The sequence below is a fragment of the Myotis daubentonii genome, chromosome 8 (genome assembly GCF_963259705.1).
Source record: "Myotis daubentonii chromosome 8, mMyoDau2.1, whole genome shotgun sequence".
Lineage (NCBI taxonomy): Eukaryota > Metazoa > Chordata > Mammalia > Chiroptera > Vespertilionidae > Myotis > Myotis daubentonii.
The window spans coordinates 90543547-90665442 of NC_081847.1; the positions used below are offsets into that span (position 1 = coordinate 90543547).

At 45.4% G+C, this 121896-nt stretch overlaps 3 protein-coding genes and 1 pseudogene across 8 annotated transcripts in view; 1 reads left to right on the top strand and 3 right to left on the bottom strand.

Annotated features, from left to right (window-relative positions):
• MEP1B (meprin A subunit beta) overlaps positions 1-43275 on the bottom strand; it is a 495370-nt gene extending 452095 nt beyond the window's left edge. Inside the window, exons 1-15 of one of the 4 annotated variants that reach the window (XM_059707399.1) lie at positions 43145-43274; positions 41092-41110; positions 40027-40077; positions 39899-39942; positions 38175-38253; positions 35284-35401; positions 34147-34325; positions 32147-32365; positions 30856-31008; positions 29097-29312; positions 25972-26415; positions 24130-24315; positions 22116-22287; positions 20867-21071; positions 16102-16387 (exon numbers count right to left, since the gene is read on the bottom strand). In XM_059707399.1, coding sequence (XP_059563382.1) covers positions 16373-16387; positions 20867-21071; positions 22116-22287; positions 24130-24315; positions 25972-26415; positions 29097-29312; positions 30856-31008; positions 32147-32365; positions 34147-34325; positions 35284-35401; positions 38175-38253; positions 39899-39942; positions 40027-40077; positions 41092-41110; positions 43145-43207 — 2163 coding nt within the window. In that variant the 5' untranslated portion in view covers positions 43208-43274 and the 3' untranslated portion in view covers positions 16102-16372. Of the gene's footprint in view, positions 1-16101; positions 16388-20845; positions 21072-22115; positions 22288-24129; positions 24316-25971; positions 26416-29096; positions 29313-30855; positions 31009-32146; positions 32366-34146; positions 34326-35283; positions 35402-38174; positions 38254-39898; positions 39943-40026; positions 40078-40203; positions 40224-41091; positions 41111-43144 lie in introns of those variants that run through there. The other 3 variants (XM_059707400.1, XM_059707401.1, XM_059707402.1) reach the window with 3 other exon arrangements.
• A 16989-nt stretch (positions 43276-60264) lies between these two features.
• On the bottom strand, positions 60265-82345 carry RNF138 (ring finger protein 138). Of its 3 annotated transcripts, none has more exons than XM_059707380.1 (7): positions 82138-82345; positions 72612-72777; positions 69837-69952; positions 67383-67439; positions 66259-66367; positions 64236-64343; positions 60265-62583 (listed from the first exon to the last, which is right to left on the bottom strand). In XM_059707380.1, the coding sequence occupies exons 1-7, from the start codon at positions 82245-82247 to the stop codon at positions 62515-62517; spliced, it is 735 nt and encodes a 244-aa protein (XP_059563363.1). In that variant the 5' UTR covers positions 82248-82345; the 3' UTR covers positions 60265-62514. The 3 variants fall into 3 exon arrangements, with proteins under 3 accessions (XP_059563363.1, XP_059563365.1, XP_059563364.1); XM_059707382.1 differs by lacking the exon at positions 82138-82345 and adding an exon at positions 81299-81317; XM_059707381.1 differs by lacking the exon at positions 64236-64343.
• An 8293-nt stretch (positions 82346-90638) lies between these two features.
• On the top strand, positions 90639-90731 carry LOC132240334 (U6 spliceosomal RNA; annotated as a pseudogene).
• A 1841-nt stretch (positions 90732-92572) lies between these two features.
• Positions 92573-121402, bottom strand: RNF125 (ring finger protein 125). The gene is made up of 6 exons (XM_059707383.1): positions 121064-121402; positions 110110-110263; positions 106691-106785; positions 103767-103857; positions 99651-99758; positions 92573-96403 (listed from the first exon to the last, which is right to left on the bottom strand). Exons 1-6 carry the CDS (start codon positions 121225-121227, stop codon positions 96317-96319), a joined length of 699 nt encoding a protein of 232 aa, XP_059563366.1. The 5' UTR covers positions 121228-121402; the 3' UTR covers positions 92573-96316.
• Positions 121403-121896: the final 494 nt, after the last annotated feature.

Consider the following 121896-nt stretch of genomic DNA (forward strand, 5'->3'; position numbering starts at 1 on the left):
CTCCGAAAGCCCGGCGTCTGACCATGTGCTCAGAACACGGTGATGCAACCTCCGGATTTAGAAAGACCGTGCCCCTCCTTTTGTGTTTCCAGCATTCGAACTGGAGACCAGGTCAGCGGAAGCCGCCTGCGGGCACAGGAGCCCGGGGCTGGGGCAGGCTTCCTCCATGGGGCGTGAGCCCAGCACCGTGGCACTGAGCTCAGACCAGAAGCGCCCTCTGCCGCGGTCGGAGGTGCCCTCCCCCGCAGGCCGGCCATCAGAGGAACAGGGCGGGAGGACTGCGGGCTGTTCACAGGGGCCCTGGGCCAGAGGCACAGCCGGAGGCACCGCCAGACTCCGCCGCTGCTGATGGGAGGGGTTGGATGCCTGAAGGACGAGTGATAATAAATCCGGGAAATGTACAGCGTGGGCCACGGGGAAGCAAGACGTGCACGCTTATTAATTTGTGCAGTTATTCAGTGTCTGGTAAGTTCATGTTCAAGAAAAAATATTAATTTTTATTAAAATGTTCTATTATTTTATGTTAGCGATGACTCATTTATTTCAGCCCTTTGTATTCAGCATGTCTCTATCGAAATAAACCTACGTTTCTATGAAAATTGAAGCTTTTGTTCTTTTGCTGCCACACACACTTAAACCTTGCTTATTTGGCCCGTGTTAGCCTTTGAGTTTGACATGCTTGATCTAGGGCAGTGGTTCTCAACCTTGGCTGCACATGAGAATCACCTGGGAATCTTTTTAAAATCCTGATTTCTGGGCCTCACCCTCCGGAAATTCTGTTTCTTTGTGATGGGGTGGGGCCACAACATTAGTAACAAAGAAACAGAATTTCCGGAGGATGAGGCCCAGAAATCAGGATTTTAAAAGATTCCCAGGTGATTTCATTTGCAGCCAAGGTTGAGAACCATTGATCTAGGGGATGAGCCTTATCATTTTAAGAACCAACACTTTTCCATTTGGAACTATTTGTTGAATGAATGGATGGCTGAATGAAATGAATTGTGTAACTGCTTTTGGCAATGGACACTGAACATGATTTCCCGGTGAACTTGGACACATAAGCTACACTGCAGGACCATCACACAAGTGCACCATGGGAGCTGAAATGTGCGCTGGGACTGAGCTTCGTTCGGAAGCCCTCACCTGTGGAATCAGAGGTAAGGGAGGAAGTCTAGGTGGCGGGTGGGATGGGCCCGCCAAGAGCCTGTCACTGATGGCCACCAGGCATCGGCCGAGGAAGCACCCTGCAGAGAAGCCATCAGATCCAGAACTGGTTAACACAACCAGTGCCAGGCTTCTTGGAGGCCAAGAGGACTTCTGAGGCCTGCAGAGCATGCGTGAGTGTGGTATTTGTCCTCTGGGAAGCCGTCATGAACTGGTCATAGTCCTAGGGAAACAGGGGTGTGGATGCCGGGTGTGGCTGAGCTCATGGGCGAAAACCCTGGAGAGTCTCAGATCATAGTGCAGGCGTGTGAGTGGTGGGAGGTTCCCCAAAGCAGTTGGAGGCAAAAGACAGAAAAATACTACTTATCACTTTAAAAAATTTTCTTTTCCTGTTTTATTGAGATACTGGAGGCCCGGTGCACAAAATTCGTGCACTTGGGTGGGGGGGGTTCCCTCAGCCTGGCCTGCACCCTCTTGTAATCCGGGAGCCCTCAGGGGGGTGTCCGATTGACGGCTCCCACGGGGAGTGGGCCTAAGCTGGCAGTCAGACATCCTTAGTGCTGCCGCAAAGCAGGAGAGGCTCCCGCCACTGTCGCTGTACTCGCCAGCGTGAGCCAGGCTTCTGGCTGAGCGGCACTCCCCCTGTGGGAGTGCACTGACCACCAGGGGGCAACTCCTGTGTTGAGCATCTGCCCCCTGGTGGTTAGTGCACATCATAGCAAGCAGTTGAGCGGCCTTAGCATATCATTAGCATATTACATTTTGATTGGTTGAACGGCCAACTGGACGACCGGACACTTAGCATATTTGGCTTTTATTATATAGGATAATTGACATGTTACATTGCATAAGGTTGAGGTACACACAGGATGGCTCGATACACGTATGTATTGGGAAATGATTAGCACAGTAGCATTAGTTAACACCTCATCACCATCACCTCCCATAATTACCTTTGTGTGTGTGGTGAGAACATTTCCATCTACTCTCCTAGCAACTTTCAAGTGTACAATACGGTATTGTACACCACAGGACCATGCCGTGCAGTACATCCCCAGGACCTGTTTATCTTAGCACTGGAAGTTTGTATCCATTGTCCAAAATCTCCCCATTCCCCCCACCCACACCCTTTGCAGCCACCACTCTCCTCTCTGCAAGAATGCTCAGACCCACCTCTGTCAGCTGTATCCCTCCACGCCTTCCCTTCTACCCCGGGCTCCCCAGGAACTTGCTACAAGAAATAGCAAATAAGAAAGTGCCATTTTGGTAGGACTGAGTTAGTGTCCCATGCCCAGCATATCCCTGTGATGAAGCTGGGCTGGAGCATACAACGTGGGCCTCCCAACTAAAAGTCTGCATCCAAAACCCGAGATAATACCACTCCCAGCCAGACGCAAGGGGCGGCAGCACCGTGATCTGCACCTTTAGGCGTGCGTATAGGGAAAAGAGGCCCGGAGGCCCTGAGTCCACACAGCCAAGTGCGTAGAAGTAGCTCAGACCTGGAGGCCGGGAGGCAGAGAAGCACGGTGAGGGCAGAATTACTCCTCAGTTGTCACAATGCATCTGTTCTGTCATATATTAATTTCATAATATATGAACAGTACAACAGACTCCCCTGGGCAGTTTACGTTTTTAACCCAGTACCATAATGTTCTGGTTTTCATTTCTAAAATGTTCCAAATATGATAGAGCAACTTTATGTAAATATCTACATATTTGTAAATTCATATTGAGTCCTTTAGTCCTCTAGGTAATGAATTATCAAGTTGTCAAGTACTATTTTGTATTGTGTTATATCTTCCATTGATAATGCATCAGTGATGCATAAACCTATCCTATATAATAAAAGCATAGTATAAAAATTGTCCCCTCGACTGAGAGGTCGTCCAGGAGTTCGACCAGGGGGCGGGGTTGGCCAGGGGAAGGGAGGGAGTACCTGGTCAGCGGCCAGCACCCACTAAGGACCCTACCAGTGCATGAATTTTGTGCACTGGGCCTCTAGTGTATTATACTTAGTTAGGAATTAAATCTCTTCCTTATTTAAAATTGTCGACTGTGACTATTACATACCAATCCATTTATTCTTGTCCTTTATTTTTTCATGTTAGGATTTTACAATTTTCTTAAATGTTGTGTGCCCTGAGTAATTCTCAGTTATTCAATATTTACACCAAAAAAAGGAAATCTTTCATTATCATTGAATATTTTAGCATATAGCATTCACATGTACAAATAACGAATGTTGTATATTTATTTTATATATACAATTTGAATATTTTATTACCTCTGGTAATTTTTGATAGATTCCTTTCAATTTTTCAATGATTGACTAATAAAACCTACAAAATTCAACTGTTTATTCTTTTGGTTCTTTTTTTTAAAAAATATATTTTATTGATTTTTTACAGAGAGGAAGGGAGAGAGATAGAGAGTTAGAAACATTGATGAGAGAGAAACATCGATCAGCTGCCTCCTGCACATCTCCTACTGGGGATGTGCCCGCAACCAAGGTACATGCCCTTGACCAGGATGGAACCTGGGACCTTTCAGTCCGCAGGCCGACGCTCTATTCACTGAGCCAAACCAGTTTCGGCTCTTTTAGTTCTTTATACATATCTTTTCTTTCTCAACTATCTTTTACATTTTTTTATGTTAAAAGGGTGAATTCCATTGAATGTGGAATAAAATACAATAAAAAAACAAACCCACCAACACAAAGTTCTTTCAAACATCCCATACATGTCATAATAATAAATGTGTTTCCTCAAAGTAATCCCCACCCTGAGTTTCATTCATGTACTCTGCCAGGAGTTATTTCTTTATTATTATTATTTTAACGATGTGAAATTATTTTTTTGTATTTCATTTTACTGTTTTCTTTTAAATTTTTGAATGGTAGCTAAGGCTTTTATTCTCTGTCTAATAAGATTATCTCCAATGTTAAATTAAGCAATTCCTTTTCATTTTTACAAATCTTAACATATGCAGTTTTTAAGATCAAATGGAAAGAACAACATGAGGTTAAGTATAAGAAATTCAAGTGCTAAATAGAATAACAGTGTTTCATTCCTTTTAATGAATTGGAAAAAAGCTCTCTAAAGAATAACTATTTAGGACATTCCTCAGTATCACCAACTTTTGGGGGCCATTAACTACTTTCTCTTTACCTGGAGTTTCCCAGAATCACACAGCCGGTGAATGGGCGGTGGGAAGGGCCGTTCTAATCACCAGGGCAGAAGAACAGGTGGCCGGAAGTTACCCTCATGACTCTCCCCACTGCCCATTTAGTTGTTGTTTTCCAAATAGAAAAGAGGATAGTCAGTCGTCAACCGCTTAAAGAATAGAATCTGGCTTCTAGCAGACCTGCTTGAGAAATACAATCTTATCTTTTGTGTGTTAATCCAATAGCAGTTACTTATTGCAGGCATGGCATAGAATGGTGATTTCCCTGTAGCCAGGTTGCCACCCCCTCCTTGGCCACAGGGGTGCACACGTGAGCCACACTGGGCCCATGGCACCACCTTACCCCCCCCCCCCCAACCTGCCCCCCACCACCACCACCACGTTGGCCCATAACTTAAGCCATGGCGGTCACAAATCCTTCTCCACACGCTTCAAAGTGCAGCTGGAGGCAGAATGCCATGTCCTGCCTGTGGCAGAGCTGCTAGAACCTGAGTCTGGCACCACCTCGCCACATCCTCTGCCACAGAAAGGGAGCCAGTTTGATAGAACACAGCCAGCTCACAGGAGGAGGCAGAAATGGGAGCATTGGCAGGCATATTTCTGATTCCTGTCATTCCTGGGGCCAGCCTGCTCCCGAAGGTCAGAATTTCAGGCCCATAAAGTCCTCATTTGCTTAAACAAACTGTATCTCCTTCACTTATCACCCAAGAGACCCTGAATTGCATGGCCAAAGGTCACGTCTCCACTCAGCTGTTCCTGGAGCTTATCTCTCTCCTTCTCTGGAATGCCACCGCCATGCCTATGACTAACCAGCAGTGACTGTACCATCTTTAGTGACAACAGCAATTTCCTTCTCATTTCTCATCGACTCTGCCAGGCAGCAGTGGTTCAACACCTAGGCTCTGGAGTCAAAAGGTTCTGGTCAGATCTCAGCTTGAGCATGTGTTTACGAGCTGGGAGATGAAAGCACGGTGGGGACACCTGGAGAAAGTGGTTTGTTTAAATTGTCTATTGAATGGAGGGTCCTTTCTGTGGACCGCCTGTAAGTGGGCATCTCACAGGGCATATGACTGTCACAGGTCAGAGCACGGTCTCCAGAAAGCACTCTCATTCTGTCGCTCCAGCCACCGCTCTTTACTAGTAGCTTTTCCCTCCTTCCCTTTTCCTTCTTATATTGTTACTAGAGGCCTGGTGCGTGACAATTCGTGCGATCAGGGGGGTCTCTCAGCCCAGCCTGTACCCTCTCACAGTCTGGGACCCCTCAGGGGATGTCCACATGCCAGCTTAGGCCTGCTCCTGGCCCTAAGATGGCAGTCAGAGACATCCCTCTGGCAGCCTGGGAGCCTTTGGGGGATGTCCAACTGATGGCTTAAGCCGCAGTCGGGCATCCTTCGTGCTGCCGAGGAGGCGGGAGCAGTAGTCAGCCTGGCTTGTGGCTGAGTGGAGCTCCCCCTGTGGGAGCTCACTGACCACCATGGGGGCAGCTCCTGCATTGAGTGTCTGCCTCCTGGTGGTCAGTGTGTGTCATAGTGACTGGTTGTTCACGGTCGTTCCACCATTAGGGGTCAATTTGCATATTACCCTTTTATTATATAGGATTGTAAATGATCCCAGAAGATATAGCCAAGAGAAAGAACAACACAAAGGCAGCAGCAGCCCAAAGAAGACACAACTGGAGGGACATTAAGTGGTTGAGCATTGACCTATGAAACTGGAGGTCACAGTTCGATTCCATGCCCAGGGTTGCGGGCTCAGTCTCCAGTAGGGGGCATGCAGAAGGCAGCTAATCAATGATTCTCTCTCATCATTGATGTTTCTATCTCTCCCTGTCCCTCCTCTCTGAAATCAATAAAAATATATTTGAAAGTAATTTTTAAGAGTAGAAAATAGATAAATTTCTTAGGATGATTAGAGCTTCCAAGGAGAGCAATGTATTCAGATCTTTTCTGACATCAACTACCTTCTTCATAGTTACCTTAATATTGGCTTCGAGGCTTTCAGAAGACCATGAAAATTAATCCAGGGAATACTGCCTCTATGGCTAAGGTTTATAGATCAGCAGGTGTTGGTTGTACATTGCTGACAGTAAGCCTGCCTTATCAGTTAGCGCATTATCAGCACCATCCTGACAATTCCATGTGCTCATTACATGGGACAGTGTTCCAAAGCTCTGTGTAATAGGAAATGTGTCGTAATCCTAGCTGATTGGGGCTATACCAAATCACTATCACTAAGGCTTATGACGACTGAGTCATTTCCCAGAATAAGGACACCTTTGACCTAAAGTTCGCCAGTTTGGCTCAATAGATAGAGCGTCAGCCTGAAGGGTCTCTGAGTTCAATTGAGGTCAAGGGCACATACCTTGGTTGCAGGCTCCTCTCAGGCCCTTTTGGGGTGGGGCGGTAGGGGGATGTGGGAGGCAACCAATCGATGTGTCTCTCTCACATCAGTGTTTCTCTCTGTCTTTCCCTCTCCCTTCCACTCTCTCTAAAAATCAATGAGAAAAAAATATCTTCAGGTGAGGAGTAAAGCTATTCATCCAGAAAAGTTGAGTCTTGAGAACCTGGGAGTGATTTTTGTTCTGTTATACAATTATCAGAAAATGAGGACAAAAATTAATTTTTTTAATTGTGACCATTAGAGTAAGAACACAAGTAAACCCAAAAAGATCCTGCAATATTTGAAAATACTTAGGAAAATTTTTTAAAGGTAGCTAACAACACATTATCTAAACTACACTTGAGGTAGTTATATGAAAGATGTACAAGTGAGATTCTTGTGGAAAAAAAATTTATCCTGCTCTAGCCAGTTTTGCTCAGTGGATAGAGCATCAGCCTGCAGACTGAAGGGTTCTGGGTTCACTTCCGGTCAAGGACACGTACCTGCTTGCAGGCTCCATCCCCGGCCTGGGCCCTGGTTGGGGCGCGTACAAGAAGCAACCAATCGATGTGTTTCTCTCACACTGATATTTCTCTCTGTCTTTCCCTCACTCTTTCACTCTCTCTAAAAATCAATGGAAAAATATCCTCGGGTGAGGGTTAAAAAATATATTAAAAACAATCAAAAATTTTTTAAAAATTTATCCTCAGTTTAGATGTCCTAAGGTAATGATTAGAAAACATTTTAAAAAGCTAATCATTTAAAATATTAGGAAGGAAGGGGACATCTGTAATACTTTTAATAATAAAGATAAATTTAAAACAATTAAGAAAAAAATATTGTACCTCCTCCCTCTCCTGCTCCCACCTGTGTGTGCCTTCCCTGAGTCTCTGGAAGCAACTCTAAAACAAAAATTCATACACTATCCAAAAGCTTAATGACTGAAGCTAACAGGGAACTAAGATTTGGACCCACTCTGGCTCCACGATCTTCATGAATGGCATTTTACTACAGTATATGCACACCTGCTCCTTCCCTATCCTTATGATATGTTCAGATGCTACATATGAGTGGTACTCAATATAAGAAATCTGGGACATTTTCCTCTGTTGGTCCTAGAGTAAAAAATATAAAATTCTCCAAAATGTATCTCAGTCTCCATTGGGGAATTAGTGACAGCTTGCCCATAACTTGTTAGTGTTAGTCACCCGAGAACCACACTTAGAGACCTATAGCATGCATACAAGACGAGAGCAGCCTTTAAGGGCTCTATTTTTAACCAATATTTTTACTGCAAATAAAACGTTAAAAAAATAAAAAGCCATGAACAAGCGCTGTGAGGAAAGGCTCATATGCAATTTCTTTTGCTAATGAGATTATTACCAAAAGCTCCTTTTAACTGTTCTTCCTACCAATTCACTGAAAATAATCCACTATCAATCCAAGTTCTTCCCTCCTGCTTCCTGAACCTCCCTCATAGCTCCTCTTCTAACAATAGCAGCTCTCAAACACCTAGTGCTTATGACGCGCCAGGTTGTTCGAAGCACTTGACATAAACGATGCAATGTAAGTCTTGCAACAGCATTATGAGTACGTGCTATTTTTACTCAATAGAGAGACGCGGAAATTAAGCAGAGAGAGAGATGAGTAACTTGTCCCAGGCCACACAACCAGTGTGTGGTGGGATCCAATCCCAGACAACTGGCTCCAGGCCATGCACCTCAATCACCAGTGTGCGGGCAACAATTTCCTGATGTTGCTAAAGTGATTTCCTACAACTTCTTTCTGTTGCTGTTAATCCTCACCCACTGATTTTTAGAGAGAGTGGAAGAGAGAGGGACAGTCCATCATAGAACTTAGTATCTAAACAGGGACAATTTTGAGGGTGATAAGAGTTCCGGACAACAGGTTTTACTTTTCCCAGGTGTGTCCGGAAGTGTGGCCGCCCTAAGAAAAAGAAGTTGTAGGGGTCCTGCCTCAGTGGATAGAGCATGGGCCTGCGGATTGAAGTGTCCCAGGTTCAATTCCAGTCAAGGGCACCTACCTTGGTTGCAGGCTCCTCCCCAAGCCAACTCATGCTGGAGGCAACCAGCCAATGTGTTTCTCTCACTTCGATGTGTCTCACTGTCTTTCCCTCTCTCTTCTACTCTCCCTAAAAATCAATGGAAAATATCCTTGGGAGAGGATTAACAACAACCACAAAAAGTTACACATAGAATTAGCATATGACCCAGCAATTCTACTCTTAGGTATAGTCCCATAAAATTGAGAATAGGTGTTTAAACAAAAATTGTACATGAATGTTCATAGCAGCACTGTTCACAATAGCCCAAAGGAAATACCTCAAAAGTCCACCAACTTTTGAATAGATAAGGGAAGTGTGGCATATTTATACAATGGGATATTATTCAGCTTTCTAAAGCAACAGCACACTGATATTTGCTAAGTGAAAGAAGCCGGACCTAAGAGGTGACATCTTGTATGATTCTGTTTATACAAAACTTCCAGAATAGGTGAATCCATGAGGCCAGCAGGTCCGTGGTTGGCAGGGACGAGGGGGAGTTGGAAAGAGAGTAACTTTGGGCACTGAGTTTTCTTTGGGGTTGTTAACGTAAAAAAGCCATTGAAACCTGTAAAGAATTTTTGTGAGTTTATTTGAGCCAAACTGTCGACATATGCCGGGAAGCAGAACCTCAAGGAATTGAGATAGTGCTCTGGAGAATGGCAGGGTTACATCCTCCGTATTTATACATGAAATTCATTGGTGACAGATTTAAGGAGGTGGGATTAAGCAAATGGGGGGCGGGGGGGAACCTCTGTGATAGGATAAAAAGTAAAATGATGGACACATACTTAGGTGGGTGCAGGATCAATTAACATGATAATGAAGGAATTTGTAGTATCTGTCCTGGCGCCCAGAACATTTGGTTGTGCCCCAGGGGTTCCAGAAAAAGGGAAGTTACAAGTTACCCAGACACTTCAAAGGATTGTTATCTTAGAGGCAAAAAGGCAAATGGGCTCAGTAAGGATCAAAGTTGATCTTGTCAGTGAAGATACTGGCCTAGGACCTAACTGCCCACCATAACCGCTTTTAGTTAAAGTTTAATTTCAGACCATCCTTTGTGGTTATTTTAGGTCTCTGAGTCTGCTAGGCTGCCACACAGGCCTTCCCTGAGCTTGTCAGGTCAGCGTGTGGACACAGGGTGAAAGTGTTCTGGAGCTAGCTAGTGGTGGTGACTGTATGACACTATCAATGGACTAAATGCTACTTTAAAATAGTTAAAATGGTGACTTTTATGGTTTTAAAATTTTATCACAGTTTAAAATTTTTAAATGGTGTGTGGTGGGGTGGGGGGAAGTAATGATGAGTGAAACTGGTGATACCTTAGCCCAAATCAAGGCAGTGGTCCCAAACTCTACTACTAGGCACTGTAATGTTCCTTGTTACACACTCGCAGGAAAGAAAGAAAGAAAGAAAGAAAGAAAGAAAGAAAGAAAGAAAGAAAGAGAAAGAAAGAAGAAAGAAAGAGAAAGAGAAAGAAAAAGCTGTTAACTTTATGGATGCTCACCCCTTTAGCACACATCTTTTCAATAGCCTGTGTGATAAAGGGGGAGGTGGCGGTAAGGCATGCTGCTGCCTGGGAAAGTGTAGTCATTGTCTCCAGGAAAAACACTGCTGCAGAGACCACAGAAAAACCAAGCTACGCTTTAGAGAAAAGGAGAGACACTGTTTATTTACCCCAGCAGACTCAGGGAATAACTTTCCAAATCTGAGTGAAGAAACATGCAGGGGGCTTCTCTTTATATCTCCCTGTGGTCTTTATCCTGCAAATATGGATTATGCTTCTGGTCCCTTTTCGTGGGCTTTGCAAGATGGCCCCCAGGTGTTGGGGTCTCCAGGCCATATCTGATGGTTTGGCCTGGCGCCAGCGTTAATAACCTAACCCTCCCTCGGGGCAGTGCAGTGTTCACAGTTTTATGGCCTTTGTAACAGGTTCTGCAAGACCAGTTCCTGGGAAGGAGGTAATGACTTAATTATAGGTTATCAAGAATGTACACGGAGTTTGCTGGCATGGATTCAGATCGCTAGCCCCCCAAATATCAGGGTTACATTGGGATTAGCCCTTTTTAGTCCTCTCAACACCAGTATGGTTTTTGAGTTGTGGGATGAATGAGCTTTTTTTTTTTTCATGGAACACAATTTTTACTTTAAAAAAACAACTAAAGGATGAATTATGGTTATTCAGATTTAGTTATTTGGCAGATATTTTTTCAAATTTGAATGAAAATTATGATTTTATATACATGTATAAACATATATGTATACATTATACATATATATGTCTAATATATGTGTTTTAGCATGTCTTTGTATGGCTCTTAATAGTGGTTGCTCTAGGTATTACATTATATACATAATTATAAACATAAATTATTATATTATATATTATTTATAATATACATATAATTATATAGATAATGTAATACCATCCAATAGAGTAAGGATTGCCTTTTCAATAAATAGTTGACACCAAAAACACAATCTATTTTTTTAAATTGATAAATGGGGCTTCATTAACATTTAAAACATTTGCTCTGCAAAATACCTTCTTTTTAAATCGATTTCAGAGAGGAAGGGAGAGGGAGAGAGAGAAACATCAATGATGATGAGAGAGAATCATTGATTGGCTGCCTCCTGCATGCCCCCCACTGGGGATCAAGCCCGCAACCCAGGCACATGCCCTTGACCAGAATCGAACCTGGGACCCTTCAGTCCGCAGGCCGACACTCTCTCCATTGAGCCAAAACGGCTAGGGCCAAAATACCTTTTTAAGAAACAAGTGACAGAATGGAAAAATATGTTTCCAAACTACATAGTCAACAAAAGCCTGGAGCTAGCATATGTAAAGAACTCTCAAAGCACAATGGTAAGTGAGCAACAAACCCTTTTAGAGTCTGGGCAAGGACATGAAGAGATAGTCTACTGAAGAGGAGGTACAGGGGGCAAAAGAGCACAGGGAAAGATGTCACTATCATCCGTCAATAGGGAACTGCAAATTAAAGCCACAATGAGCCCTAACTGGTTTGGCTCAGCGGATGGAGCGTCGGCCTGCGGACTCAAGGGTCCCAGGTTCGATTCGGGTCAAGGGCATGTACCTTGGTTGCGGGCACATCCTCAGTGGGGAGTGTGCAGGAGGCAGCTGATCGATGTTTCTCTCTCATCGATATTTCTAACTGTCTATCCCTCTCCCTTTCTCTCTGTAAAAAATCAATAAAATATATATTTTTTAAAAAATTTAAAAAAAAAATACTACTCACCAGAATGGCTGGAATACACAATAGTGAGAGGAAGGCTACTTGCTGCATGAGTCCAACCACCTGGCTCTCTGGGAAGGGCAAAGCCGTGACTACAGTATGAAGATGAGTGGCCGCCCGGGGTTGGGGGACAGAGGGATGACAGGCGGAGCGGGGGATTGTTAGGGCAGTGAAACTATTCCGTAGGACACTGCTCTTGTGGATACATGTCATCATACATTTGTCAAAACCCACAGAATGTACACCACCAACACTGAATCCCCGTGTAAACAAACCATGGACTTGGGGGGTAATACTCATGCGTCAACGTCGGTTCATCAATTGTCACAAACGGACCGCTCCAGTGGGGACGCTGACGGAGGGAGAGGTTATGCTTAAAGGGGACATCTCTCTAAGTTCTGCTCAATTTTGAGTTGAAAACTCTATTCTAAAATATAGTCTATTTTAAAAATAAAAAATAAAAAAAAACAGTGACAACACCAAAAGCTGGCGAGGATGCAGAGAAACTGGGTCACCCCTGACTGTGGGAATAACATGACACAGCCACTCTGCAAATCAGTCTGGCAGTTTCTTTAAAAAAAAACAAACAACTAAACAGGCAACCAACATGCAACTACCATGACCCAGCCATGCCATCCTCAGCATGTATCCCAGAGAAACGAAGATTCATGTCTCTACAGAAACCTGTACATGGAGGTTTATAGCAGCTTTAATTAGAATAGTCCAGACTGGAAACAACCCACCCCAAATGCCTGGCGATGAGTGAATGATTAAGCAAACTGCAGCGTAACCATGTGGTGGAATACTACTCAGTGACAAAAAAGAACAAACTATTGTACACGCAACAACCTAGATGAGTCTACAGAGAATTATGCTGAGTGGTTTTATTGTTTTTTTTTAAAGGCAGTCCCCAAAGATTCTATACTGTTTGGTTCCATGAGTAGAACATTTTTTAAATGATAAAATTATAGTGATAGAGGACGGATGAATGGTTGCCAGGAGATAAACAGGAGGTGGGAACAAGAGGGAAACGGGTATGGCTCTATGAAGGCACCTTGATGGGTCTGTGGCAAGAAGCTGTTCTGTATCAATGCAGCAGCCTGGCCATGACATTGTACAACAGTTTGGCAAGATGGTACAGTGGAGGGAAACTAAAGGGTACACGGGATCTCTCTGTATTTCTTACAACTGCATGAGAACCTACAGTGCTCTCAAAAATAAAATTTGAATTAAAGAAAAAAGTGAATGAAGTGGACCTTTAAAAGATAAACTGCACTTGCTGCTTCCAAGCAAAAATTAGAATTTTGACATTTTTTTGTGTGCCGCCAGGAGTGCCAACTTCCCAAGACCTAAAGACTTTTTAATGAAACTAATAGTGATATTAACTAAGGCTATGTTAATATATTAAGAAATGTGCCCAAAGTGGTGACAGCTGCATTGCTCAACGCATCAGTGTTTTCTAAGTAATCAATACACAATATTGAAAGGAATTCTTTGAGATGAAATAGGCAGGTTTAGGAAATTTGGGGAATTAACGGATCCATAGAAAAGACACAGGGCTACAGAGTTGCAAAAGGTACATTTCCATAAGACAAGGGAGCTGGGAGTAGCAAAAGGTACACATTTACACAATAAAAGGAAGGAACGGCCTCATTCAAAGAGGGAGGGGGAAAAGCCCAGAGGGAATAGGAGAGCAATAAGGGAGAAGAAGATGGGAACCTCACATAATTCATGGAAGACTTGAGCTCAGGAGTTGCTATAGTGACCAAATCAAAGGGGAATAGTGGCCAACCAGAGGGGATATGGAGGCACAAAGAACTGTAGCCTTTACAAACCGTGGAAAAAAGGAACTCTGTGGGACTCCTCCCCCTCCCCACAGGGGAGTCTGTGCTTGCTTCTCAATAAATTTCCACCTTTTCCTATGCCATCTTTCGTCCGTGGTTTCATTCCTCAACTCCACGGGACACGAGCCTGGGAACCATCCTGCCCAGGGAACACCGCACGTTCCAGTCCAACTTTCCTGTTTCAATATTACGAAACCACGCACAGCTGAACGATCCATTCAAAATATATGATAGAGCCGTGGGCTTACTGGACAGAGTAGAAATGCTCACAGATTCAAAATGCAACTAACCTTGAGTAAGTTACCATGGAACAAAGCATTCGAAAGCAATGTCTACCATCTCCTGGGGACTATTCAAATGTGACCTCCCTGTTCCGACTGCGTGTCTGCATGACGTCAGACTTTCTTTGTGCCCTTCAGCTCGAATAATATATTAGGACAGACTGAATTGAATGAGACATATATGAGAAGTCAGCTATTTTCTATTAAGTCAGACATTAGAAATTTGCAACAAAAAAACTTAAAAAAAAAAAGTCTCTCTCTTTTTTAGACTTACAAGTCCAGGAAGCACAGAGAACCCCAAACAAAAGGAATCCAAAGAGGACCACACGAAGACACATCATAATTAAAATGCCAAGAGCAAAAGACAAAGAGAGAATCTTAAAAGCAGCAAGAGAAAGAAACTCAGTTACCTACAAGGGAGTACCCATACGACTGTCAGCTGATTTCTCAAGATTTCAAGACCCCCCAAAGATCCACCAGGGAGCACCAAATCCGATGCAAAAGCAGAGAGTCTTTTATACAAGCTCACTTGGTCCCCCCCACCCTGCCTCCATTACTGGATGCAAGAGAGAGCCCCGAGTCCCAAGAGAACAAAGAATTTATAGGGCTTGGGGTCGGGGGTGGGGGCAGGGTGCAGCTAGGGTCTGGTTACACAAAGACAGGGGGGGTGGCCAGCATACTTTCGGCCTTTGGCTAGTTTCCCCTGCTTTCCCATTGGCCAAGATAAGGGCAGGCTGAGTAACTGATACATTCTGCGGCTTTTTCTTGGAAGAGGGGTTAAGGACACAGCTATCAGTCCTGTTCTTTCCTTTCACTCAACAGAAACTTTGCAGGCCAGAAGGGAGTGGCAAGAAATATTCAAAGTGATGAATACCAAGAACCTACAACCAAGATTAATTTATCCAGCAAAGCTATCATTCAGAATTGAAGGTCAGATAAAGAGCTTCACAGATAAGGAAAAGCTAAAGGAGTTCATCACCACCAAACCAGTATTATATGAAATGCTGAAAGGTATCCTTTAAGAAGAGGAAGAAGAAGAAAAAGGTAAAGATACAAATTATGAACAACAAACATGCATCTATCAACAAGTGAATCTAAGAATCAAGTGAATAAATAATCTGATGAACAGAATGAACTGGTGATTATAATAGAATCAGGGGCATAGAAAGGGAATGGACTGACTATTCTTGGGGGGGAAAGGGGTGTGGGAGATGCGGGAAGAGACTGGACAAAAATTGTGCACCTATGGATGAGGACAGTGGGTGGGGAGTGAGGGCGGAGGGTGGGGTGGGAACTGGGAGGAGGGGAGTTATGGGGGGGAAAAAGAGGAACAAATGTAATAATCTGAACAATAAAGATTTAATTTAAAAAAAAAGTCTCTTTCTGCCAAAGTTTCTTCATCTTGGAAAATATACTTTTTTTTTTTCATTAAAAATGTGATGTATGCTACCGTAAATGGGCTTGTTTTATTAAATTAGTAATAAAAACGCGGATTTAAATTTTCCTGGTTTGAATTCCTAATAAAGTAAGTGTTCATAAACGTCACGCTCATAAGCAGGGGCTCTTTGGGGCCCCGAGTGATGTTTAAGAGTGTGAGGGCTCCGGAGACCCAAACCTTTGAGAACCACTGTCCCAGGAGCTTCACGTTTCCTCGTTGGTTGTAGTTGTAGGTTCAAACAACTTCTAACCCAGGCCCATGGACCCCAGGATCTACGTAAGAAAGTAAGAGGGTGGCCAGTTTGGGAGAGAGGGGCACGTGTCCCCCGAGAGCACGGGAGCTGTCCCCCTGCCCCCCTAAGGGGACAGGACAGCACGGCCAGGCCGAGGCGCCACGTGGGTTTCTAGGCCTCCCTGTGAGGCCAGGGCCCGGCCCCCAGGGAGAGGGTGAGAAACCCGGCCCGCTCTCTAGCTGCTGTGCGCCTTCGGAGACAATATTATTCCTCTGGAGGAGCCTGAGTTGCTCCCCCACCCTCCTTTTTTTAATTTTTTTTATTTTCTTTGCTTCCCCTCCTTTAAGAACAAAAGCACAAACCACATTTCACTAATGTGCCATTTACCACAAGAACGATTTACTCCAGTGTATGTAGCTATTTACGGAGCTGATCCGTTGATGGAAGAAGGAGGTGGTTGCAAGGTGTTTGCGGTGAAATCCGAAGAATCCTCTTCCGCTGCGTTTGCCAAAAGGCCGCCTTGTTGAGCTCACCTTCAGAACGCATGCTCCTGCGGGAAGGAACCACGATGACTTCACTTCTACTCTTAAAAGCTGCCCTTTCCGTGGAGCCCAACCAAGGGGTCTCATTTTTAGGTGCAACGCCATGGGCCGTCTCCTGGCGTCCCTCCCAGCGCAGGCAGCCGGGTCTGGGCCAGGAAGGCGCCCTGGCCCGTCCAGCTCCTGTTATTCAGAGGCTACACATTAAGGTGAGGCCACCTTCAGAAGGTCATTCTGATGAAAGCTCTATAAACTATAAACTATATCTGGAGGCCCTTGATCGGTGAATTAACGGAGGGGAGTGTAAGTTGATTCCTTGCTCTGGGGAACGTGTTTAAATGACCCAGAGACAAGACAGTTCTGTTCCCATATTACGGTGTGTATGTGTGTGTTTCCCTGTCCCTGGGACCTTGGTAATCCCCCCATTTATTGACTTAGTTTCCTTCTTTCTCTCTCTTTGTTTTATCATTTTCTTTAATTCCTTCCAATTCTTACTGAAGGAGGCTCTTATAATAATTCTGATATTTGTCAGTGTCCAGAGGAATATCCTGGCCATCCCATTCACCCAGCTAACTGATGCTCCCCTCCCTAACCATCCCCCATCTTCCCCACCCCAGCCCCAAGTTCATCAGGTCTGGTCCAGGGGACCATGACGGCAGGTTGGCCTACCCGGTCCTGTATTAGTGGATCTGTTCCTTTTAGTTTGAGGCATAAAATAAGCTGGGAATAGCTGTTTAAAAAACAAAGCAACCTGTATACATCCTAAGTACTTCTCTAAAAAGCTTGTGAAGTAATTGATCCACTGCTTACGGTTAAACTTTAAGTATCTTCCTCGTGTCGAAGAATAGAACAACAGTATGTGAGAATAAAACTCTTTGTTTTCTGTTCATTTATCTTTGGACTAACTTTGCAATCAAATTTAGTATCTTGATACCAGGTTACTCACTTTAAAATATTATAACCCTGCCTGTGGTTGAGGATCAACCTATATGAGCCAGGAGGTCACGGTTCAATTCCCGGTCAGGGCACGGGACACATGCCTGGGTTGCAAACTCGATCCCCAGTAGGGGGCATGCAGGAGGCAGCCAATCAATGAATCCCTCTATCACTGATGTTTCTATCTCTCTCCCTCTCCCTTCCTCTCTGAAATTAATAAAAATATATGTTTTTTTAAAAATAATAAAATATTTTAACCTTAAAATATAGTAGGTCTTGAATAATCATTTTTCTTAAGAAAATATACTCTTAATTTAGCCACTTGCAATATTTTTATTTTCAGAGGTGTCCTAATGGGGCATGTTTTCCTTTAGTTTTACATACTAGTCATTTTCAGAGACTATTTTGAATGAAATAGAACTGGGAAATTTTTAAAGCTTCAGTTTTAAGTGATGTTCAGCTCTTATGCCAATTTTTGGTGCTATTTTGTGAGAATATGAATCTGCATATGAAACTCTGTGCTCTCTATTATTGGGGTGCATAGTGGATGCTGGGGCCCATTGCTCAGTCCTGCCCTTTAACACAAAGGCTCCCATGTAGGACATGTGCTACCCCCAAAACACACTTGCCCGATTTTTCACTCTTCTTGGGGGGCAGCCCCAATCCAATGGCTATTGATCCTGTGAGTACCCCCCTTGCCTCCATTCGGGACACATCTAAGGGGCCATCCCAGCTCCAGAGATTGAGGGGGGCTGAGCCCTCAGCTGCTGAGAGGGTTAAACACAGGCAGACAGGGCAGGGTCCAGTGGAGACAAAGGCAGGTGGGACGTAGGCAGGGCAGACACGGCAGCTTGAGCAGCCTGACCACAGGGGCCAACCACGCAGAAATAATAGAATGTTTCTGGACTCCAGCGGGAGGCAAGGGCGGGCCTGCAGCAACAAGGTGTACGAACACACAGAAACAGAGTCCAGCACAGGAACAGAGAAAGGACACACAGAAACAGGAAAGTTCAGGTCCGCTGCTGGGCAAGAACAATTGAGGGAGTCAGTCAAGCGACGACACAGGTAGCATAGAGCAGGTATAGCAAATATGTACCCTGCACTACAAGGCTTTCCCGGGCAGCCCATTATGGGGGCCCCTCCCCTGCAGGGAGTCTGCATCTGCTGGTAATAAACTTTTACTTAACTCCTGGTCCACGGAGTTCATTCTTCAGTGACTCGAGACAGGACCCCAGGAAAGCACCTCGACTCAGTGTTCTGGTCATCACTGTAACTACATCACAGCCCCACAGCCCTCACTCAGCCCCGCCGCCCTCACTCAGCCCAGCTGCCCTCACTCAGCCCCGCCGCCCTCACTCAGCCCCGCTGCCCTCACTCAGCCCAGCTGCCCTCACTCTGGGCCAGGTGCCCTCACTCAGCCCCGCTGCCCTCACTCAGCCCCACCGCCCCTCACTCAGCCCCACCACCCCTCACTCAGCCCCGCTGCCCTCACTCAGCCCCACCGCCCCTCACTCAGCCCCGCTGCCCTCACTCAGCCCCGTAGCCCTCACTCAGCCCCACCGCCCCTCACTCAGCCCCGCTGCCCCTCACTCAGCCCCGCTGCCCTCACTCAGCCCAGCTGCCCTCACTCAGCCCCGCCGCCCTCACTCAGCCCAGCTGCCCTCACTCAGCCCAGCTGCCCTCACTCTGGGCCAGGTGCCCTCACTCAGCCCCGCTGCCCTCACTCAGCCCAGCTGCCCTCACTCAGCCCCGCCGCCCTCACTCAGCCCCGCTGCCCTCACTCAGCCCAGCTGCCCTCACTCTGGGCCAGGTGCCCTCACTCAGCCCCGCTGCCCTCACTCAGCCCCACCGCCCCTCACTCAGCCCCACCGCCCCTCACTCAGCCCCACCGCCCCTCACTCAGCCCCGCTGCCCTCACTCAGCCCAGCTGCCCTCACTCAGCCCCGCTGCCCTCACTCAGCCCAGCTGCCCTCACTCTGGGCCAGGTGCCCTCACTCAGCCCCGCTGCCCTCACTCAGCCCCACCGCCCCTCACTCAGCCCCACCGCCCCTCACTCAGCTCCACCGCCCCTCACTCAGCCCCGCTGCCCTCACTCAGCCCCGTAGCCCTCACTCAGCCCCACCGCCCCTCACTCAGCCCCGCTGCCCCTCACTCAGCCCCGCTGCCCTCACTCAGCCCAGCTGCCCTCACTCAGCCCCACTGCCCTCACTCAGCCCAGCTGCCCTCACTCAGCCCCACCGCCCCTCACTCAGCCCCACCGCCCCTCACTCAGCCCCGCTGCCCTCACTCAGCCCCGTAGCCCTCACTCAGCCCCACCGCCCCTCACTCAGCCCTGCTGCCCCTCACTCAGCCCCGCTGCCCTCACTCAGCCCAGCTGCCCTCACTCAGCCCCACTGCCCTCACTCAGCCCCACCGCCCCTCACTCAGCCCCGCTGCCCTCACTCAGCCCCGCTGCCCTCACTCAGCCCAGCTGCCCTCACTCAGCCCCACCGCCCCTCACTCAGCCCCGCTGCCCTCACTCAGCCCCGCTGCCCTCACTCAGCCCAGCTGCCCTCACTCAGCCCCACCGCCCCTCACTCAGCCCCGCTGCCCTCACTCTGGGCCAGGTGCCCTCACTCAGCCCCGCTGCCCTCACTCTGGGCCAGGTGCCCTCACTCAGCCCCGCTGCCCTCACTCTGGGCCAGGTGCCCTCACTCAGCCCCGCTGCCCTCACTCTGGGCCAGGTGCTCCCGGGAGCACTGCCCACTCAATCTCCCTCGGGCCAACACCCACCTGAGCCTGCTTCCCAGGAACCGGCCCGAGCCCGGGGGTTGTCAAGAGTCTGAGGCAAGACTTCAACCCTCCAGGTGGGAACTGGCCTTACAGGTAGTTACCGCACAAGAAGCCGGAACCGGAACCTTCTTCCATAGAAGGGCCCCAGATACACCTGCACCCCTTCCCACAAGCCTGAGCTCAGCCGTCACTCACAGGTTTTTCAAAGGAAAACCTACAGGCCGCTCCCCTTCCCGGAGGGGAACTCAGGCAGGGTCAGCTGTGCCTTCCAGCAGGGACACAATTCTAGGAAGATAACAACCCGCCCCCCCCCCCCCACCCGCCAAAGCCTCCGCGGGTCCCAGTTTAAGAACCGCTGATTCAAAAATAGATCCAGAGACTCAGAAGCATCAAACAGACTGTCCAACCTCAGAGGGAAGGCAGGGAGGGAGGGTTAGAGATCAACCAAAGGACCTGCATGCACTAAGCAGAGCCCGTGGACACAGACACTGGGGGCGAGGGCCTCGAGTGGGAGCGGGGGGCTGGGAGAGGTCAATGGGGGGAAGGGGGACATATATGTAATACTTTTAACAATTAAAAAAATTAAAAATAAATAATATTTTTTAAAAAAAGAAGAAGAGCCGTTGATTCATAGTGAAGGTCACAAAAACACGTGGTCTCCAGGCAGTGGTCCCCAGCACAGGGGAGGAGAAGCACTTTTCGAGTATATTTAAAAAGCCTTCATTCCTCCGCATATGAGTTCACTAACAGGTTTGAACAACCAAATCTCAGACTCAACTCACATTTTCCACAGGCACGTCCGCTGTGTTGGAGCCCGTCTTCTGGCGGTAGCGCTTCCGGGTGCAGTAGACGCTGACCAGGGTGACCACCAGCATCGCCCCAAACACGGCGGCCGTGGAAGACACCGCGATGACGATGGTGTCCCGCGTGGAGCCCCTCTTTTCACACCGCTCCCCCATGTACCACCAGTCTTCCCCCGACGGGCACCTGCGCGGCCAGAGCATGCTCTGTTAGGAGCTGGCGTTTAAATCGAGCATCTTCTGCCCGGCAGGCGTGGCTCAGTGGATGAGCGTGGACCTATGAGCCAGGAGGTCATGGTTCGATTCCTGGGCAGGGCACATGCCCGGGTTACGGGCTCGATCCCCAGTGTGGGGGGTGCAGAAGGCAGCCGATCATTGATTCTCATCATTGATGTTTCTAGCTCTCTCTCTCTCCCTCTCCCTTCCTCTCTGAAATTAAAAACTAAAATAACTAAATCTGAGCATCTTCGCCATGAAAGGTGTGTGTCAACATCCAGGTCCTTGACCTTGGGGACATTTCACTCTGGACTAGAGGGGGTCGGACTAGCAGCAGGGGCCGGTGGGGACGCAGAAGGGAGCCTGGAATGACGTCTGATCTGGTTCTCAGAACAGCAGCTCCGAGGGGGAAGGAAGGAGCGTGGGGAATGGGGAAAATTTAGTTCTGAGGGTCCTTGTCCCTTGCCTCCCAGCTCGACACCCTGGCCAAGCTCTTCCCAAAACGTAAGTATCTCCACCTACTTAACGGGGCAGGTACACTGACCACATCAGACTCTTGTGGGGACTTCAGACATGTCACTCATGAGGACTTTTTCAGACAATGAGAACATAATGTGCTGTTTTTTATTGATTTTTTTAGAGAGAGAGGGTTAGAGAGACAGAAACATCATCGATCAGCTGCCTCCTGCTCGCCCCCTACTGGAGATCAAGCCCACAACCTGGGCATGTGCCCTGACTAGGAATCAAACCGTGACCTTTTGGTTCCTACGTTGACGCTCAACCACTGAGCCACACCAGCCAGGCTCATGTGCTATCTTTTTCATAAGTAATTTTATTGTTCTTGTGACTACCCAAAGTCCCAAATAAAGAGCAAAAAATGAATATCCTCTGGCTGGTTTTGAGATGGGAATGAACTGATTTCACTCATGTGAGATATCAGTATTTAGTCGTACGTAGTGGGAATGATAGGGTTTCAGACAGAAGAGGGGGGAGGCCTGGCCCAGGGACCCCTCACCTGCACTCAGCTTTGCCATCCCGGACGGTGCAGACCCCGTCGTTCTCACAGGTGAACTTCACGCAGAGGTCAGGGATGCGGGCGGTGGTGGTGGGGGCGGTGGTGGTGCTGGCGGTGGGGACGCCGGCCGTGGGGACCGGCTGCGGGGAGGTGGTATTCAGGTGGGATATGTCTAAGGGCGGAGAGCAGGGGTGGAAATCAGGTTTTGCTTTAACAAGCATTTGACTTTTAAATTTCAAAATCGGGTTTCGGGTTGGTGAGAGATTCAGGTAATGTTGCAGCGTAGGCCAGCAATATCCTCAGACAGGGAGCTGGTACAGAGGCAGGTTGAAATCTAATACAAAGGAAAGCGGGGCCGCCTGCGGGGCTACCACTGACCCCCGTGCTCCCTGGCCCTGGGCTTGCCTGAACTCCAGGGGCCCGTGGCCTGGTGGCCGTCCACCTAAGAACGAGGGGCCGTTCACAGTGAGAGGCCACAGCGTTGGCTTGAGATCAGCTCTTGGGGGAGAAGAGTTCCTGCAGAAGCACAAGCAACTGGGCTTTGATGAGGAGACAAAAGCAAGGGCTGCGGTGAGAACGGGTGGGGTGGGGGAGTTCTGACAATGGAAGGCAGGCATTTCTACTGGGCAGCTGACGTAACCTAGCGGTGTTTATTCTAAAGGGCGTTTTACTTGTCAATCCCACAATCATCATACCTGCCTCTTGTTCTCTCCGCAAACAGCTCTTTGGACAGAGGTGGCTTTGCCCTGGGCTGACATTCCAGCGGGGAGGCCTAATGCTTTCTCCGTGTGGCAGCTCCGACTCCTTTTTTAAGGGGCCCCATTGGTTATTTTTTCCCAGGACCAACCCTCAAGGGACAGACAAGGAAACCAAAGAGCAGGCCCCAAGGCAGCTGAGGGGCCAGCCCAAAGCCTCGGCTCTCTTGTTTCATGGGGCAGTTGGCGGGTGTTTGGTGAAAGACAACAGGGCCCCTGGCAACCAGGGTGCTGTCCGGGGGTGTGTCCCGTGGCTTCCTGTCCACAGGGGTCGGATGGAACTGACGAACCTGTGACTGGTCGCGGGAGGAATCATTTTATGTGGCCTCTCCTCCCTCGGCACAAATTTCCCTGAAAACTTTTCCCAAGAAGTATCATTTAGATTGACTCCAATTGACAGTGTAATAAAAATGCCATGGGTTCCCCTGCACCCCTTTTCGCCACAAACAAGATTCTGATTTACTGAGATGCAGGTGGGTCTTCAGTTGTAAATGAGTTAAAATCCTACCACATAAAACATAGAAACCACCAGTATTCCTGGAAAATGTGTTCTTTGGCAGCCATAGGTAAGAAACTTTAAAAGATGATAGATGATTATTGCCAAAATGTGTGTGTGTGTGTGTGTGTGTGTTCCCAGAAAAATGTATACATGCACTTTGAATAATTATAAAGGCAGTGTTTATTAAGATATATTTCATTTTCAAAATGGAGCTATCAGCTGTTAAAGTGTGTACAGATTTTGGAGGGGACACCCTGTATATTTGAAAAAGACAATAAATATAATTCATTTTAAATTTAACTTCATGTGCTTGTGTGACATTTTTATTTCTGGAATCCTAGACTATAATCCTAGGGTATAATGGCTATACTTTGACTTACCTCTTTTTTTTAATATATGTATTTTTTATTGTCAATAGTATTACAGATGTCTCCCTTCCTCCCCGTTCACTTTACCCCTCTCCTCCCAGACCCTACCCATCCCCCACTTTAGCTTCTAAAGTTTTCCGGCCTAAAGTCTTTTACTATTGCTCCATGTAGTGGTAATTAAAACCTTTATCCTGGAAGCCTCACTGTTTCCATTTCAATTAGTTTCCTATTGTTAATGATTCATACCAAACAAACAAAAAATTCCACCCGGGCCCATTTCCTCCCACATCCCTAGTTAATATGCCTCAAAGTAGAACCTGCAAGAACACAGTACATCAGCCGTGGCTGCAATGACAGAAGTAGCTTAGGTGGCACTATGCTCATCGCCATACCTTCCACGGTCAGTAGGATGTAAACATCGTCTCCTTTGATGAAGTCTCTGCTCTTCAGCCGCTCGTGGGTGATGAAGGCACTGGTTCCAGTGCCCGGACCTCTTCTGAACTGAGTTCCGTTCGGGAAAAAGGCCACTTCCCCCACTTTGGAAGGCCTGTCCCAGAAATAGCTTTTGCCATCGTCGTCTGCAAAAGCAATTCGTATGAAGGGGCTGCGTTTAGCATCCGCTCAGCTCTCGGTGGTAGGAAACAACAGGCAACATGAAACCCAACTAGGATGGAGCTCCAAGTGATTAAGTGGCGCCCTTGCCCTGTGATGCATCCCCTGCAAATCGCTGGCGCGTGTCCATTTCTAGGCCCCGAGGAAATGAGGCTGCCCAGGAGGGAGGACCACGCTCCGGGTCGCGAGTGGAGGGTACAGGAAGTGTCCCAGGTGGGGAGTCAGATCTGTACTGACTGACCAGCACAGAGACCCACTGCCCGGGACAGTCATTCCTCATGACCTTCTGAGTTGTAGATCGGCCTGTTAACTGGGTTAAACCAGTCTGCTGCTGCTGGAGTTTTCAATACTAGCGCAGAACCATTTATCTTAACCGACTGGCTCACCTAACAGCTGAGTCCTTCAAGAGTAGAAGCCAGAGAGAGAGACTGCTCTGGGGAAAGGGGGCGGCCACCCAACCCGGAGCCACTGTCAGCGTCATTCAGGGAGGAATGTTTTTTTTAAAAAGGGAAGACATTCTGAACATCACCTCCCTACAGTCTTTTGTGGATATTATTTCCCCCCCCCCCATGTCATATAAGTCCATTGTTTTCGTGTATAGAATTCAGGTTTGGCAATAACATTCACCTGGCCATAATTCCGTGTGTCCCTTTATCGGGTTCCCAGGTGGCAAAGGATTATTAAAATGAAAACTGTGGTCATTGTAACCTGACCACGTGGTTTGGTTGGTTGGTGCATCATCCCATACACCAAAAGGTGTGAGATCGATTCTCAGTGAAGGCGCATACCTAGGTTTGCGGGTTCGATCCCAGCCGAGGTGCATACCGGAGGCAACAGATCGATGTTTCTCACTCACATCAATGTGTTGTTGGGCTTTTCTCTCTCTCTCCCTAAAATCAATAAAAACATATCCTCCATCAAGGATTAAAAAAAAAAAAAGAAAGAAAGAAATGTGATCATTGCCTTCTGGATTCTGCTCCTTTTTGAGACTGGAAGGTGCGGGAAACGTCCCCATTGGCAAATCCTCCAGAACTCCATAAAAAGGTATAATCCACTCCCCCCCTTTCCCACACTCCACAGCATCTGCTCCTCTGCCTTCTGAACAAAAGCCACGCCCCTTACAAGAGCTGCCTTGGTTTTGGTGATCCCAGGGACAATATCAGGGTAGCACGGAGTAGGAGACCAACACTGGGCACCTCTTCATACCAGGCCTTCCCGCAAACTTTGGTGCTCGGTCTGGAGTGATTCTCACAACAAATCTCTGTGGTTGCTGTACCTACTTGCTTAGCTAACGAGAGCAAACCTCGGATTTTCATCCAGGCATGTCAGACTCTAAAACCAGCATTCCTGGCCCAACACTGGGAATTCAGGAATGGCCATCAGTTCCCAGGAATACAGTCACTGTCGTCTCTGTCTGCCGGCTTCCCTGCGGACATCCCTGACGCTCTCCTGCCCGGGAGACTGTCCACAGCTGCGGAAACTCTTCCCCCTTTGACCTTCTGCTCCTCAGATCTGGCTCAGAACCCCCTAGGTGCCTGGCTGTGCAGCCTCTCATTCCCAAGTCACCCGTCCCTCCACGAGCAAGGACCGGGTGTGAGCCGTAAAGAAAAGGAGTCACGAACCCGTGGTCAGAAGTGGGTCTGTAGTTACACTCCGCTGGTTCGACATACGCCGTCGAATGTCAGGGTTTTGGTCCAGGAGTGTCATCGTGGCTTGTTGCCAAGGACACGGCCACTCTAATTGATCATCATTGGCTCCAGAGATCAAGTGGAAATATATCCCTGCATTAGTCGCATGGCTTAGAATGAAGGAAATCTGAAAGGCATAACCTTTAGGAGAGTAAAATGGAGGGCTATAGAGAGTTCCATTGGGGCTGCCAATCAGCTGTGTGACATTCCTTATGCGCCAGATGTGATGAGGGCACCGTGTTTCCGAAAGGTTGATGTCGTCAATGGACAGGCCACCCAGTGAGGCACCAGCACCTCTGACCCCTCCAAACACCACCCGGAATTTGTTGGTTACTTTCAGCGTCACATGGTAAAGTTGCCAGCTCCCGGTGGGTATATCTGCAAAACACACATTATTATTGCACAGGAGACAAAGGGCAATGGACCCCATGCAAGTCAACATGAGAGTTCTGACCTTCACGGACGAATGTTCATCCTAGGACTACCGGTTCCCACAGGTCCAAGGCATGGCTTTCCCGCTCCTCCAGCCCCTGTCCTTTTACTTCCAGATATTTCTGTGGGGTCGGACTCCTCTCCGTAATATTCGTATGTTTATCTAGTTGTTTCTCAGACAGGTTACCCTTTCCCAGAGATGGGTGAGCAAACAGCGGCATCAAGCTCATGAGAACTCCATGCCCTACGTAGGGGTGACCTGTCATTCTGTGTTAATTCTATGTTAATTAAACGGTTAAGGAGGCCCAGTATTTTACACTTGTACCCACGATTCCTGTGATACTCAACCAAAGCCTCGTTTAATATACTTATACTCTGCTTGGAACACTTCCTTTACATGGGACATTTTCAACCAACTTTTCAGGAGTGTTAACCAGACTGCACCAAACCCTACAAAGCCCACATCCTACACTTTACTCCTTAATCATACCAGTGACTCAACATGATAAATACTTATCTAATATTTCATACCATCTCCTCTCTCCCCAACTGCACTCCCCCTCCACTGTTTCCCCACCCCCGGCTGGCCGCATGGCTAGGCCATCCTGTCTTATTTTCCTGTATCACATACCCAAATAAGAAACAGTACATTTACATTTTTTCAGAAGCCCCCAGGGAGAGAACAGCTCAATTTATGTGAAACTCATAATTAACACAACAATTTGAGATTTAAATATATTGGCACTTAATGAGAAACACAATTGCTTGAAAATAACTTAGAAGTGTCCAAATTACAGAAAATGCCATCGTCCATGGATGGACTCTAGATTGAGCAAAAACCTTTCACAAGAGCTTCCACTTTATTATTATAGTACTATCTATTTAAATTCTGCACTCCTAGAAGAGATCAACCAAAGAACTTTTATACTTATATGCATAGCCCAAGGACACAGGCAGTAGGGTAGTGAAGACCTGGGGGAGGTGTGGGTAGAGGCTGGGAGGTAAAGGGGGGAAATGGAAGATATCTGTAATACTATCTATATATATAAAAGCCTAAGCGACCAAATGACCAAACGACTGAATGACTGGTCGACCAGTCGCTATAATGCACACCAACCACCAGGGGGCAGATGCTCAATGCAGGAGCTGCCCCCTCGTGGTCAGTGCACTCCCACAGCCAACCTCCTGTGTCCCCTCCCCTCCAGCCAACCTCCTGCTGCTCTGATTGGCTGGATCGCCGGCCAGGCTGAGGGACCCCACCCATGCACAAATTTGTGAACTGGACCTCTAGTCAACAATAAAAAATATATTTAAAAAATTAATAAATTCTGGACTCCTGAACAAGTTTTTAAGTATCTTTTGTGCTATTATGTACCCGTGATAACAGCACAGGTTGCTAATGGAAAGGCATATCTGTATCTTATACACTGAGTGGCCAGATTATTATGACCACCCCGTCATTACTTCGTTGGGCCACCTTTTGCCTTCAATACTGCAGCGAGTCTTCTTGGCATTCACTCCAGGAGATGTTGAAAGGTGATACGAGGAATTGACACCAGGCCTGATGAATAGCACTGTCCAGTTCTGTGAGATTTGATGGTTGTGGAACCAGCTGCCTGATGGCTCTTTTAACTTTGTCCCACAAATTCTCAATTGGATTGAGATCTGGTGATTGTGGGGGCCACCTAAGCAAGGTAAAGTCTCCCTCATGTTCTTGAAACCACTCCTGCACAATACAAGCACCATCATGGCGCACTGTCTTGTTGGAAGAAGCCATCGCCATTGGGATATGCCATCAACATGATAGGATGAAGTTGATCAGCAACGATACTTAGGTATGTTGTGCTATTCAGATGTTTATAATGGTCTGGCCCTCTAGCAACTTCAGCGTGAAATTATAGCCAATTTGCCTACAAACGTCAGGTGGTCATAATAATCTGGGCACTCAGTGTATATGTGCTGTATATTGTATTATATATACTTACATATAAGGCATGTATACAGTGTGTGGTATGTGTATATGTGAGTGTGAGATTGAGACCCTCGGCTTTCACAGGGGATCGGCAATGCCCCTCTGCCCGTGATTGGAATGACGGTGGGCGCCCACCATGGCGTTGCCCTCACCCCACAGAGGAATTGCTCCGGACGTTCCATTAACCCAGTCCTAACATCAGAACCCTTCAGCGGGACTTCCTGGTCAGCTAGAAATTAGAGTGAGAGTCCCCTTTCCAGTCCGATGTGGGAAGAAGTGAGACAGCCAAAGCCCCAGCTTCGTGGACAAGCCCAGTGAGACGCCGAGAGGCGCCCAGCCGCGTCCAGGGACAGGTCCCACCCGGCTGAGGCCAGCCCCTGCCCTGTCCAGGCCACAGCTCAGCCACACCTGGCAGGGGACGCTTCCCATTCTGCCCAAGCTGGCTCCCATTCCTGGCCAAGAACTGGCCTCCTCCGTGCAGGAGACTGAGCTCCGGTTTCTTAGGACCCTCTCCTTCCCACAGCACAGCCCCGGGCGGAGCGGCTGCTGAGCTGCAGGGCCGTGACCCCGAGCCCTGCCCGCTGGCAGGTGGCACACTGAGCAGCCTGAAGCTCGCCGCCCTCTGACCCCCACAGTGAGGGTGCGGGCCTGGTACCTTTTATTTCCTCCACCAGGACCACGGTTCCGTTCGGGGCGCCTGCAGAATACTCGCGGATGTAAATGTTCAGCTGGTCACCGGCACCCCCGCTGTTGTACAGAAAGAACTGCAGGCACTGAAAGCCTCGTTTGGGGTACAGGGTCCTGCTCTCCAGCATGGCCGTGGCCCCCGCGTTCACAGCGCTGCTGTTGAAGTGCATGAAGAAGCCGGCGCCTGGGACAGGGAAACAGCCCACGTGAGAGAGAGCGGCGGCTGGGTCTGGGCCGCGTGTCTGTGGGGCCGGAGTTCCCCTCGCTCCCCGCGGTGTGCGGGGCGTGGACACGTCCCAGGAGCAGGACGTTTGGGAGAGACACAGCATCAGGCCTCCGTGTCCTTTCTGTAGATGCTAGCTTTCAGAAATGGAAAAATGTGTCACCTACAGGCCTAGTCCCTCTCTCTCCCTCTCTCTCTATGTCTCTCTCTCTCTCTCTCTCTCATTCTGTCCCCTCCTCCTCCCTCCTTTTCTTCCTGTTCCTTCTGACCTACGTAGGACTACTATCCACTATCCAAATCTGCATTTAAAATGAAAAGTAGCCCAGTCAGCATGGCTCTGTGCTTGAGCATCATCCTATGAACCAGGAGGTCCTGGTTCGATTCCCGGGTCACAGGCTCGATCCCCAGCGGGAGACATGCAGGAGGCAGCCGATCAGTGATTCCCTCTCATCATTGATGTTTCTATCTCTCTCTCCCTCTCCCTTCCTCTCTGAAATCAATAAAAATGTATTTACTAGTAAAATGCATAAATAAATAAAATGAAAAATATTTTTATTAAAATATATTCAACATATAGCATTGTGTAAATGTGAGATGCACAACATATTGATACATTTATGTATTGTAATAGGTATGTGTACAATGGATTGCCATCGTAGCGATACCCAGCACCTGTGTCGTGTTACCTAATAATCATTGCTTCCTAGTGGTTGGAATAATTAAGTTCTAGCCTTTTAGCAAGCTTGACGATGAGAATACAATATTGTTGTCCATATTCATTGTGCTGCACATTAGATCTCCAGGGCTTATTAACTACTCGTTGCAAGTTTGTACCCTTAAAAGACACCCGTCCCTCCCCAATCCCACCCACCCCGAAAAGGGGGAGCCGTTCACCCTGGAGGCCCACTCCCCGCCTAGACCAGCTGAGCTGCAAGCAGTGCCTCTGGGCTCTGAGGTCTACTTTTACAGATTTGCTGACAGAAATGAGCAAATAAATGAAAAATTGGTACTTGTGGCCCCCCCAAAAAAAGCCCATTTAACTCAAAAGAAAATTATAATAGAAAAATATACTTATGTGAATAAAAATTAAATAACTTGCACTTTCTACCTTGAAGTATTTTTTGTAATAGCAGCATGCAGTCACAGCCAGCTGAAATCCTGACGCTGACTACTGCACAGCCCAGTGCTGTTCCCTCCCAAGTCGCTTACATCCTACAAGCTTCTAGGAAACAGTTCACTCCAAAGATGGGGTCCCCCAGGAGAGACCACCGCTCCTGTGTGGGTGCCCAGATGAGGGGGTACAGGCTTCGCAGAGCCTAGCTCAGACACGGGAAGTAGAGCCAGCTCAGACCACAAGCAGAGAGTGAGCTACGTCCTCATGGCACAGAGCTGATTATGTGGTAGCAACCTGTGGGCTCTCGTGAATAATCAGGTGGGAGTTAGAGAGAGAAGATCCCAGTCTTTCCTAGCAAAGGACAAGGCTAGACGCCCTCCCTCCGGGTACCTGCGCACTGGCCCATGTTGGAGTGGTCGCTCTCTGGCCCCCCGGGCACCCGGGAAAGCCGCTGCCAGTCAGCACTGTCGCCTGAGCCTTGAATCATACCACACACGTTTTCCAGCTCGAAATTGCACGAGTCCATGAAGCTCAAGGAAGAGGCTACGAAAGCAAAGAACAATTACTGACGTTCACACATCATGATAATCTAAGCAATAGAAATAGAGCTTAGTCCCGCCAGTGTGGCTCAGTGGTTGAGCGTGGACCTATGAATCACGAGGTCCCCGTTGGGTTCCCAGTCAGGGCACATGCCCGGGTTGCAGGCTCGTCCCCACTAGCGGCATGCAGGGGGCAGCCCATTAACGATTCTCTCGCATCATTGATGTTTCTCCCTCTCCCTCTTTCTTCTCTCTTGAAATCAATAAAAAATATATATTTTTTTAAAAAATGGAGCTTATCACAGAAGTCCTAGGGATGCCAGGAGGGCATTAAAGGAGGCGCCTCGGCCCTAGCAGGTTTGGCTCAGTGGATAGAGCGTTGGCCTGCAGACGGAAGGGTCCGGGGTTCAATTCCAGTCAAGGGCACATGCCTGGGCTCCGTGCTCGATCCCCAGCGGGGCATGCAGAGGCAGGCAATCGGTGATGCTCTCTCATCATTGGTGTGTGTGTCTCTCTCTCCCTCTCCCTTCCTCTCTGAAAAATCAATAAAAACATATTTAAAAATTAAATAAATAAATAAATAAATAAATAAATAAATAAATAAATAGATAGATAGATAGATAAATAAAGGAGGCGCCCTCTGGTCCCGGGTGGTGGGGGCTCGCAGACGCCTGATGTCTGCCGGACCAAGACATGGCCAGCTCTGAGGGTCTGAATACACTGCCTGGCCCAAGTCTTCTCGTGAAACTATGTGACGACCGCACCCGAGTCTACACGCCTCTCCTTCTTCAGGTTACGAAGCGGCCCCCAGGCTATCTGGGCCCGTTTACATGATGGCTGTGCGCCTCCTTCGGGCTGAAAAGAGTTTGGAAGATCAAACTGGTCCACATTCGCATTAGTGACGGTTCAGGAACCTGCGTGGGGCATGATCCTTCAAGACCCGGGTTATTTTTACATCGGAAAGCCAGCCTGTGGGAGAAGCAAAATGCTGCCTCCAGATTATGGATTGGGATTTGGGTGCTTTAAAAAAAATCAAGCTTTTATCATTTCAGAGAACTTGGTAATGCTCAGCAAAATGGCACCGAAGGTCATTTCCCCCCGCGGAGCAGAGACACAGAAGTCACTGAAGCGCGGTCACTTACAGCAGTTGTACAGCCGGTTCAGCTTGAGGAGGTCAGAGTCGCTGAAGTCCATGCGCTGGCCGATGACGTCCATGAAGTCCGGGATCCTCGTTACAATCGTGGGCTCCGTCCCGTTTCGGAAGGCGGTCTTGCTGTAGTGCATGACTGACGTGTAATCATAGGGGACATTCAGAGCGTCTGAGACTTTGTCATCGTAGGTGTTAAAATTGTTCTCTTTGCCTGAATGGTAAATTTAAAAAAAAATTTTTTTAATTACTTGATGCTCACAGAATTCCATTGATTTTACTCGGAATGCTGTTAGTTTAGGAATGGAGACTGGAATAAACACACTGCAACCTTTGCTATAACTGCTCTCCATGATTTCAGGGGACTTTCGTGCATCCTGTCTGAGAATGCAGTATTCACACTGAGAATTGGGATAGCGGCCATCGTGCTGAACGGATCTAAGTTTTCATTACAGCCCAAAGTTAGCTATTAGCATTGGGCCCACGGTTCCGAGAACTGCGCATGGAAAGGAGGGTTCTAGAAGGTGCTGTGGAAGCAGGCAGGCTCATTGGCAGGCGGTGATGGGAGGGCGGGGCATCCGCAGCGGGTGGGGGTGAAAGTAAGAGGAGTTGCGAGGTGCGGTGGGATGGGACCTGGGGATTATAATGCAGAGTCACCAGAAAGGATTCCCATAGTCAGGGGTTTCGTGGTTCCTGGAATACACGTAGCTGTTTCTTAAATGAATACGTTTAGAGAAGATACCAAGCTGCTTAACATCGCCTACAGGCAACGGATTGCAACTTGAGATCAAATGATTTTGTGGGCACGATGGGGTAGATCTGCTGTCCAAAGCACATACATGTGTTGTCAAGTCTAGACAGAAGTTTCCGCCAACAGCGAGACTTCAGGAATCCTAAAGAATGCGGCTGTGGAGGAAGGTGAGCACGTCTCTTGCTGTGGAATCTTCTAGTCTCTGCTGTGCCTTCCCTAGTTGAGATCAGGACACGGGGAGAGGGCGTGGGAAGGAGCGGGAGCTGTGGTGTTAAGATTATGATGCAGCCAGGACAGCGTGGCTCGGGGGTTGAGCATCGCCCTATGAACCGGGAGGTCACGGTTCGATTCCCGGTCAGAGCACATGCCCAGGTTGTAGGCTTGATCCCCAGTAGGGGGCACGCAGGAGTCAGCTGATCAATGATTCTCTCTCATCATTGATGTTTCTCTCTCTCCTTCTCCCGCCCTCTTTGAAATCAATAAAAATATCTTTTTAAAAAAGATTATGATGTCATAGGCCTCGGCACAGAGCAGACCTCACAGTGCCCCACAGGACAGCAATGCTGCCCCCCCCCCTCGCCGCCCTCCCCCCTGCACCTTCCCCAAACCTACAGAGGCAGGACAGGTGAGCGACTGTCATGGTGGGAAAAGGTGGAGAGCTGGAGTTCTGGCCAGACCTGGTGTGAAAACCTTCCAGGGTTGGAACACAAAGTCACAGACATTCAGGCTGCCCAACTACTGCAGTGTTCCCCAGTGTGGGTGCCATGGGTCAGTAAATCCAAATGCTCCACAAAAGGAAAACACAGAAAGACCAGGAATTACGCCACTTTAGGAAACGCTCCTGCCTCCGAGACTTACAACTCATGTTCATCTAACAAAGGCTCTGAACAGCACAGCAGTGTAGTGACTGTTCGTTTCGTTTCTTTTAACCTAGGATTTCCCAGACTCATGTGACCACGGATCCCTTTTCACGCAACACCCGTGAGCATGTTGGTGAACAGGGCTCCATAACACGTGCTTTAGGAAACATTCGTTTCTGAGATCAGGTCCAGCTTAAGGGCTATTGCTGTGCCCCAACAACCTCCATCCACTTCAACTCACTGAGTTAGAGCTAAATGAAGTCAGACATCAAAACAGCAGCGTTTTCCTACCGCGTGCAGTTGGCACAGATGGCAGGAGAGGGCATAATGCGTAGAACTCAGTCCTTAACTAACTGAAAGTGTAAGAAAACGAGAGAAATATACCTGATTGAATTCTGTCCCACATTATGCTGACGTAGTCATCCCGGTCGGAGCGCGACTGCTCGTGCCAGAACCCCAGGGCGTGGAGGAACTCGTGCTGAATCGTTGCTATTCTGTCACAGTTTTCCCCAATGGAGAGGCTTTGCTTCCCAGCGCGCCTGTTTCCCACCGAAGACCAGCAGCTTACAGGAGAAAGGGCAGAGGGTGTTATAACGACGCAGGTGGAGGTCTCAGGTCAAGATCCCTAATTCCCAACCTGCTTAGCTACCCACCGGGACCCTTCACAATGGAGGGATCTGAACACAAGCCACTTCTCCCAGAACCCTGGTGAGCTAGGAACAATGTTCCACACCAGGTGATCTTTGGGGAACTTGCCCTGACACCAAAGAGAACGTAGGAGCAAGTCATCCCACGCCAGCCTCATCCTGACTTTTCCTGGAAATGTCCAGGTGTTTCCGATGGTCCTGGCTATGCCGGTGACCATTCATAAGGGTCTTATAGGTACAGCAGCCACTCAGAATGGCTGCGCTCCAAGCAAATAACACTGTCACCTTCTTAACTCAGGCAGTAAGAGCGATTAAGTAAAAATAAATTGAAATACACACACACACACACACTCTCGTGTTTTACTTGAAGGAACATAAGAAGTAGCTGAAGTTCACAACGTTGTGAGACAGATGCCATACAATCCCACCCTCCTTATCTAAAAAATAAAAAAATAAAGATTGGCAGACTGCTTGCATGTATGAAAATATTATTTTTATGGCTAGAAAAACTAGCTCCAGCTGTCTTTTACTCTCCAACAACCAGGGAAGGAAGCCCCACCCTCCCTCAAGGTCAGGGCCTAGCAGTGGTTCTCAACCTTCTGGCCCTTTAAATACAGTTCCTCATGTTGTGACCCAACCATAAAATGATTTTCGTTGCTACTTCATAACTGTCATGTTGCTACTGTGATGAATCATCATGTAAATATCTGATATGCAGGATGGTCTTAGGCAACCCCTGTGAAAGGGTCGTTCCACCGCCAAAGGGGTCGCGACCCACAGGTTGAGAACCGCTGGGCCCTAGGGCAATTGCTGTGATATAATGTCCCAGCCACACAGTTCTCATTAACACCCTCAGAGAGCACTCTCCACGTACCCACTGCCTTTGAACACTGATATATAGTTCATTTCTCCGGTCCAAGGCTTGAAGTCAATGCATGTTTTTAAGCGATAGCGTTCAAATGCGTTGAGGATAACTCCCTTAGCATTCATTTCTGTGGGAAGAAAACAAAAATATGTAGCTCATTAATATAAACAAGCGTTAAATCCCTACAACATCTCATCAACATTAAAATGAAATGACATGGGACAAAACTACCTTCTTCGAGGACCTGCTGCATCATATGCAAGTATTGGATTACTCTTCAGGTCCCTTATTTCACCCCATATTTCTATCTATACCAATTCCTAAAAGTTGCTCCCCCAGGTAAATTTCATCCTTGGCCATCTCACTCAATATCACCTTCTTGGGTCATTCAATCAGATCCACTATCTATGGAGTACCTGTTATATGCAAGGCACCATGAAATGCTCACTCATGCCCACGGCTTCAACCTTTTCCTACATCCAAATAACTCCCAAATATTTTTTTTTATTTTTTTATTGATTAAATTATTACATATGTGTCCTTATCCTCACATTACCCCCCATACTCCCCACTCATGTCCTCACCCTCCTGTTGTCTGTGTCCATTGGTTAGGCCTATATGCTAGCATATAAATCCTTTGGTTGATCTCTCCCCCTTACCCCCACCCTCCCCTACCTTCCCTCTGAGGTTTGACCATCTGATCGTTGCTTCTCTGTCTCTGGATCTGTTTTTGTTCATCAGTTTATGTTGTTCGTTATATTCCACAAATGAGTGAGATCACGTGATATTTATCTTTCTCTGTCTCGCTTATTTATTTTCTATCTTGAGTGACCAGGCTATCCACCAACACTTTCCATGATATATCTCTACCACAGTGAGCCTGAAGCGTTTCAAATTCTGCATTCCAAAAACTAATTTCCACCACACTTCTCTAGCCCACCCACTTTAACACACATTCCTTACTCTTGTTAAAGGTGCTATGATTCATCAAGTTGGGTAAATCCTGGACATTAGCATCCCTTTACCTGGGCCTACCTTTTTGACCTCTTGCTGTCAATCACTAAATCTAACAATCGCCTCCAAATGTCTTAGATGTATCCATTCTTGTCTACCCTTACTTAGAGAATCTTGGCTCAAAAACTCTTCGGTTGTTCCCTAAATATCTCCCACAGTCTCCCAGCTGATCTCCCCCTTTCTTATTGCCCCATCAGTAATACATTTCTAAACTGTCACCAAGTGGTAGCAATCTTCTTCCACCAAAACTTTTGGTGGTTCCACATTATCATCAGTATAGACTTTCCCAATCCAGACCCCGCCTACCTGTCCAACCTCATTATCTCCTTACCGCCAATCTACATTCCAGCTCAGGGCTGTTGTTTTTCCCTTCCCCCTGCCTTTGCACATGTGCCTAGGGCACCCTTCCCTAGAGGCACCTCACCTGGGAAATGCTGCCGGTGCTGTCGTGGTGGGTGAATAGCACTTCGTGCAAAGAAATGAATGTCTCTTGATGAACAGAATGCAAACTCAATGTCCATCTCTCGTGTCCCCCCTCCCCAGGACCTGTGAATGGTGTACAACTGGCACAACTTTCACTCATCCCTGCTGCTTAGTGCCACCTGTTCCCTAATGTTCATGCCTTTATATGTAGGTGGCTCACATAGCTCTTTGAACATATGACTAATCATTACGACTATTCCATTCTAGTGTAATTAGTTTTTGGTTTATCTGAATATCCACTGACATGTATGGTCTTTAAGGAAAAGTTTCCCAAACAGCAGTTTCTAAGCAGATGCTGATCAGTGATATCATTTTCACTAGTCCATGACAAAAATGAGGATCAGCCCTGCTGGCATGACTCAGTGGTTGATCGTCGACTTATGAACCAGGAGGTCATGGTTCGATTCCTCGTCAGGGCTCATGCCCGGGTTGCGGGCTCGGTACCCAATGTGGGGCATGCAGGAGGCAACCAATCAATGATTCCCTCTCATCATTGATGTTTCTATCTATCTCTCTCCCTTTATCTCTGAAATCAATAAAAATATATTAAAAAATAAAAGAAAGACATGTTTTAGAGTGGACCATTACAATTAAATTTCTTCTATAGAAAAGCTATCCTTGGCTTTGGATTAGATTTTTCTAACTTTTTACTATTAAAACACTATTCCTTTTATGAAAGGGGGATGATAAAAGATAGTGGGTTTTTGTTTAAGCTCCTGACTTGGCAAAATGAAACGTTGGTAAAGCAATGCCAATTCCTAGAGTTTTATTTGTTTGGTTGTTTTGGTTTTTACCCGTATATAAATCGAACATATGGGAAACCACTGCTTCACAATAAAGACTAGCTCCCTAATCTTTATGTCCCTAGAATGGAATAATCCAGCAGAGAGGAGGCACTCCATAAATGTTGGTTAAGTTAATTCCTTTATTGTCTAAAGCTCAACAAATATTTCAGACAAAGTCACTTAGGTTCTTTTTATTGTCCACTTTGCTTATTTTTTTAAGTAACTTTACATACTTACAGAAAGCAACAAACGAAACACTGTTAAAAACCATAATTGCATGCCCTAACCAGTTTGGCTCAGTGGATAGAGCGTCGGCCTGCGGACTCAAGGGTCCCAGGTTCGATTCCAATCAAGGGCATGTACCTTGGTTATGGACACATACCCAGTAGGGAGTATGCAGGAGGCAGCTGATCAATGTTTCTCTCTCATCGATGTTTCTGACTCTCTCTCTCTCTATCCCTCTCCCTTCCTCTCTGTAAAAAATCAATAAAATATATTTTAAAAACCAAGAATAAATAAATAAAAATAAAAACCATAATTGCATGCCCTTAGCAATACTGTCATCAAATCCTTTCAGGAAGATACAACAGTTATGGACACTCCAAGGTGTATACTAACCCAAGCTATCTTCTAGAACATATGGGATGGTCTGCGGCCATCTATAGTTCTCTCCAATGATGGAATTTCTATCTTGTACCTGTAAAACATAAATACGAAAAAGGTAATTAAATGAATCAGGCAAAAACCTATGAAACAACCAATAGTTAATCTACCAATAAATGAAGCTTTAAGCTCTTTCAACCAGTCTAAACAAATTGTGTGTGTGCACGCATGTGCCCGTGTGTGTACCTCTGCTTTTATCATATTAAGACAAAGTTTCTAGGAGGAAATTTCTCTCACTAATTTTGTTTATAGAGTTGAAGAAGAAATCATGCAAAACCGTGTAAAGAATTATTGTTATAAAACTGAACTGTAAATATTGGTAGACTTATAAACTAGTTTCCTATACAAGAGATTACAAAAATACAAGAGGGAAGTGATAGCAAAACCTCAATAGCCTTGATCTCACAAAGTCAGAAAAAGTTATATGAACTGAGGCAACATTTTTAAAATTTTAAACAATTGGAAATTTTTATAGTAAAGAACTAATTTCGTCCATGCCTTTATCCAGTCAACGGAATGAACGCTGCTCTAGGGAATAGGGGTTCGCTGGTAACAGAACTGCCAAGTCTTTACCTTCACAGAGCTAATATCTAGTGAAAGAGACAAGTAGGATGTAAGGAAACAAATTAAGATTAAACAGCTGCATTTACTTGTAATGGAGGAAATAAAAAAGGGGGGTGTGGGTAAAAGTAAAGGGATGGGCGAGTATGTTAGATAAGACGTTTAAGGTGGAATAGGAATGATAAGAAGGAGCCAGGATTGAAAGGAACCTTGGGAAGATGGTTTCGGGCAATATGCTTGGTATGATTTGTTAGGACAGATAAGAAATGAGATAAGAGAGGAGGACAGGGAGGGGAGGGGAGAAGAGAAGAAATGAGAAGAGAAGTAGGCAGGAGTTAAATTAGGTGAGGTCTTGAAGACTATGGGTAAATTTGGATATTATTCTAAAAGCAATAGGAAGCTGTTGACGCTTCAAGCCAGGAAGTGAAATAAGGTCATTGAGTTTTTCCCTTAGAGAAGGGCGGTATTTGAAATAGTAAGACAAGTTAGGAGAAAGGTAGATTCTTTGAGGTATAGGTGGGAGATAGCAATGACAGAACTTGCTGATGGATTGGATGGTGGGGTGAGGGAAAAGGAAGAAGCCAAGGAGACTCTTGGAGTTTTTGCTTATTCAACAGCAGGGGGTGAAGGTGTAGTAAGAACTTCACGAAGAGGGGAGTCTCCGTGCAGTTTCGGGGGACCTCTGCTTGACAACACTACTTTTAGCTGTCAGGGTAGAAATCACAGAATCTATCTCTTATGGTCAAAGGCCTGATTCACTGAAAATGTAGAAGTTTAGTTTAACTTTGATTCAACTACATGGGATCAGTGAGATTCTATTTAAAAATGAAAATATTGTTCCAATAATGAAAATCAAAAACATCAATAAGACCGAGGCACCCCTGGTGAGTGATTGCAGCTTTGCCCACACAGAAATCTGAGTAACAGATCATGAAGACACTGTTTTATGAGTTCCTTGCAGTATAATGTATTCATTGAACAAATGTGTCACTGTGATTCTATGCACAGAGAGATAATTGGGCTTAATTAAGCCTATGCTTGCCAACCATCCTCAGATATTCTGTTTTTTAGCTTCTAGTGATTAATAGAAGAGTCTTCCTTGCATTGTTTCAACTCACCCCATCAAGTCTGATGTCTCCCTCAAAAAGATCCAGTCCCAAAGCTAAGAGGAAAGATAAAAATTCATGTCAGCAAATTTGTTCAAACTCCTCACTTAATAAAAGATGTAAAAAAAAAAAACACAAACCTTCATTGATATCAAATATATCCTGGTCAATTCCACCATCTACATCTTTAACTGAAATAAAGAAAAACACATTGAACATTATGTTTATGAAAGGAGAAATCTTTACCAATTATTGAATTAGAAGTGAGCAAGATTCTAATCAGATGAGTGATTACTTGGTTCTGAATTAATACATACACATTGATTGATTGTTTGATTGGTTGAGAATCTCTCATGAACCAGGCTTGAGGCTATGGAGCTTTTGCATATATGCTCCTGTCCTATTTGTGTCCCTTGAATCCCTAATGACTTCAAGAATAAGAAATTCATTACTTCATATAATATTAAACTTAATTTGGAAGACTAAATAGCAGAATAGATGAAATAGAAAGCAAATGTTTAAATTTGGTCAAACCAGCCCTAACTGGTTTGGCTAAGTGGATAGAGCATCAGCCTGTGGACTGAAGGGTCCCAGGTTCAATTCCGGTCAAGGGCATGTACCTTGGTTGCAGGCACATCCCCAGTAGGGAGTGTGCAGGAGGCAGCTGATCAATGTTTCTAACTCTCTATCCCTCTCCCTTCCTCTCTGTAAAAAATCAATAAAATATCTTTTAAAAAAAAATTTGGTCAAACCAGTTCCATCTACCCATATATGTATATTCTTTGCAATAGCATATCTTGGAACTCTCAAGCAAAATCCCTAACTTAAATTTAAACTTATCTTTTACATTGCAAAGGGGTGAATAACATGGCCAAATCTCTCCGTGTACAACTGAATAGGATGTTCATCTGATCTGACACAAAATAGCAAAATTAATCATAGCAAGCATTTATGGATGTCTGAGTGTCAGTCACTGTGTTTGGCCTCTCCTATTCCTCCATCTGTTTTTCTGCTGGGTACGTAGAACCCTGGACCAGGAAATAAAACGCTCCTCAATGAATCAAGAGAAGGCAGTATTTGATCAAAGTTCAATGCAATTATGTATGTACTTAGCATTAAATGTTTCCAAGTTCTTGTTCTGCTGTTCTAGTACACACATAACTTCCTTTTCATTTAACTTAGAGCAAATCTCCAAATACACTCACCAAAATTTTCTGGAGTTGGCTAAGAAACAAACACATAAAAGAAGATATTATTATGATGCCCATGATTTAATGGTCTTCTGGGTTCCAATTTATATCTAGCCATTAATACTATAAATTACTTTCTGACACTTATCTAAAACAGTTAAATTGGAGACTAAGATGACTTTCTGATGAAAGGGTCTTCCTATTTCATATAAAAAAAATAAAACTTCCTGCCAGGCCGGCGTTGCTCAGTGGCTGAGTGTCGACCTATGAACCAGGAGGTTACGGTTCAATTCCCGGTCAGGGCACATGCCCAGGTTTCGGGCTCCATCCCCAGTAGGGAGCGTGTAGGAGGCAGCCCATCCATGATTCTCTCTCATCATTAATATTTCTCTCTCTCCCTCTTCCTTTCTCTCTGAAATCAATAAAAAATATATATATTTTTAAAACTTCCTGTTAAATGAAAGAAACAAGAAACCAACTTCACAGATTGAAGAGAAGGCAGAACATAGGACTCCAGCCCTGAAATGTGTTCACTTTTATCATAAATTTCCAAAGAGTTCATGGAGTCATGTTTGAAAACCCTAAAATTTTATTCCCAACAGTGAAATGTTATCATAGTTTATAACAATCCTTTAAAAAGAAATTTTAGTGAAGACTTCATTATTCATGGCTTACTTTCCTATTTCACTCAAGACTGCCTTCAAAGACAATACCAAATGGTTAAGAAAAAAGTCTATGGGTGTAGATAGCATTGTTATTAAAACAAACAAACTTCTGAAGATAGAAGCAACCGAATGAGACCTAGACCACATCGGTGGGAAAATTAGGTAACCCTGAGAAATGCCTAGTGTCACCTAGTAAAAAAGCCCACAGGGCCGATAGATGGTTGATCTAGGGCAGTGATGGCGAACCTTTTGAGCTCGGCGTGTCAGCATTTTGAAAAACCCTAACTTAACTCTGGTGCCGTGTCACATATAGAAATGTTTTGATCTTTGCAACCATAGTAAAACAAAGACTTGTATTTTTGATATTTATTTTATATATTTAAATGCCATTTAACAAAGAAAAGTTAACCCAAAAAATGAGTTCGCGTGTGACCTCTGACACGCGTGTCATAGGTTCGCCAGCACTGATCCAGGTTATCGTTCTGATTCCACCAACTACTAGGAAGGCAGTTCCCCTTCCTGACACTCGGTTAAATCCCGTCACATCTGCTTTGCAGGGTATTGTGAGAGTTCCATGATGTCACATGAAAGCACTTTTTAAACTATAACAAAATGTCACCCACATGTCAGGTACACTTTCATGTAAATACAGTTTCCGTATCTAACTTCTAGATTCATCTGGAGCCTCTGGTCAGCAGTGGGAATGAGTTCGTTGGGTGATCACCATCCTCACTGATAGTAACCAGCACTGTAGGGTCTCACACTTTGGCCACACACAGACAGATGCAAGCATTTCTACTAACACAACTTGTGCATTTTGTCATGACTGCAGTTTTAAGGCTGTCTAGTGGTTTCTCTTGTTCTCGGCGCTATCGTTGCCGTTCTCAGAACATTAGCATATTATCACAACTCTTATTTTCAACGACAGCTAGAGGCCCCCCCCAAGCATTTGGAACTTCACTTACAACCTCGGGCCGGGTGGTGGGGGGTACAAACTGCCCGTCACTCAGAAGGACCGGCCTCCTTCATGAGGAAGCGGCCGAGAAAGCCCATGTTGCCGACTCCCCAAGCATGTACAGCGCCCTGGCAGCCACCATTCACTCCATCCGCGCCTCCCCTGGGGGTCAGCCATCTGATGTCATTGAGCAATAGAAATGCAATGATTTTCCCGTTTCCCATTCCCCATCAGATCAGAAGAAAACTTGTTACATAACAAAGAAACAGAGAGAAACCCAGCTTTGTGTCCATGTCTCTGACTCCCAGACCCCGCCCGCCCCTGCTCGCCAAAAGGAAACGCTCACTCATTCCATTAACACGTCAACATTCATAAAAAACAGAAAGCGGACACATTTTTCTTTAGCAATTGGCATCAACTGCCCAGATTGTTCTAACTGTTTTCTCACCAGGCCAGACACCACGAGGCAAGAGGCGGCGAGCAGCGACCAAGGCAGAACCCATGAATCCATGCTGTCGCTTCCAGTTGGGAGTGCAAACTATGCAATTCAGAATAGCACTTACCTTTTAAAAGGCAATCATCGTAACTTCTAGCCTTTGATCCATCTTGCAGGTCAGCTCGCTGCGGTAGTAACGCCTCCAATCAAGGAGTTAAAGTCCAGCAGCCCTCACACAGCCCGTGGAGTTGATTGCTTGGTTGGTTTTTCCTGTGTGTGTCAACATTCAATAGTCAAGTGCCCGGCTGAGACCTGTTCATGAAATAAGCTCTCGAATGTATACCTGCTGGTGCCCCGAGACTAATGAATGCCTATTGAGCGAAAGAAAATGTCAAATTACTTTTTAATCTCGGTCTTTCCAATAGTAAACATCTGTGAGGCTCCTCCTGCCATTCAACCCGTCTAGTCTGTCCACAGCTTTTCACTGTTCATTCATTTAATAAAAATGTATTGAGTTGCAAAATCCATTAATGTGCTAGACATCTGGTCCATTTGCTACCCGGGCAAACAGTAGCCAAATAGCAACATATTTCACTCCTGAAAATTCCCCTCAAGCAAACTCAAGTGGGACTTAAGGTTAAAAGGCCAGGACTGGTTGCTAGTTTTCTAATAAACTGACGTTCCCCATCCATCTCTCCATTCTGCCTCACTTTTCTTCTTTTCTTGAGATAACTTCCTGTTAGGGGCAACCTACTCTAACTCAGTTCCTACAGTTTCACTCTCCACTTACTTGTGGGGCAGGTTAAATTATTTTAAGGACTATTTTCCCCACCGTATGGCTTCCCTACTCAAGCTGGCCTTTGCCCCTCCCATGCTACCAGGAAGGGTCTAAGAAGGCATGTAACAGAGACGAAGGCCATGGAGGCTGCTTTGTGAACACAAGAAGTCGTTCCCAGCCTCTGAGAGTGAAGGGGTGTTAAATGCCAGGTGTGGATCGAGTCCCCACTTGCTCCCTGGGGTCCCCAAGAGAGTTTATGGGACCCAAACCCAGGAGGCCTATTTCCTGGCCAGAGCCACCAGGAAACAATACGGAAGAGCAGACCTTGGGCGGCCGGCGTAACTCCTGTGGGGGCAAGAGGGGAACAGAAGTGTCAGAACAAGCCCCGGCCTAAGAGCCATGGGTGAGCAATAAGAAAGCCTCCGTCGCATTTTTTAAAAATATGTTTTTATTGATTTGAGAGAGAGAGGCATGGATGCATCAACATTAATCGGCTGTGTCCTGCACACCCCCTGCTGGGGATCGAGCCCACAACCCGGGCATGTGCCCTGACCAGGAACCAAACTGGCGACCTCGTGGTGCATGGGTCGATGCTGAGCCACACTGGGCTACAGGAGCCGGTAACTCAACTCGCCATTTAAATCAACAGTAAGGACTCGATCTGATCAGTGTTATTTGTTTTAAAGGCGCCACCAAGGGCCAAGGGCAGGCAGTGAAACGCAAGCACAGAGCCTCTGTCTGGATTTAGGGAGCCAACTGAAAAGAGGAGATGGACTCTCGGGCCAGTCCAAGTGGAGAGGACTCGGGAGAGCCTGGGTTGGGCAGGGTTTGCTGCTCACCAAAGTGCCTGATGAGCCCGGGGGGGGGGGGGGGGGGGCCTATCGTTCTGAACCACAACCCAGGCCCCGGGTGGAGAAGGGAGTCGCGGCGCCTGTGTGGTGAGCGCGGGTTCTCAGGTCCCACCATGGCGGTGAGAGCAGCAGCAGCCGGGAACCTCTGGGCATGGAGGAAGGATGCTCACGTGTTCTGTGACCACGGGGTCTGCGTCGACAGGTGCCGCTGTGGGTTCGGGCACTCCAGTCACCGACGTTGCTCTGTGTGAGCAGAAGGGAAGGGGTGCATGGGCTCGGGGAGACGGGGCTCACCGCAGCTTTGGGTGAGAAAAAAAGGCAAAGAACCACATTTGCTCCAAGTGTCATCCTTCAAGTGTCATTACTGAAGCCTCTAGCCCAGTGGTTCTCAACCTTGGCTGCACATGAGAATCACCTGGGAATCTTTTTAAAATCCTGATTTCTGGGCCTCATCCCCCGGAAATGCTGTTTCTTTGTGATGGGGAGGGGCCACAACATTAGTCACAAAGACACAGAATTTCCGGAGGATGAGGCTCAGAAATCAGGATTTTAAAAAGATTCCCAGGTGATTCTAATGTGCAGCCAAGGTGGAGAACCACTGCTCTAGTCGGTGTTTCCATGGAATTGGCTCCCCAGATGGGACTCCGGAGGGTTACGGAGAGAGAACAACACCTCACAGACGCAGCAGATCAAGTCATCATTGTTTCCTGACAAGCAGACAGGAAGTGCAGGCCGCTGCTCCATTTCATCCGAGGGAGGAGAGAGGAAAAAAGAAATAACGAGCCATCACGGGAAGAAGTGTCATCTGACATGGGGACATCTTACACGGGGATTTTACCACCAAGCCTTGCACATTCAGGTCTGAAGGCCAGGAGCTGAGAAAAACCTGCACATCTCACCAACTGGCCCTCAGACCAGCCCTGTAGGGTGAAACGGCATGATTTGCTTTAATCATCCTAGAAATTTCTGCGGATGGCGTTGTGATAGACGGTCCCTGGTGCTAGAGTAGACACCTCCTCTAGGAGGTATGAACAAGGGAGATGAGTTACCCATGCTGCCCTTATAGCACGGTGTCATTATTCAACAACGTAGGGTTGTGTTTGGATGGATGGATGGATGGGTGGATGGACGGACGGACGGACGGATGGATGGATGGATGGGTGGATGGATGGATGGGAAGGTTAGTGGTGGCTTGGTGTGAAATGTGAACTGTAGAGCTAAAAATAAAATAAATTTCAGGGGGAAAAATTAAAAGCTTTTAAGGTAGGGTACCTCAGGAGACCTGCCTGGGGGGTCATTTGCCCAGAGAATTGAGAGTAGAGTTCGGTCATAGCTCTGGCCTTGGACTGGAGATGGGGAGTCACTTTGAACATCTCAAATACTTAGCGCACTTACTTTCTGTCCAACCGATACTTCCCCGGGAGAGAGGAGGGCTGAGAGATTGAGACTCGGCCTCAGAATCTCTCAGGCTTGAGTCATCGGGTGCCTGTGATCCTCCCCATAATTCATGACAGTGGAGCATCCTTCGCCCTCCATTCGTCTTAACTTGAGGTCCACAGGCATGGATAGAATTCAGCGGTTCTGTGAATTCAATGGAGAAACTAATCGCATCTCAATTTCATTAGCCTCTGATTAAAATGTAGGGTTTCTCTCCATTACAAAAAATAGGTATCAAACCCTACTAGCGGTATCAGTACCTGGGACTGTCACCAATAGGAATAACAAATACTTTCATATCAGGTCACAGTGAGTGTTTATATCTCAAAATATTGTTTATACTCATTGCTGCTTTGAATTATGGCAGTTATTTGGCCCACAGCTAGATGTTGTCATGTAAGACATAAATAAACAGTATTACCATATCACAAGTTTATGCTTTGGGCTAACTATATTTCAGTACAATCCGTTTCCTTTGGAACCCTGTATATTTTTTGTCTATTTTTTATTGTTGATGTTATTACAGAGCCCCCCTACTTCCCCCATCCCCCCCACATCCCCTTATGTATTTTAGTTTGTGCATTAAAAACGATTCTGAGAAGGAATGCCTGAGCTTCACACTAACAAGGGTGCCCATGGCCTCTTTCCCTTGCACCCCATCTTCCCGGGTGGACATCACACTGAGTTCCCGTGAGGCAGTGGGCAGCTTTTCCATGACAGTTCCAGGAAGCAGCGCCAACCTCCCGGCCAGGGCTGTGTTATCCATCAGGCGCCATAGAAACAGGGCCGGGGGCCAATGAGCTCGGACAGAGCTGTCTGCACAAACGCCGGGGACAGGCCCAGCGGCGGGAGAGAGGGGAGCGTGGCTCCAAACTGAAAATAAAGCTACAGACGTGAGGTCCATGAATGTCTAATTACATCTCGTACCAACTCTCACATGTCAAATGTCTCTGCCATGACACTGAATACCCATCGACATATTTACATCTGAAAAACAGCGTCACTTTCTCGGGTACCTAGAAGCGACAGCGTAAAGTCCAGCGTCTGCACATGCAACAGGCCTTCCAGGCTATGCCAATATCTTCAGCCAGATATTTTGCTCCTTCCAATGGATACTTTAAAAAAAAAAGTTTTGTATTGATTTCAGAGAGAAAGGGAGAAGGAGAGAGAGATAAAAACACCGTTGATAAGAGAGAGTCATTGATTGGCTGCCTCCTGCACACCCCCACTCCAGGGATCAAGCCTGTAACCCGGACATGTGCCCTGACTAGGAATCAAACCATGACCTCCTGGTTCATAGGTCAATACTCAACCACTGAGCCACCCCCATCAGGACAAGCTGTACTTCTTTTTTTTTTAATATGTTTTTATTGATTTCAGAGAGGAAGGAAGAATCATTGATCGGCTGCCTCCTGCACACCCCCTACTGGGGATTGAGCCCAAAACCCAAGCATGCGCCCTTGACTGGGAATCGAACCCGGGACCCTTCAGTCCGCAGGCCGGCACTCTAACCACTGAACAAAACCAGCCAGGGCCAACCTGTACTTCTTATACCAATTAAACAAAGCATGATGGCTTCCCTGCACAACTTCCCCAAAGCGAAGTCACTCGCCCTGTTCAATACCTCATGCTAATGCCTGGTTACCATTCAACTTGGCTTTGGCACCTTCTCCTCTAGGGAGGTCTCTCTGATCCGCTCCAGTCAAGTGCCCTTGCTCAGGGCTCTCACAGCTTCGTATCCAAGTACCCCGCACGTGCTGGGCGCTCCACAAATCAGTGGGCATTATACTGGACGAGCCACATCTCATTAACTAAACTCCATCAGATGACATCTTGAAGTCCTCTTCAGTACTAGGTTTTTGCACCAGTATTTTTTTTTTTTTTTGTAACAGTCTTATTGAAATACTAGGGGCTTGGTGCACGAAATCAGGGCGGGTCCCTCAGCCGGGTCTGTGCCCTCTCGCAGTCCAGAAGCCCTCAGGGGATGTCTGACTAGAGAGCAGGCCTAAGCCAGCAGTCAGACATCCTTAGCACTGCTGCAGAGGCGGGAAATGCTCACCAGCCATGAGCCCAGCTTCCAGCTGAGTGGGGTGCTCCCCTTGTGGGAGCACACTGACCACCAGGGGGCAGCTCCTGGGCTGAGCGTCTGCCCCCTGGTGGTTAGTGCATGTCATAGCGACCGGTCGTTCTGCCATTTGGTCGATTTGCACATTAGGCTTTTTTTACATAGGATTATATAGGATAACTCACATAGCATATAAGTCACCCTTTTGAAGTGTAGAATTTAATGACTTTTAGTACATTCACAGAGTCAGGTAACCATACCACAATCAACTTTATAAATTTCATCACCCCAAAAAGAAACCCTGTACCTTTTAGTGATCACCCCCCAGTTCCTTAGAATCTCCCCAAACCTTGGCACCCTTAATTTCCTTCTGTCTCTATGGATTTGCCTATTCTGGACTTTTCATATAAATGGAATCATACAGTATGTGATCATTTGTGTCTGTTTTATCAAGTGGCATAATATTTTCAAGGTCTATCCATGTTGTAACATGTATCAGGACTTCATTTCATTTTATTGCCAAATAATATTTCATTGTATGACTATGCCACATTTTATTTATGCACATTTATCAGTTGATGGGCATGTGGTAAATCTATTGGCTATAATATGTTTAAACATTTATGCATACATCACAGATACAGATTGTATTTTATAGTGTTTTTGTTTGTTTGTTTTAAAAAAATAAAATAAAACACCATCTAAATCTCTCATCATACCCAAGCCAATATACACTCATAATCTTTCAAAAGTTCAGCCTTGCCCAGCTGGTGTACTCAGTGGTTGATTGTCAACCTATAAACCAGGAGGTCACGGTTCAATTCCCAGTCGGGGCACATGCCTGGGTTACAGGCTCAATCCCCAGTGTGGGGCGTGCAAGAGGCAGCTGATCAATGATTCTCTCTCATCACTGATGTTTCTGTCTCTCTCTCCCTCTCCCATCCTCTCTGAAATCAATAAGATATTATATATATATATATCTCAGCCTTCACCAGGTCATTACCCTCTTCAAAGACCCTCCATGTCCCTGAGGTGAAGAACAGCCTGGGTGTGGCTCCCAGGAGCCCTCCTGCCCCACCCCCTCTGCGTCTGTCTTCTCCAGCCACAGCCCCAGGAGCAGCTGTTGGTCCATGCCTCACACCTGCTGACCTGTCTCCCTGGCGCCAGGAATGCTTCCCTCCTGTTGGTATCTGAGTATGACTCACCTTCCAGAGTCCAGGTCAAGGTCAGCCTCCTCTACCATAGCCACCTCATCACCAACAATGGTCTCCCCCTCCTCTGAGCGCCCACGGCATCCCATACGTTGTTTTTTTGTTTTTTTGTTTTTTTTTAATTAAATCTTTATTGTTCAGATTATTACATTTGTTCCTCTTTTTTTCCCCCCCCCATAACTCCCCTCCTCCCAGTTCCCGCCCCACCCTCCGCCCTCACTCCCCACCCACTGTCCTCATCCATAGGTGCACGATTTTTGTCCAGTCTCTTCCCACATCTCCCACACCCCTTTCCCCCCCAAGAATAGTCAGTCCATTCCCTTTCTATGTCCCTGATTCTATTATAATCAACAGTTCATTCTGTTCATCAGATTATTTATTCACTTGATTCTTAGATTCACTTGTTGATAGATGCATATTTGTTGTTCATAGTTTGTATCTTTACCTTTTTCTTCTTCTTCCTCTTCTTAAAGGATACCTTTCAGCATTTCATATAATACTGGTTTGGTGGTGATGAACTCCTTTAGCTTTTCCTTATCTGTGAAGCTCTTTATCTGACCTTCCGTTCTGAATGATAGCTTTGCTGGATAAAGTAATCTTGGTTGTAGGTTCTTGGTATTCATCACTTTGAATATTTCTTGCCACTCCCTTCTGGCCTGCAAAGTTTCTGTTGAGAAATCAGCTGACAGTCGTATGGGTATTCCCTTGTAGGTAACTGAGTTTCTTTCTCTTGCTGTTTTTAAGATTCTCTCTTTATCTTTTGCTCTTGGCATTTTAATTATGATGTGTCTTGGTGTGGTCCTCTTTGGATTCCTTTTGTTTGGGGTTCTCCGCGCTTCTTGGACCTGTAAGTCCATTTCTTTCACCAGGTGGGGGAAGTTTTCTGTCATTATTTCTTCAAATAGGTTTTCAATATCTTGCTCTCTCTCATCTTCTGGCACCCCTATAATTCTGATGTTGGTACGCTTGAAGCTGTCCCAGAGGCTCCTTACACTATCCTCACATTTTTGGATTCTTTTTTCATTTTGCTTTTCCGGTTGGATGTTTTTTGCTTCCTCGCATTTCAAATCATTGACTTGATTCTTGCGCTCCTCTGGTCTGCTGTCGGGCGTCTGTATAATATTCGTTATTTCAGTCCGTGTATGCTTAATTTCTAGTTGGTTCCCCAATATAAGATCGAGGGTCTTATTAGTTTTCGTGTAGATCTCATTAAGTTTATCGGCAGCTTCTAAACAGTTCTTGAGAGACCTTAAAAGTGTGGTTCTGAACTCTATATCTTCCATTGACAATTTTGTCCTGTTTCTTTGTCTCCGCATTTTGTTATGCTTCCTTGGTGCACCCCCTAGTGGTCTTTGTTCGCAGTCTTATAGTTAAATCTTGATTGTTGTAGCTAATTCCAGGGAGGGTTTGACCTCCAGGCCAAGTGGCTATGAGAATCAGCTGTGTCAGCAGTGAGAGAACTTCTGTCCTCTAGGGAGGTGCTAATCTAGCCTTTGCCTGAGGCTATCCGGCAAATGCCTCTGTGCAGGGCTTGGGCAGGGCGGGTCGCACAGGATCAACAGGGTGGGCCGGAGAGAGCAGTTATGGCGGCTCTCAGTCCTGTCCCCAGGGGCTCTGCCTCTCTGAGTCCCAGCACCCGCTGCAAAGCTCGGAGAGAAAGCTGCACTCGCTCTGACCGAAGCCAGACAGTCCCGCTTCTCCCGTTTGAGTCTGGGTCCCTAAAGACTCGCCCGGATCTGGTGCTCAGAGTCTGCGACTCCCTCCCGATTGAAAACGCCAACCGCACCCTCCGCCGCCAGCCCGCTCCGCGCACTCCGCACCTCAGAATTTGACTTCAGCACTGCGCCTCCTCCGAGTGTCCGTATGCGTTTCTCTTTCCTCCTAGTTGTAGGACTTCCACTCAGCCAGCGTTCCTGTGGTTCTGGGTGATGTCCCTTCCGTTTTTTGGTTTCACTTTTGCAGTAGTTGTTCAAAGCAGCAAACTCCGGCGTTAACCTATGCCGCCATCTTGGTTCTCTCCCCATCCTATACGTTGTTGAATGTTTTTAGGAACAAGTGATTTCCCCCCACTGGGTTATAAGTCCCTCGAAGGCAGGACTATGCAGTACCCATTGCCCTATACCTATAGCTTTTCTCAGCCCAGTGTGGTCTGAGGAAAGGTGACTTTGCTAACATGTAATTTTGATTTGTTAGCTACTTAACAGGAGCTATGTTTTATGTAGTATGCGAAAGGCTTATAAATAACAGTCCCTTTTCATTACTTCAGTGCCCCCACGTCCGCGGGGTTCTGAGATTGCCTTTGGGCCATCTGTTTGGCCAGCTGGCCTTGTAATCGGTCTTTATGAAGTGCCTGCTCTGTACAGGGACCTGGAAATACGGCGTTGAAACAGCATGCCTGTGCTCAGTAAACTTGGCCTTCTAGCAGCCACCTTCAGGACCCCCTTAGTCTCCCCAACATGTCACAGTCATGTGTGAAGACCTGGAGTTCAAATCACTGGACAGTGGTTCTCCACCTTCTGGCCCTTTAAATACAGTTCCTCATGTTGTGACCCAACCATAAAATTATTTTCGTGGCTACTTCATAACTGTAATGTTGCTACTGTTATGAAACATAATGTAAATATCTGATATGCAGGATGGTCTTAGGCGGCCCCTGTGAAAGGGTCGTTCAACCGCCAAAGGGGTCGCGACCCACAGGTTGAGAACCGCTGTGCTAGAAGGACATGTGGACATGGTGACAGTTTGGATCAAAATTGAGGAGAGACCCGGCCACCATGGCTCAATGGCTGAGTATCGACCAATGAACCAGGAGGTCACAGTTCAATTCTGGTCAAGGGCACGTGCCGGGGTTGCAGGCTTGATTCCCAGTGTGGGGCGTGCAGGAGGCAACCAATCAATGATTCTCTCTCATCATTGATGTTTCTACCCCTCTCTCCCTGTCCCTTCCTCTCTGAAATCAATTAAACAAATGTTTTTATTGAGAAAAAAAATTGAGGAGGGGCCCCTGGAACTCGGGGTCCATGAAACCCAGCAGCTGCGCTCTGAGGCAGGGAAGAAAGGTGGCGCTCTCTTTCTCCATTGTGGCATCTTGCTCGCTATGTTGAATAGTGTACGGCCCTCTGTGACCCTCTACGCTACACTGAGTGTTTGCTCTGCTGCTAAGTCTGCCCCTTCCCTTCCTTTACCTTTCCCTCGTTTCCAAGCATATATGGAGCACCTCCTGTGTCCCAGGCATGGTGGACAGCACTGGCTCCCTGACTTAAGAGCACATGTTACATATTTTTACAAAATATAAAATATGGGTGTGTGTGTGTGTGTATATACATACATAGATATACATTCATATATATGACATTTAAAAATTACATATCTATAGCCCTAACTGATTTGGCTCAGAGGATAGGGCATCAGGCCTTGGACTGAAAGGTCCCAGGTTCGATTCTGTTCAAGGGCATGTACCTTGGTTGCGAGCTCGATCCCCAGTAGGGGGTGTGAGGAGGCAGCTGATCGCTGTTTCTAACTCTCTAACCCTCTCCCTTTCTCTCTGTAAAAAATCAATAAGAATATATATTTTTTATATATTTTTTTCTTGATTTCAGAGAGGAAGGGAGAGGGAGAGATAGAAACATCAATGATGAGAGAGAATCATTGACTGGCTGCCTCCTGCACACCCCCTACTGGGGATCAAGCCCACAACCTGGGCATGTGCTCTTGACCAGAATCGAACCCCGGACCCTTCAGTCCACAGGCTGAGGCTCTATCCACTTAGCCAAACCCCCGAGGGCAAAAATATATTTTTTTAAAGTTACATATGTACATTTTTACAAACAGAGTAGAGTCGTATTTACTAAGAGGGTTGGGTTCAAAAGTACGTACATCAGGTGAAAACCAAACAAAAGTGAAATTAGCCTCGGGAAGTGCCTGCAGTCTGAGGCGTCCGAGAGCCACAGGGGGGAGGCCCGCCTGAGGGGCTGCTTCCCAGGCCGCCTCGTTCCCACCGTTCCCACCGGGGCTTCTGAAGAGCGCCCCCAGGTAAGCCTGCCCTCCATGAGGCTTTGCTGTGCATGAGCGCGTTCCTGTGTCTGTCCTTTTCCTATGGAAACAAAAGCATACAGATGTGAGCAGCAGGCTCTACACTTCACGGTCTCTATCGTCCTCTCCTGTTCCGGCTGCCCCCATGTTACCTGCTCTCCCTCCTCCACTCCGGCCACGGTCCCCGCAGTGTGGGCTTGGAACGATCCATCCCTATGTCATAGTTCTCAGCTGCCACCTTGTGGCTGTTACGTATATGTGGGGGTTTCTGCAATCATTTTTAAAATGTTTCAATGACAACCAACATACATTATAATATTAGTTTCAGGTGTACACACCGGTGGTTAGAGCTTACATAACTTACTAAGGGATCACCCCGAAAAATCCCCACCCATCTGACACCGTAGTTATTAGGATAATGTTATTTCCCCGTGCTGTACTGCACGTCCCCGTGATGATTCTATTACTACCGATTTGTACTTCTTATCCCTTCACCTTTCTCACCCACCCCAGCCATCCTCCCATCTGGCAACTGTCAAAATGTTCTCTGTACCTATGAGTATGTTTCTGTTCTGCTTGTTCATTTATTTTGTTTCTTAGACTCAATTGTTGATAGATATGTGTTTATTGCCATTTTATTGTTCATATTTTGGAGTGTTTTTTTTTCTTCTCCTACTTAAAGAGGTCCCTTTAACATTTTATATAATACTAGGGGTCCAGTGCACAAATTCGTGCACCTTGAAAGGAACTGTGGGCCTCGAGGCTACAGCGGGCACAGGGGTGGGTCTCAGCCCATTCTCTGTGCCCCTGCCCAGGCCCTCCCACCATGGGCCCAGGTCCCCTGTCTGCCGGCAGCCTTGCTCCTGCTGCTGCTGCTCCCACACACTGCTGGCGCAGACCCTGATTGCACCCGTTGATGGAACAGAGCGATTGGGGACAGCGCTAGCAGCGGGTGCAAGCAATGGCTACTGCCCCGACCGCCCCTCAGGAGCAGGGACAGGTGGAGAAGCCCTCAGGGGTGATTGGGGCCAGCAGCTGCTGCTCACACCCACTGATGGCACCAAGCGATCAGGACCGGTGCTGGGCGCCAGCAGCGGGTGCAAGCGGCAGCTCTGGCACTGGCTGCGGGCACAAGTGGGGCCAACGTGGGCAGCAGGTGCAAGCGCCCAGTGGGACCGTGGCACGCAGGTGCAAAGAATTTTCAGTAACCACCAGAAGCTCACCCCAATGACAGTGACTGGTGCCCCGCCTTGGTTGGGCGCCCCTGCTCACCAGTTCCACCATCCTGCCGCAGGCAATGCCCGCCATGTCCCACGCTCTGCCGCCTACTGCTAACGCCTGCCATGTTTAGTGCGTGCCCCCTGGTGGTCAGCACACGTCATAGCGACCGGTTGTTTGGTTGTTCCACCATTGGGTCTATTTGGATATTAGGGTTTTATGTATATAGACTAGTTTGGTGGTGATGAACTCCTTTAGCTTTTTCTTGGCTGGGAAGCTCTTTATCTGTTCTTTGATTCTAAGTGATAACTTTGCATGTCACAGGTATGTGTTTTAACCAGCCTTTTTAATGTGATGCTTGCCTCCCTGGCTTTGTAATCTGATGCCATGCCTCAGACCTTCTGCATTTCCATCAATACCACTCACTCGCCTGGCATTTAGGAACAACGTGCTACTTTTGTGACAGGTAAAGAGTGGAAAGATGTGCTTCCTTCCCGCGGAGCTGCCAGTGTCCCTGTGGGAGACACATGAGAATGAACTACAATAGTCGACATCCTTCAGGACAATCTGTCCCCAGAGCTTAAAGTCCTGGCAGGGTTGCACAGCACTTCAGAATTAGACGTAATTATCGTTTTCTCCCAATTGCCATGTAATTTTTATTTAAAAGCCCCAGTATTCCATGAGCAAGAACAAATTCCTCTCATAAGCCGTTAGTGAGCACCTTTTAACCACTGTCCTGCCAGCCTCGCAAGGGGGGCTGTGGGACCCTGTAACGCAGCCTTCTTACCCAGGGGCCTGGGAGGGAGCGCCCCACTCTCTCTGAAGGGGTCAGTGATGTCTTCACAGAAGAGTCCAGGCTGGAGCTCCAACCAGAGGCCCAGAGACTGAGGCTGGGAGGAAGTTAGAATCCCAGGACCCGGGAGAGCCCCGCTGTTTGGGGGGCGAAGCGGGCACTCTGCTCCCCAGCCCACAGCACTCCAGGATCTCACTTTTAACAGACTCACTCAAACTTCCTTAGGATAACTTATTTTCCCCCAAAACAATAGCTTACACGGAACCACAGGGGTTCCTGAGATAGAGTTTGACCAAATACTGCATTCCCGGATGTCTGGTCTCTCTTTCCTTAGTAGAATTTTCTCATTTCAAGATTCTTACTCTAAAGCAGCCCTCTTCTCACAGCCCACCCAGCCCTTGGAGCTGGCCTGGAAACTGGCAGCGACGGATCTCTCCAAGAAATCGCTGAAAAATACACTTCGGTCCCTAGGAGGGGAGAAAAAGGGGAGGAGAGGTGGTCCTGCTTTCTCTTCTCCTGGAATTTTGCATGTGTTGCCTATACAGTAACAGGAAAGATAACAGGCTGTTTAAGTACTTCCTGTATTAACTCGCACAGTCCTCATAATCCATAGAGAGGCAACAAAATTTGTCCAAAACCACACAAGCATCAACCTACGGGATCATCAAAATCAGGTCATTTAACCAAAGAAATCAGGCTTACTTGTTTGGAATGCTTTCATACCCCAGCGAAGATCTACTTACCCCTCTTCTGTATCTACTGCAGCCCTTGTAGTTTCTCAGTAGCATTAGCCTCTATTCCCGGAAAATATCGTCCTTGCACACTTATTCCGATCCCATGTCTACAGAATGCCCTGGGAACAGAATGTCCTGTCCTGTCCGTGGCTTGGTCAGCTAAGAGTCGTGGAAGGCGTTAGGGCATACTCTTCACCTGTCTTTCCTTCGTTATCATGAGGGAAGGACCAGCCGGTTTTCCATTTTTACTGAGATTTGGCAACCCTCCTCCCACTCCCCACCCCAGGTGCTTCAAAGAACCACTTGCAATACACTCAACATAACTTTCACGAATATTAAAAAGCAGCTTCAACCCTAGCCGGTTTGGCTCAGTGAATAGAGCATCGGCCTGTGGACTGAAGGGTCCTGGGTTCAATTCCAGTCAAGGGCACATACCTTGGTTGCAGGCTCAATCCCCGACCCTGGTCAGGTGCGTGTGGGAGGCAACCAACCAACGTGTCTCTCTCACATCGATCTTTCCTTCTCCTTTCCACTCTCTCTAAAAATCAATGGAAAAATATCCTCAGGTGAGGATCAACAACAACAGTAGCTTTAAAAGCTACTTTCGTCCTGACCGGTTTGACTCAGTGGATAGAGCATCAGCCTGTGGACTGAAGGGTCCCAGGTTCAATTCCAGTTAAGGGCATGTACCTTGGTTTCAGGCACATCCCCAGTAGGGAATGTGCAGGAGGCAGCTGATCAGTGTTTCTCTCTCACTGATGTTTCTAACTATCCCTCTCCCTTCCTCTCTGCAAAAAAATCAATAAAATATATATATTTTTTAAAAGCTACTTTCAAGCTTTTCTGTTCTGGACAAAAGACAAGTTTCTACATAGGTAAGCTGTTGTCTACATTGAAAACTGACATAAAAATCTCAAAACAATGTTAACCCTTTAAGTGCCAACCAATATCCTAGGAACTATGCTAAAATTGCCAAGGCATTTTTGCTGATTTTACAGCAGTTTAGGGAAAAAAAATTATGAATCGCAAGTAAATGAAGTTCCATATTCAGTATCTTCCACAAAATCGTCATCTTCACAGCAAGAATTGACATATTTAGCAATATCATCATCACTAATAAAAGCAGACTTGGAACTGGACACTGCAGGAGGAGCATGATAGCGCTCCCGGCACTTTTGGCAAAAGACAGGAGGAGCGCGATCGCACTCCCCGGCACTCTAGGGGCTAAGCAGAAGTTGTCATTTTTATTGGGTGCTTCCATTTGTATCCTATATAATAAAAGCGTAATATGCAAATCAACCAAATGGGAGAATGACTGGTCCGGGGGTGGGGGCGGGGGGGGGGCGGGGAGCAGGGGACGCCAGGCCAGCCAAGGCACGTCAGCGGGCAGAGGGAGGGGATGGCAATGGGGGGGGGGGCAGCGGTGACCAATGGCAGCAGAAAGATAATCAGGGGGGCAGGGCCAGCCGCTCGCCAGCCAGCACCAGCCCCAGATCAACCTGCTGGTCACCTCCTGCAGAGGGAGGCCAGACTGCGGCTTAGGCCCACTCCCTCGCGGGACATTACAAGGGCTCCCAGACTGCGAGAGGGTGCAGGCTGGCTGAGGGACCCTCCCGAGTGCACCAATTTTCGTGCACCAGGCCTCTAGTGTAGTATAAAAGCAGCAAACAATCTGTGGTACCAGAAGTTAGTGGTGGTGGTGACTTATGACTAGCAGTAGGAACTAGGGGACCTATGGGGATCCTAGTAGTGTTTCTTTCCGGATCCGAGCTGATTACAAAGGCTATTGCTGTTGTTCACGTGGTGCGCTGCCGGTATCATATACCATTATCTTGCCCATTTAGATAATTATGAAATTCCCTCCCTCACCCCTCAAGCATTTGCTTCTCCTCCATAACCTCTGTAGTATAGTTCTAATTCTTCTAAGTCTCCTCTATGTTTGTTCCCCTGCTCTGCTCATCCTAAATTCTGCAACAGTATCCCCTTCACCATTACACTCTTTTAAGAATCCCTATGACATAGGAAATCGTATGGAATAGTTTAATGCAAGTTTTCCAGTCAAGTACATAATGGAACACACATTTACTTCATTTCAGGGAAGGGTTATAGCATCTGTCCTCTCTCTTGGCCCCAGGAATGGACAGTTGCTATTAGTGGGGATGAGGTAACTTCCATTTTCTTTTTTTTTTTTTAAATATATTTTATTGATTTTTTACAGAGAGGAAGGGAAAGGGATAGAGAGTTAGAAACATCGATCAGCTGCCTCCTGCACACCCCTAACTGGGGATGTGCCCGCAACCAAGTACATGCCCTTGACTGGAATCGAACCCGGGACCCTTCAGTCCGCAGGCCGATGCTCTATCCACTGAGCCAAACCGGTTAGGGCTTTTCTCTCTTTTTTTAGTATATTTTTATTAGAGGCCTGATGCACAAAATTCGTGCATGGGGGAAAGGGGTGTCCCTCAGCCCGACCTGCGCCCTCTCACAATCTGGACCCCTCACTCCCAACTGCCCACCTCCTCACTAACCATCCGCCTGCTCACTCCTTAGCGCTGCCGCAGAGGCGGGAGAGGCTCCTGCCACCGCTGCTGCGCTCACCAGCCCTGAGCCCGACTTCTGGCTGAGCGGCACACCCGCTGTGGAAGCGCACTGACCACCAGAGGGCAGCTTCTGTGTTGAGCGCCTGCCCCTTGGTAGTCAGTGCGCGTCATAGCGACCAGGTCATTCTGGTTGTTCTGCCTTAACAGTTGCTGGCTTTTATAGATGATAGATAGATAGATAGATAGATAGATAGATAGATAGATAGATAGATAGATAGATAGATAGATTTCAGAGAAGGGAGAGGAATAGAAACCTCAATGATGAGAATCATTGATTGGGTGCCTCCTACATGTCTGACCGAGCCCACAACCCAGGCATGTGCCCTTGACCGGAATCAAACCCAGGACCCCTTCAGTCTGCAGGCTGACGTTCTATCCACTGAGCCAAACCAGCCAGGGCAACATCCATTTTCTTGAGGTTCCCATGTGTTCTTTTAACCACTTAATGTAATTCATTCCTGTAATTCCTCTTTTTTCAAATTGTACTGCATGGTAAGCTACATTGCACACTAAATCATATCATGGAATGAGTATTTCATACTTTTTGAGTTGTATACTACATGCATGTACATGCTTTCTGGGTCACACCTGTTCTATAAAGGCTAAAACGTCACCACCTCCTCAAAGGGTTTATTCTTTGAGTAGCAGCCCAAAGGGTTTCTATAAAAGTTATGATTCACTAAAGATAACACTAAGCAGCCCAGCAGGTATACAACGTTGTACTTGGCAATATATTCTTACAGCCAGGATCTCTTACTTAAGGGGACTTCTCTATATAAAAGTATTTATTAACCTGTTAACTATCTTCCTGCCTGCTTGCTAATAGGGCTTGAAAAGTTTGATGCATGAATCCTATATAATAAAAGGCTAATATGCAAATCGACCGAATGGCAGAAGGACCGGTCACTGACATGCACTGACCACCAGGGGACACTCAACGCAGGAGCTGCCCCCTGGTGGCCAGTGTGCTCCCACAGGGGGAGTGCCGCTCAGTCAGAAGCCAGGCTCATGGTTGGCGAGCACAGTGGTGGTGGCGGGAGCCTCTCCCACCTCTGTGGCAGCACTAAGGATGACTGACTGACAGCTTAAGCCCGCAAAGGCTCCCAGATTACAAGAGGCGCAGGCCAGGCTGAGGGACCCCCCCACCGCACCCCCGAGTGCACCATTTTCATGCACTGGGTCTCTAGTACTTAATAAAATAGCTTTCTAAGTTGATTAACATTTGAAATGAAGATAAAATAGGTTTATAAAGTTAAATCCAACATGAAGCATTATCAGCATGTGGTAGCTTTCTCCTATCCACTTTTTAAGTGCAAAATAATAGATTATCTCCTACACATCTTGCAGAGTGAGTTATGAGAATTAAATGTTATCATGTTTGCCTCTAGACAAAATTTTAATTAAACACACAAGTAGGAGAAAACCACTTTTAATTGAAAAATAAAACAATACATCTCAAATAAAACTCTGTTTAACAACATAAACGGTAATTTGTTGAAGAAATCGCTTCCCTAGGTGATAGTGTGGAATTTCGGTATGAGTATCAATACAACTTCCCTCCTTTATCCTGACTCAGTTATAAGCATATTAAAAATAAGAACCTTTTCAGGAATTTAAACTGAAAATCTGTAAAGCTTATCCTTATTTCTAATCCACTGGACAAGTGGGGAGATTTTAAACAAACATTTCCATACTGAAGAGTTCCCAGATAATAGCAAATACAGTCAATATTTCCTTTATGAAAAAGTTTATATAAAAGACACACGAGACTATTAGTGATATTGAACTAATCCACAAAATTTCAAAACACAATTTCATCAAGATGATCTCTACTACAACTTTCCTTTCAAGCTCCCACATCCCAAAATAGTTTAACTTGACATACTGGGAAGTATTAAATTTTGAAAGAAAGTACTAACTTTATTGCTTTAAGTTAGAAAAAAATCTATGGTCAAGTCTCTTATTAAAGAGTTAACAGCTATTCTTACAATTACACTCATGTAACTGCAGAAAAAATGTTCAAGCACGTGGTAAGCATCACTCTTTTGAATGACAAAGGCATTAGTTCATTGAGATGCATGGCTTTTGGTGACTGTTACTACCCATAAAGTCATCACTGTTTGACTGAGAAAGGCTTTTTACAAAAATCCACTTCCAAAATTAACATTTTTATTAAATCAAGTTTTAAAAAAATGTTCACTGTAGAAAAGTCAACAAGGGTTTTAACAAAACCAAAATATCCCTTTTTATACAATGTATGTATATATTAGCAACGACTTCAGAAATTTTATATTCTTTTAAAGAAAGCATAAACAATGTACATTAGTATGGAATGTCAGCTAACCCACTCTTCATCGTTTCCTCTGTGATTTGGGCCTTCTAGTACAAGTTCTCTTATGATTCTCATTAGTGAATACCAAGAACAAACAAACCCAGTCTGACCAACAAGCAGTGAAACAGAGCAGCTGGGAAATGTGTCACCACTTCAGTCGTGCATTATCGTTGAGCACAGAGAGCACCATATGGACAGGTCATTGAGTGTGTGTATAAACTCAATTTTTAAGGTGTAACAGCAGCCAACTAGACCACTTAGCATTTGGCTGTTACCTTTTAAAAGTGTGGTGATATACAAAATGTTAATCAAATCAAGTAAACACTTAAATCCCATATTGCTTATCTACTTTTAAATCTGAATAGAAATCCTGTATATAACCTGCATGCATGTGTGTATTATACATATACATCTTTAGCTCTGCTTGAATTTCTCAACTGAGATGGAGCCAAACTTCTCACTTAAATATATATGTAGAACATACAAGTGAATCACCAACTGAAAGTTTCTAATAAAAGTTTCATCTTAGCTAATGAGAAACACTAGCTATTGAAAAATTCTGAAGCTAAAGAGCTGTAAATTCAACTTAATATACATTAGGCTTATAAATTAGTCAGCCAAACAAACAAGATTTGAAATTAGCAACTGCCCGCCAAAGAAATAAATTTTCCTCGATAGTTCCTTCTAATAGCAAAAAAAAAAGAGAGAGAGAAGGAAATATCCTTACATTAAGCTTTTACTTTTTAAACAGTTAAAATTATTAAAGAAATCTCACTAGTCTTCAAAAATACTAAATGTTATATAAATACCATGTTCTTAGAGTTGAATTCTTCAGCTAGAATCTGTATTAAAATTTTTTCCTTTGGATTGTTTCATTAGCACTTCAAGTCTCCGTCTGCAACTCTGATAACTGGCTCAGATTTGTTAGGTTCGTATCAACCACATGTTTCTGCATTTGCTACTGTGTTGCCTGTGTTCAATAGCATCCCTAGGAGAAACCGCACCAAATTTCAAAAGCAACATAAAGAAAAATTCAAGAATGTGTAATATGAAAAAGATAACGTACAACAAGAATTCCCTTTTCGCCATTACATTAGTGAAATATAATCCTTTCAATGCTTTTAAAGATAATGTCCTAACATTTATTTTTAACTTTTCAAGAGAACAAAATTTTCAGATGGCCCACCTTTATTTTTCAATTTAAAAACTAAAACAATAGACTGAATTACTTTTATTAATATACACATCAAGTTATTGAAATGGTGAATGCATTAGTTTTCTCCTTAAAGATGGCACTTGCAGGTACAAAGATGCTCAGATGTCTGTAGCCTTCAGATGTTTACTTGAAAAGATTCTTCAACAGCAGTTTGATATTGGGTTTCCTCATCTAGCTGAAGATCCTAAAAAACAATAACATTAACATATCAATAGAAAACTATATTCCACTATTCAATACTTTGCCCAATATATTACACATCCTGACACACACTACACATAGTTGAAAAAGTTTATGTTACAACATATATCCTTTTCAATAAATGAACTATTATAGTTAAATAACAGTTTCTTAACCATCACATGAAGCTAAAAACTATAGCTCACTCAATCTTATACTACTGATCCTTAACTTTAACAATTCTGTTTGCTATCAATTATGTCTATGGGTTTGCTTTAGAATAGGCTCCCACTGACAATCTCAAGTAATTAAAATGACATATTTTTCTGTGGCAAGGTAAAACCACCTGCCAAATTGATCAAAAGTGGTTCACCAAATATGTTTTTGTTTTTCCAAGTACACAGATCTCCAGACATAGTAACCTTTCTTACAATGCGAATTTAAGAATAATCTACAATCCAAAATAATAAAAGCATAATATGCTAATTAGACTGGATGTCCCTCTGGACGAAGCCGGGGTTGCAAGGGAAGCCCGGGTCCTGGGTGCCAGAGGGAGGCTGGTGCCAGCAGCTGGGGAAAGGAAGGCCTTCTCTTGCACAAATTTTGTGCATCCAGCCTCTAGTTACTTCATAAAAATGCTAAAATTGTAAGAGCACACCTAAATTTTACATACGTTTGAACTGTTATTTTGAAATAGTATGATTAAAAATGCCAATTCCACAAAATAAACATTTATCAAGAATAACTATAATTTTGCCCTGGCCGGTATGGCTCAGTTGGAGTGTCATCCTGTACACCAAAAGGTTGCAGGTTCGATGCTCAGTTTGGGGTGTGAACGGGAGAAAACCATCAATGTTTCTTTCTCACATCAATGTTTATCTCTCTCTCTCCCTTCCTCTCTCTCTCAAAATCAATTTTTTAAAAAAAGAGTAATAGTCATTGTCAGAATTGCACATGCCTGCATTTACCTACACTTGAAAACAAGTACAGTATCAGCTATTCTCTGTTGGAATTAATGTTAAATTAGATAAAGTTTTAATTCACTGAAGTGAATAAAATGTAATCTCACAATAAATAAAACAAAGACCACATCTAATTTTTTAAAAATCATGATGACACCTTTGGGAGGCAGAAATTAACCCCATGCTTTGCTTTGGGGATCCATTTTTACATTATGAAACTTCCCTCATTCTCCCTGTAAAAGCAGTCAACTAAGGCCAAAATGTACAACTTAACTGGCTTTACTTGATAACTAAGCCCCCCCCATCTCAGAAATGTGTCTCGCATGCTGGATATATCTATCATAATGGGATTCACACACACTCACACTCATGAAAAAGACACCCTCCTTCGTCCGGTATATCCTTTTACTTCTCTAGCAAGTACCTAGACAGTTTCATCTAACCCACTGTGTTCATCTGAGGTTTTGCTCTTCCTCTGTTAATTATGTCTCTAGTACAGGAGGTGGACAGTATATTAAACTTTTCACCACTTCCACAAACCAAAATTCACCTAAATTATAAAAACAACAGAACTTGCTCTGTAACCATCCAATATGATACAACGGTTTGCCTCAAAACTCAAGTCTACATTGAGAAAGTCAATTTAACTTTAATACTTAAACAGTATTTTCTTAATCTCGCAGAATTCACTTACCACAAATTCTCCATAATCAAACTGATGTCTTTGATTTAGATGACTAACGAAATTTCTAGTAATCTGGCTAGGATCTCCCCAAGGAAGAGACACACAAATAGGACATGTCTATGAGAAACAATGTTTTAAATAAAAAACAATAAAAATAAAATGTTATAATTATTGAAGGCATTAAAACACAGGCTTATATAACTGAAAACACCTACATGAAAAGCATTTCTATAAGCCAAATTCCATGACTAGATCATTTGTCTACCAAATTACCTTAAATATAAACTACACGAACACAACACAATGCAAAGAGGATCTTATACATTCTATTACTTAAATCCCCAATTACACAACTGTTCCAAGAGACACACCACATCCAGCCTTTAGCAATATTAATTGTAATGGCAATTATCATTAACCAGTATGTAAACTCACTTGAGCCACACAATAACTGTTATATAATTATTATAAGCTTTATTTCACTTATAAGTAAAATGAAAGGGTAGTAAACTTTAAATTGTATTCTTAAGGTTTTAAATGAAGTACATCTTAAAAAATGAATGGATTACTGAAATGAAATAAAAAAGAACTTTAGTAATTGAACTCTAGCCAAGTCTATGCTATATTGAACATAACGTAGAAACAAATAAAAATTTGGTAATGCAATACAAAACAAAATCTCTTAAATAGGAGGTTTTTCCTAGAGACAGCTTTGGCACTTCTATTTGTTTATTTAACAGTAACTGACCCTGCTAAGTCTCCCTTAGTACTAGGAGAGAGCTTATGGACAGCCTCAATAGTTAACTGAGGCATAGTTTTTCACATTTTTGTTCTAGTACATCCACTAAAACTGCTTAGAAATATCTACAATCCTTATTTTATTTATAACATTTCCTTCTATATCAAAATGTACAACTGAAAGGGAAGTATCTCTTCTAGCTCAAGTTTCTCCTGCTTCACCCACAACTGAAGTCACTTACCTGTGGAACTCATGTTCCAAATGAGGAGTTGTAGGGTTACTAACACACGATGTTGAAATCCTGCACTCTATCTCCTTCACTCACCAAAAAGGTCTCTCCACTTTCTTACCCTCAAGATGGTATAAAAAGGATATATATGCACCAAAAAGAAAGTATGATTCCTTTCTTTCCTGGCTGTATGAATTCACATACTCGAGTCTGCAAGGATCCACACTGAGAACACCTAGTGGCTTTATTCTCACATGTAGTTTTCACCTGTAGCAGACCCACCTGACCAGGCTGAGCTGACTGCATCCGGCACAGACCAAGAAACCGAGCAGCCCCAACAGAGCTGGGTCTTGCCCCCTCGGTAGTGAGTTCCCAGTTCACTCTCATTACTTCCCTCTTCTCTAGGCCCGTGGTCGGCAAACTGCGGCTCTTTGGCCCCTTGAGTGTGGCTCTTCCTAAGCCTTAGGAGTACCCTAATTAAGTTAATAACAATGTACCTACCTATCTAGTTTAAGTTTAAAAAATTTGGCTCTCAAAAGAAATTTCAAGCCAAAACTGGTTTGGCTCAGTGGATAGAGCGTCGGCCTGTGGACTGAAAGGTCCCAGGTTCGATTCCAGCCAAGGGCATGTACCTGGGTTGCGGGCACATCCCCAGTAGGGGATGTGCAGGAGGCAGCTGATCGATGTTTCTCTCTCATTGATGTTTCTAACTCTCTATCTCTCTCCCTTCCTCTCTGTAAAACATCAATAAAATATATTAAAAAAAAAAAAAAAAGAAATTTCAATCGCTGTACTGTTGATATTTGGCTCTGCTGACTAATGAGTTTGCCGACCACTGCTCTAGATAGACTATTCTCCTATGTAACACTCACAATAAGCATCTCTCTTTTATAAGTTACTGAAATCTCATTTTGCTTCAAACCTTTCATCTTTTGTTGACAAAAATCTACCTTATTGATAATGCCCCTTCCAAATTTAAAACTACCTTCCCTGTTGTTCACACGAAGTGAAATAAACGAACAGCATACTTTAAGCAGCAGGCTGTCTTAAACATATGTACTTACCACAGGAACTATTTGAAATAGGTGATGACTGTTACAGTGATCCAGTAAACGCTGTCTGGTAAAATTTGATTCTTGACACAAGGGACACTTAAAGGTGGGATGCCCAGAACTATAAAACAATTTTAAATGAAGTATAAATTTGAAATCACAAACCAAAACACAGAAATAATGCTCTCCTGTTCTTAAGTCAATTACTTACGTTTCTTTTTTTTTAAGTTATAATAGACTATTCAAAGATTCTCTAATTTTGAAAAATAAATGTTTTCGATAAATAATCTGCAACAGATGTTCCCAATCTCAGTTTACAGTATAGTTAATGTCTCAGTAAATTTTTTTATGGTGCCTCTAAGCCAAAATAAAAACAAACATAGCTGTTCCATGTACTGAGTAGTTAGGTCCAAAAATTTAATTTAGTCGTTCGTGTGAGGCCAACAGATGCCACTGAATGTACCCTGAAAAGTTTAATATCCTGTGGTGGCAGCCCTATTTGGAAGCCCCTATCTAGGAACTTAATTTTGAAAAGACTTTCATCAATATCTTTCATCTATCACAGCCTCTGGGAATCTAAATACAAAATTCCTAGGAAAAAGTGAAAATCGAAAAAGCACTAATTACCAGAATGATCAGTATTTCAAAGAACTTATATGCATATATGCATAACCCATGGATACAGACAATAGTGTGATGAAGGCCTGGGGTGGGGTGGGGTGGGTTGTGGGGAGAAGGGGTCAATGGTGAATAAAAGGGGACATCTAATACTTTCAACAATAAAAAATAAATAAACATGATAGACCAAAAAAAAAGAAAGAAAAGCATCCTTTCATGAAAAAAAAAAAGCACAACATTTTGAGGATGGTGATTCACTGGTTGTAATGCCTCTGAGTTTCAACAAGGGACGGTTCAATATTGACAACCTGCCTACACTATGCATGGAAGAGACATCATCACTGTGGAGGAAGAGAGCTAGACTCTTCGAATTTAATGTGATCCGTAAAATCAGCAACTGCATCATTTATTTCTAAACTACTAAGTTCTAGCATAATATCTGGTGATTTAACGGAATAAAAATTTTTTAATTTAAAAAGCTATTATTTAATAAAGTAGCAGTATTTTCAAAAGCTTACCTTGTATTCTCTTGATACGTTTCTATGTTATCAGATGTAGATGTTTCACTCCTATTACTTAAGAAGCAAAGGGGGTAAAGTTAATACCTCAAGCAATAACGCACATTATAGATTCATTAACTTGAACTGCTAATGAAGAAGGCTAGTCCATATTTGTTGTAAAAGCCTGAACTTCAAATAGTTCTGAACAACAAAAAGGAGGGCATTAATTACTTTTCAAATAAATTCTGATAAGACAGTTTATTGTGCCTTTATGTCCTTCAAAATTAATTTATGCAGCTACCAAAGTATAGAGAATATAGAATTTGGCATAATTACCTTAAATCTACAGCATGATAACATTTCCCCAGGTCCTTTAGACTTTAAAATTATGACTACCTCCACCTCTATCCAGGTTAGTAAGTATCTGAATGCTGGGATAGACTCAAAAATTCATAAACGTTCTGATTTGTAACTGGATATGGTTTAAGGTTGTGGCCTCCAAAGTAGAGTAGGTTTAAGAAAATATCTCAGTGCTCATTTTCCAAAAAGAAACTAGGCTCTCGAACATTTAATACATAGAATTACCTGACACCCTCATTCAGACCCCATGCTTGAGACATGTGTCATATGCAGTATTAGAGAAGCCCTGAGGGAAGCGTGGGCATTCCATACAGGGACACTACAGAATTCATCAATGAGGTCAATTTTATAAAAACAAGGCCTTTCAATAGGAGACATGTTGAAATAGAAACGAGTTAGCTAGTGAACAAAAAACTGTACCACACAGGTTTAAGGGTTGTTCAACTTAAAAGCTGGCTCTTCATTTTCCTTTTATAGGAAGACAAGCAGCACAGCCAGTCCTCTCTACCCAAGAATTCTGCACCCACAGATTCAACCAACCATGGATTAAAAATATTCGGGGGGGGGGGGGGAATCTCGGGAAGTTCTGAAAAGCAAAACTTGAATTTCCCACACACCGATCGGCTGCCTCCTACAGCCCCTTACCAGGGATTGAGCCCTCAACTCAGGGCATGTGCCCGACTGGGAGTCAAACGGTGACCTCCTCATTCATGGGACACTCACCGGCCGGACTACCATAGCAGTTTTAACTGAAGAGTAGGGAAAAGCCCGACTGCAGTAGAGCAATTAAATGTAAAAAAATTAGCAACATGTGAAATGAATTGCTACTAAAAATAGAATCTGAAGAGACTCTGCTTGGCATACTGTCCCCTGGGGCCTTTCTATAATAGTGCCTATATTGCCTTTCTTTACACAATGTGTGTGTGCTTGCTACTGAGTTTTTAAAAATTAAACACTTCACTGTTACAGATACACACAGGGGTGGTAATACTAGAAAGAAAAGGGAGTGACCCAAAAAAGAGGACAGTGGTCACCTCTGGGCATATGGGACTCAGATGGTCATGGGTTCAAAAGGAGATTGTAAGGTGGTAAAAAATGTTTAATTTCTTTTGACCTGGGTTTGTGGATAACTAGGTATTTATCACTATTTTTTAAAACACACAGGCATTTTGGCCATTCTTCTATATGAAATACATTTTCTAAAATGTCTAATGTACAGAAATATGAGACAATATGATACAAATCAAGCCAAATGCTAGTTTTTTAAAAATTGAGACAAAATAGAAATAAGAATTTACTTGTATCAGGTCTCACTTTACATGACATTTAATTGTCAGAGTAGAAATCTCAAACAACTCTATTTATTAGGTAGCATACAAGAAGATTCCAGTTTGTACACTACTGAAAGGAATTTTTTTCTAGTTTTTAAATTTCAGCTGCAAAATAGCCTTCAACTCTCAAGTCTATTTTTTATCCAAAAAAGTGTCAATTTTCCTAAAATGATTTTTAAATAACATAAGCTTAAGTATATCATATCTAATGCATAGAAATCTGAGACAATAAGATACAAATCAAGCCAAACCTTAGTTTTTAAAAAATTGAGACTATGAACATAAACTGATAAACAAAAATAGAATCAGAGACATAGAAACATTGAACAGACTGTACAACCTACAGGAAGGGGGTGAGGGGGCTAGAGAGCACCCCAAGGACTTATATGCATGCATATGAGCATAACCAATGGACACAGACAGTAGGGGGGTGAGGGCATGTGCTGGGGGGTGGGAGCGACCAGGGAGAGGTCAATGAGGGGAAAAGGAGACTCATGTAATACTTTAAACAATAAAGAATTTAAGTTAAAAATAAAATAAAATAAAAATAAAATAAAAATTGAGACTAAAATAGAACGAAGAACTTACTAGTACCAGATCTCACCAGATCAGCTGATCTACCAGATGTAATCTTTCATGTATCAAACTTCTGAATACACAAATGATATAGTTCTCATATCATTTTACTTTAAACAGACACACAAACAAAACAAACCTGATCATATAATTCCCAAAACAATTTCAATAAAAAATTCTCTTTTTAAGAATAAATATTGCTTACCTGTTCCCTACTGAATCTTGAGAGATCTGAAAGTTTGGAATGATAGCAGAAACACCATATTCATCTTGATACTTCTTACAAGATTTGTAATGATGTCTCATGCGATAGAATTTAATCTGTAAATTATTAAAATTTAATGTGACTTTTATTTAAAATAGAACTCACCAAGATTTGAGATATTGTCAAAAGAGAAAAAAAGATAAAACTAGATAACTAAATACCCCATTTAAACAAGAGGTTCTATTTAAGTACATCGTTTAATTCTCAATTGTTTCTGTCCATTAGGTGTGAAACAATGGAGAAGAGTCCATCAGTCTGTAAACTCACTGCAAAAAATATCTATCTAATAGGGTAATATGCAAATTGGTCAGGATGCTGTCACAGTAACGACTGATCAGCAGGCTGTGTGCGCAGGAGGTGCGAGTGGGCGGGGACTTGCAGCGTCAGGGACAGGGGTGGGGACTTGCAGCGTCGGGATGCCGGCTGCCGCTTGCCCTGGGCCGGCCCCGGGCTCAGGCAAGCTGCCAATGGTCGCTGCCACTGCAAGGGCCCAAGGCTCAGGCAATGATGGCTGGGCGAGGCTCAGGCAAGCCGCAGTGGCTGCGAAGACCCGAGGCTCAGGCAGCCTCACAGGTGGCAGTGGCAGCAACAGAGGCGTGATGGGGGCATCGCCTTCCTCTGATCTCCTACAGAGGGAGGCCAGAGGCAGCAGCAGCCAGGGAGTGATGGGGGCGGTGCCTTTCCCTGATCAGCCAGTCGCCTCTGGCAGAGACAGGACATCCCTGAGGGCTCCTGGACTGTGAGAAGGGGCAGGCCGAGTTGAGGGACCACTCCCTCCCCCCCAGTGTACAAATTTCGTGCACTGGGCCTCTAGTTAAAAAATAACTTTACACTTAAAACAATACTACTAATAAAAGATAAATGAAAGTACTACGAGGTTGGCTCAGGGTACTGGGCATTGCTTTATTCTTTACTGCAACTCAGCAGAGTTAGAAAGCACTTTAAAAAAATTACGTTTCTCAATTAACACTTTTTTCAGTTTCTCAGTGAGGAACAGAGCCAAAAATCTCTCAGGTGTATTTTCCAGGTTTATTTCATTGCCCTGTCAGTTAAGACCTTCCTCAAAGAGACGGAAACACAGACTGACTTGTGTGAATGCATGAAATAGCAACTGGTTTTACTCACTGACTGCATTAGCTATTTGAAAAAGTTGCTGCAATAACTTCATAGGATATGGCTTCACCATTTCACTCCCTCTCCAAATGATAGAACAATAAAATCCCAATTGGAGAATTAATGCCAGTTATTTGTCAATACCTGACATTCCCACTTGTTCCAAAAAACTTAGGCAAAGTCTTCTGCCAGATATTTTGTGATTTCTTATATAAAACACATAAATACACAAGTAAAGTGGGCTGCTAATGATTTCTTTAACTACCTAAATCCATCAGGCCATTTCTATGTGCAAAATTGCAATAATGCCCTAGCTGGTTTGGCTCAGTAGATAGAGCATCGGCCTGCGGACTAAAGGGTCCCGGGTTCAATTCCAATCAAGGGCATGTGCCCAGGTTGCAGGCCTGATCGATCCCCAGTGGGGGGTGCACAGGAGGAAGCCGATCAATGATTCTTTCTCTTAATTGATGTTTCTATCTCTCTTTCCCTCCCCCATCAGAAAAAACTATTTAATGGTTGAATTTGTACCAGAATGGAGTTTAAAGGACTTAAATGCCAATTTGCTCATTTAATTCATTTAGTAAATAATAAATGAGTAATTACTTTGAGAAAAAGAAACCATGATAAAAATTATGGCAAAGTCAGATTGTATCTTTCAGTCTCTGTTCTCTATAAGTTTATAATCTACTAAAGGCCCGGTGCATGAATTCGTGCACCAGCGGGGTCCCTCAGCCTGGCCTGCGAGATCAGGCCGAAACCAGCTCTTCAACATCCCCTGAGGGGTCCCAGATTGTGAGAGGGCACAGGCCAAGCCGAGGGATCCCACCGGTGCACAATCAGGGCCGGGGAGGGACGCAGGAGTTTGGCCAGCCAGGCAGGGACCGCAGGAGGGCTCCAGGGTGTGTCCAGCCTGTCTCACTCAGTCCCACTTGGCCAAACCCCAGCAGCAAGCTAACCTACTGGTCAGAGTGTCTGCCCCGCGGTAGTCAGTGCACATCATAGCGACTGGTCGACCGGTCAACTGTCTGCCCCCTGGTGGTCAGTGCACATCATAGCAACTGGTTGACCGGTTGATTGTCCCCTGGTGATTAGTGCACATCATAGTGACCGGTTGAGTGGCCTTAGCATATCATTAGCATATTATACTCTGAATAGTAGCCCTGCACACGAATCCATGTGCCAGTAGCTCGCCAGTAGCTCATTGCCACCCTCCAGTAGCTCTCCACCCACTGCCCCACCCTCCTGTAGCTTTCCCCACCCCCTCTCCCCGCCCCCCCTCATAACTTGCTGCCCCACTCTCCTGCTGATCCATGATCCAGTCATTACGCGGTTGGTCATTACACATCACGGCGTAACGACCATTTGAATATTACATCTTTATTATATAGGACTGGTTGAACAGATGACTGGACACTTAGCTTATTAGGCTTTTATTACATAGAATAGCCATCACTCTTTTTTTTTTTTTTTTTTTTTGCATTTTCACCCCAATTCCCAATCTAAATGACTTCTTCCCTTCAAAACAATACCCATCAAGAATATTCAGACAGGAACTTCAGGACAGAAACTTGACTTGCAAGAGCTATTTCACACTTACTGTACCTGTTTTGCACAACATCTGCAGCTACCAGATAACTTCCTCATGATATTTTCAAGGTCTAAGGCCCGTTCAGGACATGCTCTTTCTCTTCTAGTCACATTTCCACGACAGAGCGGACAATGTATTCCACTTTCTCGCATTGCAGTCAGGAAACATTTTCTACAAAAACTAAACCAAACAGTTGTGACATGTTAACTACAGAAAAAGCAGTCTTTTCATTGCTATAATTAAACACAAACAAGCACTTACAGATATGCATTCGTGCTAAATAAGTGAGGCAATACACATGTACATAAATCTCAGAATTTTAAAAACTGTATGTGTATTTCTCAGAGTGTAATACTAATCACTGGGCTTCATGGGAATATAAAAGAAACTACAATCAAGTCTGCTTTATAATTTTTTTAACATAATACATGAAAAATAAACATTATATCATTTAGTAGCTCTGTGATCTCACACTGCCTTCCTTGCCCTTATAAAAATGAAAGAATGGACCATATCCGCTTTTGTCTCAAGTTGATGTATATCAAGATGTTGTTCCACGGGATATGAACAGGTCTACTACAGAACAGCACACAAATTGATCTGGAAAATTATAGGATAAACAAAGTTAATAAGGTATCTTTTTTTTTTTTTAATCCTTACCTGAGGATATTTTTCCATTGACTTTTAGAGAGAGTGGAAGGGAGGGGGAGAGACAGAGAGAGAGAGACACACACACACACATTTGATTCATTGCCTCCCTCAGACACCCTGACCAGGGCAGGGGATAGAGCCTGCAACCAAGAATCAAACCTGGGACCCTTCAGTACACAGGCCAACACTCTTATCCACTGAGCCAAACCAAAACCAGCTACGGCAATAAGATATCTTCTGCTAAGAAAAATATAAGTGTTGCCCAAACTTATGTGGTCAGGAAATATAAAAATTTCCCACAACAGTGTGCAATGGAATATAACTTGAAAAATATTTAAGAACCCTTCCAGCTCTAACTGTCTATAACCAACATTACACTAACTGAAACCAAATTACTAAAATTTTAATTTCTTCTCCCTTAACACAATGAAATACCAAATTTGATCAATTTGCTTTTAGAAAAACCAGGTAAAACATTGCCATCTATATCTGAATCCATCTATATCTCAACCCCCTATAAATTCAAGTATACCAATTTTCCTCAACTATACTAAATTTGAGAGGTAATAGTATAATAACAGATTACAGAATCTGAGTTTCCTAACTGTAGCATTGAACAAGTCACTTTTCCCCTCTAAAATCAATTTCCTATCATAAAATAAAAAATTATCTATACTTGATAGGGTTGTTCAGAGGATTAAAGAAAGTAATGCAGTAAAATGCTTATCACAGTGTTTTTGATATTTAGGAAAGTGCTCAATAAATAGTAGCTAATACCTTTAAAGTAGTATTAGAAGTGACTACCAATTATTAAGACATTAAAAATATTCACCAAAGCCGAAACTGGTTTGGCTCAGTGGATAGAGCATCGGCCTGCGGACTGAAGGGTCCCAGGTTCGATTCCGGTCAAGGGCATGTACCTGGGTTGCGGGCATATCCCCAGTAGGAGATGTGCAGGAGGCAGCTGATTGATGTTTCTAACTCTCTATCTCTCTCCCTTCCTCTCTGTAAAAAATCAATAAAATATATTTAAAAGAAAAAAAAAATATTCACCAAAACCAGGAGTAATAAATAAAATAAAAACCCACAGAGTAATACTGAGATACCATTTTCCAGTTATCAAACTAAAAACTAGTTTAAAAAATAACAGTGTTAGAGTGCTCCACATACTTGGATAGCAATTTGTCAATCCTTGAAGAAAGGTGTCCCAAAAGTCTGAGTGCCATTTTAAGCTTTAATAACTTCAAATGTATAAATATTACAAAGTGAAAAAAACCAACACTTCCAAGTTTAATTCTTTAAATTAAAAATTTAAAGTTTAGCCTTAACCAGTTTGGCTCAGTGGATAGAGCATCGGCCTGCGGACTGAAGGGTCCCAGGTTCAATTCTGGTTAAGGGCATGTACCTTGGTTGCGGGCACATCCCCAGTAGAGGGTGTGCAGGAGGCAGCTGATTGATGTTTCTCTCTCAGCAATATTTCTAACTCTTTATCCCTCTTCCTTCCTCTCTGTAAAATATATATTTTTAAAAACTGTTTAATTGTTTATGTTTTCTAATCTTTGAATAATAAATTTTTAAATTATGTTTCAGTGCTTGCATTCTTTCATAAGAGGAATTAGAACAAAAACAAAACACTAACTGAAATAATAGAGTAGACCAATGATTTTCAACCTTTTTAATCTCATGCACACATAAACTAATTACTAAAATTCTGCAGTATCAGAAAAATTTTTTTTCCTGATCTGACAAAAAATATAAGCATAATTATGATTCACTCATACCCGATGGCTATTGTTATATTGGCTGTTATCTTTTTTTTATTTGACAATCCAAGGGAAAAGAGGTCAATGTCCCTGACCAAACAGTCCAGTATTGCATGTTCTAAAAATTCTTGTGGAGCCCTGGCCAGGTAGCTCAGCGGGTTAGAGCCTCATCTTCAGTCTTACCAAAAAAAAAAAAAATTATGTTGAGATCTGACTGCAATTCCATTAACATTTTTAGAGTTATCTGGGGAAGAACTGACATCTTAATTTTACTGTTTTGTCCATAAATATGTCAGCTCTCTTATCTTGTGTGTTTCAATAAAGTTTTTAAATTTCCCTATAGAAGCTTCATAATGTTTATTAGCTTTATTCTAATAAACACTAAATATTCTAAACTATTGCTCTTGTATCCAGAAACCTCTCTGTACTATCCTATTGGTCTAACAGTTTCTCAGTTGTCACGCTTAGGGTTTGCATTAGTGTTATCATCTACAAATTACACTCAGATGTACACACCCAAAACAATACTGTATATTGGTTACCAGATGCATTCATTTTGAAAGTTTAAAGTTAAGGGGGTGGGGAGATAAAAAAAACTTTATAAATTCATAAGTTTTACTTATAAGCATACACACAAAAGTCCTAAATCAGGCACAATGATATAAGAGAAAGGGTGTGGAATAGTTTTTTTGTTTCACTTTTGACTGATTTTAGAGAGAGAGGAAAGTAGGAAGAAAAAGGGGAGGAAGAAAGCGGGGGGCGAGAAACCAATTTGTTGTTCCACTTATTTATGCATTCACTGGTTGCTTCTTATATGTGCCCTGCCTGGGAGTGAACACCTTTGTGTATGGGGATGATGCTCTAAACCAGTGGTCTCAAACCATGAGGTCTGAAAGGTTGGTGACCACTGCTCTAAACAACTGAACTACCTACATGGCCAGGGCTAGTTCTTTTGTTGTTGTTGTTTTATCTTAAATCTAATCTTAGCAAACCAAGCAAAACTGGCATTTAAAACAATTATCCTATGTGTAATTTTGCTTTATATCAGAACACACAGCCAATATATTTCAAAATAAACTACACGTAAAATCTGCAATTTCTTTGTTAATACTGCTAGCAACTATCCTGAAGAGCACCATGAAGGAAATTTCAAAAGTCAGCATCTATTCTGGTCCAAAATATTTTTAATATATGATCAAAAGCTTTTCTGGGTGGCTCAGTTGGTTGGAGTATCAATCCAATGCACCAAGGTTGCAGGTTCAATCCCATCAGGGCACATATAGAAGGCAACCAGTAAATGCACGGATAGGTGGGACAACACATCAATGTTTCTCCGTCACTCTCTCTCAAATCAATAAAAAAAAAAAAATGAATTATATTAAAAAGCTTTTACACACTTTTCTAAAAGCCAAGTATTTATTTAGTTGAAAATTACTGTTAATTGACTGTGTTCCTTCAGGGACACATCTTTTTTCTTTTGCCTTGCATATTAGCTAAATGTTGAATTAATTTTCACTGAAAAGTAAAAACAATACCAAAAACTTACATGCAATAAGTTGAACAAACTGTACAATAAACTCTTTAAATATTAATGTCATTGCTATAGACAACTGACATTGCCAAAAATAATAAAAAAGATTCACATAAGAAACTAAAAAAAGTAATCAGGTTTAAAATTAACTTAGGACTTAATATTTATTCAAAATGTAAAGACAAAAAGAAACATTTCCAGTTAAAATAGACAACATAATAAGTGCAAAACAAGGGGCTTTATTAAATAGACTAGAGGCCCGGTACATAAAAATTTGTGCACTGGGGTGGGGGGGGGCGTGTCCCTCAGCCCGGCCTATGCCCTCTCGCAGTCTGGGACCCCTCGGGGGTGACCACCTGCTGGCTTAGGCCCACTCCCTGGGGGATCGGGCCCAAGCTGGCAGTCAGACATCCCTCTGGCAGCCTGGCAGCCCTCGGGGGATGTCCACTTGCCAGCAGGGAGCAGACCTAAGCTACAGTCGGACATCCGTAGCACTGCTGAGGAGGCAGGAGAGGCTCCCACCACCACCGCTGTACTGGCAGCCATCAGCCTGGCTTGTGGCTGAGCAGAGCTCCCCCATGTGGGAGTGCACTGACCACCAGAGGGCAGCTCCTGCATTGAGCATCTGCCCCTGGTGGTCAGTGTGTTTCATAGTGACCAGTCATTTGCTGTTAGGGTCAGTTTGCACATTACCCTTTTACTATATAGGATAGAGGCCTGGTGCATGGGTGAGGGCCGGCTGGTTTGCCCTGAAGGGTGTCCCGGATCAGGGTGGGGGTCCCGCTTGGGTGCCTGGCCAGCCTGGGTGAGGGGCTGATTGCTGTTTGCAGCTGGTCACACCCCCTTCAGGGTGGGGGTCCCCACTGGGGTGCTTGGCCAGCCTGGGTGAGGGGCTGATGGCTGTATGCAGGCTGGTCAAGCCCCCCCAGTGGGACCCTCACCCCATCACCCCATGGAGGTTTGGCCAGCCTGGGTAAGGGGCTGATGGCTTTTTTCAGGCTGGCCACATACCCTTTATGGTAGGGGGTCTCCACTGGGGTGCCTGGCCAGTCTGGGTGAGGGGCTGAGGGCTGTTTTCAGGCTGGCCAAGCCCCCCGGCGACGGAAGCTCCCAGCCTCTTTTTTTTTTCGTTTTTATTCTGGGATTTATTTACCTTCTACAATTAAAACTTTGTAGCATTGAGAGGAGCTCAGAGCCGGCCAGGGTGGGCGGGAGGGAAGCCTCCTGCTCTCTCCAGCTCCGTGGCCACGGCCGGCTGAAAGCAGGTATCTGGGATTTATTTACCTTCTATAATTGAAACTTTGTTGCTCTGAGTGGAGCTCAGAGCCCGCCATGGCAAGCGGGAAGCTTGGCTTCCTCCATCATTGGGACAACCAAGCCTCCTGCTTGCTCCGGCTCCGTGGCTGCCGGCCGCCATCTTGGTTGGGTTAATTTTCATATAGTCGCTCTGACTGGCTGGTGGGCGTGACTTAAGGTGTAGCGAAGGTATGGTCAATTTGCATGTTTGGCTTTTATTAGTGTAGACACTGAAACTTCTTAAAGAAGACTGGCAAGATATATCTTAGACAGCAAAAGTGATTAATAGGTACAAAGACGATTTACTGGGAGAAAGAGAGACTTTTCAATCAATGATGTTGGAGTGCCCAGCAAGCATGGCTCAGTGACTGAGCCTGGACCTATGAACCCGGAGGTCACGGTTCGATTCCTGGTCAGAATATCCATTTATTTAAAAAAAAAAAAAAAAAAAAAAACAAAGAAAGAAAGAAGAGAAAAGAAAAGGCCCTGGCCAGGGATTGAACCTGAAACAAGGTATGTGCCCTTGACCAGGAATCAAACCAGCAACCCTTTGGTGCGCTGGCCAATGCTCTAACCACTGAGCATACCAGCCAGGGCTCACATTCAATATTGTTAATTCAACTTTACATGCTTTTCAAAATATTACATCTCACCTAGGCAATATTAAACCATTTCCTTATAATTTTTCTATGTCTACTGTCACATTCCATCCTGGGTTTTCTTCCTATCCTGTCCATTCCTTCACAGACTGCACTTTTCTTCACTCCGTATCTTAAAATGTATTCTTCAGCACTTTGTTTTATCTAAGCCCTCTGCTATCTTTTAATTTATATACCTCTTTCGGTAGCAACATCCATAGCACAGGTTTAGCTCCATTCCCCAGACCTACGTACACACACCTAACTAACGAACATACATTCATCAAAGCTTACAGGATATCCTTAAAATGTCAAAAATCTTTTCAGTCCCAGTATCATTACCTTGATTCAGGTTCTAATCATTTCCCTCTTTGACACAGCAATGGATGGCCTTTTAACTAGTCTCACCAATAACAAGCTGACCCTGTACTAAAGAGAACTTACTAGCCCCGGTCGGGTAGTTCAGTAGGTTATAGGGTTGACCCAATATGCCAAAATTGTGGGTTCGATCCCTGGTCAGAGCACATACAAGAATCAACCAACGGCCCTGTCCAGTGTGACTCAGTTGGTTGAGTATCATACCATGCACTGAGAGGTCGACGGATTCAATTCCTGGTCAGGGCACATGCCTGGTTGCAGGCTCAATCCCCAGTAGAGGCTATGCAGGAGGAAGCCGATCAATGTTTCTCTCTCGCTCCCTCTCCCTTCATCTCTCTCTAAAATCAATAAAAACATATTTTAAAAAAATCACCCAATGAATGCATAAACAAGTAGAAATGTTCCCCTCTAAAAATCAATCAGTAAAAAACAATAATAAATAAGTAAGTGGAACAAATCAATGTTAAAACAAATAAATAAATGAGAACTTATTACAACTGAAATGCCACTCCCCTGCCAAAATTATTGAATTGGTCTCTATGGCTTCAGGAAAAAGTTTTGGTTTACAAAGTAAGTTCCTGCCAATCTCTCTCAGCTCCAGCTCCACTACACTCATCCTTTGGCTTCAGCCAAACTTTGTAGTCCAGTATGTCATCCTCTGTAATCCCTGCTGGCCTCTGCATATGCTAGAAACCTCATCCAGGTGTATTCAACCAACCCGGAACACCAAATCTGACCTAAAGCATTACTTCCTCCAGGAAGTGTCCCCTGTACTCACAGGCTGAGTTAGATGCCTTTGCAATGCTCACACCAAACGTCCTACCTGACCCTCTTTCACAGCAATCCCATTCATCCAGGCCTTCTCCATCAGACCCTTATTAAAGGAAGGAGCACTCTGTCCCCTGTACCCGACCCACAGAAAGCACTCAACATTTTGGTAAAGTTAATCTATGATAAGGAACTTGCTCCTTTGCCTGGAACAGTGCGGGCAAATCCTCTGCTGTCACTGAAGTGGTAGTGAGAACATTTTCTTTTCTAACAGACCCACAGTGCCCTTCATCTCTCACTACCCACCAATCCAAAACTGACTCTGGGCTAACTATAAGTTTGTTTAAAGGCACAGGTTTGTCTTTTGTGAAAAGGGAAGAGCAAATGAATTTAATCTAGATTATTTAAAACATAATCCTATTTCTCCACAACACTCCTTTCATCCATCAGGCACTGTTCCACCATTACCACCCCTTCCAATAAAACTCTTTCCCTTCTGCTTCCTTCAATTCATTGTTCAGCCAGAACCTGGAACAACTGTGTCTGCTGGGGGTTTGGAGGAGGGGGGCAGAGAGGAGATGGAGGAGGGTGTTAAAACAGTGCTCACTCCTCTCATCAACAAAATCTGCTCTGTATTTATTTCATTTCCATATCTAGTCCCATCACATCCAAGCCCAAGGATTTGATTTGAGAAAGGTCCTTAACTCCTTTTCGGCCTTGAGGTCAAGTCAAATTTCAGTCTGATTTTAAATGCCCCCCAAGGGAAGTGGACTTGAGCAGACTGCTTGGAACCCTGAGGGGAGCTAGAGGTCACAATGAGTTCTTTAAGGTCAAAAACCCAGAAGGGAGCTGAAATTATTCCGCCCAGAGAAAACCCACTTCCTCTCTCGCTGCCCTGCACGCCCTCCCTTCCTTCCACCCACGGCCAGCACAAGCAGGAAAGGCATCAAGTCATGATCATGACTACTGGCAGGTTAAAGGCTGAAAAACAGACACTGCGCCCTAGCCACCTCAAAATATTTTTCTGACATCTGCATTTGCTGCTCCAAATAATAAAGGCATTTCGCAGTCATTCATCTCCCTTAAACAACAAAAGCATAAACGGCATAACTTCTATCATGGAAAGCCACAGACTTGGCTCACAACCACCACAGGACAGGCCTAAGGTAGGCGGTGCAGTTAAGACTGAAGAGCAGGGTGGGCAGAACGGGCATCAAGAAGCTCCGTGGTTAGCGTGTCGGCCCTCGGACCCAAGGGTCTCGGGTTCGATTCCCGGTCAAGGGCACGAACCTCATACCTCGGCCCCAGACCCCAGCCCCGGTAGGAGGCTCCCAATCCCTGTTTCCCTCCCCCTCCGCCCTCCCTCCCTTTCACCTCTCTCTTCCCCCTTCCTTCCACTCTCCCTAGGAGTCAAGGGAAAAAATATCCTCAGGTGCGGACTAAAAAAGAAAAGTAAAGTTTAAGTGAAAGAAACTGCCATGAAATTTCTGACGAACCCAAAATTCAATGCATTCTTTACAAAACTACGACTCCTCCCTCTCCAAAAAAAAAAAAAAAAAAGGGGGGGGGGCAGGAGGGAGAGAAAGCAATGTATTTAGGAACTTGTTTGATGCTTCTCGCTCCTGCAAGCACACAGCTTGGCGTATTCCCTGAAAATCAGGGCGCCCAGCCCTCACCTGCCAGAACCGCCGCCGCAGGTCTGGAGCGGAGCCTGGGGGTCGCTGTTGACCGAACCCGTTCCCCGGGGGCGCGGGGCGCGGCCGGCCGGTCCGAGCGCCCCACCAGCACCCCCCCCATCCGCGCCCTCCCGCCCCCGGGGTCCCCGCCTCCTTCCCGTCCGCCGGCTCCTCTCCGCCCCGGGAACCGGCGAGGAGCGGGCCGGAGGTGGCACAAAGGGGAGCCACCGCTCCAATACCCGGAAACCCGGCCCTCCCACAGCCGAGGGCAGACACCCCACCAGCCCGGGGCGACCGGGCGCTGCGCCGGACACGAGGCGGGACGCCTCCGAGGGGGCGCCGGGCCGGAGCAGGCGCGCGGGGCGCTGCGGGCTGGGAGGACGGGCAGCAGGGTCGCCTGGAAGCGGCCGGCGCCGGGGCGAGTGTTGACACCGACGCCCGCCTTCACCCACGTTGCTAGGAAACAAAAAGGCTCCCCGGCCCCGGCCGGTCCTCCCGGGCCTGAGGCGAGAAGGCCTCGGGGCCTGCAGACGCCGCCGGGCAAGGCCGGGGCACTGCCCCGGGGCGCAGCCACGAGGGGCCCAGAGACCCGCAGCCCGGGGTGCGGGGCCGGGCGCAACCGGAGGAGGAGGGCCGAGCTCGGACGGCGGGCGGGCGGGCAGGAGGGCCGGGCTCCGCTGGGACGGGACCTGGACCGGGCCCGGGCCCTCCGCGCAGGGCGGCGCGCGGGCGGGCAGGCCGCGGCGAGCTCGGCGCCTGTCAGGCCGCGGCGGCGGTCCCGCGCCGGGTGCGGGCCTAGGCGACCCCCGGCGGCGCGCGGAGGAGGGGCGTCCACTCACACGTGCTGACAGGCCGCGGTCCGCACCGGCGTCTTGAGCACCTCCTGGCAGACGGGGCAGTAGAAGTCGTCCTCGGTGTAGGAGGCGGCCGCCGAGGGGTCCTCGGCCATGGCGGGGGCGGGGAATCCCGGCGGCGGCGGCCGAGATGGCAGTGGCGGCCCGGGCCCGACTCCCTGCGCGAACCCCGAGGGGCGGGGTCTCGTGTGAGGAAGCGGCGCGCGCCGGGGGGCGGGCCTGGGGGCGGGGCCAGGGGAGGGGCGTGGTCGGAGGGAGGGGCGGGGCCGAACGCGCCGACACTGCGCCCGAGCGCCCGCCCCCAGGTGCTCCTCCCCGCGGGCGGGCGGGCGGGGCGGGAGGCGCGGCCGAGAAACCGGTGCGGGTGTGGGTTTCTCTTTCGCTTCCCCCCGCGCCCCCTGCCCGCCACTCCCGCGCTGGGACCCGGGACGCGGCCTCGGCTGCAGACCCAGCCCTCGATCTGCCTCTCTCCCGGTTCCCTTCCCCCGCTTTCGGCTTCAGTTCCCCACCTGAGCCCCGGGCCGTCGGGTACCCCGCCCAGCACCGCCCCGCCCCTCCGCCCCTCGTGTGGACGCCCGTGGGGAGCCCCGCAGCGGCGCCCGATGGAGCCGCCTAGCCGCACGTGCGGACGGAGAGAGAGAGCTCCCGCGCCCGCCCCGGGCCTGGCCCGCCCGGGTTCCCTTCGCAGCCGAGGCCGGGAGCGGGGTGGCGGGCGCTGTGCGCCTTACTCATCGGCCCGGAACGGGGCCGGCCCGAGGCTCACGGTGCGCCGGGATCCCTCCGCCCCCTCCTGCCACTCGCCCGTGGCATTGCGCCGCCCGTGGCTGCCCGGCAGGTCCCCGAACCCTGGAGGGCAACGAGCGCGGGAGGCGGCGTGGGGAGCGCGCGGTCTCCATGGCAACGGCGCAGCGCCTTCCACGGCTTGTGACGTCAACAGCTGCGTGCCCACCTGTGCATTCCTCCCCCACCCGCTTCTCTCGCAGCTCCTATCAGTGATACTGGGTTTTTCAGGAATGTTTTCTCAAAAACTATCTTTCCCTAACGTTAAATATTTGGTCCTTACTATTGGCCCCTGTCGTCATGTTTTGATGGTGTCAAGATGTGCTATGAAGCAAGTGACATCCGTTATGGCAGCGGTTCTCAACCTGTGGGTCGCGACCCCTTGGGGGGGGGGTCCAACGACCCTTTTTTCTAAAATGTATTTTATTGATTTTTTACACAGAGGAAGGGAGAGGGATAGAGAGTCAGAAACATCGACGAGAGAGAGAAACATGGATCAGCTGCCTCCCGAACACTCCCTACTGGGGATGTGCCGGCAACCCAGGTACATGCCCTTGACTGGAATCGAACTTGGGACCCTTCAGTCCACAGGCCGACACTCTATCCACTGAGCCAAACCAGCCAGGGCCCAACGACCCTTTCACAGGGGTCGCCTAAGACCATCGGAAAACACATATATAATTACATATTGTTTTGTGATTAATCACTATGCTTTAATTATGTTCAATTTGTAACAATGAAATTGGGGGTCACCACAACATGAGGAACTGCATTAAAGGGTCGCGGCATTAGGAAGGTTGAGAACCACTGCGTTATGGGCTGTTAATCCTCGGGGAAAGGAAAAAGGAAGCTCCCGGTTGAGGGTTCCTTTTCGCCCCTAACACAATGGGACTGATCAGGCACGTGGCACGTGCAGTCTTGCACCCATACCTCTTGTTTTTTTTGTTTTGTTTTTTATAGCTCTGAAGACAAGTGAGATAGAGATATGGATCAAGACATTTCACCAACGTTATTCACTAAATGCTCTTTTTATTATTTTGTGTGTATGTTGTTTTGTGTGTGTGTGTGTTTAGAGAGAAAGACAGTAAGAGGAAGAGAAACATCAATTTGCTGTTCCACTTACATATGCATTCACTGGTTGCTGCTTGTGTGTGCACTGATTGGGGAGTGAACCATGCGGGGAGGACTCCACTACAACCAACTGAGCTACCTGGCCAGGGCATGCTTTTATTTTTTAACGGGCCCTTAATTTATGGGTATATCCACTTATTCGGCATACACATTCTATGTCACCGGATTTACATGGTGTTGACCCCTATGTTGGTTCTAAACAGCCTATACAGTCATGTACTTCCAGCTCCCCCACCTTCAGCACTCCCCTCCACCCACCAGCACACCTTTCCCCTACTCTCTCTCTTTTCCAACCACATTCCTTTGGGCTGGAAAGAATGGACTTTTCCTCCTGCTACTCACTGATGATTGGACCCTCCCACATGCAGAACTCCCTTATCAAATCCTCTAGGCCAGGTAATTAGCATCCCAAAGGGGTCCATCAATGAATTTAGAAAGTTTCCTTTCTTCCTTGACAAAGCCTGACTTTGTCATAAGAGCAAGAAACGTCTGTTGCCGAAACCGGTTTGGCTCAGTGGATAGAGCATCGGCTTGCGGACTGAAGGGTCCCAGGTTCAATTCCGGTCAAGGGCATATACCTGGGTTGCGGGCACATCCCCAGTAGGAGATGTGCAGGAGGCAGCTGATCAATGTTTCTAACTCTATCTCTCTCCCTTCCTTTCTGTAAAAAATCAATAAAATATATTTTTTTTAAAAAATGTCAAACTACAGCAGGAAGGCCGGGGTTGGGAGGGCAGGAGGGGGATGGGTAAGAGATCAACCAAAGGGCTTGTATGCATGCATATAAGCATAACCAATGGACATAAGACACTGGGGGGTAGGGGAGGCCAGGGGATTGTCAAGGGCGGGGGGGGGGGGGGGTGGGGGGGGAAGGAGACCTTTGTAATACTTTAAGCAATAAAAAAAAAAGAAACGTCTGTTTTGCTGGTAAAAGCCTGTTTTGCTTGAAGAAGTGATTGGGAAGCTGGGGGATGGGATGGAAGGGAGGTTCGTGATTCACTGCTTACTCTTTGGTATCTTTTTAAAATTGGTATCAGGTGCAGTGTTGACATTCAACTGGTTTGCACAAATACGGCTCTGCTAGTCCTTTTCAACCTTGTCCCTTCTGGATTGGTCAATAGTTTGTCCTGCATGGCCACTTGTTCATTTGATTCCAGTTGTGAAATATTTTCAGTGTTACTCTTGACCATTACAAAAATAAACCTATTCAGTGAAGGCATATCCTTTAATTGTTCAAGCCTATTTTGGAAACCTTTATTAATTCTTTTCACTCCTGTCGAAGCAATACTAATTTCTTCTATTCCCCACCTCACCGCACCCAACACAAACACAGACAGATGGATGTCCCAGGCCGAGTAGGAAGGAGTGACTGGGAGGAAGAAGCCAAGGTATTTCTCCCTCTCTGATATTGGGACTTAGAGTAAGAAATATATATCAGCCTGGCCAGGTAGCTCAATTGGTTAGAGCATCATCCCGATATGCTGACGTTTCAGATTCCATCTCTGGTCCAGCCACATACATGCATCAACCAATGAATGCATAAATAAATGGAACAACAAATTGATGTTTCTCTCCCCCCGCCTTCCTCTCTTTAAAAATCCATTTAAGAAATTAGTGTGTGTGTGTGTGTGTGTGTGTGTGTATTGTGGCTTTCTCCCCATTTGTGGTACAGAGCTCCTAAAACCTTTGGAATTTCCTAAATGATGTGAGTGGTAAATGTGTCTTTTATGTTAATAAGGTGACTTTTCACCAGAAGAAGCAACCTTGTGATTAAAGGGTTGAAATTTAAGTCCAGGGAAGAGAGGAGCTGGAGATTCAGGTCAATTAAAAATGGCCAGTGATGTCATGAATGATGCCTATGTAGTGAGGTCTCCACAGGAACGGAAAGGACAGGGTCCACAGAGCTTCAGGCTGGGGATTGAAGAGAGGGTAGGCTGCTCAGAAGCAAAGAGCCCTGCACCCTTCCCCCCACACCTTGCCCTGCGCCTCTCTTTGTCTTGCTGTTCCTTGAACCGTGTCCAGCATGGCCAGGGGTGAACCTGAGGAGAGGCGGTGAAGGATTAAAGAAAACAGACAAGAGAATACAGCTGGGGCTAGGTAGGATCACTGTGCCTGGATGAGGAAACAGTGACCCAGCCTGTAAGCCGAAGCCTTATTTTATAGTCAGATCACACAAAGCAAAACAAGGGGAGTGGTCAACATGTCTACGATGTTCTAGCAAGTTTCAAATCTATTTTGTTACTCAAGCCTTGTTTTGGCAGCACTTGCTGCACCTCCACAGCCCATTAGCTACCTAGGAACAAGGGAGGACTATAAGGTCAAGCTTAATTGTATGTGGCTCTGCCACAGGACAGTCTGAGGCTTGACCCCATAGCCGCTCCCTACAGTTCCTGAGGAATCCCTTTTGTAGGAAACTGTAATCTAGTGAGTAAACTGGTTTCCTGAGTTTTGTAAGCTGCCCTAACAAATAAATTGAACCCAAGGAGCAGGCAAGGGGAACCTCTGATCTATAGTCCGTCAGCAGCACGGGTGACAACCTGGACTTCGAGTTGGAGTTGGCATCTGAAGGGGTGGGGATGGGGGCAGCCTTGTAAGACTGACCCCTACATCTGGGACCTGACACTCTTTCCGTGGATAGTGTGAGGATTGCATGGAATTGTAGGACACCCAGCTGGTATCCAAGACTTGCTTGGGGTGTGGGATGCACCTCTTCACCACACAAAGGAATTGGGAGACAGAATGTTACCCCTCTCTCTGCTGCTGGCAGTGGCTTCCTTTCTTTCATGGTTTCAGCTTCTGGGAGATGGCCTGCCCTCCCCTCAGTGGCCCCAGCCCCTCCTGGGCAGTCCCTGCCCTTTCTCAGTGGCTTCTGTGATTGCCTCACGGTCACACTTGGTCTTTCAGCAGTTCCAACATCTTAGTAATCTGTTTGTCATAGGAAATGCCCTCTTTTGCACTACTGATTGAGAATTCTTTAAAAAAAAAAAAATCCTTTTATTGATTTCAGAGAGAGTAAGGGAGAAACATCAATGATGAGAATCATGGATCAGCTGCCTCCTGCACGCCCCCTACTGGAGATCAAGCCCAAACCCCAGGGATGGTGCCCTGACCTCAAATCTAACCCGACCTCCTGGTTCATGGGTCGACATTCAACCACTGAGCCGCACGAGCCGGGCTCCTGACCCATTTTCCTAACTAAATCAACACTTTAGGAGAGGGAAAGGCAAAGGAGAAACACTGCAAAAGTGTCTCTTCCTGCAAAAGAGAAGGAACGGAGTTGCTTTCCATTGTACGTTTACATTCTCTGCACAACTCTGCAAACCGGCACGAAAGGACACTTAGAAGTGAGATTAAGTATAGAAAGTAAATTTACCCTTTGCTAGTCTACCCCGGTTTGGGACAGTTAAATTTCAACACCTTCATAAATGTCATTATGCATATGCATGTTCATGCTATTGACATTTAATTTTACGTCGGCTGTGTTTTTATGTACCATCGCAGAGCTGTCATTTGTAACCCTATTAGCAGCCCTTCCGCCCCTATTATCTCCTGTGGAATCGAGCTGAAGATGAAAGATCCCTTGCCCTTGCCCCTCCCCTCTCTTTCTCCATCCTTCTCTCTTCTTCCCTTTGTTATTTTTTTTCCTTCCCCCGCCCCCCATTACTTTACACATTTATTGGCATCCTCCGGTCATTGTTCTAACCTGGGCGCATAGCCAGGATAACGGCAACTATAACAAGATTAGTTCCAGTATAGGAGTGGAGGCGAAAGCCTGACACCAGTTTTAAAAAGCAAACAAGCCGAAACCGGTTTGGCTCAGTGGATAGAGCCTCGGCCTGCGGACTGAAAGGTCCCGGGTTCGATTCCGGTCAAGGGCATGTACCTGGGTTGCGGGCACATCCCCAGTAGGAGATGTGCAGGAGGCAGCTGATCGATGTTTCTCTCTCATCGATGTTTCTAGCTCTCTATCTCTCTCCCTTCCTCTCTGTAATAAATCAATAAAATATAATTTAAAAAAAATAAAAATAAAAATAAAAAGCAAACAAAGCCTAATTTGGGGGGAAAGAGAACCCTGCAGCATAGAGGCAGCCTTCGTCCCGTGCCTAGAGCTCTGCTATCCCCACCATTCCTCTCTCAATACCTGCGCGTTCGCTGCTTCCTGCAAGGAGGCCATCTAACTCCCTCCCAGCGTGCTTCTCCGGCAACACCATGAGGCTGCCATGTTTCCAACCCAATGCCTCTTACTTTTACCTTTAATTGAATCTTAATCTTTTCTTTAAAAATATGTTTTAAAGAAAATTGATTTCAGAGAGAAAGGAGGGAGAGAGAGAGAGAAACATCAATGATGATAGAGAATTATTGATCAGCTGGCTGCCTGCAGGCCCCACAATGAGGATCGAGCCCACAACCGGGGCCTGTGCCCCAACCGGGAATCGAACCGTGACCTCCTGGTTCATAGGTTGACGCTCAGCCACGGAGCCACGCTAATCTTTAACATCTTGTTAACGTCAAAACCATTGAAACCTGTAAAGAATTTTTGTGAGTTTATTTGAGCCAAACTGTCGACATATGCCGGGAAGCAGAACCTCAACGAATTGAGATAATGCTCCGGAGAATGGCGGGTTACATCTGTAGTTATACATTTGCAATCAAAGGAGGGATGTAGGTGGGTTACATGGAATTCATTGGTGACAGATTAAGGAGGAGGGATAAAGCAAAGCAGGGGAAACCCCTGGGATTGGATAAAAAGTGAAATGATGGACACATACTTAGGTGGGTGCAGGATCAATTAACATGATAATGAAGGAATCTGTGGCATCTGTCCTGGCGCCCAGCACATTTGGTTGTGCCCCAGGGGCTCCAGAAAAAGGGAAGTTACAAGTTACCCAGACATTTCAAGGGTGTGTTATCATAGATGCAAAAAGACAGATAGGCTCAGTGAAGGTCAAGGTTGACCTTGTCAGTGAAGATACTGGCCTAGGACGTAACTGCCCACCATAACTGCTTTTAGTTAAAGTTTAATTTCAGACCATCCTTTGTGGTGACTTTAGGTCTCTGAGTTTGCTAGACCAGCATGCAGGCCTCCCCTGAGCTTGTCAGGTCAGCGTGTGGCCCCTTTCGCCCACAATCTCATAATCCTACAGCTTTAGACTAAATCATAAAGGTGATTCCCATCAACCATTTCTATGTACCACAATGCAGAGCAAATACAACTACAATGAAAACTTGCATTTAGAAGCTGGAGAAAGGAGGAGGAACCATAGGAGATGTACCATCTGTTGCCGGACAGAGTGAACGAAGCAAAGCAGAGTCTCATGGGCATCATTTAGTTCACTTGGTAGCGGTGACAATTATACTGTTAGCCACGCTGGCTCTCTGATGGTGCCTGCTGGGAACATTGCTGTTGTCAAAGGAATACCTAGAGCAGTGGTTCTCCACCTTCTGGCCCTTTAAATACAGTTCCTCATGTGGTGACCCAACCATAAAGTTATTTTCGTGGCTACTTCATAACTGTCATGGTGCTACCGTTATAAATCGTCATGTAAATATCTGATATGCAGGATGGTCTTAGGCGACCCCTGTGAAAGGGTCGTTCGACCACCAAAGGGGTCGCGACCCACAGGTTGAGAACCGCTGACCTGAAAGAACATTAGAGCAGCTGACCCCGTTTGGGGAGAGCGGAGTGGCGTAATTCATTTGCAACTCACTTTTTGTTGAAAGTGCTGAGATGCAAAAATGGCCTGAGGCTTTCTAAGGAATTAGGACATTCTGCCCATGGATTTTAATAGATCACAGTCCTGTTAATACAAGTTGGGTTTTTACTGGGCCTACAGTCCTAATAGTTACCTGTCTATCAGTCTCATTTTAGGAGAACTCCCAAAAAGTTAACACCAAAGACTTGGTTATGTCTGTCGGGCTGTTAAGTTGAAACGCCGAGAATGGGGCTACACCTATAGATGTTCTGTTTGTCGGCAGTAACTCTGGGGCAACATATACCCCGTTTACCCTGACAAATTTCATCTCAGGAGAAGATGAAAGTTGGCTGGGCTGGCAGAGAGCTCTTCTTCTCTGTCTTCTAAAACGTCCACCCACCCCCAAACTGAGTTCCAGTTCCATGTGTATTGCAAAGGCAGTGTCATCCTGGTTGTCAGGAAGGGAGCAGCATGCGGGTGGCTCGGGGAGTCAGGAGTCCAAATCCTCCATTAATTCCTTCCCGTTCCAGCGGCCAGGATCTCCGTTTTGTCAGCATTTCAATTTTACACCCAAAGGGAAGTGAATCAGAGAACAAGACATCGGCACCTCAGTCCAGCAAACAATTACTTATTTGATTTGGACCTCAGCATTCTCAACTCCCAACTCTTCTTTCTTTACCCACGGCCAGCAAAATCTGATGGGGAGCATGCAAATTTCTTGTGGGTACATGAGAAAAATCAACATAACCTGATTGATCAGTCTAGGTCAAATCAGGAGACATTTGAACAGACACAGTAATTTGAACCGAGAAAGTTTAATATAATTTTTAATTTTAGCAGATTCATATAGTAAGTAGTAGAAAAATCTAATGACCATAGGGTTGAGTGCTCACTATACTAAAATTGGAACAATATAGATTAGTATGGCCCCTATGCAAGGATGACACCTAAATTTGTGAAGTGTCCCATATTACTTTGTTAATAAAAGGAATTTAGGGTTGAAATAGGGTACCCAGACAAAGGCTCTACTCCCACCACCACTAGGGCCTTCTAGACCCAGGCCTTGCTGGAGAGGTCCCTGTGGCTCACTGGATGGTAGAGAAGTCACTGTGGTGCTATGCGGTCAGAACTTGCTGGAAAACAGTCCTCCAGGGTCCCATGGAAAACTACCTGTTCACAAAGAAGTATCTCAGGTATTCTGCAAGACACCATCCAGAGGGACGCTAGGTGCTGCTGGCCACAGGGCACTGCAGAAGATGGCCAATAGAGGGCACTAGAGAGACACTGCAGCCCTTTTCCTCCTGCAGTGCCCTTCTAGTGCCCTCTATTGGAAAGTCTTACTATTGTGCCAGCCGGGAAAGAAAAAGTATGTGAAGGGCCCAGATACATTTTCACACAGCAAGTAAAAAAGGAGTAAATTTCGAGCTGAGTAAATTTGCTCCCCGTGTAGACCTTCCCAGTGAGAAAAGAATATGCAGAGAAGCTAACAGGAGTAGTCGGATCCACCCATGTGTCAGACATTCATTTTTCTGTCCAAGAAGCGTGTATGGGCTGAATGTGTCCCTCAAAAGGTCCTATGTGAAAACCCTCAGCCCCAATGGTATTTGGAGACAGGGCCAGTGCTACCTGTGTAATCAGCCATTTTTCCAGTCTGTTGTGATGAGGGGTGCCAGGAGCAAACGGTGACATAGAAATGCCATGAGATCAAAGTGGCCTGTAGCTCTGCGGTTAGAGAGCAGCTGCCTGGAGAACAGCCAGGGCCCACAGTACTATACCTTAAGTTGAGTGCCGGGATCTGGGGGTTTATAACCGCAGCTCGACCTTGACCCATCTCCTCCCATGGTTCACCTTCGCTGAGCCTCTTACCTGGCTACTTTGGGGCCAATGATTAGCCTTAATCAAGACCCATGTGTGTGGCTTCCTGAAACCTGCAGGATTAAAATACCAGAGGATTGTCCAGTAATAAGATAAAAATGTAAGTATTTCTTAGCCTCAAGGATCTCAGATACAGGTGTCCCCCTGTAATATTTTGTCTTATTTACTGCCATAAAAGTAGCCTCGGTGACACTGCTAAGTCTTCCCAACTCCTCCTGGGTTCCCTCTACCTTGCAGGATGTCACTCATCATAGGTCATGTCAATAACACCCGTGTTCTAGCCTGTACCTCTTGTGAAAAAATCTAAAAAGCTCTCATATGTTTGAGCGTATCCTGAACTGGGGTACACACGACAGGTTCGGCTACCTAAAACTTAGGACATATTTAGCAGAGAGTAAGACATAGAATTCATCTACAATTAACCTTTTACATTTCAGTGAAGCCCCTTGGAAGCAGAACCAGTAACTCCATGACGACCAGCATTTCTTTGGCCTAAATCAGGGTTCCTAAACCTCGACACTGATGACATTTGGGGCTTGGTAATCCTTTGTTGTGAGGGGGCTGTGCTGGGCACTGCAGAATAGTGAGCGGCATCCTTGGCCTCTACCTCTATGTCCCTGGCCACTAGAAACCCCAGTTATGACAAATAATTCTCTAGATATTACCAAATGTTCCCCGAGAAGCCTACGTGAAGGTGTATTTTCGTGATAGATACTGCTGAATGACAATTTCAAAAGTTTATCGGTTTATGTAAAAAAATTATCAGGATCAATATTTAAGAATAGACACAATAGGGTGGGGGGGGCAATGGGGAGATAAGGACACATATGTAATACCTTAATAAAGAAATTTAAATATAAATAAAGGAGAAAAAGATTTTTAAATTCAAAAAATAAAAAAAAATATGTGTTAAAGAAAAAAAAGAATAGACACAATAGATATTTTATTGAAAGCAATGGTCCTGCCATTCTTTATTTCTCACCATACATTTTTACAGAAGAAAGAAAAGAAAAAAAACCTGCACATTTTAAATTCTGATCATACAGTTGTTGTTTTTTGCAGTTGCATAAGGAAAGAATGAATCTCTTAATGATTTTTTAAAATAACTTCAATGCCTAAAGGTACAAATTATACACTCAGCATTCAGTCACTGGAGTTAGCTCACTTCCACGTGAAAGACTGAGCACCCCATGAACGTAGTGAAGCGCCATCGTTGGAGCTGGATCTGTGACCGGGGCCTTAACATAGGGCCACGGACTCGGAACCCCACTTTCAGCCTACGTTCAAAGCCCGGGGGAAAGGTACATGAAAGGAACAGCTCCACCGGCTTCGCAGGGTTGGAAGAGTTTAGCCTTGAAGAGAAACGTGACTCAGATTTCCCTCAGAAGGCCCCGGAAAAGCGGCATCTCAGGCGCTAGGAACAGCGTGAAACTTGTTAGTAGTCAACAGCTTCAAATACTGGTTTTCATTTTTTAAAACCATGAATTAGAGGATTTTTTTTTTAATATAAAAGGTTAAAGGCACCGTGAAAGAATGAATACTTGCGCTTGACCGTTTTAGAACTCAAAACCATTCCGAAGGCACAATCATGCAGGCGGCCAGCGCCTGATGCGTCCTGGATCGGGGGCAGCCAGGGGCAGGGCGCAGCATTGCTGCACGGAGCCCCCCGGGTGACTTAAAGCTTTATGTGAAATACGGGATTTAACGTTCTGGCATTTTTTTCAAGTTTTACAGATCTAAAGATGCCTTTTGGATTGCTCTAAATGAACAGAGATTTATTTCCTGGACAGTACTGATGCTCAGGAATTATTTTTTAGGGACTAAAAATAGGCTTTCAGTCTGATGATTACCTCCCTCCTTGTGTGCTTCATTGGATGACTCATCCGAAGGGGAGGAAGAGGTTGTGAAACTAAACATCTGTTCCTTGCTCACAGCTGTGAAGTCCACATCTACGAGGAGGAGGGAAAGCCCTCAACTTCTTCGGCTTTACCTCGTTCTGATTCCCTTGTAGTGGGGGGCAGGACCATACGCAAGACTTTAAAGAGGAATGGGTAGTTTACTCTAGCTATTTGGGACACCATGATTACGACTACATTTACGTGTAAGAAACAAACGTTTGGATTCGTCATTAAAAGGTCAGATGTGAAAAACAGTCAAACAGTCAAACTATAAAATTAGGACTGGTGGCAAGCACTGAACACAGTTACTTGAACTAAGACTAACTGGGGGAGGAGGAAGGGACTACAGTACGTGACACCATAGTGAAGTGTTCAGAAAACGTTGATAGAGTACAGCTTTAAAAAGTAGGGGGAGGATAGGGAGCGCAAATAAAAAATGTTTAATTGTTTTCATTAAGTATTGCTGGTAGTTGTATTAGTACTGTTGTTCTGAAACTGTTGCATGTGTACGGTAATAAAAGAAATGAATATCTGTGTGATATTCTAATTTTATCGTGGCCCGTCTTGGAAAACCAGAATTCTCAGTATAGAAAAAATGGAAATATGGTTGGGAAAAAAAAGGATTAGGTTGTAGTACTCCATTTGATTTGAAAGTATCAAAATAAACTCATGGCCCAGCCAGTGTGGCCCAGTGGCTGAGCGTCCACCTATGAACCAGGAGGTCATGGTTCAATTCCCCATCAGGGCACAGGCCCGGGTTGGGGGCTCGATCCCCAGTGTGGGTGTGCAGGAGGCAGCCTATCAATCATTCTCTCTCATCACTGATGTTTCTCTCTCTCTCCCTCTCCCTTCTCCCTGAAATCAATAAAAATATATATTTAAAAAAACTAAACGCATGAAGTGTTTTATCTTTAAAAGACAGAGCTATTTCTTAGCTCCCTCCCAGAAACAATGGGAAGTCTGGTTGCAATGAGCATAGCAGCCCCGAGGAGAGCTTGGAAATGCCACTTCTCACGGAAAATGACCAGGCTTCTTGGCAAATGGCCGATTCCAGGTCTGGGGCAGGAAACATACAAGCTGGGCCTGCAATATTGTGTCACGTGAGACGGCAAGGAAGCCACCAAAGATTTCGAGAGTAGGGTCGAAAGGATTCAGAGGCAACGTGGTGAGACACCCAACGGCCAAAGACAGGGCAATCTGAGCTTCAGTCAGGGAATATTTAAAGTGGATTGAAGTCTATGCAATATGTGTGAATCCATAAGTTAGTTCACAATGCTGTTAAAAGGAGTTTTCACTAGAAGATGATAGGGAAAAGTTTATCTTGAAAATTGGTAAACAAAGGGAAAAATTCAAATAGTTATTTTTCTTTTCCTGCATGAACATGACCACTGGTTAACCAGATCACAGATGTGGGGAAACATCTCTTTTACAAAAAATGTTCCAAGTAATACACAAAAAAGAAATGACAGCATTAGAATACTCTCCAACCCACAATAAATCACTGGATCTAGGCACCGAGTGTCAAGTTTAGCCGATGTCACAGAAAAGACCGAACCGGACAGTCTTGCCAAAAATCTGCTCAAACCTCTGGACCCATGTGTCAATGTCCAGAGGGCAGAGGAACATGCTGAATTGTGCCATGAGCCTGCAATCAATACAATACAGACTTGGGAAACTGTGAATCATAAGACCAGGTTCTCCAATTGGTAAATTTTAAGAAAAAGAAAGAACGGGGGAACGTGTAAAAAAGGGATGTAAACAATACATCTCATAACAATTTTAAATGCATAAGATAAAAAACAGTGTGTAGAGATACACACTTGGGCAATAAAACACTAAAGAAGTACAAGAAAGTGATTACTACTGAAATCGATGTAATGGTTACTTTTGTGGGGTTGGGCACGAGCATTGTGAACTGTGACAGGACACGCAGAGGACATCCAGGGTGGCTGACAAGAGTGCTTTCCTATAATAATGTGATGAGCTATAATTTTGTTGGGTTTTCAGTATTTTTTTATAATTTTTCTAACGGCGGAAATAAAAATAACATCAAAGCCCTTTGGATTTTCCACTAAGAATTATGGATGTGAATACCTCTACTATAAATAGCAGCTGACGGTTCTTAAGAACTTGCCTACGTTATAGAAATATTCCTAAATAAGCTACAGACATTTGAAAAATAGAATATTAAATTCTCAGGTATGCAGTTATAAAAAGTAAAAGAATTAGGCATACATTCCTAACATGAAATTAATTTTGTTACATTATGTTATACAATTTGGTTAAATGGACTTCATCGACTTCCACAATTTTCCTTCCCTACCATACAAGATTATTCATGTTATTCTATTAGTGATTAGAACATGAGCACTGAAACAGATTTCATATTTCCTTGCATGCCCACAATTGGTTTCACGTTCCATCTTTTCACATAGAACGAAGATTAGCTATCTTGCCCTACCATGATGCTGTTTATTGATGAGTAGCGTTACACATACTGTCGTCCAGTTTGCAAATAAAGATCCTTCGCCCACCAATCCCAGCCTTCGGTTCTCTTTCATAGTGTACTAATGGCTAATGGAGACTCTTTTTGTTTGTTGAGTGTCTAAAAAACTCAGGGATGTAAAACAGATTGAAACCATCAAGATAAAAGCAGTTTTAAAACGCAAGAGAACTGTGTTGTACATTTCTGCCCATCAGACACCGACAATGCCCCTCCAGCTGTTCAAGCAGCATCTTAACAAATGGTGCAACTGTATGGTCTCCGTCCTTCTCCTTTTCACGACGTTATGTGGTGTTTGAGTGACTCACATATTCCAGAAGTGACCGGTCTAACACCCTTCGGATAAGAGCTTCCTCAATTATATTGAAATCCTACAAATAAGAAAAATAATTAGAAACATACAATCAGAGACAGTTTTCACAAACTGAGGGAGCCCTGAGTTCAGTGACCTGTCCAATCTTCCATAAAAAAACCCGTCAGGGAACCTAGCTCTTTTGTTTGAGGCCAGTGCATTTTCTATTTCATTTGACTGCCTACGAAGTAACCAGTTACTGTCATAGTAAAATAGTCCTGATTTGGAATTTAAAGTTTTGAATCTGATCTAATGAGTAGTTTTTAATCAACGCTACAAATACTGCTCGGAGAGCTAGATTCCACATAACAGGGCATATAAAGTTAAGACATTTCCATAGGACTCAGCAATCTCAGTACAACTACTGAACATCTATCTGAAAACTGCTGAAAGCAAAACTCTCTTTCTCTTTGCCTTCCTGTGGTCAAAATGGCATTCAAAACTTCAAGTCAGCACATTCTGTAAACAAGACAAAAACTATCAAGAGCCCTGTCCTTTGCAACCCATCTTCTCTTCCTTCAAAAGCTAAAAACAAACAAAAAACAACATCTCGTAAATCTGTGTTAAAAGTCCATTCTGAAACATCTATATATATAAAAGCCTAAGCAACCATTGGACCATTTGACCAGTAGCTATGACACGCACTGACCACCAGGGAGCAAATGCTCAACACACAGGCATGGAAACATGGAACAGACTGATGAATCTCAGAGGGAAGGGGGGAGGGCGGGAAGAGATTAACCAAAGATCTTATATGCATACTAGAGTCCCGGTGCACGGATTCATGCACTGGTGGGGTCTCTTGGCCTGGCCTGCGGCGATCAGGCCGAATCCATGCACCGAGCCTCCGACATCCCCCGAGGGTTCCCAGATTGTGAGAGGGCACAGGCCAGGCCAAGGGACCCCATGAGTGCATGAATCCATGCACTGGGCCTCTAGTAAAACCATAAAGTCAAATAAATAAAATCCAAAAAGAGTAGAAGAACGTAAGATCTGGGACTCGATACTGGTTGTTTCTTAGGCAATGTATTAACCTTTGAGCTTCACATATTTCATACCTAAGTGAGGATAATAGAGTACGCCCTTGACAGTTGTTAGAAGGAATAAAATGAGATAATATGCATGAAGTGCCTCCCAGAATACTTGGTAGCTGAGGAAACAAACAAACCAAAAAACACTGTTTCAGCCTCATTTCCATATCCAAGAATATGGTTTTGAGTGGGTGGAAAGTATTCTCATCAGAGTGGCTTCCTCCCGACCAGCCCTGGATTCATACTTTGAAAGATCTTGAGAAGAACGGACTGAATGTGAACAGCTAGAACAGGTGATGGCTTTTGGAACATCTGATGGAGCTAAACTAAAGAGGAAGCCCTCCCTCCGTGCTGTGAAAAATGAGACACATAGGCCAGAGCCAGGCTCGGTGAGGCCTTGAGTCCTTTGGGGACCAGAGACGCTATCTGGGAGGCGGATCAGAGCCCATGAAGCTCTGGTGTAGCCTGTGCAGTCCAAGTGGTCCTCATGTTCCCATCCATTCTCTCCCCACCTCCAACTTGCCTGAGGCCCCTGCCCACACTGTGCAAAGCACTTTCCCTGCATCCCCTCACTTACTCCTCTTTGGGGAGTAGGTGCTTTTTACTCCCTTCACTTAGCAAATCAACAGAGGCTCAAAGGGCAGTAGTCTGCCCAAGGTCACACTGCTGTAACGGAGCTGTTACTGAAATCCAGGCCAGAACCTAAATTCCTTGTGTTGAACCTGGATAATCACAGCGCGCAGATCAGAAAACAAGGAGAGAATTTTCAAATTAACCATTTTTAACAAATCTTTAACAATTACTAAATTCTATCTTAAAATAGCATAAAAAACAATGTCAAATGATCTGCGAATTCAAATTTAGCCGTTAACATTCCTGTATTTAGATGAAAGTTAACAATAAAATATTATGTTTCAGGCCCTGACCGGTTTGGCTCAGTGGATAGAGCGTCGGTCTGCGGACTCAAGGGTCCCGGGTTCGATTCCAGTCAAGGGCATGTACCTTGGTTGCGGGCACATCTCCAGTGGGGAGTGTGCAGGAGGCAGCTGATCGATGTTTCTCTCTCATCGATGTTTCTAACTCTCTATCCCTCTCCCTTCCTCTCTGTAAAAAATCAATAAAATATATTTTAAAAATATATTATGTTTCAGAACATAGTTCTGAGTGATCCCCCCGCCCCCTCCCCCACATTTACAGGCTGAAAGGGACTCAGGATAACATATTACCCTCCCACGACAACATATGGACCAAAGCACAACAAAGGCTACATTAACTTTTTGCTTGTTATTCTAATTTCTGATCATGGGAAATACAGTCATAAGCATTAGGACTACTCACACAATACCTAACTTTTCTTGCATTTTAAAAGAAGTCAATATAACGAGACTGGCCATGTGTTGGTAGTTATTGATGCATAGATGATGGTTCTATGGGAGGTTCATTATACTATTCTGTCTACTTTGTGTACGTTTAATATTTTTCATAATAAAGTTATGTTTAAAAAAGTTCAATAAATAGTGTATTTTATAAAATTTAAATTAAAAATAATGGCTATCTGCCTTACTACACAGATAATTTCATATCTGTGAACAACCATTCAATGTACTATAAAAGCAACTGGCCCAGCTGGTGTGGCTCAGTGGTTGAGCATTGACCTATGAACCAGGGGTTCATGGTTCGATTCCAGTGAGGGCACATGCCTGGGTTGCAAGCTCAATCCCCAGTGGGGGCTGTGCAGGAGGCAGCTGATCAATGATTCTTTCTCATCATTGATGTTTCTATCTCTCACTCTCCCTTCCTCTCTGATATCAATAAACTTATTTTTAAAAAATAAAATAAATAAAAGCAACTGGATGCAGAACAAACTCTCTGAGTCATTTCGTTATTGGTGTGATTTCATTTCATCATGTATAAGTTCTCAGGTTCACAAAAACTATAACCATACATAGGTTGGGAGTAAAGTAGAAACTAAAATAATTTGAAGGTAAAATCTGGCTCCTTATACAATGGATAATTATATGGATCACACAAAAAATAGTTTTGTGTAAGGCAGATAACCGCTTTAATATTAATAGCCAAATTTACAAAACACTCTATTTTTATGATTTCTTACTTAATGCTAATACTTAACACTTTAGTTATGTATGCATTTTTTCCTCCTTATTCGCTTGGATTAAAAAAGTAAGCTTAACACAGACAGCATGAAGACAATGTAAAAATAAAACAAATACTTACTAAGAAATCCTCATAGAGCTGAGTGTGACTGACTTGCAAATGTCTTATTAAACTGCCATTGAAGCTGCTTGGGTTCTCAGTGGGTATTAAACGGCAGAGTGGGCAGAACTGGAAACAGACAAGACCAAGAGTTCAAGGAAGAATTTAAAATAATCACTAATGTCAGAATTAAAACATCAAATAGCCAATTACTCAACCATAAGAAAAAATGGAATACGACCATTGGTGACAACATGGATGGACCTTGAGAATATGCTAAGCAAAATAAGGCAGTCAGAAAAAGCTAAGAACCATATGATTTCACTCATATGTGGGATATAAAACTGAAACTCATAGACACAGACACCAGTATGGTGGTTACCAGAGGGAAGTGGGGGTAGGAAAGGGTAAAGGGAGCCAAATATATGGCGACAGAAGAGGATTTGACTTTGGGTGATGGGCCCACAATGCAATAAGGCTCATGTATCATAGAAATCTATACCTGAAACCTATATAATCTTATTAATCAATGTCATCCCAATAAATTTTAATTAAAAAAATAAATAACCACTCAATAAAGTGAAATTTAACTCGACAAATCTATTGGCCATACCTCAGTTTTATGTTTTAAAATTTCATAAACATTAAACACATAAAATTGCATTTATTCTTGTATATATTTCTTGTATACATATTACTGTATAGCTACTATTTTCATAGTTATTAACTGATTAATTAAACAATTGTACAGTTAGTAGGTGCACTGTAATATACTTAATTAGTTGCCTACCTCTTGAAATAAGTTTTTTGTATGTAGATATTTTATTATTACAAATGATATTATCTATAGTGTTTATCTTTTGGGGGGTTATATTCTTAGGATAAATGACCAGAAATGGAGATTCGTAGTCAAAGGTTATGAACATTTATGGTCCATAATATCTATTGCTCTAAAGTATTTTTATTACCACCAGCAATAAAGATTATAACACACCAGCATCAGTAATTAGTATTTACATGTATTTCCTAATTTAGTAACTATGAATAGCTCTTCAAAAAAACCTTTCATTTTGAAATATCTATAAACTCACAAGAAATTGCAAAAATAATTCAGAAAGGTCCCATTTCCCATCACCCAGTTTTCCCAAATGGTAATTATCTCACATAACTATAGCACATTATCAAAATCAGGAAGTTAGCAATTAACTAGACTACAGATCTGCCTTAGGTTTCACCAGTTTTTGCATGAATTCAGTTTTGTGTGTGTGCATGTGCATGTGTGCGCGCGTGTAGTTCTATGAAATGTTATCATGCACATAGATTCATATGCCCATCAACAAAATCAAATACAGAAGTGTCCTGTCACTGCAAAGGAACTTCCTAGTACTACCCCTCTACTTCCTTCTCTCCCTACCCTGGTGTCCACCAGTCTGTCCCCACCTCTACAATGTCATCATTTTGAGAATGTTAAATAAATCCAATTATACTGCACTTAATCTTGTGAGGTTGGCTCTTTACACGGAGCAGAATGACCTTGAGACTCATCCAAGTTGTTGCTTGCACCCACAGTTCCTTCCTTGTTATTGCTAGTGGTAAGTAGACCGCGATATGGATGTACCACACTTTAACCATTCACTTCCTGAAGGACATTTGTTGTTTCCAGTTTGGGGCTGTTACAAATGAAACTGTAATGAACATCTGTGTACAGATAGCTGCATAGATGTTTTTATTTCTCTAGGGTAAATTTCTAAAAATTTGGTGGTCATATGGTGAGTGTTAGAGTTAACTTGGTAAAAACAAAACAAAACAAAACAAAACAAAACAAAGCAAAAAGCCTACCTCACTACTATACAGCAATAAAAATTATAAAAGCCACACCACAGCCCTAACCGGTTTGGCTCAGTGGATGGAGTGTCGGCCTGCAGACTGAAAGGTCCCAGGTTCGATTCCGGTCAAGGGCATGTACCTTGGTTTAGTGCACATCCCCAGTAGGGGGTGTGCAGGAGGCAGCTGATCAATGTTTCTCTCATCGATGTGTCTAATTCTCTATCCCTCTCCCTTCCTCTCTGTAAAAAATCAATAAAATATATTTAAAAAAAGAAAAAAGCCACACCACAAAGTAGAACTGAAATGCCAGGTTGAAAAGAAAAAAAGGCAGCACTCACTATGAATCTAGGAAATGATGAGCAATATGTGTATTTAATGCACAAGCATGTGGATATCCTATCTAATAAAAGAGAAAAATGGTAATTGGCGTACGATGATACCCTTTTCATTGGCTAATCAGGGCTATATGCAAATTAACTGCCACCTAAGATTGGCAGTTAACTGCCACCTATGATTGGCAGTTAACTGCCAACTAAGATTGGCAGTTAACTGCCAACAAGATGGCGGTTAATTTGCATATGTAGGCACAATGCAGGGAGGCGAAAGGGAAAGCAGGAAGAAGCCTCCTGCCACTGACAGTGATCGGAAACCCAGGTGGGAGCTAAGAGCTGGGGGGCAGGGCAAAGGCGGCCCTGGGGCCGCCTTTGCCCTGCCCCCCAGCCATGATGGGAGAATCAGGCGCCTTTTCCGCTCTGGCCAGTGATAGCAGGAAGTAGGGGTGGAGCCAGCGATGGGAGCTGGGCACGGTCAAAGCTGGCAGTCCCGGGAGCTAGGGGTCCCTTACCTGGGCCTAAAGCGAAGCCCACGATCGCGGGGCCGCTGCAGCTGCGGGTCCCCGCTGCCCGGGCCGGACACCTAGGCCAGAGGCGTTAGGCCTGGGCAGGGGCGGAGCCTGCAACCGCGGGGAGCTGGGGGTCCCCTGCCCAGGCCTGACACCTCTGCCGGAGGCCTCAGGCCTGGTCAAGGGGCCGATCCGGTGATTGGTGATCGGAGGGTGATGAGGGTCAACTCCTCTGGCCTAGGCATCAGGCCTGGGTGGGGGGCGGAGCCGGGGGTTGGGGGGATATGATGGTCCCCTTGCCCAGGCCTGAAGCCTGGGTCAGAGGCATCAGGCTTGGGCGGGGGGTGGAGCAAGCGATCAGAGGGAGATGGGGGTCCCCTGCCCAGGCATGATTCCTGGGCCAGAGGCCTCAGGCCTGGGCGGGGGCCAGAGCCAGTGATCGGGGGGAGATGGGGGTCCCCTGTCCAAGCCTGACACCTCTGGCGGAGGCGTCAGGCCTGGGCAAGGGGCCGATCAGGCGATCGGAGGGTGATGGGGGTCTATGCCTCTGGCCGAGGCATCAGGCCTGGGCTGGGGGCAGAACCAATGATAGGGGAAATGAGGGTCCCCTGCCCGGGCCAGACGCCTAGGCCAGAGGCGTCAGGCCTGGGCAAGGGGCCAATCCTGCGATTGGAGGGTGATGGGGGTCAATGCCTGAGGGCTCCCAGTATGTGAGAGGGGGCAGGCTGGGCTGAGGGACACTCCCCCCCCCCCACACACACACCCAGTGCACGAATTTCGTGCACCGGGCCCCTAGTATATGAAATAAAGTAACAGACTGATTAATAAAGATGAATGACTTCATGCTTTTCTTTTTTGTTTTTATTTTATACTAGAGGCCTGGTGCATGAAATTCATGCACGGGTAGGGTACTTAGGCCTGGACGCCAATCAGGGCCAATCAGGGCCTTCCGGCTGCCGGCCGGGGCCTTCCTTTGTTCTGCGCCACCCTCTGGTGGTCAGCGCATATCATAGTGAGCAATTGAACTCCCAGTCTCACGGTCGAACACCCAAGGGGACACTTTGCATATTAGCCTTTTATAAGAATAGATACTTTTCTACTTTTCATTTCTAGTGTATTTTCAAAACTCTATTTGCATTATTAAAAAATGTTTTTAACCTAGGATGTGCCCATGTTTATTATACTAAAGTTAGTTCTTAATTGTGCATTTTGGATATTCTTAGTTGATTATGCCCAGGATTATCTGTAAGAGATAATGTCTAATTTCATAAATGAATGATTGAATGCACATTAGTAATTCTTATCAGTTTCAATTCAACACTTTCACATTTTGTTAATGTCACAGAATTACCATAACCTTGACAAATTATCCTATATAAAATATCTGTAAACAGAAGCCTATCAAATAAATTTTCTAATATATAGTGAATTTAGACATTGCAGAAATGTATAGTGACAAAAATCCTTACCACCGGTCTCCTTTCTGATCTGTGATGATTAATACAATGATCCAGTAAGCTGTCTTCATCCAGTTCCTTCTGACAAAATGGACACACACACCTGGAAATTGCATAGAATATGAATATCACTAAAATTATTGGCAATGAGAGTAGTCACTTAACTACAGAAGTAAAAAATAGATCCAGTTTCCAGTCCTCATTCTTTCTGAATCAGTATAATTTTCTCCAATCCTGATCATGGTCTTGGTGCCTAAGGTCTTTCTCCTGAGGGATGTAAATGCGTGACCTTCTGGGGGTAGGGGAGAGAAACAGCTGCAGTCCACCTGAAGCCCCATTCACGGAGGAACTGAGCACTGAGTCCACCCGCCTGTCCCTGTGTTACTTTGTCACTTGTCCATCCTCCCTTTCCTAATCTTGATTTGGGTGTTAGTTGTCCTCCAACTCTTCTAGCATATATATATATATATAGAGAGAGAGAGAGAGAGAGTGGGGCAAAAGTAGGTTTACAGTTGTTCGTATGGAAAATAATACAATAGTTAATAAGTAATAATACAAAAATAAACTCTGTGTTTTGCATATTCACAATTGTAAACCTAGTTTCCCCTCCCTGTGTAACTACAAGTGTCAACTCACATAATTAGTATCGAATGAAGAATGAAAAATGACCTTCAACCACCCTGTTAAGCCCTTTACACTTGGGGGTATTTGTTCCTATATCTTGCTGCCCAATACAGTAGCCATTGGCCATATGTGTCTGTTGGGCACTTGAAATATTGCTAGTCCAAACGAGATATGCCGAAGTATAAAATACACACTGAATTTCAAAGGCTTACTCTAAAAAGAATGTAAAATATCTCAATAACTTTTATATTGATTACATGTTGAAATAATAGTTTGGCTATATTTGGGTTAAGTAAAATATATCAAAAATTGATTTTCCTTGCTACTAGAAAAGTTTAAATTACATTATGTGCTCTGCCTTCTATTTCTATTGGCCAGTGCTGCCTTAAATTCTTAGGGACAATATGGAAACTTGGCATTTTTTGCTCACTTTCCATTATAGATATAACTTCCTACTTTCTAAGACTTGTATTCTAGACAAGCTGCCTGCGTAAGAAATTTAAAAATTTGAATCACGGAGTAAGTTCTTCTATAAAACAACGACTTCTATCTTAAATGCAAATATTAATCTATCCTGTAAGCGTGATTAATCACCAACCCTTCTCATTTTCTGTTATTTTCTCTTTTTTTCCATTTTCTGTTATTTTAATTCTTTACTATTTAATTCTAACTAGCAGAAGAAATTCAGCTTTAAATTAGCTTTTGATATTCTAATTTTTTTATAAAGCCTATCAACCTTGCAATCAAATACACACATACTTTCTCAAACCAGTTGCTATCCTTCCTTCCTATTGGCCCTTGTGGTCAATCTAACAGAATCTGGACTCTGCTTATAAATTTAAAATTTGTACTGTCATGGTATAAAACGAATCCTATAAAACAAGTATGTTTGCACAGCAGTGTCTAGTAAAACAAAAGGAATGGCGTGATCATTTAGACTTCCAGGTTAAAAAGTATAAGCTACATTTTGAGTGTGTTTTCTTAAAATAAGCAGAACTAAGATTTTCCTTCAGGAGAGAGAAAGAAATCACACCCTTACTGAATCACATTATTGGGTAACTGAGTTTATACGCACATTTAATGATTTCAAAGCCACCATTTCTTCATTTTGTTAGGGGAGAGAGAGAGACTCCAAACTTTGTAATTATTCTGGCTATCTGGACAATAATGACCCAGATTTCTTTTCTTTTTTTAAAGAAAAAATAAAAAAGGAGCTCAATATCTTCCATTAAACCTACTAGCAACCCCCATCCATCTTCCAGCCCCCAAAGGTATAGAATACAGACACCTGCGGAGGCCTGTACCTCCTTGTTAGAATATATACGGAGGTGTATGATGTGACTTCCTACTTTCTAAGGAGAAACCGGCAAAATGAGAGGGAGGGAACTGGGAACTGGGCAGTGGTGGTAGAAAAGTAAAGATGAATAACCTCTTTTTTTTTTTTTTAAGATGAATCACCTCTTTTTTTTTTTTTTTTTAAATATATTTTATTGATTTTTCACAGAGAGGAAGGGAGAGAGATAGAGAGAGTTAGAAACATCGACGAGAGAGAAACATCGATCAGCTGCCTCTTGCACATCCCCCACCAGGGATGTGCCCGCAACCCAGGTACATGCCCTTGACCGGAATCGAACCCGGGACCTCTCAGTCCGCAGGCTGACGCTCTATCCACTGAGCCAAACCGGTTTCGGCAGATGAATCACCTCTTAATCACGATCTGCTTCAGGGCTCTATTAGTCAGAAAGCAGGGCCGAGCAGAAATGCGCAGTTCTGCATTGTTTGTGGATCTCCTTTAATATAAACCCGTCTGAGGACGTTTCCCTCATCTCTCCAGTGCTCGGCTGGCTCCCTCCATGCAAAGTCCATGATTATTGCTATTAACAACTGGTTACCGCCCGGCCAGCAAGGCTCAGTGGTTGAGCGTCAACCTATGAACTAGGAGGTCACGGTTCGATTCCTGGTCAGGGCACATGCCTGGGTTTCAGGCTCGATCGCCCAGTGGGGCGTGCAGGAGGCCCCTCTCTCCCTCTCCCTTCCTCTCAGAAATCAATAAAAATATATTAAAAAACAAACACAAAAGAAATGGTATTATGGTTAAGAGCCAATAACAGGTATTATGGCTACATGCATGTTTTCACAATAAAAACTTTAAATTTCCCATTAAATTCTTTTTTTCCCCTTTTCTGTAATATAACATTAAAAATTTTTTTCAATTACAATTTACATTCAATATTACTTTGCATTAGTTCCAGCATTAAGTTCTTTACAGACATATCGAAGTTAGCACTAAACTATACTCTGTGGAAACAAACCTTGCTGCTGTCTCCCCGAGTTCTTGTAGCGGTCCATATTTATCTATGTACTTCTGACAGGTTCTTATGTGTGCCCTCATCTCGCTGAGGCAAACCTACACAAAAGCAAATTCAAAATAAACTCGCTGCTGAAAGGGGGCTCAGTGAAGTCTGTGTGACCCGGCTTTATTGCCACTTTCATTATTTCAAATAAGGTCAGAGTGGGGGTCAGCTGACTTTAAAAGGATGCATTCATGAAAACAGTACAACAAAGCTAGGGCATTATCCAGAACAGCACTACTTTTCAATTTCTCTAACACTTTGAAGACCCAAATGTTGGGTTACTGAATTTGGTTCTTCTAGAAAGCATTTATTTTTTAAGTGGAAAGACGGAGATGAACTGAAATTTACTTTTTGGGAATGCCATTACCTAAACTGGTGATGGAAAGAAGCGAGTGGGAAAGAAAAAGGGGAGAGGGAAGAGAGAGGAAGAGGGAGGAAGGGGGGGAAAGTAAAAAAAAAAAAAAGACAGAAAAGCATTTAATAAATGGATGGATTTTAGGAATATCCATAGTAAGTAAAAAGAAACCCTGTGCCTCGGGAAAAACTATAAATACCCTGGTTTTCGCATGTATCTAGTCGTATGACATGAATTCACAATACACAGCACACTTAATGGCCCCATTAAGAGCACACATGAAAGGCGGCTCTTGCCGTCCATTTTTATCAAGGCCGAAGAAAGAGCCCTTGTTCCTGCAGATATACATTCAGAGCCCTGACCACGAGGCATCTGTGGCTAAATAACGCACGTTGTACTCAGTGCTTTGGCAGGAACTGATAGGATCTGTGCCGAAGGGAGCGCTCACAGCTGTGGTAAGGTGGCCGACCCACCCTGCTTCACGCTGCCCACGCAACCGAAGCGAAACCTCAAGCTTGAAACAGTTATAACTGCTTCACAAAAGACCAAAAATAAAAGCAAGTCCTCGCCTTACGAATATCTAAGTAAAAGATGTAAAAACCGGGACTGATGTAGGTAGCCGCCTGGACACAGACTGTTAGGCAGTCTTGAGCACCCAACTTTGCCCACTAGTGCTCTCTCAACTCTTCCCTACGCGTCTTAAAGGTTTCCTTCTTCCTCTTTGTGTTCCTGCATCAACAAAGCGAAGGGCTCTTCACAGAAATTAGCAATCTGGGGACCATCTACACTGACAAACGAACTGATAAAGTTCACACAGTGGCCACTCCAGAGACAAAAGTATGTAAGACAACGAAAGAGATGACAGAAGACACATACACCACTGTGGTTGGCCTGGCCAGTGTGGCTCAGTGGTTGAGTGTCGACCTATGAACCAGGAGGTCACGGTTCGATTCCCAGTCAGGGCACATGCCCAGGTTGTGGGCTCAATCCCCAGTATGGGGCGTGCAGGAGGCAGCCGATCAGTGATTCTCTCTCATCACTGATGTTTCTCTCTCTCTCTCTCCCTCTCCCTTCCTCTCTGAAATCAATAAAAACATATTTTAAAAAAATAAATAAATAAACCACTGTGCTTGCTGTAAAGCTGTTTCTAATCTAATGGAAGGGGGAGAAAGATATGTACGTAGAAAAGTAGGAAGGAAGCTGATATGGGCACTGGCATACGGAAGCCAGGCGTCATGGGGTGGAGCTGTGGCCTGGATTCTTTAGCGTAAGTAGCATCTAAGATGGTTATCCAAGGAATGGCAGCATTCCTGGCAGGACGAGTAACAGAAAACAGAAGAGATGGATACAAGACATACCCCAAAGAGAAAATGCAAAATGCAGAAATGGGTGGGGGGCAGGAGGGAGAGGGGTAAAAAAGAAAGGGAATTTCCACTCAGAATAATTGAATGTTCTTGTTTCTGACGGACACCAAAGGTGGGATAAAGAACAGGATGATGAAATAATACCCTGAGTTTGACTTGGGACGTGTTACATTTTATACGATGAAAAAAATGTCCAAGTAAAAATAAGCACCAGTCTGATTGATTTTGAGTATTTCTCATGTTTGAAACCATGTGTTTTTTCATTTACCTTTAAAACCATCCTGTGACACAAACATTACCTTTGTCCTTATTTACCAGAGATAAACAAAAACTCAGATTAATAACTTGTCCCAAATCACAAAGAGTAAGTGAGAGAATTAGTGTTTGATGCTAGGATGTTTGACCTCAAAGACCATGCATGTATTCTGTAGCCAGGCAGCCATGAAGAGATTACTGAGTCTTACATAAATACCAGTATTTACTAAAAACAAAACTGCATTAAGCACTTACTATGTGCCAGCCACTTTTCAAAGTGCTGGGTGCACAGTTGCCAATAAAACAGACACAGTCCTTACCTTCTTGGAACTTAAATCTGGTGGGAATAACTGATATTCAACTAAAAAATCATAAGAGCATAATAGTAAGTGGTGAAAAGTGTTATAAAGGGGACACAGAGTGCTAAGAGAAAGTATAACAGGCTATAATTTAGGTTAACAATCAAGAAAGATTCTCTAACGGAATTTAGACCTTCAGTACATAATCTCTCTTTTGATCTTTAGACTGGTATAGCCAAGTATCTCCTACTTAGTTCAAATTTTAACACATCTCAAATTCAACTCCGTGGATTCTGCTCCAAACCCGATCCCCATTTTAACACCTTCGCTACTCATCGCAGAAACCTTGCAGGCACTCTGACACTTCGCGCTCCCTCACCCCCACATGCAGTCAATCACCAATTTCCTTTGCTTCTCCCTCCTAAATACACCTTGAAAAAACGTCTTATCTCATACCTAACACTATCTCCCCAACCCAGCTTCCTTACCTGACCCCTACGGACAGCCACGGAACCGGCTTCCCCAGTCCTGCCTCTGCCCCCTGCAAGCCACCGTCCACGCACACGCTGGAGCAATATCCCCACGTGTCACCCCGCTCAAAGGCTTACCCTTCTTCTATGCGTCACTACTGCATTTGAGAGACAATCTAGATAGAATCTTTGGCATGGCCCCAAGCCCTCACACGATCTAACCATGCTCGCCTAGGATCAAGGATGAAAACTGCAACAGGAGGAAGTGGTGGAGAGAGAGAAACACTGCCAAGTCAAGGGCGTGGGTGCAAGTGTGCCACTGGATTTGCTAACGAAGCTCTCGCTGGTGCCTGCAATAGAGGAGCAGGAATGGAGGCCACACCCCAGGGGGGCACGGGAGCCACGGGAAGAGAGGAGATGGAGGCAGCCAATGAAAGCGGTTGTGTGGAAAACAAGGCGATGGTAGGCATCCGGTGACTATATTCTTGCCGCTCACACCTATGAAACTGGAGAAGGGCTGAGACAATCAACTTTAGGAAGCCGGGGTCGGGGGAGGTCAAAGGGCACAGGGGAGCCGAGGAGCCGTGGACCACTTTTCTCAGCCCTGCAAGCCGGTGAGCACAGGGCCACTCACCAGGGCGCCGCACTCCGCGCAGTTCTGGAACTCTGATTTCATCCTTCTGGTCACATCCGTGGCTGGGACTCCTTCGGAAGGAAGGTACGCCCGGCAGTAAGGGCAGGTCCACTTGCTGCTCTTCAGGCTGGTGGCAATGCAGGAGCGGCAGAACCTGCCGGAAACACACCAAGGACACATCACTTTCCCTGAAGGGTGTGACGAAGCCGCCACTGCGGGCTCACCTGTGGGAACTGCACTGTAGGGGCACCTTGTGCACGGTGAGCTGTAGAACCACATGAAAGGTCCATCTGCACCCGGCCAGGCCAGCCTCTTACCTCCCCCAGCAAGACCTGGCTGGGCTCACAGGTTCTCGCCACAGGCATTGCCCGCATGTAAAAAAGGAACACAGACCACGTGGTCAGGTGGCATTCTAGAAATGGAGTTAACACGATAACCCTAAGGATAGGGACTGTACTCTTTCTTTTCTTTAATCCTACTTTACCTACAATTTGGGGGGAAATAGGTGTTTGCTTTGTAGAATGTTGAGTGTTAGATAAGAAAATAGCAAGCTGAGGCCCGGTCAGCATGGCTCAGTGGTTGAGCATCGAAACCAAGAGGTCATAGTTCGATTCCTGGTCAGGGCACATGCCCGGGTTTTGGGCTCGGTCCCCAGTGTGGGGACTGCAGGAAGCAGCCAATCAAGGATTCTCTCTCATCATTGATGTTTCTATCTCTCTCCCTCTCCCTTCCTCTCTGAAATCAACAAAAATAGATTTAAAGAAAAACAAACAAACAAAAGAACCCCAGACCTGCCTAGCTTTCTACCCTTTCTTTCCTGGGTGTTTTTGCTATTATTGTTGTTTGGTAACGCTTTACTTTGATATAATTTCAAACTTGATACACTTGTTTTTTGTTTACAAATTTTGGAAACACTTTTTAAAATACCTTAATTCACTTAACCTTACCAAACCCCTAAGAAAGAGGACCATTTCCATTTATTTAGAGATGAGGAAACTGAGGTACATAGAGATTAAGTTGCTTCTGCGAGGCCACAGCTATAGAAAGTACCTAAGGACAAAAATGGTGCACCTATGGATGAGGACAGTGGGGGGGGGGTGGGGGGGTGAGGGCAGGCGGGGGTGGGAACCGGGTGGAGGGGAGCTATGGGGAGAAAAAAGAGGAGCAACTGTGATAATCTGAACAATAAAGATTTAATTAAAAAAAAGAAAAAGAAAAAGAAAGTACCTAAACCTGATTTGGTCTCAAGCTGGGGTTTTCTGACCCAAATTCAGTAACCTTTCTCTCCGCCACCACAGCTGGCCCAGATGGAAAGAGCAACCTTTTGCTGGAGTCCAGAGACCACGACCTCTGCTCTCTTTCACGTCTCTCTGCCTCCAGTGACTCAGGGTGAGCGCTAAAGTCAATCCGCCCTTCCTTGCATTTCTTTGAGTCCCTGAGAATTGGTTCTCAAAATGCAAGCTCTGAAGAGTATTTATTACAAACTAGAAGCCTGATGCGCGAAATTCGTGCAAGAGTAGGCCTTACTTTCCCCAGTTGCCGGCACCAGGCTTCCCTCACAGCTCTGGCTTCGTCCAGTAGGTCGTCAGAAGGACATCTGGTCTAATTAGCATATGACACTTTCATTAGTATAGATGATCCAAATGCTCAACTCCTAATTGACATTTCTAATCCAACACATATGGCTCGGACATGAAGTATTTATTTACATACTAGGGGCCCAGTGCACAAATTCATGCACCTTGAAAGGATCAGTGGGCCACGAGGCTGCTGTGGGCACAGGGGCGGGTCTCAGCCCATCCTCCGCACCCCACCTAGCCCCTCCCACTGCCGCCCCCAGCCCCCTCTCTGCCAGCTATGGGCACTGCCATCTTTGTGACGGAGTGACAGAGAGACGAAGTGACAGTTAATTTCCATACTACTTTTATTAGATAGGATATATATGTGTGTGTGTGTGTGAGTATACATGCCCAGCATGCAATATCCCTCGGCCCCACCCACCTGCGTGGGCCCTGCCCACTCACCTGCCACTCCACCACTCTCACCTGCCCACCACCCTGTTGCACTCGCAGCCCCACCCACCAGCCTGCCACACTTGCATTCGCACCTGCCTCACTGCGCCCACCTGCCCGCTGTCCTGCCTACCTGCCAGCCTTGCTGCCATCGGATCCTGTGGGCCATGGGGGAGGGCCCAAGAGGTGCTCCATGCACCTCATGGTGACCAGTCGTTTGGTCATGACACCTCTTGGCCTTTTATTATTATGATAGAATTTAGGAACAAGCAGATAACACTTTGTGTTTTTTGTCAACCAAAAGCCTTCCTCCTTTTCTCACAACTTAAGAGTTTTAGGCCAATACAGGCAGGAGACTAGCATTGGTGCCAAGCCCTGTGGTGGGCCCTGAGACAAGTTCCTCCTTTCATCCTCACGGCGATCCTAACGAGGGCTCTGCTCTCTCCTCACTAGGCGGAGGGCGGACTGAGGTTCAGAGGGGTGACAGCTTGCTGAGGTCACAGCCAGAGGACGGTCATGCCTTACTCCTCTCACAGGTTCCAGGGAGGCTCGAAGTTGCCCTTTCATTCCTCCCAGTGAGAAAAGCAGCAAAGTGATATCACGGATATACTGTATATAAACCAGTGGGTACATTCTAGAATGTGATTTGAAGAGAAAAACATCTTTCAAAATATATTTTTGCCTGGATGGTGTGAGTCAGTTGGTTGGAGCATCGTCCTGTGTGCCTGAAGGTCACAGGTTCGTTTTCTAGTTAGAGGACATACCTAGCAGGTATGTATCTCTCTCACATCAATGTTTCTCTCTTTCTCAAATCAATAAAAATATACAGTTACCAAAATTCACCAACCAATACACTTTTAAAAAATATATATATTTGTTTTATTGACTTCGACAGGAAGGGAGAGGAAGAGAAAGACAGAAACATCAATGATGAAAGAATCATTGTTTGGTTGCCTCCTACACGCCCCACACTGGGGATCAAGCCCGCAACCTGGGCCTATGCCCTGACCAGGAATTGAACCTTGACCTCCTGGTTCATAGGTCAACGCTCAACCACTGAGCCACACCTTCAGGGCTCAACTTATACACTTTGTGTGAATTGTACTGTATCACTTCCATAAAGCTAGAAAACAATACAAAACAAAAAAAAATCCCAGACAACACTGCATGGAGAAGATCACAGAAATATATACAGCACAGACCCATTCAGAATCTTGTAGGCCTCCCTCCTACACAGCTCCAGACACACAGTACCTATTCAATAAATTGAAGTAACTAAATCAGTTATGAGGAAATGCCCAAAGAAGGATTTTCTGAGCAGGGCCCAATGTTCCCATTAATACATAGGAATCTCACTCTAACCGGTTTGGCTCGGTGGATAGAGCGTCAGCCTGCCGACTGAAGGGTCCCAGGTTCAATTCTGGCCAAGGGGCATGTACCTGGGTTGTGGGCTTGATCCCCATTAGGGGTCGTAGCTGATCGATGCTTCTCTCTCATCGATGTTTCTAACTCTCTATCCCTCTCCCTTCCTCTCTGTAGAAATCAATAAAAACATATTTAAAAAATAAATTAAACAGTAAATAGGCCCTAACCGGTTTGGCTCAGTGGATAGAGCGTCAGCCTGCGGACTGAAGGGTTCCAGGTTCAATTCCGGTCAAGGGCATGTACCTTGGTTGCAGGCACATCCCCAGTAGGGAGTGTACAGGAGGCAGCTGATCGATGTTTCTCTCTCATCGATGTTTCTAACTCTCTATCCCGCTTCCTTCCTCTCTGTAAAAAATCAATAAAATACCTTTAAATAAATAAATAAATAAATAAACAAACAGTAAATAGGAGTCTTGTGTCCTTCTGGAAGAACCCAAGGGACAGAAAGAGACACAAACCTAAGGAGAGGAGGGATCCCTGTTTGTCTGCCCCACCCCACGCCATAATGTGGCTCAGAATGATGAATTATAAAAGATACGATGAGAATGAGGCAGACGTAGGCCAACGATAGAAGCTGAGGGTGGAAGTCAATTGCATGTGTGTGTGTTTTTTAATTTGTATCTTTTATTTATTGAATTTATTAGGGTGGCGTTGGTTAATAAAACTATATAGATTTCAGATGTATAATTATTTTTAAAACATTTTACTTATTGATTTGAGAGAGAGAGATCTCTTTGTTGTTCCACTTATTTATGCATCCATTGGTTGACTTTTTTTCCCCAAAAATATAATTTTTATTGATTTCAGAGAGGAAGAAAAGGGAGAGAGACAGAAACATCAATGATGAGAGAGAATCATTGATCGGCTGCCTCCCGCACACCCCATTGGGAATCAGGCCCACACTGGGGATTGGGCCCACAACCTGGGCATGTGCCCCTAACTGGAATCAAACCTGGGACCCCTCAGTCAGAAAGCTGACACTCTATCCACCAAGCCAAACCAGCCAGGGCTGGTTGATTCTTGTATGTGCCTTGACTGGGGATCAAACTTGCAACCTTGGCACATTGGGACCACACTCTAACCAACTGAGCTACCCACCCGGGGCTCAGATGTACAAGTCTATAATATGTCATCTACATATCGTATTATGCATTCACCACCCCAAGTCAAGTCTCATTCCATCCAATTGCAGGTTTTTCAGACCAGTTCAATGTTTTCAAAAATTCTGAATGAGTTGCTTCAAAATCAGATTGCACACATAAACCTAAATTTCTGGTTTCACATGCAAATGACTTCCACCCTCAACCTCCTGCAACCCTGGACTCAATTCCCAAATGGCCATATGGGTTGGTGCCCCCTCCTGTGGAGTACTCACCCTCCGCAACCATTTGTACCACTTGCAGCTCACCCCTGCTGAATGTATTGCTCCTTGAAGAAATCAATTAGGAACTAGATAATGACTGAGAGAACTCTGAAACCAGCTGGGAACTTAATTACCCCACTCCTATTGGTTATCTCATTAACCCTTTCTGTTTTCCTGAATTAAGTGATTGGCAAAGAACTCAGCAAAGGATTGGAGGGGGAAAGGGAAAGAGTTGCTGAGGCCATTGGGTAAAATTATGCACCCAATCTTAAGAGGTAAAAGAACCCTAAGTATAGATTTAAGGAGGAAAAAGATGCATTAGGGATTCCGTGGGGCCTGGGTCAGACAAGCAAAATAAGTTGCCCAGAGGCGGTCCCCAAATGGGGTTCTGGAAGAAGCCACTGGCAGCACGTGGCTGATCTAAAATTTTATTTTTGTTCTCGACACTAGGCTGCCTCGCTGTGGGTCTGCCGATATGAAGCTAATGAAAATCTTGAACTGGCTTGGTGAGCTTGTGAAGAGCCCAGCTGGCGTGGCTCGGTGGTTGAGCATCCATCTATGAACCATGAGATCACTGTTCGATTCCAGGTGAGGACACATGCCCAGGTTGTGGGCTCAGTCCCCAGGAGGAGGTGTGCAGGATGCAGCCGATCAGTAATTCTCTCTCATCATTGATGTTTCTATCTCTCCCTCTCCCTTCTTCTCTGAAATCCATAAAACTATACTTAAAAGAAAATGTGAATAGACTAAGGAAGTTGCTATTGTTATGTAAAGTGATAAGAGTATGGGCCTAAAATATCCCAATGCAGGACAATAAAGACACACCCACCCACATACCTCTCCTTCTTCGCCAATGACATTATTCTTAGAGCACAGGCCCTCCAACCACGCACTGCCCGCCCCTCAAGGTTTCCTTCGATGCTGGTGCGAAGTTAGATTACACTCCAAGTCCATCCTGGGAATCACCCAAAAAGTGACTGTGCATACCTCTGCACTCCATTATGGGTTGATTTTAAATTCAACGCCTAAGACACATTTTATTTCCTTTGACCTGACATCTTCAAGGTTAACGCCTCTCTAGACCCCTCAAACCCTGTCCTCAGCTTACTGGATCTCACTGTCAGTTAGAAGTGGTTATTTAAGGCTGTGCTCCTCAAACTGCAAAGTATAAAATCGCCGGAGCATTTTGTTAAAATGCAGACTCCGATTCATTAGCTCTGAGGCGGGCCCGAGGTACTGCAATGCTGCTGGACCGAGGCTCTAACGAGAATCTGGACATAAAACCCAATCTGCTACCGTATTTAGGTTCTGTTTGTTAGAGGATACGCAATTTAATAGGTCACTAATACTTAATTTGCCTATAAAACCAATGTTGCCAAGTAAACACACAGCAGTCCAACCACCAGAAGAGGCAAATTTCAGGCCGGCTTAATTACATCTTCCCGAAATTCTCAGTAATGCAGGCACAGAGCAATAACCCTGTAAAAGGAACGGAGTTCGAAAACTCACGGGACTCCTATCTGCTACTCAAACTGCTTATCAGCCGGCTGGCACCATGCAGTGGTCGTCCCCACTTGAGGGGTGTTCACCGAAGTATCCAAACTGCATTTTGTCGAAGAGTCATTCATTAATTCGCTAATATCCAACACCTACTAAGTGCCAACCCTTAAAGGAATAGCAACATGGAAATCAGCATCCCTTTATTAAAGGAATGGAGTCTTCTATACCATTAAGGTTCCAAAACTCTTAACAAAAGGAAGATAAGCAATCCAATCAGAGAGTTTTTGAACCCTGATGGTACAGAAGATTCCATTCGGCCCATTTTAAGTGACACTTACCCAAGTACTTTGGGAGAAGGAGGCATCCTACATACATCTGTTTTTAGCATCAGGAGCCTGGATGCTTCATACCTACTCTGCAGAGTTTCATCTCAAGTCAAATAACAGGTCAAATATTAGGTCAATGATAATTTGCAATCACAGGGGAACCCCCACAAACTCCCACTACCTCAATTCAACTACCGGCATCTGTGAATGAAAGCACTGATGTACATTTCTGGGTCATTTAAAACTCATCAGGTGACTCTTAGACTCGGAGGATTGCTAATTCGGTGTATACCTCCTATTGCTTATACTTGTCCACAAATGGAACGTTTTAATCCATTACCTGAGAGCTCTTCAGAATTGTCCTCAACTGTTTCATTATTAAATAAATAGATACGTTCTGTGACATAGAGCAATTTAATGCAATCGGATCGATGGAGATATGGCTCTCTGTACCTTACAGTATTCTTCAGTAAATACTTAGCTCTGTTAGTGGTAGGGGCAAAAATAGAATATTGGGGACTAGCTATGGTTATGGGAAATACTAATCATGCTGTTAACCCTGATTGCCTTGTGCTGGTTAAAATAAAGACATTCTGGCTCAGTGGGAGCATCGGCCTGTGAACTGAAGGGTCTCAGGTTCGATTCCGACCAAGGGCCAGGGTTTGGGGCTCGATTCCCCAGTAGGGGGCGTGCAGGAGGCAAGCAATCAGTGGTTCTCTCTTATCATTGATGTCTGTATCTCTCCCTTCCTCTCTGAAATCAATAGAAAGAAGGAAAGGAAAAAGGAAAAAGGGGAAAGGAAAGGAAAGAACATTCTAACCTGGCTGGTTAGGGAGTTGTACATCCCTGGGACCTGGGAGTCAATCTTGGCATGTGGTCCATTCTCACTCAAGAACTGCCTATTATCATGGAAAGATTAACAACCTTGTTTCCCAAACAATGAAGTCCCACCACAGCCCACATTGCCTACCTCCTCATGCCTGGGATCCCTACTTCCCATGTAATCTCTGTCCTACCCTCTATAAGCAGATGGCTTATGGGGGGCTGCAGAGCAGATGTTTGTGGATGACCTGCTGCTCTCCCATGCTGCCGGCAGTACTGGAATAAACGCTCATATGTGATTCAACCCTGTCTCTGCTTAATTGGCTCGAGTAGTGACAGGCAGCACGGACCCATTGACTGCCCGGTTACATTAGGTCTCAGACCCTTTCAAGATAATTCTCCGACTGCTCCAGTTCTGATCTCTTTCTCCAAACCCACTCTCCCAGGGCCTCTGGAGTGTTTCCCCCTCGGATATCTCTCTGGGGCACTTTCAACAGGCCCAGTCAGAGTTCATTAACTCCCTCCTGAGCTGCACTCTGCCCCCTGGATCTCTGTCACCTGTTTGGGAGTTAGTTGCCTTGCACTTCTTTTCCCCAGGTGTCTACCTTATCCAATTGGACAACAAATGTCTTTGAATATTTCTGGGTATTTCTTTTAAGTGTACATCAGATTCCCTTTAGGTTTCATTTGAACAGGTTACCTACCCAGCCCACCCTCCCCCAGTTCAGGTGATAACAGAAGGTAAGACAAAGATAAGGAAGCGTCCCTTACAACGGATAAGAGTGATGTAAATAACGTCATTTTAAAGTGATAAAACTTTAAAATGGAACTTCTTAAACTCCACCTTTTGTGGCCCTTTAGTTTTTTTTTTTTCCAAAAGAGGTATAGAGGTAAGAAATAATACCCCTGTAAGGGTTTTGGCTTAGTGGAGTGATTTTGAAGGTAATACAAACTATGTTTTGAGCCTTTATTATGGGCTCCTTGTACATGTTAAATACTCACAAAATTCAATGACTCACCCTGTTTTACAAGTGAGACAGATTCAAAGAGATTAAGCAATGTGTTGGTCATCACCCACTGTTTCTACGGTATCACAAATACGATTTATAAAGTGCTATAAGGTATTGTTGCCATCATTGTACTTGCTCGGCTTGAAATAGGTTTACTAGTTTAAATGAACATAAATGACCTAGTTCAACAAGTTTGGAAGTTAGCTTTAAGAGGGGATGATACAGAGGTCTCGTTTGCATTTCTTCATTTTCCAATTTAAGTTCAGTGGAACAGAGTAATTGATTTAGGAAGGATAAACGGTGTTTACAGCACTGGCCATCTCAGGGCAGAAGGGACTCTCATTAACATTTATAAAGCGGAAGGGGCCCAAGTCCATTTGCCAGGAGGAGTAATATGGAAATTCTGCCCACAGCCAGAACAATGGACATAGATCTGTCCAAACAAAGAACAGTCAAGTGAGGAAAGGCCATTGGTCCAACCCCTGGTATATTTCATGACTGTTTTTCCAGTTGCTGGTTTCCTATTCACTCCAACAAAGAAAAAGTTGAAACAAGCCTCAACGTTTTGCAAATGTGTGTTATCCTGAGCAGAAGCAAACGCACTGCACACCCTAAGTCACAGCATTCACATCGAAACCAGGGGAGGCGGTCTCCAAGCAGACAACCATCTCCGGGATCCAACAGCAGAGCTGCCACAGAAATCTTCAAGACTAATAACCACTGTGCGCCTGTGGCCAACAGTCGAGTTTTAAAGCTAAATTTAAACGAGGCGGTTACCGGGCCTGAACAAACCAACACACGTCACACTGTACACAGCAACGTCTGGGTTTCCCCATTGGGTCTGGGGATTGGAAGCCAATGAGCTACACCTGGACAGCTGGGCAACAACATCCGGGGTCAGACGGAGGGTAAATTAAATTAGCCTTGAGTGTCAAGTACAAAGCCGAAACCACAGGCCCTGGATACAGCCACAGAGAAACGCCCAGGACACCCCTCATTTCACCACTGTGTGGGCTAAAGCTTTCCCTCCCCGTGGCTGGCTGCCCGGCTTCTGCAGTGGTGAGAACCACTTCGGGGGACTAGGCTCCAGGTGTCAGGACCACCTAGGTTCTTTGGAAAGGATTTTGCACACTTACCTTTAGGTTCTAGAGGTGGTTCTCAACCTTCCTGATGCCGCGACCCTTTAATACAGCTCCTCATGTTGTGGTGACCCCCAACCATAACATTATTCTCGTGGCTACTTCATCACTGTAATGTTGCTACTGTTATGAATCGTCATGTAAATATCTGATATGCAGGATGTATTTTCATTGTTACAAATGGAACATCATGAAAGCATAGTGATGAATCACGAAAACAATATGTAATTATATATGTGTTTTCCTAAGGTCTTAGACGACCCCTGTGAAAGGGTCGTTCCACCCCCCAAGGGGTCGCGACCCACAGGTTGAGAACCGCTGCTTTAGCAGATGGTATTTTTTTCTTTTTTAACGGGTAAGCCAAAAGCGCTGACTAGCCCCTGGGCTACTGCCCTGGAGCTACATCAATTACAATTGGTGGGCAGCCCGCGGGTTCCTCTGGCTCCGGCCATCCCCACTGGCACACGCAGTCATCGCGCACCCACGCACCCACGCACCCACGCGAGCGAGCTTCTAAGCAAACAAACACATTCACAGCTGCGACTCCGGCTACCAGTTACTCAAGCACATCTTAAGAACGAGCCGATTTTATAGAGAGACTTTGTTTTTCGACTCTTCTGAGAAACTACCAGGGCTGTGTGCCAGCAGCGAGTTTGCATTCTGGAGCACGTGACTTCTCGGTTATTTTTACCCGCTTTCCAGGCAGGTAGTCAGCCTCCGGGTGCCAACATCCAGCCCAGACCCCACCCCGCGGGCGGTTCAACTTGAACCACTCCAGGAAGTCCCTGGGGGGACCTTCCAGTTTCACGGGGAACCGTGGAGGATGTGTGTCAGTCGAGGGGAGGGAGGCGGGACTGGGGTGGCAGGACAATCTGCACAGGTCCCGGTCTGCACGCGTGGGGCGTCCGCGGGCGCCAGCAACACGTGCACGCACACAGCCAGGAAAACAAAACCCAGCCCGGGGCTTGGGGGACGCACCGCCGCCTCGGGGAGCGCAGCGGGCAACCGTGCCCTCCCGGGGGCCCACTGCCCGGTGCCCGGTGGTGCTGCTCCTCCTGCCCGATGCCCCTCCCCAGCCAGCCGGCAACCTGGCTCTTAGCGGGTTCCACGCCCGGATCCCACCCCGGGGGCCCCGCACCTGTGCGCCCGAGAAAGCAGCTCTAGGAGCTGCAGGGCCCGCTTTTTTTGCTGTTTTTTTCCTCCTGAAATCCTGTGTCACCTTCCGATCCGGAATTTTTTCCCGTGGCCCGCACCCAACGGGTCCAAGTTTCTCCCCCCGCCCCCTCCCCAAGCCCTCGGCTCCCCCGGCCTCGCCCGCCGCAGGGGTGGGCGCGCCAGCCGGGCCCCCCGGGCTTACACGTGGCCGCAGCGGGTCCGCACGGGCTGGTGCAGCACCTCGAGGCACACGGAGCAGTCGAAGGACGTGACGGGCAGCTCGGGGTCCCGCCTGCGCTCCAGGGCCCGCGGGGCGGCCGGGGCGGGCACGGACTTGCCGCCGTCGCTGCTCAGCACGGAGCCCATCGCCGCGCCTCCCGCCCGGCCCGCTGCCGGGAGCTCCGCGCCGCGGCGGGGGTTTGTTGTCCTGCGGGAGGAAGGAAGTCCCGGCCCAGCTGCGAGCGCCGCCGCCTCCGGTGCAGCCCAAGCCGGGCTGGGCGGGCGAGGTGCGCGCTGCGAGTCCGGAGCTGCCTCTCGCGTGCGGCCCGGGCGGGGCGGGGCGGGGCGGGGCGGGGAGAGGAGAGGGCGGCGGCGCAGGATGCAGCGCCTCGGGGTCCTGCGGGGATTGCAACCTGAAACTGCAACTGCAGAGCCCACGGCTCAGCCAGACCCGGCTCAGCAGAGAACCTTCCAGACCACGGTGCACAGCCACCTTCTCCCGGGGCAGGTTAAGGAACCAGCAGGCCTGGTCTGCTTTCTGGGGATCAGCGAACACCCACTGTAAGGTGGTGGTCCCGTCAACCCTGCGCTGTTGTCATCATCGTAGGCGACAAAGATGATCGATGACTGAGCATCGCCTAAGACAGCGCTAATCACCACTTCAGTCATCTCATCAATACTCCGTTCGTTCGTGGAGAGGTAGCTTGGAATAGGGGGCCGGGTTCTGAACACCAGCATTTGGGACGCCAACACCAAGTCCTTGCGTCCCGGCTTCTTCGGCTCAGGATCTCGTGCTGCTGTTCGTGTTCTCTGCCC

Coding starts and splice junctions, on each gene's coding strand:
- RNF138 (XM_059707380.1), bottom strand. CDS start 82,247: ATGGCCGAGGACCCCTCGGCGGCCGCCTCCTACACCGAGGACGACTTC. Junction 69,953..72,611: donor GCAGATGTTGTGCAAAACAG/GTACAGTAAGTG, acceptor AATAATTTACAG/ATTAAATTCTATCGCATGAG. Junction 64,344..66,258: donor TATTTCAAATAGTTCCTGTG/GTAAGTACATAT, acceptor TGTTTCTCATAG/ACATGTCCTATTTGTGTGTC.
- RNF125 (XM_059707383.1), bottom strand. CDS start 121,227: ATGGGCTCCGTGCTGAGCAGCGACGGCGGCAAGTCCGTGCCCGCCCCG. Junction 110,264..121,063: donor CGGACCCGCTGCGGCCACGT/GTAAGCCCGGGG, acceptor TGTTTCCGGCAG/GTTCTGCCGCTCCTGCATTG. Junction 96,404..99,650: donor AGCTCTATGAGGATTTCTTA/GTAAGTATTTGT, acceptor TCTTATTTGTAG/GATTTCAATATAATTGAGGA.